This window comes from Triplophysa dalaica, chromosome 6 (assembly GCF_015846415.1).
Source record: "Triplophysa dalaica isolate WHDGS20190420 chromosome 6, ASM1584641v1, whole genome shotgun sequence".
NCBI lineage: Eukaryota > Metazoa > Chordata > Actinopteri > Cypriniformes > Nemacheilidae > Triplophysa > Triplophysa dalaica.
This window is the reverse complement of record NC_079547.1, coordinates 17343521-17487699: the sequence shown is the minus strand read 5'-3', so window position 1 is coordinate 17487699 and position 144179 is coordinate 17343521. Positions and strand designations below refer to the sequence as shown.

Genomic DNA, 144179 nt, shown 5'->3' with positions numbered 1-144179 from the left:
GGTGACACTTTTAACTGAACAGTTGTGTATGAAAGACATTTATATTTTTTGCCATATATTTGGATATATATATTTGGATATATAAGTACCTGCTCATGTTAAAAGACAGTATTTCCAGTATAGTGCATATAACGCTTGTTCTTATACAATCTAAGTTTTGCATGCTGTACATTTTTCATTGTCCTTCGCAAAAAAAACCTGAACAATTATTACGGACACTGTCCAGCATGCAACTGTGCACAATGCATTCATTCGCTCTATAGCACAAAGATGTCGTGCATGCCTCAGAAGTGCTGAGAGATATTCTCTATTGTCCAAAATTACATTAAATTACATAATAACAGTACAAAAAATTAACAAACATTTATTCTTTTTATGGAAGCTGTAATGTAAAAGCAAGTTATTGACATTCAAAATTCACATTTCATCGTGAGCTAAAAGTGACAATGTACTGGCAAGTTAAACCTTTAGAGATTGTAAGAAAGATTGTAAAAATACGTCCAAAGCCGTTTGTGTATTTTCATTTCTTTCTACAGATGTAAACCCAAACCCTTAATTTTTTCTGATGAAACAATTTCAAAGACTATTTGGTTATATCCTCTGTTAGACCAAAGTTACAGCAGCTCAGAGCCTATCCAACTGCACTTCACGTTAAAATAAATGGATCTGCACAGGAAAAAAGGAGAGAGAGATGAGTCTAATGTGTACGTAAAATCTCGAACAAGCCCTGTGCCAAGTGTAAGTGGTTGAGTGATATTGGCAAAAAGACAGCGGAGAAAAAAAGAGCGCGTAAGATTTAGGCATTTTCCTTAATGCTATAAGAGGTTATTGATATTTTGATTTTTGCTGTGGGGCAGCCTGTGCTGAGACAGCATCTTTGCAGCCGTCCGTTTATGGGCGAAAGACATGCAACTCGCTCCCAGAAAATCCTCCTTTGGGAATATTGTCGCAAGTTGAGGTGTAGGGAGGGAGAATGCGATAGAGGCTCCTACTGTACTTTCTGCACGCTACAGTGAGAGACAGAGTGAATTGAGACACTGCCAATAAGCAAACCCTCTGTGTGTAGCTGTTGAACTAGTTTTGCGCTAAAATTAATCATTACCCTGTAACAGAGTGATTAAAAGTATTAGTGCTGAAACTCCCATAACTTACATCACCCACAAGACAGTCTCAATCTTTTTGGCCAAAGTACAGCACTTATCAGTGAAAACCCTGACAGTAGTAAAAATGTGTATATGACACCTTCAATAAAAACAATAAATTGCAATAATAATAAGCAAGAATCACATAATTATTTTTGGATTACATCCCATCAAAGTGTATTTTTAAATGATGGAGACAGCATGTACACTTTGTGTGTTTCTTCTAATGAAGAAATAATCAATTGATATTAATATTTTGACATTATATTGGGATTCGTGAGATTTGTGTCTGTTCCAAAATGACCATGATGCTGTGCCCAGATCGGAGCCCTATTGAACACATTTGTGCATGTGAACAAATCTCTTTATTTCAATATGAATCTCTATTTCTCATTTCAAAGCAGATCCTTTTTGTCATCTCTTATCCCTCTGTTCATTGTGACTAACTGACACATATTGTTTTTAAAGATATAATAGTCTATCCCTTCTCACTTTAAAGACCAGAATACTGTAATCATCACAGACCTGCAAGCATACAGACTTATATTAGTCACTGGATGCTTAAATTTGGTGTGGTTCTTTAATAATCCATACAGGGATATAGTTCAGTTTGCCAGGCAGCTTCAGTGAGGAAACTGCTTGCAATGACCTTGCATGTGTGTTACACACTGAACTGCTACAAGCGATGTTAAAAGCCAGGGTGATGTTTACATGTTATGACTGTTCGTCAAATGCTCTACGGACAGGTGCACTGTTAAATTTAATGCTGCATATCGTCGCTGTCGTTCTGCCCCAAGATGAGCATATTCAAACCATGAGTGTTAAAAAAACGCCAGCTCCTCACGTTTTCAACAAACATGGCGTTTGCATTGGAAACAATTGAAAAAACACGCTGTACGCCAGCAGAAACGCCTCGGTGGACCCATCCCCTAACACTACATAAATATTTGAACAAAATACAACCAACAGAACGTTTATAACAAGATCAAAATGTTAAACAAATACATTTAAGATTTAATTATGTTTGTAAGATAAAACAAATAACAGATAAATGTTTACATCTTGCAAAGTGGTCTATATACACACAAATAAAAAAAATAACAAATATTACTTTTTGTAATTTTCTTCAGTTTTCCTCTCATTAGTCATCAAGGCTGATGAACAGAGGGCCAATGGAAATAGCAGCAATACAGAACTGTCCAGCTCAGGGATATGCGACACCCAGGACAACCTCACCTGTGATTATGTGTGTGTGTTTTAGAGGTGTAAAGAACAGGAGAAAGGAAAGAGAGAAGAGTGTGATCTTATGTGAGAATCTACTTCTCCCCAATATTGTTGGCTTTCCCAAGACTGTTCCCTCACAAACTCTTCACTTTGTTTTTTATATTCGTCTTAGCTGTAAACACATTGGCAATTGTCATGCCAATAAAGCACCTTAAAACTAAAAAGACTTTGGTTTATCTTTCAAAATAAACAAATTCTGACAGATTCACCTTGTTTTATAAGTGTTTGTTTGTGAGGAACACAGGGAGCGGGAGAGAGACAAAGAGAGGGAGAGAGTGTGGAAGAGAGAGAAACCGAGGTGTCATTTAAGGGTCAGTGCTTGCTCTCACTTCCTGTCTGTATTGATAGTTGTTTCCTGCTGGTGTAGGAAGAGGCTAACGGGTAACAGGAGAGACTGTTTGCACTGCCATACACTCTGATTGTGTCGGCAGAAAAAAAGCCTATCTGATAAATTATGAATGAGAGATTGATGGAGGGGATAGGAGGATAAACGTCAAGAGGCAGGGGGGACAGAGTACAGGATGAGAGAGGGTGACGTTATGGTGTTATTGCCTGTTATACCAAACAGCTGAGCTGAAAGAGAGACAAACACCATATACAGTATGCACACAGAGAAAAGGGTCATATACATATTGTCACTGTGATTATGGATGCAATTTACAAACCTTGGTAGTAACATAATAAATGTGAGTTGAAGATGAATACAACCATCCATGCGCCTGTGTCAAGCAAGACAGTAACTACACATTTTATCCTAACTGAATCATGACCAAGATCAGGTTTCTTACACTTACTTATGTGATATGTGTTAAAATCAAGAAATATGGAAGCAGTATGAAATTGTTTATGTACTTACTAAATTTTTGTAGGACAGAACATAACATATAGAAAATATTAATGTCTTTATATATCTATATGTATCCAACGTATTTCAACTGCACATTACTGTAGTCAACATTGCTGCTTTAAAATGACTAGAATGTATGACCTCCCGTGCACAATTTCTCAGTTTTTCCTCACATCCGTTTTCTTGTTAACCCACAAATACACCTGGAAGCATCTCTCATTTCTCTCACAAGATCTTTTTGCTTTTTAGGTGGGAAGAATTAAAGAAAGATGTAACAGTGAACTAAATTAAAGCCTTTCTTATATTTGATCCATAATTGATTATGTTCATGTGGGAGACGATATGTGAAGAATAAAAAAGTGAAAGAAAGCGAGGGATGGTGGGGGTGGTGGCTAACAAGCTTGTCTTCTTCTGGATGACGGCTTTGTGACCGCAGGTTGAGCAGAGACGGGTTCGCTTTTCTCTGCTTGATGTTTCCCGTCTTTTTTTTTTCTTTTTTAATGAGTGTCAGGATTGTTCTTTTTCTTTTCAGGGAGAGGGGGAAATCAGAACAACAAAACAACAAGAAAGCAGAAAAAAGACCAAAAGAACAAGCGTTTTTGATAAAGTGCTTACGGAGCGATTACTGTGAGTTGTGCCGCGATGGTGCAGTAGTCACACAGGGCGGGGAATCATCGCAAAGACGTGTGCCTACCTAATCTAGTCTAAAAACTTGTAAAGTGGAACATGATGGGATAAAAACTAAAAACAAAATGTATTTTAAATGTTTTTAAGTAAAATGATCTAAGTTTATTGATTAAAAAAACAATCCGTTTTCAAAAGTTGCCATGTATCTTTTTCAGGTGAAGGGCAAGCTTTAAATAAATAATTTAGGCAAAAAAAATAATAATTTTAGGAGACACCTTAATCCAAATTCGCTCTTTAAAAATGGTGCTTTACAATTCCATAAACCTTTTTGGCCAAGTGGTTCCACAATGAACCTTGTTTGATAAAAGGTCATGATAATGGAAAAATGTCATTGTTAAAATGTTAATAAAATCACTACAATAAAATGGCAAGTAGGTATTTTGTATTTTTGGAGAGTCAAAATTTTTATTGAACAGTGTCTCTGCAAAGAACCTTTTGTAGCACTTAAGTGAGGATAATAATAACAAAGCAATTCATTCAACAACAACGTGCTATGAATCAATGAAGTCACAAGAATGAGGAAAAAGTAATATTTTTAGGCGAACATTCAGTTTAAGATCAGCATCAGCGTCTGACGCTCCCATTTGGTGGTTTTCAGCCTAAAGTGTTTTAAAACTGAGCTGTGAGTGGTAATCCTCTCAGACTCCCTCCACAAGGAAGTATGATGAAACGGACAGACAGCGTTTAAAAGACTAAACACACATCCTCACACACTCCCGCTTAGAGTCCCTCACCAGAGTGTCTCTTCATTAGAGCACTTCTGTCAAAAACCGAGACGATACTCCAACCCTTCAAGTGACTGGAGAGGATCGAGGGCGCTCTTTGTCTGCTTTTCATATAAAATGATGAAATGAGAACACAAAAAACAATGGATGATGGAACAATGAGAACAGTTTATTATTCTCCTCCTAACTGACTTTTATCTGCATTTAAGATGTGACAGGAGATAAATAATTTTCACAGGCTGTCAGCAATGTTCCTTACTGTTCCCACACGGAGGCACCCCTAAGTTTTTGGCCCTTTTAAAATGCGAATGCTCTTGAATTCTTCATGAGAAAGTCAAGAACAAAAAAATAAAACATGAACAAATGAGACCAGGCAAATGGGGGTGTGCCTAACAGTAAATAGGATCGACAAAGACAAGAGATCCTTTTGGAGAATATATGGAACGAAACCCAGGCTGAACTGTCTGTAATTGCTCATGAAAACCAAACTAGAGGCTTTCTCTTCAACGCATGTTTCTCTTGTGTCTTATTCTGTTATTCCACCTGACCAAGGCCTGGATTGTTACTGACTGTTGGAGAGGTTCTTTGGAGATGTGTGGCGACTGGGAGCTTTTTAGGTGGTGTCACCATAGGACATTTAAGGGCAGTGACAGTTGCTGTGATGCCACTGCTTGGCCTTGTCACCTTGGTTATGGTCTACCTATATCATGTGTGTCACTGTCTAGCAATACACACACATACACGCAGTCTGGACCAGTAACCGCCACACAACCCTTGTCAAAACGGTTTAAATTATGGCAATTCTGAGATTTTCATCAAAATATTATTTTTCAGTTTATTGTTTTACATTAGACAAGCTTTGCAAAACAGTGGGAATAATTGATTCTCCCAAAACGAAAGCAGATCTTGCATTGTATACCATACACATATATGACCTGATGTCTTAAGTAGCATGAAAACATTTTTAGTTATATCCAAAAATACAAAATGATCTATTGTTCTTTTATGTCAGAAAGGAGTAGGATATTACTGTAAGTAATATCATATTCCATAAAGATATTTTATACCGTAAAGATATCAAACTTTTAGTTTTGGATGGATGGCCTCCTATAGCACCTCCGATGGACAACTTTAAAAGCGATTTTCTCAATTTCTAGATTTTTTAGCACCCTCAGATTCCAGTTTTAAATAGTTATATATTGTTCAAATGTTGTCCTATCCTAACAAACATATATCAATAGAAGCTTATTTATGCAGCTTTCAGAAGAGATTTAAAAAAATCTCAGTTTCAAAATATTGACCGTTAAGTTTTGTTGTCCAGTCCATGTGCTGTAGATTCAACAACATCGGCTGCCGATATAAAGAATTCATGAAGAAATGTCAACCTTTAGTTTTGGTTATACAGGTATGTTTGTACAATCTGCAGGTTGTTGTAACATTGTCATTTTTTTTGCTTTGATCATTTTATCATAATGATTTTTTTTCAGTATCGGGCAAATATATTGTACAGCAACGAAAAAAATACCATTTCAGTTGTGCCTTTAATCAGCATTTCTGCATGTATTGTGACAATTCCACTAGTCTCTGTTAATAAGAAACATTTACATTTGTATTGTGTTGTTTAAAGCTTTTTGCACTTTTGATAAACGTGTCTTCCAAATGTGTAAATGTAATGTAGATGTTTTACCATGAATATGAATTCTTTAGAGTATTCATGATCTGCAAACTAGCTGTTTTTACCAGTTTCAATGTTCTTTAAATAAATGCAAATTAAAAAACAACATTTTCATTTGGAATTAACAATAAAACTAAAATAATCATCTTACTTTAAAAACAAACCTAACATTTGAAAATGTAGAAAAAAGTATTTTTTTAGTGGTCTATTTTTTCCATGGCTGTAAATATAATAGTTCGTGTTTAATAAAACAAATGGTGTGTATATATTTAAGTGTGTGCCCGCGTGTGACTGCACTCATAGGGGGTGGATGATTAGATTTCCATTAATGAGAGGGGATAATGATGGGAAGGGTGGATGCTTCAGTATGGGGGGTGAATTAAAACAGCATTGACTATGTGGCAGTGCACACTATAAATTAGGTGCGGTGTGGTCAGTCTGCCAAAACTCCATTACATCTTCCCATCCATCCCAGATTAGAATATCCCTCCATCCCTCCTCTCCCGTTGCCCTGCTCACTCTCCCTCCACCGCAGGCCCGTGGCCCACTGCGTATAATCAAATTAATTAACATTCCCCAGATCTTTAGCTCGTTAATCTATTTGTAGCGGTCAGCATAAATGCATCACAGTGTTTTGCAGGCCACGGTTGTGTTCATGAAAGAAAAGTAACAAGGCTGGGTACCATGGCGCGCACGTACAAACGCACTCACATTTAGCAAACTATCTGAATTAAGACATCATTTTTTAGCCATTAAGAATTGAAGTACATGAACGGATGAATTTATTTCTTAAATAACTGATGAAATACACATACAGACACACACTTGCAAACACCCACTCACACCACTTGTCTGAAATTGTAACCAAATTAAAGCATCAATGCAACAAATGATCCGAACCTAAAAAAACTAGGGTCCGAATTTTTTTAAATAACACAATGCAAAACGGGGGGGGCACGGTGGCTTAGTGGTTAGCTCGTTCGCCTCACACCTCCAGGGTTGGGGGTTTGATTCCCGCTTCCGACTTGTGTGTGTGGAGTTTGCATGTTCTCCCCGTGCCTCGGGGGTTTCCTCCGGGTACTCCGGTTTCCTCCCCTGGTCCAAAGACATGCATGGTAGGTTGATTGGCATCTCTGGAAAAATTGTCCGTAGGATGTGAGTGCGTGAGTGTGTGTGCCCTGCGATGGGTTGGCACTCCATCCAGGGTGTATCCTGCCTTGATGCCCGATGACTCCTGAGATAGGCACAGGCTCCCCGTGACCCGAGGTATTTCGGATAAGCGGTAGAAAATGGATGGATGGATGGACAATGCAAAACGTGTTGAGCCTTGAAATCGTATTATAACAGCAAAAACATTCCTTATCCAAATCCAATGACGAAACCCAACTTTAATGAGAAACAAAATAATTATTTCTCATGCAGATGCTTGGTTTATTTCCGAGCACAACATCTGCTAATCTATTCAAATATTACTCATCAGCTCTTCTCTACCTGTTAATATATTCATTTCCAAAACGAGAAAGAGGAATCGTCACCTCGTGGAACACACAGGTTAATTCCCCTGCGGTGGTCTTTTTTCCCTCCTCTGCTCCAGCATATGCATGTCTTTACCCCTGTTCTACAAGTGGAGTGAAGAGCCAACCGGTGTTATTTTCACACCACCGTGTCAGGGAGTCCCCCGGGTCTCTCTCGGGTTCACAAAAGCAGATATCTGGCTTTTGTTCATTAACACAGGTGAACTACAGGGAGGGCTAATTACACAGCTATTGCAAAGAGCTATTTTAGTGAGCTATAAAATTAATCTGGGTACATCTGTTAAATCTATAAAGTCTCAAAAATACTTTTCAGTCTATCTATCCGTTTGTCTGTCTTCCTTTTTTTGTTTCTGTATTTTCAGTTGCTGTTGTCTTTTACCATGTCCACACTCTGAGAGCTTGTATACACCATACAAGCCTTGCTGCCTCCTGTACAGGTGTGGTCAAGATTAGAAAAATCACTCTGTTTGTCCAACTGTGAGAGCTCAGCTTTGATCCTTCGTTTTCTTTCTGTCCCTCTGCCTCTAACAAGAGAAGATTTGTGCAGTTTCCCCCTCCATAACAGGAAGAATAGATCCCCTCATCCTTCTCTCTGCCCATTTATCTCTCTTTTCTTCCAACAAACAGCAGCAGTCCAAAAGCTGCATCGCAGTGCCAGGAGAGAAAGCCTTCCATAAGTCTCTTCATCTGACGACAGACATACGGCTTTAATGTGTACACAAACATCCACAAGAAAACATGATCAACAACTCACTTTTAAAGTGAATTCACAATTTGCATGTACTTGGAAAAGAAACCATAAAACATTACCCATTGTTAAGAATCATTATAATTTAATCAGTGTGGGAATTAGAAGACAGTGGAGTGTTTAAATGGATACTTCACCCATAAATGAAGAGTCTGTCATCAGTTATTTACCCTCATGTCATTTCAAACACGTACGACTTTCTATCTTTCGCAGTACATTTTTTGATTATATTTTCTTATAGCCCACTTTCTTTTCTGCAGAACACAAAAGAAGATATTTTGAAGAATTTTGGTAACCGAACAATGACGGTATAGGCTGCATTGGTTTTGTGTCAGTACAATAAAAGTGAATGGGTACCGCAGATGTTTGGTTACCGACATTCTTCAAAATATCTTCTTTTGTGTTCTGCAGAAAAGAAAGTGGGCTATAAGAAAATATAATCAAAAAATGTAAACAACCCCATCCAATATCAACTCTTAACCATCTCACTCTTCCTCCAACTAATTAAAGAGATAAAAAGATCAGTCTCTCTGAACTGTAAAGTCAAATGGTTTTATTCCTTATCCTCCAATAATTTACTATAGACAGGAGTGTGTGCAAAGTGAAACAAGCAACAGACCGTGAGCTCAGCTATGCCTCATCGTTCATCCTTCTATCCATCCACCGTTCCATTCCTCCATCCCCTCTTTTCTCCTTCCCCCGAATGCCTGTCTCAACCACCCGGACAGTCATTTACCACGTCTTATGATGTCGTCACACCACGTTAGTGTAGGCTGGCTAGATGCTTCACCCATCATCTCATAGACACACACACACTGTCCCCCGATCCTCACTGACCTGCTCTACCCAACACACACGCGGATACACGCTCATAGAGTGGTCACTCCAAAAGCAAGAGCTGCTGACGCAGGATCACCGCGGTAACAAGCTTACCTGCGGATAATCTTCTCAAAGAAATTTCAAGGGAGACGGAAAGAGAGGCAGTGTGAGAGCGAGAGTGGAAGAGAGATATAGAATGGGGTAGGGTGTGGGGGGTGGGTATGGAGCGGAGATGGAGAGAAACTTAGGGAAGTTTTCTGAGTCACTGACTTGCTGCACCAAGCAGTTTCCATTCTGACAGCCAGCTTACCCTGGTGGTCAAACACTTTGCAATGGCCCTATAGCCAAAAGAAAAGGAAACCGAGGGTTAGAGGGGAAGAATGGAGGGATGAACCGATGACATTAAGCATCCCGATTTTCTACCACCCTGGATAGCAAACACAAACTGTGGCCATTCTGATATGAGCGGATGAACCGGATACATTAAAGAAACGGTTCAATTTTTAAATCTGGGTCACAAAATGATCCTTTTAATGAAACATCACACAGCTATACTCTACAACTTCATTTATTTGCTGACATTCCTTAAAGCACAATCACTATGCAAGCACCATAAAAGTAGCTCATGTGAGTCACTCAACATTTAAAGTTTACACATGGCTATATGATTTTGCTTTGTATGACCACAACCAAGTTATGTAATATGTACTGTCTTCTCCTGCAGTAAATGACCTATATGATACAGTATTTTTAAAAAGACCCCTGTGGTAAAAACCTAGTTTTAAAGCAGTGTGTGTAGATAGAAATAGCTCATTCTAAGGTAATAAAAAGATAACGCTTCATTGTGTAAGCTCTTAATACACCTCTGAAGACATAGTTATTAATATTATATTGCATTTCTGTCGATAGATCCTTCAAAAAAGTTGATAATCGACCTTTAATGTTGTTTATGTGGTGTTTTTAATATGCTTTACGACAAACCATGTGCAAATTTATCATTTTTAACCATTGCGGAGTATTTGACAGAGCTGTGTCAGCTCTCAGTTTCAGTTTTAACAGTCTGGAACTGTCGAGTAGGAGGCGGGGCTCATTTGCATATTCATGTATCTGTATATACTTAATGAAGCTTAAGAGTAGAGTTACATTCATGATATTTTAAAGAAGGAACATTTATTTTCACAGGAAGAAACTTTTAAATACGTTATTTGGATGGTCAACAAATATTCGTTTAAGAGTTTAAATTATTGACAACAGGGGGACTTTAATTAAAAAGAAATCTCAAGATCAGTGAACTATATATATGACATAATTTTGTGTGACTTAAAAATAGAAAATGTGGAGAAAAAAATTATGATTTTTTCTTTATGTTTTATAAAGCAGGAAAAATGTTTTACACAAGAAATAATATGGCAGATATGAGAGAAAATTCATTTTGAATTGTTCATTGTTCTTTTGTTGAATTAACAGACGGAGTTTAAACATATAAACATATCAGTACATCTATCAGCAACTATTTTTTTTATTTAACACTACAAGAATGTACTTTTTCATGCTCTTACACACACACACCATACACACACCACTGATCAGCTTTTCTTTAATCAAACAGCAATTCTAATGAACTGTCTTTCAATCTCTGCATCATTTCCATTAGTGCTCGTAGCTCAATCAATACATGCTGTGTACTCAAGCCATCACTTTGCATGTGCGTGCGTGTATAAAGAGAGAGGGAAAATAAATCACCATAGAAAGTCTCATCACATATAATCCAAACCATAGTCCAATAGCATCATATAAAAAGATAAAGAATGAAAATGATCACATTTCAGTAGTGGTGCTCTGTTGCTTCATCTAAAGCCCCCTGCCATCAAAATCTCAGTGTCACTAGCCATTGCACTGAATTATGACAACGTTTTTAATTTAATTACAATTATTTATTTTAATTTGGATTTTTGCAATATGTATTGTTCCACGACAGCATTAAAATAGTTGCAAATCAAACAAGGATGTTTAAGTAGATGCATACATGCATTGCATACATGTATTTATACGCATACAAAAATGTTAATTTGACATATAGATGATAACATTGACCAACTTTTTTCCAATTTTCAATATGCAATGGGAGGGATGCACATGACAGATATTGACAATGACATGATATGCGTACAGCATGTGTGCATGGCTCAGCAGTCAACTGTGATCAGTAACAATTTGATTTGGGGAGGGAGGGGAAGTTTATTGAGCTGAAAAAGACTTATGATGAAATTAACATTAATAAGAGCAGGATGGAGGATTGGCATGAGAGACGAGAGAAAATGGAAGGATGATAGATTGAATTAATCCTTTGACATGTGAAGCATGACAAAGTGGAAAATATCTCATGGGTTAATATAGCGGTGTTGACCCAAATGTACAGTAACGCTGCCTTAAATAAAAGCTGTGCTGCTTATAGATGTCATGGTGGGCGGAGCTTAACTTTTTGAGTCATGATCCTGTTGGTCAATGGAGTTTCATCTATATTTTGTATGATTTTTTTCGCACCAAACTAACAGCTGGCATTCATTATTTTTTCGACCAACCTTGGGCCTATCTAACCAAGTGCATCCTTTTGTCTGTATATCTGTCCATCTGCCCTTCATTCATCCACTTATAATCTTTTGTATCTTCTTTTGCCTTTGAATCTAGTAGATTCACATCTCTTATGTCTTCTTTCTTCCCCAGTCAAATTTAGACGAGTAATTGCACAATAAGCTGTCTATCATGGAAGAAACAGTTCTGAAATCTGTGTCTCCTGACTTATTGATTGAAGGTAAATTCCCATAGACATTGTTCCTGACGTCTTTATCACCGCAAGTGTCAATGTGGTCACCAAAGGTGAAGACATCATGATCATCTCAAACCTCCTCTTATTGGATTCATTAGTTTGACATCTGTCCAAATCATAATCTTACATATTTCATAATTAATCTGATGGAAGCAGCATTAGGTGGAACTAACCAGGACTGAACATCTGTGTGGTCAACAAGGAGATTTAAAATTGGTGTACATTTTATCTTGAGAATTCAAAGAGCACTTCAACGGAGGCAAGAAAATTTACTTACAAAAGAGTATCAAACCTATGACACTGGAAACCATCTGACATGTTGTGGATTAAAACAGCACAATGAGTTTTTCCCTCTGGTACTGCATATGCAAGAACAGGTGTGAAATTATTCTTTAATGCATTTGACTTTGGTTTGGCCCATAAATGTAAAAAAAATTGTGAATCGCCATGCAGTAAACAGGACAGTAAGGGTGTGAGTTTCAGAGTTTAAGTGTTTGATTCAAGGCGGTTATGTGTGTAGTCTGTGCATGTGTGTAAGAGAGAGACAGAGAGAGTGTCTGATCCCTTAGGCTCAGTCAGTGTAGATTTATTGGATGAACCCACAACATTGTGACAATATTTAGTCTGATGCTGTCAGGGTGCGATAATAGCGTTTGAGGTACTCTGTGGGGATGATGTCTCTGGCCTCCAGTTACACTGAGTTTAACTGCTCCTGTCAGCCAGCACTGTCTGTTTGTGCTATCTTTAACAGAATCAACTCAAAGCTCTTCATTCACAGACTTTAGAATACATATCACACTAAGATGATCCATGTCAAATCAACCATTTTATCTAAAAATATATACTGTTAACACAAGCAACGTCAATGAGAAGTCAGTCTACCGATGTGATTTTATAGGATTTAAATGCTGCATGGTTTTGTAATATGCTGATACCATCCAATACTGTGGAAAGAACAGTACTTCTTTGCATTGTAATTTTACTGTGGACTTCATTAGCCATTGTGTTCCTTTAGGATCTCTGAGAAATGCATAGAACTTAACCTTGGCCATGGCCTGATTTAATTAAAGTTGTTTAGTATTGAAACAAGTGGAGTGTGGTAAGTGTTATCAGCCGAAAGCAGGGTGGTGGAACAGAGACATTAAATGGACTGCGAGTGCAGTAGGGCCAACTTTGAATATCTGCATTGATCCCGCTCGCCACGCTCAGACAAGTTTTACTCTCCAAGAATGTATTTAGAATCTTTAGCAAAATGCTATTAAAAAACATAGGATCAGTAAATATATTTACTGTCAAGAAGGTATATAAAAGTGATTTCCTAAATTATGAAATATGTAAAATTTAAATAGTTTACATTTTACTGTAGTGCTGTAATATGCAGAGACAATTTACAGACAGATTAAAAGTTGTACTGACTTTTCAGTGTGTTAGTGTGTTGATATTGATGCTTTATGCACATCATAGCGTGCAGCAATTTAACAAATATGATGAAAAAAGGAGAAAGGCAAACATACAGCCACATGTAAAGAGTCTTAGTAAAGAATTTCAGAACCCAACACTTCAGACGTATTCTACACTGGGAATTGTGACATGCAAATTACACCCAGCAATAATTTTTGGGCTGTGTTTGTTTACCTGCCACAATTCCCTAGTGAACCGGGTGCTAAAACAATGCAGACAGTACCAGTAGGCACAGTTCAGCCTAACTAAGTTTTCCCCTGTGACTTTGTGGTGTTTTAAAAGATTTCCATGTCATTTTAAACTGTTAGAATAGTCAATTTATTGAGACAATGGAGCTACTTGTTTGACTGATCAATGAAATACGAGAGAATTTACTATTTTATTATTACATTATTTTTTGATTCCGGTCATGCCAAAATGTGGAGCTAGATATGTTTATGTTTATTTTTAGTGTGTTTAGGTTCCTTGTGTTTCCACGCATTGTCACCTGTAGTTCACTTGTTAGCCTATGCACACCCCTGGTCAGGCTAGGGATTGGTTTTCTCCTTGTTAGTTTCTGTAGACTTAAATTGTGATCCGCACCAAGCATACTGGATTACTTCTACACGCCGTTACAGAGCTGCAATACTTCAGCTTTTAGATTTGTAGCTTTCCCGTTCTAAACACATCTGTCTTTATAAATGCGCCATTTTCCTTACCCACATCGCAGTTTACTCAGTTTATTCTTCTGGGGAAAAAGAAAAACATTTTGAAATGTGATGAAGACCGAATGAAATGTGATGAGTCAGCAAATAAAACCCTCATAAACTGCTTTTTCTCTCACATAGACTACATGGTCACTCTCAATAGCCAGATGTCTCCTCTCTGGTAAAAATAATTTGATTTCTGTCAAATGTAAAGCTTTCAAAATCCATTTTAGGAACCACAATTTCACATTACTTTAAAATTTCATTATCACATTATTTCTGAAGTGTGTATTTAGCATACAAAACATGCTTTGTCTGTATGTACCTTCATTCTCTCGCTCTCTTTCTTTAGGAGCATTTTTCTCCAGAGAGTCTTTTGAAACGAAGAAGAGCGTTAATTGGTCCCTTGGTTAATTAACAGAGACACAGATACGTCATCGCCGAACCTCCTGTTCGTTTCCTTTTCATACTGTTATTACTACAAAGAAAAAGATCATTAATATTTTTGTTTGTTTTGGTTATTGAAAAAACTAATGTTGATGATTAAAGGGATGACTTTGCAACATCTGTGAAATATATAACACATTATTCATTTTTTCTTAACTTCACGCTAATTCTCATTAAATAAAACAAATAGTCAACTTGAGTTCCCATCTTCTCAAATTTGTAAGTGGACTTCAGGGATAAGTACATTGTGTGTTCATGGCCACGATCTTAAATGCTGCACATTAATGGTCCAAGGACAACAAACTCTTAGTGTATCACTACACAAACAAATATTGTGTACTGTACCTCATGGAATCTCTTCAGAGGTCAATGGTAACACACACACACACTTGATTGGGTCACAGAATGCTGGGGTCAGCATATTTGATCATCCTTAAAGTGCATGGGTTCACTCTGCTCTATATATATGCAAATACATCTCATTCTTCTGCTGCGGCTGTAAGCAACAATCTATGAGAAATATTGATTAACAGGGTGCTGTCTATATGGGGACATGTGTGTTTGTATTTATGCATGTTTGTTCTCACAAGTACGACAATAGAATATACAGATCATACGGACCATTACCATCTCAAACAACTTGGACACATTGATTGTTTATTTGATCAGGTTTTGCCTATATTTTGAGGATATTTAGTCATAAAAAGACCTTAAACTACCTTTATTTGAGGATCAGCCACCAACTGAAGAAAATAAACGTATTAAATGACACCTTACAGGGAAAGTTCATCCAATATAAAAATATACTATCTTGTCATTTCAAACCTGTTGGACTTCTTCCTCAGAACACAAAAGAAGGCATATTGAAGAATGCCTTGCATTGTTTTTGCGTCCATAGGATAGAAGTGAAAGGGTATCACTGTTGTTTGGTTACCAACATTCTTCAAAATATATTTTCTTGTGTTCTGCAGAAGAAAGAAAGTCATGCTAGTTTGAATTAACAAAAGTGTTTTATCCTTAATGAATTATCGTTTTTAAATGTTTACAATCCAAACTTTGTGTGGGGGATTAATATAGAAATAGTTGGGGTTATGGGTGTCACCTCTCTCGTCAGCAGTCCTGTCGCTCCCGATTTTCTCCGTGAGATATGCAGGATCGGTGTGCGCACAGTTGATTCCAACTATCACTCACCCCACTGGCCCCACCTCATGGCTCTTGTCCCGCCTTCCTCACCACATACCTATTAAAAGTTGATCAGAGAAGAAGCATTCTGATTATGTAGACAAAACGGAGATGTGGTGATTGAAAAGTAAATAATAGAGTCAAACTGTTTTGAATGATTCCAAAACTCTTCTAAGGTTTCCTAAACTTCTCTTTTCTGTTCCTCCACACAGATGCGCGATAGATAATTTGATTTATTTCTTTGTCCTTTTAATCTGCAGGGATAGGAAAAGTGCGTGTCTTTTGCCGGCTTGCCTCTGCTTGTTTAAGTGTGACCTTCGCATAGGGTGACAATAGCCTTGTTATTTTTCTCAAGTATGGAGCCCTCCAGAGGTTTACCTGTGCCCTCAAGCCTTGCCGTGTGTTCATGTATAGGCATTGGTTTTTTATGTGCGGAGACATGCTTTCTCAGCACTGGAGGTTTTCTCATGCAGAACCACAAGAAAACAAAGAAACACGCAAAAATATCTCCACCCCACACACACAATCACAAAATTTGCCTTCACAAACAATTTTTTTTTTTTTTTCACCACTGGTAAGAAGATAATCTGTTACATCACAAGACACATTCACACTCATTGACGACATCATCAGACCACAGAAATTCGTCCCTTTGTGAAAATGTACTGTCAATTTTTTTGGTGCTCAAAAAATTTCAGAGACATCGACTGTACCCTAGTCACCTCACTGTCAAACAATGATTACAACTAAAAACAACTAAATAAATAGCCCACTTCAACAGTTGAGGTCCTGGAGGAAAAAGGGGAGGAGTAGTCTGGTTTATGACCAGCTTGTCACATCTCCTCTCTCTGGGATGATCAGAAAATTAAGTGATGAAGAGCAGTGAAGAAGCCGAGGGGCCGTCAGATAACATTACTCACTCCCTGCATCACAATTAGTGCAAATGGTGCATTACAGGGAAATTATCATCAATATGATATTAGCAGATGCTCCCTAAACGAATCAGAGGGAAAACTGCTTATTTCTCTGTCTATCTAGATAACAAGAAGGAGAAATGAAGACTTGGAGGAGAGAGACATCTGACACACTTGGAAAGGCAGAGATGGGGAGAGAGAGAATTACATTTGTAGAGTGCATGGGAATGTACACATTAGCCTTTTGCATCTTTATATTTAGTCCCACGTTTACACATAGCTTCATTTGTAGTTACTGTACTTTAAGTCGAAAGGTAATCTTTTTCAAAACCTCTGAAGGCTGTGATACTCCGCTGTTTTATGTAAAGTGCATGTAATTGTAATTCAGATTCTTATATCACGAAAGGAGCTTTTATATAAGACAAAGCTCCGACTCCCCCAAGCAAATGCAAGTATCAGTGTGTTTTTCCTCTTAATTGCTTTAACTGCTTGTAACTTAGGAAATAATGTTTAAACTGTGGAAAATTAAATCTCCCTTATGACAAAGCAAGCACTATTATAGAAAGGAAGGGGCCCATTTTGTTAATGGTCCCATGCAAGAATTGGCCATCTTACCCAATAATGTTTGCCGTACATCTCAGTTCATTTGTTTACAGCAGAGTCAGCAGAATAAAAATGGCAAATAATAATGTGTGGGTCTCTAAATATGGAAAAAAGAGGGAGCGAGAGGGAGAGAGAGAATATAGAGAATGGAGGGGAGGGGGCTTATTTTTACAAAAAAAAGTGCAGTTATCTTGTATTATGGTTGTCGGGCTTTAGCACCAGCAGGCCATTGAAGTCAATTAGTATTGTTTTGTTGCTCTGCCTCCATTTCTCCATTGGTAAACAAAAGCAATTTTAAAATACTTCAGGGGTAAAAATAAAGATTTTATTTAATTCAAAAGTACGGAATATATATTGTCAGAGAAATTTGCATATGACCACCTTATTGTGAGAAACAACGTGTGGTGGGTGAGCTGCCATTTTTACACCATGTGCTGTAAGTATTTTCCAATGCGAAACACATTTGTGCGTTTTTAAACTACTCATGGTATCACATATGTTTATGATGTTAACTTTATCATGAGAAACACTCTCGCTTTATAATGTATAGTAAAATACAATATAACTTATTAGTAAAATAGGTCCCGTGTCCCAGTTTTCTACAATGCATCAATGCTTTACAACATTTACTAATTTACTAATTTAATTAACACAATTATGTTACCCAGTATATGTATTTGTGTATATGTATATATGTTTCGGTTTTTCACAAGCTTTCACTAAATGTCAACCATATTTCAATTATCTTGATCTTCATAACATTATACTGTATGTCTACCCTCTGCCTACCTCACTTTCTCACCCTTACAAAGTACAAAAAAAATAACGTTGTAACATTTTCATTGAAAGCCTTTATGCCAAGGTATGCCTTTTACATAGTTTCTGCAATAATGTCGTACCTATAATATATGACTTTCACACAGTCTACCATGTGTGTTTGCCTTTTTTGGCAAAGAGGAGTGAATTTCCTATTTACGGTATGTTTGCAGTATCTTTGTCTTGTTTGGCTCATCAGTTTTACTATTGTTCTGTATTTTATCATGTCGGAAATCTGTCCCTGCCAGTTAGGACTGCTACAGGTAACACTGTCACTGAGCAAATGCCACAAGCTAATGGATGGGGATCTGTCAGCTATGTTTATGTGTGCTTTTAGCGTACAGAAGCTATTGCAAGGATACAATATTTTTACATTCAGGAATAAAAATAAAAAAGAACTTATCTTACATCAAAGATGGACAAGGATATGGGAGATGATGACCTTGCCCCACTTAACATACTTTGTGTGTATATGTTAGAGATGGTCCAGGTAATAGCGAGTACAGAAGGTGATAGTCTCTTGGGTGCTGTTGACAGCTTTAGACCAGGGATATGAGTGTGCGAGTGTGTGAGCGAGTGCGGTCTGAGGCAGGTTGAGGCCTGGCTGGCCGGGAGAGGCCTGTTCATTTCACAGCTGTAGTGGGATTAGGTGGAGTCAGGGTGGAGGGGGTAAGCCTGGCCCTTTTATCTCATTCAAACACGCTGCTAATTCAGCAGCACTCGGTTGGCACCGCGACTAGCACGCTAATCACCGCATCACTTTCCCCGCAGTGAATAAACCTCATTCTAATCCCCAATCAACCACACTGACACCCGTTTACACAGTCCCGACACACCAGGAAACGGACTGAGAGAGCGAGAGAGAGAGGGGGGTGCACAGGACGGTGTAAGGTAAGGCATGGCAGAGAGAAAATCCCACATACACATGTTCAGTAAATATATATATACTGTATATATATAAATGTAAGTAAAATTATACATTTTGTTAAATTCTAGGAACTAACGAAAACATGTCTTTCAAATTTCAAATTAAGTTGTATTTCATTTTGTTGCAATAGGACAAACTAGTGAAAATTTTGCAGATCTTGAGTACCTCAAAGAAAACAAGTGCATATTCATTTTTAAACAACAAAACAAAAATGTTTTCACAAGTAGGATGAATTCAAACATGAATATGGAATAGGCCTATTTTTTTCACAACTTTCAAGCGTCTTTGCATTTCTGAATCTTTCACATTGCTGTTTGGTGACTTCATGTCATACCTAAAAGATATTTATTTACATGTTTTACTATATATTCAGTAGAACATATAACCATACATTTTCTGAGCATTTTTTACTGTAATACGTGAGATTTTGTATAAACAGGTCTTACAACAGATCCACATCTCACTATCATCGAGTCAGTCTGGGAATAAAAAAAAAGATGGAATCATATCCAACATTCTTACAACAACTGACCGGGAAAATACAGTACTGGGGGGGGGTTTAGGCAATTGGAAAACTGTTACACCATACAGTAAAACTGCAAGCTATTTAAAATCTTTAAAAGAATAGATCTGTATGTCACCTCTACATGTTAAACGGACATAAAGTTTACATTTACATTTATTCATCTAGCAGATGCTTTTCACCAGAGCGACTAACAAATTAGGGAGCATTTTAAGTTTTTCCTTAAGACCAAGCGTTTTACTTACCTAAGTGCCATTATTAAGTTAAAAAAAACGGCAAACAACAATCACATGTAGTTATTCTTTTTATTTTATTTTACTTATAGGTAGAATGTTTTAACTCTTACATGTGCCGTGTTACTATTTGTCTGGGGTTTGCTCTTATCTAGTCAGATTGATGCAAACCACATGGAGAGGCAAAGAGGCAAGAATAAGTGAAAAGCAGTACAAATATATCACCCACAATTCCCACTGGGTTAAAGAGGATGAGTGCTTCAGTTTGTGTGCTTGCGTAGAGCACTGTGCAGTGTAACATATGTGATTGGTTTGATCTGTGTTTCTCACATGTTATAGATGTTTGAGAAAAGTGATTTTTTCCTTTTGTATGTCAAAGAAAACCAAAGAGAGCCATGAAACCATGAACAATAGCATGATAATATACTAAAATCTCAACTAGACAGAGCTGTTCTAATGTGAGCTGTGGCCTTTTTAAATTATGTGTCTGCAGGGCAGATACAGACGCTGTGTTTTGTCAATGATATGAAAAAGTGATGAGATATTGATATAGCTATCAAAGCTACATTTCAGAACTTGCCATCTCATCAAATGCACATCTATGATATTAAACATAAGCCTCTTAGGAGTGAATATAGCATAACAGATGAAGTGAGAGAGTCTCATATTCACACACACATCAGATCAATGAGGAAGGGATAAATGTTTTAGTCTATATTCTCTGATACTCTCACAATTGATTGCTTATACAGAAACAAACCCACTGATGATGCTAATAAATACAAAATCAATCAATTAACAACAATATGAATAATACATTATTATTATTGATATTATTAATATATTACTACAGTTGTTGTTTTTGCTTTGTCATGTGTATAATGGAAAAAACTTGACATCCACAAATATTTTTAAATAGGAAAGAGAGTTTTTCGTTTGCATACACACAGCAGGAGGTCTGCACCCCAGCACTCCATCAGTCTCATAGAGTGGTGAATGTTTTTCAACAACTTGCATATTCAGCCACAATATCTTTTCATCCGAGCCAAACTATTTTTAAGCAATATTCCACATTATTGTTATTGCATGTAGATTACACTTTTTAAGCTTTATAACAGAAAAAAATATTATAAAACATTGTTGATTTTTTTCCCATGGACCCACACGCAATACAGATGCTAAGAGTGTCACGCTGATGTTTTCTTTTCCAACTCGTGTGTTAATTTGAAGGATCAATGCAAATTAATCTCCGCCGGCAGCACTATGAAAAATAGTGCATTTTAATGCATTTTTTTACAAAGCTGAGGATTACTGTTTGTCATAGACATGTGCGTGTTATAAACAATGAACATCAACAAGTACATAACACACGAGTGCACGCGTTTGCTTTGAGTCTCTGAATACATAATAAGGACCTATGGGACTTTAAATAATCCTTTGTGGCACATCCACACACATATGATCATGCAGTGAACTCTTTTTAACATTCTCTATCACCAGTTCTCTTTCTTCTCTGTGTCTCTCGTAGTTTCTCCTGTTCTGTATCAGCCCCAGGGGTAATTATGGATGAGATGTGGAAATCTGGGTGTATTATTCAGGGAATGGCAATTATTTTCTCTCCCTGTCACCATACTCCCCAAAAGCCCTCACGGCACTGTGTGTATGCACAGGTTGACTTGGCTGTACTTTGGGGACAGATTTGTCCACAAAAGGTAGCTAAATCTGACAAAACTACCCACTGGAGACATCTTGGATCAAAAAATGATTCATTTATAAAATGTATAATATATTATAATATATAAAAAACATGAAACATATGAAAATACAGTACTTCTTTTATGTATAAAAATATTATGTGTCGTATTGTCGGTTGTGATTTCAGAATAATTAGCATATGTAAATACAGAACGGTATATACATAAATCTGTATATTTACTTATTAAGATTGGCTAGAAAAACACATTACATATATTGGCTACAAATATTACACATTTAAATCTGAAAAGCAGTATTTTTTTATGAAATTACATGAGAAAAACAGTATTATTGTTTGGGGAACAGTACATTTAATATGTAAAAAATACAATAGAAGTTTTGGTATGTTCTTATTTATGCCCAACTCCCCTCATATTTGAGCAAACAAATGTTTTCTTTGAAACTTTGAAACAGTACTAACACATGTTTGTTAAAAAGGGTTTGTATAAAACATTACAGCAGAATACGATTTCATGAACTTGATATCCTCAATTTACCTTTTTCACGGATCATTTGATTTATACCTAAAAATCTTCTACCCATGTTTTAAATGTGCTATTATCAGAATATCAATTGCTGCACTTTTTTGTACAATAAAAAAGTAATAGAGGTTTGAAATGACACAAGGGCGTATAATGACATAATACAATTTTAAAGGTGAACTATTCCTTTAACATCATACATTTAAACATTTCAAACTCTTACACAGAACTCTGCCACAATAATTAAACTATTGTTTACTTTAATGCATTTGTAACATTTAAGGCTTACTTTTGCATCTCTCGTTTTTCTCATTTGATCTTTCATTTGCCTCCAGGTGAACTTTAGGACATGAGATGAGGAGCAGAAGAGAGAGGCTAAGCATTAAAGTGCCCGTGAACATCTGCCACAATTGATTCAACTCAACCTCTCTTTCCATCTTCTCCACAGATTCCAATGAAATGGTATCATCTGTCTCCTCTCCTCATCCATCTCACAGCTCTTGATCCCTCTTAGCAAAGCTGTCTCCATCTCTCCTCTTCTTCTTTGAAGATCACCTGCCCTACATCCTTTTACTAAAGGAAGCTAGAGTGAGATTTTGTATGTAGGTTTACATGCTCACAAAACTGCAAAACATGAATGCATGCAGAGTCAAACATTTACATATACTTTAAAAGTTTCATTTTTTGAAATTGTACCAGTGCTTGTTTTGCGAAGTGAGACTAACAAACCTATAGTATACAATGTACAGCAGTTGTAAACCTACTTGTTGTGTGCTTGTTTAGGCAGTGTGCACTTTTTGAGCCAGAAGCCTCACAAGAGATTACATGTTAAAAAAACCAAAATTGAAACATAAAGAATGCACGAAATGTACAAGCTGTGAAGTTTTCCATGACGAATATGTTTGAAAATATTCATTATTTGATAGTGTAATGTAAAAAAAAAAACTCATATTTTATGAAAAAGAATTAAGAGAAGAATGATAAAAAAGCAGGGAAGAGAATTAGAAATACCTAGAAATCCATACATAAGAAAAACAAAGAGAGAGAGAGGGAGAGAGAGAGAGAAAACCAGTGCAGGGGAACAGTGGCGTTAGAGTTAAAGTTTGTGGTCAGCAGCACCACGGGCATCATAAATCAGATTTCCCACAATCCCTGTGGAGGAGCCCCGCGCTCGGCCTGCCGCAGACACGCTCAGTGGGGCGCGGCACATCGATTGGCGTCGCCGCTGTGATGATGAGTGCTGCGGGGTCTGGGGGGTGAGGGGGGATAACGTATGTTTGTGTGTGCGTGCAAGGTGGAGGTGAGGTCTACTTGCTCCTGAAGAAGTCTACCTCAGCACCTGCTCCAAAAAAGTGTGAGTCGGAACTGAGCGAATGTGCAGACTCTGGGCCTATTTCCTCTCAGATCAGCATTCACCTTCAGTCTCTCACACACACATTCAGGAAAAACAAACAATAGCATGCTGACCCGCACACGTAAAGATATATTTACATATTCATCACAAACACAGCTGAGTAGCTGAACAGTTGTTCGTAACTCACCGGGATGGTCTCTGTGCCATTAGAAAGCATCAGGTATACAGATTTTTATTGTCTCTTTGTGGTTGTTTCAAAAGAGCCAATGCAAGCTCTTTGAGTGAATTTTTAAGGTGACGCTTAGGCTATTTAGGGTAGTGCAATAAAATCAATATGTAGTATACTATATATACAAACATAGTGTTCAGGCAAAGATCATTTGAATATTTCAAAAGATTTGCAACAGTTTTACCAAAAACAAATATTTGAGAAAAAAAATCATTGACCACGCAAGAATAAGCTGTTTTGCTACTAAAAACTTTCAATATAATGTATGAAATAAAAAAAAAACCAGACACAAATATAGCTGTACCCAAAACCTGACACACTGTAAATCTTACTCTCTAAATAATCCACCACAGCGCTTTTGAATACCAGTACCGCAACGATTCTCATCTTTACTTTTGTGTTTTAAAAAGTTTTGAAACTCTTTCCTCATTGGCATTCAACAAAGTGAAATCTCGACGCGCACGCCTTCCCCCTCTCTCGCCGTTCTCCCTTTCATAAATTTCATTAAGGGAGAAATCACATTACACTATTTCTCTGGACCTGCTTCCAGGGGTTAACCACTTTGCTTAGCCATGTAAATTCTCAGCTTAGTCAGGGCCATTCTCCACAGCCTGGCTGCTTCGATGCGGCCCGCGCCGAATTAAGCGCTATCTATGTAAATTGGTGTGTGAGCGTTTGTGTGTGAGTCCTGCAGATGGACACGGGGTGTGTTGAATGAGTAAACCCATTCGGCTGGATTACTGAAATTGTATGCATGTGTGTGTGCGTTGGGGTCTATTCACCATATGCACATAGGATGAGCGCGTTGTGTTAACCCTATCTGCTGGATTATCCGGATGGTCTGAGTGTGTGAGAGTGAGACATAGTGAAGCACTTGAGGATGGAGAAAAAGGAGGTTAAAGGGGAACTTATCATCTTTGTGCAGAAGATAGACTTCCACTGGCTGGCCTCTTCCGCTGCCCCACAGCTGAACAACTGTGGTGAGTTTGACACTTGACTAAGAGGGGGTAACCACCAGTCCGAACCCGTAGACTCTTCGTTGGTGGTGTAGTATAACACATACAACTTCTGTATAAGCACACAGACATAAAACGAGTAAGTTTAGGGACAGCCATAAAGAACTGAAGAACTCTCTGGAACACAGAAAAATATTTCCAATGAAAAATGTTCAGTGGTTTTGTGTTCATACAACGGAAGTCAATGGGGCACTATTGGTGTCATTATGGGGGCCCCCAAAGTCACATAGGTTTGAAACAGCTTTGGAACCAAAACGTGAGTTGATGATAAAAAAACATAATTTTTTTTGTCGTTTTTAAAGTGATTAATTTTACTACCCGATTAGCCTGTGAAAATTAAATAATAAAACTACAGTGCCTTAAAATTACAGCTGCCTCAAAATTTGGTCTTGGCAGTAATATCACAGTATTGAACAATACATTATAAATCCCAAACATTTTCCCTTCTAGCAAACAAGAGTAACTACTACAACTGACTTTTAATGGTTGTAGTTGCATCCTATAGTTCAAAGGTCAAATGAAGATCCATGGCTGTGCATAAGCACCTGATGGACTTCACCAATGCAACAATTTATCTTCTACTGGAGCAAATAGTCCCGAGGCCTCCAGCCTCTTACTGCTCCACTTTTTATTTCTTTGTCCATCCATTCATTTGCTCACTCACTTGCTCAGACAAACTCTGCAGTCTATCATTGACTTTGCTGAATGATAGTTTGTTTGTTTTGTCAATGGCACACTTGGCTCTCCAACTGCCCTGTGCAATAAAGGTCAAGCAAAGGTGATTGGGTCAAGAAGGAAGGCAGTAAGAGATTATGGGGCACTGTTTATTTTAATCTCTTAATGGGGCACTATATATCGCGGGACGTTTTCCTGCAGCCATGTGTAGATGTGGAACTTGACCTGGTAGGGGACTGGGAGACCAAGTATGCAAAGCCGCCCTGGTTCCACCAGTAATCTATTTTTGAACCAGTTTGTCCTTTGCCCGTGTTCAATCATTTCCTGATTGATCCTGATCTTGATCAATCCCTGGGAAGACAGATGGTCCTGCTCCCCTCTTTAGTCTATTCTTTCAGCCTACATATGCACACTTCGGCCCCTGTCCCGAACTGTGATCTATACTGTCGCTTCCTCTATGGCTAGAGGCAAATGAGGGAAAGGGTCAAGAGTGAAGGCATGTATTGATTCAGAACACAAACACAACCCACTTTCCAGGCGTCTCACCTTCTTGTAGCCACTTCCTGTTCTTTAGTCAATGTCTTGTCCTTAAGGCCAGAAGGAAGACCAAACAGTGCAAAAGATCATATAGTGGCATTGTTGTTTCTCATTCCCATTTCAATGTATCTTCTTTTTTTATAGTAAGATGCACTTTTTTGAGTGAAATTTTGTATGAACAAAAGTACTATAACACTTGGTCCACATAGATCCAATTTAACCATTAAAGAGTATCTAGCATATGTTTTTTTAGGTCCTACTTTGGTTTATGGAGTGTCCAACAACAAGTTTATGTCCATACAATTAAAAACACTATAATGTCGGAATAATAGTTAGTTATTCGTACCTTACTTCTTGACTGACTCTCAAATGATTCGTTCCGCGATTCAACTGTCTAGGCCCCGCCTACCCGCTAACCTTGTGTCATGTGATTGGTCAGATGGTGTAGTCTGTTGTTATTGGTCAAACGCGTTCATCATTTGTCGCAAATGGAACAACCCTACTATCATTACAGGTTTAGATGTGGTTGGATGTCATGTATATTGTACACTGACATAAGGTACGAAAAATATTTCTTAAGGTTAAGACAAAAATTAAAAGTCACACTTACAGGTTGGGATTCGGTGGAGTTAACAGGTCCAAATAGAGTTTGTATTGCCCCCTCTTTCAAGGATCGTCGTTTCACATACCCTGCAGTGAACGCGCCAAGATTATTAAACCAATGTTCGGTGAAATGACGCGCGCACAGTACAACCCTGGAGTTATACTCCTTTGGTATCGTTGGAAAAATGAGTTGTAACCATTTTTCCCTCAGACGTTCTTCCTTTGGAAGTTGAAATAAGACCGACTTAGTTTCACACCGTAGAACACAGGCTCTAGAGATGATACACATGCATCACGAACGAGTGACAGTCTCAGCAAAACGTAGGCGGGGATAATGTGTAGTGACGTAGATGCGCAGGTGAATTATTCCACGTCTCGTTTTTGTGATTCAGAGTCGACTCCCATTTTTACAAGCAAATAACTTTGCTATTTATTCACCTTCGGACTTACAATTTGGCAGACAACTTACTTTTAAACACGGCAACAGTACAGACTGCATGAAATGTCATTTTCATGATCTCATGCTATGTACTCTTTAAACATTATAAAAACTTTTTTGTGTGGATGACACTTTTCCACAGTCTTGTAAGGGTGTGATTTGAACAATGGTCTTAATCCAAAAACGATTCAATAAAATCTTTGCATAGTTGCTAAAAATCTATTTTTTTATCATTTCTAATGTTTCTTTTTTCAAAGCACACAAAGTGAACCAAGACTGCTTCTGGTGCTTACTCTCAAAAATGCTCCAGTTTAAAAACTGAATGCTGAAATGTTATATTGCTTTGGCAGCCATGTTTGTGGATAAGCAGCATAAATCCTGCAGGTTTATAATAGCAATAAACACATAGAATCAAAACGTGTGCTGTACTGAAACAAGCCATTTGGCAAACAAGGACCTTTGACACAACTCATAATCAAATAAGTCACCCCAATTAATGCTTATTGCCTATTATAGGATAGTGCTAAAGAGTGTGTGCATGTGTGTGTGCATGTGTGCGCGCATGATTACTATAATGAAAAAGCAAATAGATTGTTCATTTATAAGTGTAATTTGTAACATATTACAATAAATATGCATTTGTCAAAACTTGTATCTGGTATTAATGCACAATAAAGAGATATTATAAAAAATAAAGATATTAATAAATTATGTAAATATAAATGCTTATACTATATACATAATATGTTTGTTTTGGACAATAAAAAGTAATCAATAGGAAATGTTATGTTAATGAATAGAAACTGTTCGTAACTTGTTAGCGATTTATTTCCATCTCATATTCTGTGAAAATGTAAACAAAATAAAATCAAAATAGGACCAATTTTTGTGAAGGTAGAAGGGTGACTACTGATGTGCAATTTATGTCTGGAACAGGTGTGATCCAGCAACAGCTTTCTGGATCCTTTTAGAGACCCTAAATCCCTTGATAGAAGAGAGAAAGAGGGAGGGCGAGAGAGAGGAAAAAAGAATCTTCCAGACCATTCCATGGTGACAACTGCAGTGGAAATCCCTTCTTCTCAAACTAAGAGCCGGATGAGAACCAGATCAGGAGGGACCACTGAAGACCAAAGCCTTGGGATTCAAACCAGCAAACCCTCAGACCCAAAAAGATGCTGTCAATCACAGCCCGTGCCCAACTACAGAGAGGAAAGATGTGTGTGTGTAGTGATGGAGAAGCCTGAGATGATATTGGAGAAGTGTTTGAAGACATAATGGGAATCGGAAACAGAATGCAGTGGATTGTAACCCTACAGGAGCTTCTAAAGAGATCAACCACTTTACTCACCAGCTTAGAGAGAGAGAGTAAGACGCCCACAGAATGCTGTTGAGAGTATATAAAGTTTAAAGTTGCTCAAATCTGAAGTCACAGTTCTATTGATGCTAAAGCAAACAATCAAAACATGATTCTGCCCCAATGTCAAATACTGTAAATGTACACAATTTTAAAAAGTCTGTATTAAATCATTTGGTTCTTTTCATCCTTAAAAGTTAACTTTTTTGACAAGTAGAAAAACTTTTTTTTATTTATGCAAAAGAAAATTAAAGCAAAAATAAGGATTTTTTTAAATATGGTGTGATGGGTTCCTCAGAGATCCAGAACAATTCCAGTGTTCGACAAATCACAATCACTCAAGCGGCTTGTAGTGACAATAGACAAATGCTTTGAAGTGTGCTGAGAGAAGAGAAGATTAATTAATGATGAGGGCCAAAATCACACAGTGTGTTAAGCAAAGCAGATGGAGAAAGTAAGAGTCATTTATTTTCAGCATCAAAGCATTACATCATTGATGTTAAAATAGTTTAAATTAAGACATGAATGTTGATGTTGGGTACACAATTAGCTTTTTTCGCTACCAAGAATTTAGGGGATGCCAACCCTGAAACAAATATCTAGACCCGATCTCCCTTGTTTGTAGTATGTCTTGGTAAAAAAATAAAGAAATATATAAAAAGGAGGAATAGGACAGGGTCAGGCATGTGTATAAGAGATGAGGGAAATGGTGTGAAGATGGAAATCGTAGACACAGATTACCATTGACAAAAATGGGGTAACTGTGCCAGTGAATACCTCCTTTAAATGGTAAAGAAATAAGAAGAGAGCAAATACTGTGTCAAAGAGAGAGAGACAGCATGTCTAAACTGGACAAGGCGCAATGCGACACGGCAAAAGACAATAGAATGCATTAGAACCCATTATAATTTTTAATTTTGTCCCTACTGGATGCGGTGTTGACACTACAGGAGCTTCTAAAGAGATCAACCACTTTACTCACCGGCTTAGAGAGAGAGTGAGACGCACATCGAAAACTGTGGAGAGTAAAGTTTAAATTTGCTCGATTGTGAAATCACTGTCCTATTTATGCTAAAACAATCATAACACAATTGTGCCCCATTTCTAACGCACACCGAAAGGATTTTTTTCAAATCCATTTCAAACACTGTAAATGACTCTTATGCAAGTACACAAGTGTCACTTTATTTATTTTATTTGATGTTTTATTATATTTTTGACTGCTTTTGTGAATACTTTTGATGTTTGATTATTTCAACGAAAATGTAAAGGGAAAGAAAAACTTTATTTATAACACCTTAACACAATTATATTAAAAACATGCCGTACATTTTGGTACAAAAACAATAAATACACAAATCAACTCAGAAAACACAGATCTTACATTGATCTGTATTTTGTCATCCTTTTTGCTCCCTAGGTGGCAGATATTGCACTTCTCAAGTGTTGACATGCAATAGCCAGAGGCTTTAGAGAGCTCTGAAACGGCACCAGCAGTTTACCACTTACTTCTACTGTATGAAAAATTTATCTCTGAGACCACTTCGGTGTGTATGTGCATGTTTTCCTTCTTCTTTTTTTCAATAAAACACTTCCTGTGATGTTTGTTGGTCAAAAAAATAATCTGTTCGAATCTGTAATTGAATCTGTAAAACAGCTGTTGTGAACAACATGCAATGGGGTAAAATCGCTTTTTAATCTCATGAGCTTCGACATCAACCTGAGATCTCATTAATATCAATCACAGGTATAGTGAGCTAAATGGCTGTACCTGTCAGAACTCAACTCAACTATCATCCAGTTCTGACAGGCTGTGATTGGCCGAGGCATCCACTTTGAGCCATTAGACTCCTATCACAAGCACTGGGGTGGAGAGGTCATGCAAAAAAAAATGTTCTTGCCCGAAATGCGATGTTCCCTTGAGATTTGCCACCCTAGCACTTTTATTTCCGTCTGTGTTTTCCCCATCTTCCTCTAACACGTTTTTCTTCTTTAACCTGGTCGCATTTATGCCGGTTGCATTTTGGGTAAAATCTGAAGGAGGGGCTTTCAAGGACAAGAACCAGACTGCGGGTCTGGATCTCTGTGAGCTAGAGGTTCTTTACATATACATGACACGCTCTGGTCTGCACATTACAATACACGCTCGCACGACCTGTTAACATTCACCTTACACAGACATGTATTATGCACAGACATTCTCATTTTTCCTCTCATTTGCTCACACACAAATGCACGCGTACACACATGCACATTCCAAAGCGCCCCATGACCCGCCTCAAGTGGCGCTGAGGTCCCAAATGACTGGCACTTTCTTCATCAGAAAAGACGGGTGCAGCCTATTGAAATACTTACTATCAATTATTCAACCTCGCTCTCTCTCGCTCTTCAATAACCAGGTTGGATTTGATGGCCGTTGCGTCCATGCCGAGAGCCCCCTCTCTTAACGTCATCCCCCCTTTCCCCTCTCTTACCCACATTTTTATTCATCCGTCTCTCTGCCATTCGGTCGCAAACATAAAAAAGGAGAGCTGTCAGATGCTAAAACACAGCGAGTGGTCAAAGTCCATCTGACTTCATGTCCTCATCCACACTCAAAATGCTCATAAATTTTCTACTTGGAATGTTGACGTTATTTATGTTCTGTGTATACCATTATTGCTTTTCCTAAAAATGGAATAACATTAAATAACTTTTTATTAAACATCTGCACCCTTATTATTTTTATTATTTGGTAGAAAATAACAACTATTGGGTCTGACAACACTCGTCATGCTATATTTACAACATAGGATAGCCTCTTGTACCTTTGTGTAATTATAGCTTTTTACTACATCATATCAACTGATTCATTTTTTATGACAAAATTTTGTTTATTATCTACCGTTGGTGGTTGGTACTAGAACAATGAAAATAACAAAGTAAAAAGTTGAGACCCAATCTAATCCTATTCAATTAAAAAACTAATTTCCGTAGAAAAGAATGACAATGACTTAAGTTGAATGGTGCAGCGATATTTAAGAGTATTTAATGCCTGTCGGTCAAAAAGATTTAAAAGATTCAGGTTTATGCACTGAAATACCGCATGCTGAAGTCTTGCACTATTCATACACACAAATGTACAGGCATCAGCGCAGACAGTCGCATATTCCATTTCAACTCCCGCATCCGAATGCATAATACACTTTAAAATGTGTTTTTTTCAGGGGTTTTAAGCACACCAGAAAAAAATACTCCTTTTAGATGTCCTGAAATTTAAATTTCACATGATTTCTCCGCCAGCGCTCATGGGTCTGAACACCTTCAGGAGGAAATATGTACATCACAGGATTAAGCTTTGAGGTCTTCCCCTCCATCATGCTTCTAAACACATACAAACGTGACTGTAGAAGCTGAAGATTATATCCAAATAACAACAGCATGCTGTCTTGGCTCGCAAAAAGGATTTCAAGCATGTCTGGGATGGAAGTAAAGCTCTATGGTGTCATTCACAAGACTTTATTTTGGCAATCGCCTGTTAAAATGTCTGTTTATTTATTGATGAATTTCATGGTCTCATACCATGTCCCATAATCATCAGGAAATGAGCTTCTACACACGCATTTGTTTTTGTATCTTCATGGGAACCTGCCATAGACTCCTATTGTTCTTATACCGATCGAATATTATAGTCTATGCCATACGACACAATATTTTACCCTATTTACATTTCAAATAAACATGTGATTATTACTACACCTGCACACATGCACACAGACAGGGATTTGAGTTAAACTGTAGTGGACACAGGACAGGATCAGCTTGGGACATTATTAACCAGTACAGGCTATCAACACTGCTCCCTTGGATTTTTATAAGCCTGAGTGTGTGCGCCTGTGTGTGCGTGGGTGTGTGTGTACTTGTTTTTACTGTGGGATCCAAATGTCCCCACAATGATAGTAAAAGTCTCACACACTTACATTGTGGGGACCGATGGTTAGTGGAACACCCTAAGGTTTTGGGGTTGGGTTAGGGGAGGGAAATAGAATAAAGATACAAATACCATCCATTTTGGACATTGTGAGGACCATATTTAGTCCCCAGAGACAGCTTATAAATCAATGCTTATCCGAAAATATTAAAATGCAGAAAGGTTTGTGTGAGGGTTAGTTTATGGTTAGTGTGATGGTTGGGGGATAGAATTTACATTGGTGCAGTATGTAAAAAAATATAACATAGACTGTCCCCACACAAAAGGAAACTCAAAATGGTTGGGCTGAAACGCACAGATCTGTTTTTGAATCAACATTTTGTTTGTACTAGACCGCATAAATGGAACTACATTATTTGCACAATAACTTAAAGTTGCTTTATTGATTATATATTCTGCCAAAAAAATGTATGAGATGTTATTTAATCAGATAAAACGGGTAATTTCAGGCAGAATTCAGAGTTTCGTGAGAGTGACAAGTGTATGAGTGGCAGAAAGATAGAGAGGGCCTAATGTAGAGGGACAGCTATGGCATTCAGAGTCTGCACAGTGTCAGAGAGAATTAGCCTGCAGTCACACACACACACTGACATGAGCTCACACACAGGCTCTCAAACCCCAATACATGCTCGCAGGACCACGGGCAAATGAGTCTGTCACTCTACACAGGTCAAGAGGTCAAAAGAATTCTCTCTCTTTCTCTCTCTCATCGTCCCGCTTCTTTGTTTCTTCATCACCGTCACAGGGAAACAAGGATGCAGTTGACCACAATTATCAACTACACATCAACAATTTAATATTCGTGGGGTGTTTACAGGATGGTCTCTTTTAATCAGATGTTTCAAAACACAGTTAGATTTTATTGCTTTATCTTTAGCGCAATGTATTTCATACAAAAGATCACTTAACGGGTCATGTATATTTCTAATCAATTAAATAACTTTTGAGATGGAGAATACATGATTTGCGTTTACATTGATATTGCAACTAACATGAAATTTAAATAATCATTGTCTCACCCCATGCAAACATGTTTTTAGCATGATATTCCCTTGCTGTACTTCTGAAACTTCATACGTCAAAATGTGCTGTTTTTCTCGAAATAAAAAAACAGAGTACTTTTGAAATGATTAAATGTGTTGTCAAAGTTGGCAAACAGATTTTTCAGCCAACTTTTTATTGGTTAGATATTTATGAAGCCCAGTGACAAAGATAAGGGGTGACTTATAAACTAAAAAGTTAAAATCAGGAAATATGGAGATAGAAAGTTTCAAAAGGACATCAGAAATAGGCAATCACTTGCAGCTTTTGGAAGTGATCAAATCTATAGATGCCTGATTCAAAGGAGTGTCTGGTACTGTATTCTTTTTTCTTGAAGTTGGCTTATTTTTATTGAAGTTTTGTTTAAAGTAGACTGGTTGACATGCAGAAGGTTGACAATTTGAAGTGTTACACACTTACATATACGCATGAATCAATAGTGGATACTACATTTCACTCCGTTTTAACAAATGACAAACTGTCTTATTTGAGCTCTTCTTGTAACTGAAGTATTTGCACTAAACATAACAAATCTAATCCTGTATTTACGATTAGTACAACTTAAAATTTTAAGCCACTAAAGCACTACAATTTATTTGACTCTCCCGTAAATATTTTTGTCATTTTTACCAGTTTATTTCAGAATCGTGAGGTGGGCTGAATTAAATATTCTGGGTCTGATAAGCGTGTCAATGCCAGTTGTACAGCTGTTGTGTTGACCGAAACGCAATAAACATACAAAATCATTTCTTTAAAAAATCAGAACTATACATCACAGTTTGCGTGAGGAATAGGTACAGCTAGTGTGACTTACATCCCAGTTGCTCTTCCTTCTTGTGAATCATTTAAATTCTTACAAAGATTTTATTATATTCTTTATCATTATATTGTCAATTTAGGAGAGAGCCACACCAGTCGAATCACCCCTGAAGCTAATTTCTAATAAATTTAGCTGACGGTTTTATATTGTGTTCCTATCCTGTCTCCTTAACAGCTATTTTCATATCCTGTTATTGCTTTTGCAAATGTTCTGTGCGCATGACTGTTTGCTTCATACACACCTGTACCCGGTAGCATCATAAACAGCTGACCAAGTGGAGAACCAAAGTTGTTGTTCAAGTCAGTCAGCTAGTACTCATAGTGCCTACTGGGCACCTTAAAACAAATGAAGAGTTTGATGAAGAGGGTGTGGAGTCAGATCTGTAAGTTTGTCTTGGGCTTCATTGGACATCTCAGCGTTTTGTTTCTCTAGTCAGCAGGTCCAAGTTGATGGGTTGAGTTTGTAGAGCTGTTGTTTTTAATTTTGCCTTCGTTAGGCCTTGCGTTAATTACCAATCTCATGGTCCACAGCCGTGCGTTTGGTCTCCTCTCTCTAATGAGACGGAAATGAGACAAACAGCTGGGATTTATGGCTCGCTAGATGCTCACGCCACAAGAAAAACTCGGGACAGGAAAACAAACAATCACATAGATGATTCAGACATGATTAATGATGCACAAATAGATGTTAACATAATGTGAATGTCCTTATGCAAAACCATATAGATTAAAAAAATGCACATTCCAAAATATTTCATAATAAAGCAGAACAACACAAAGATGCTGAATAGAGGTGCACAAATACGTTAAAACACAGAAAAATGCTTACGAAGCAGAACCTAACCGAGGGTCTGGCAAACACACCCTCAACCAACATCAAGAAGGAGTTCTCCTTTCATTTCACCCCCTTCCCCACAAACCAACACTCTCTATCAGCCTCAGGGGAATCTCACAATTAATGACCGTGCTGATGACCGCCTCAGCGGGTGAAAGTGTATGTGTGCAGGGGGTTGGGGTGCGGTCAAAGGGTGTGTGCGTGTATTTGAGAGTGTGAATCGCTGAGGGAGGCACCTTGTGGTTCAGGTGATCGGATGGGATGTCTCGGTGGGATGTGGGCAAAGACTAAACGCAGCTCTTTCGGGCCCGTGTTTCAGCACAAAGGCGTTCTCCATCAGCAGCTTTCCCTTTAGGTCCAGACCCACAAATCTGTTCAGGACTGTGGACCTTTCCAGAGCCCCGTACCAGCCTGGTATGGTCGACCAGAGCATGACAAAGCAACACAAACACAAGTTAAACACAAAGTATAAGTCTAATTAATAAGTCAAACTCATATACAAATCCAAGTCAAGTCTCAAGTCTTAGAATAAATCTAAATGGATAAATGAACCATGAATCTCTTTCTCAATTTTTTTTTGTTTCATTTTCTATATTAAAAAAATTACAGTTTGCAAATTATTGTTTAAAAATGTAGTTTAAAAAATACAGTAAATAATAACATTTCAAATAATATAGTAGTATCATTTTGTGAAGTATTACTAAATTAATATTTACATAAAAAACACATGATTTGTTGATCATGGCGAAATAACAGGTTGCAATTTTTTTTGTTGAAAATGCATATACAATGGTGACAAAACATGTTAAATAAAACATTGTTTATACATTGCATTATTTTTACATTATTATTTTGTGAAGTATTTATTAAATATTTAATCAATTCATGTTTTTATACACAACAAAACTTTATTCGGTTTTCTATATGTAGAAAATTACAGAGAGCTAATTATTGTTTAAAATGCATTTATAAAAAAAAACATAAAAACATTTAATTAATTGTCTTATTTTGTGAAATATTCTTGAAATATTTTATTTATCAACATTTTCCATAAACCAACTCTTTGTTTGGTTTTCTATATTTTTAAAATTACAAGTTGCAAATTATTGTTTAAAATTTGGAAACAAATAAACAATGAAATTTAAAATATTTTAGTAATTTTATGTTTTATTTTATTATTATTTTAAATCCTATTAATTCTTTTAATTAATTTATATTGTAATAAATAAATTGTTGTTTATTTTAAAATGCAGGTTAGCATAAAACAAATGGCCTTAAAACCTCTAATTTGGAATCAAGCTCACGTCTCAAGTCAGATGCAGACAAGTCAAAGTGTTTCAGTAACTCTATTGGAAATGCTTTTCTGGTTAGAGGTTTGATTTCCAAAAAAACACACACACTAAAACAATTTAAGTTTAGATAAAAGTGTCTTCCAAAAGTGTCTGCCAAATACATAAAGAGATGGAAAGTTAAAGTTTATACAATTTAAAAGTGATCTCTGCAGCCAAACATTTTGAACTGCAACAGCACCACGGACAGCGTCCGTATACGGCCCACTGAATGTGTAACTTCTGCTAAAAATCCTAACCCGCCCTGCATCTGTCTGGAATCACTGCCCTGTCCATCAGTCTCTCTGCAGTGGTGTTTCTCCTATGAAGCAGTAAGCTGTTCCTCTCACCGCTGGGGGGTTTGTTGCCTCTACGATGAAAGGAAGAAAGACCATCAACATATTTCAAACAAACTGCTGCCGTATGTACAGCCTCAGGCCTCCTTTTTAAGCTTTGACTTACCCCCTTATTCCATAATTGTCATCTCTTTAGAAAGTCAAAGAAATCACTTTTATCAAAGAATTGATGGACTTCAGCATTTTACAGTTTTGATTACATGAGCTCATGTGTGTGTGAAGTTGTTTGCTTCCATCCTAAAGTGTGATGAGTAGATTAGATGTGTGTTCAGCTAAATCACCTTGCTGACACAAGGTTTGTCCAATGAGAATTAGAGCAGCTCAGAAGTGCAGAGGGTGCTAAAGGCTAACACAGACCACAGATAATGAGACAGGTGAGTTTAATATATTACCAAACATTGACCGAATACCTAACCACTTTTTAAACCACAACCCTTTATCTAACATCATCTATCCATCTTTTAGCACGATCCTCGCCAAACAGAGAATATCAGACCACTCTATTAATAATAACTACAGTAGGCCTATGACACTCATAGCTCCTCGTATCAGTAATCCTTCATGGTGCACGCATAGAGTTAATTTCAGTGAATCTCCAAATTGCCCCAGGGCTTCATGTCCTCTGGCTGTTTACACAAGGATGACAAGGAACAGAAAAAATGGGGGGAAAAGAAAGAGGTGGAAAAAGGGACAGAAAGGCCAGCTATAGAAAAGGGCAGTTGAATCTACACTATAAAAACAACTATTAGGCTTTACATATTTTTTTGTTATTACTTTTTATTTGTTATTTGTTTTACAAAAAAATCAGTAAATCCCTTAAGTTGTTTTACATTGTATTATGTAATGCCAAAATTCATTATGTTACACCTATGTTAGTATTTTTATAAATCATTTCACATCATTTTTAGGGATGCTCCGATCCACCTTTTTTGCTTCCGATACCGATTCCGATACCTGAGATTCAGTATTGGCCGATACCGAGTACCGATCCGATACTAAGGTAACATTTTTAAAGTGCACAATTACTTAATAAACTGTGTGCATTGCTGTGCAAGACATCAAGCTCGACTTAACATTAATTTCCTGACCCCGTAAAACAAAATAACAAACAAATGATTCACAAATTTTATGAATTATTTATTAAACCAGCAAAATAAAACAAAATGTTCACTATCTTAAACTTGAAATTCAAAATTAAAGTGCAAATTAAGCAGCTGAATAAAACAACAGCTTCACTAGCTTGATAGACAAGTATTAATAAATGGAAACAAAATCTCTTAATAACTGTTATGTGCAAATATAATTTAAAAAATCAATGCACTATAAACAATAAAGCAGCTGAAATTGAGCAAAAAAGCAATAGCTTCACTGCTTTAGATATTCAAACAGGAATCAGCTCCTTTTAATGCTTTAGTCATTAAAGCAAAGTCCACTAAACTAAGCTAAAGTTTAGTGGAAATCAAATTTAACATCCAACACCGAAAGATAAACAAAACACTAGCTTCCCTAGCTTGTGCTGCACATGTAAAAATAAACGGAAAAAGATATAATAGTTTAGTCGGTGCAAATAGAAATTCAAAGTCAAATTATCCACAAAACTCACCGCATTGACATCTTTATTTTTCTCGTATACATGTTTGCAGACTTTTTGGTACAGTTCAGGTCTCAGTTACGCTTCACCATGTCGTACCGCGGCTCCAGGTGGTTTATAAGGAGTCTGAAGACATTGTTCGCAACGACGGACAGCGGTTGCAAATCCATTACCATGAAATTCAAAATGCTTTCAATGATTTTCGCTGCTTTCACACTACCAGATGGAAATTTCTGAATTCTTTCCGCTGTCTCCTCCAAAGTTAGCTGCTTCGTACCGTCTCGTTTTAGTTTCTTCAGCTTATTGAACTCGGCGTGCTTAAATTAGTAGTATTATAATGAACAGCTTTATCACCACCCCTCGGAACATTTACTTCGCATGTATTGCAAACAGCGGTGTAACTTCTTGGCGTAGCTGTTCTAAAATAAATCTAAATGGCAGATATTTTTTGTCGCTCCATGCTGTTCGCTGCTCAATGTAAGCTATGTTCGCTTGTTCACGTGCACTACGTAAAGAGCACGTTGCTAGCGTATGATGTCACACGCTTCGCAAAGCACAGCCACGAGAGAGTTTAAGCGCCGGTGTCTCCAGGAACTTTTACATCGCCTAGCAGAAATTTTATGTAAGCTAGATCGGGTATCGGTGCAATTTTTTCACCGATACCCGATCTAGAATTTTATTCAGTATCGACGCCGATTTCCGATACAAATATCGGATCGGAGCATCCCTAATCATTTTACTTTCATTTCATTCCAAACACTTTTGACTTTTTCTGGGGATGGCCAAATGAGAAATTGTGTATATTCTACTGGTTACTCTAGTCTGTTCAATTAGATCACTTTTATAATACTTGCTTTAATTTCTTCTGAACGTGTCTTGACTAACATGACTGTGGTTCCTATTGCCTAATGTAGTAAGGTATATTTAACCATATTAAGAGTTCACCCAAAAATGAAAATTCTGTCATCATTTACTCACTCTGAGTTTGTTCCAAACCTCTATAAATGTCTTTGTTATTCTGAACACGAAGGAAGATATTTGGAAAAATGTCAGTAACCAAACAGATCTAATCCCCCATTCACTGCCATAGTAGGGCAAATAAATACTATAATCTCAGTCCTTTTCATTGCTTAAAGAAATATTCGGCTTAAGAATCATAAAGTGGCTTATAGATTAATTTCTCTATTGACATGATTTATGTTTTAACCACTATCAGCACTGATTTATTGAGGGATCTTTATCATTTTATGACTGCTAAGACAACTGGTGACTCTGTGATACTATCATTGCAATGCTTTTAATGTGTGAACATTCTAAAATGTAAGGCAGTGGTTTGCAAATAGACGTACTATAACCCCTTTTGTCACATCAAGTACTTTCAAATGATGTAAATTGGTCATATTACTGAATGATTTATATAACACGTATAAATATACTATAATACATAATTTTGGGGGCACTAAATATGGACAGCCAGTCAATCTTTCGGTTTTCAAAATTGTTCAAAAGCTTTAATGATACATTTGGCAGAAGCTTCAACATGACTATCAAATATATTTGGGCTAACGTTTATAAGATAAAGAATTTAAGAAGTAAACAGCATCCATATAGAATGCATGGCTGACATCTTTGAAGCCACACGCCGTTTCACAAAGTGATTTATTCAAACACCATGTTCTGATAAACTGGATTATGGATCACAAAAACAATTATTATTGGTTGATAGTGATTATTTTTCCAGTCAACCAGTGATACAGGGATTGTGACCTTCCTGTCAGGGCTAATTAGAGCTTATAAACACTAATGAATGCCTATGAAGTGTTGCTATTAATATTAATGGATGGATATGCTGATAGGCACTTTGCTATAAAACGGTTTATGATGAGTTAAATATGTTTACATATGCTGGCCTCGGGGACGCTATTTGACTGAGCAAATGGATTTTTAAGGACAAAGGTTGAAGCGCTGTGTCAGCTTATCCCTGCCGGCGTGTGTGGGATGAAACATATTGTATGATTTTATGATTTTCCAAGTTAATCATTTTTTCATTTGACATGCATAAATATCAGGATTTGCTGTAGATTTAAAATCAACTAATGCATGTCTATTACAATATAGTTACAATGTAAAAATAATGCATGTTAACAACCAGATCTTTAAATATACATTCTTAAAAAACATACATTATTATGAATTGTAGCGAAATATTCCAGGAGCGTCTAAAGACACTTCAGCTCAAGCCAATAGAGGTACATTGTGAAGGCTGCATCACCTGTCACTTGCTCAACCTTTTGCCCTCATGACCCTTTTCTCCGACCTTCCATTCACCTCAGTGAACAGACGATACACTGAATGCTTGACAGTTATTGTATGTCACAGCGGCAGAGAACACGGCCAAGTTTTCAATACGAACAAAACCCACTTTACACTTGTCAATTCAAGTTTGTTATAACAAGAACCAGGTAGAAAAAAAGATAGAAATGAAGGACAGGAAGAGAAAAGGAATGAGTAAATAATTCACTCAACGACCACTGTGATTCAGTCTTGTTCCATTTCTTTCTTCTGGCACAGAGAGAGCCAGAGCCAGAGATGGAGAAAGACAGAAAGAGAGGGAGAGCGCAAATGAGTGTTGTTAATGAATTGTACTCTGAAGTTCACTAGGGACATGTTGTTGTGCTCATTATTGGAGGGAGGGAGGAAGTTAATTGTTCAGTGGCTTTTGGTGAGTTAATACTCCAGTGTCTGATAATTGAAAATGAACAGTGCACTGTGCATCATCAGATTTGTCATACAAAAAATAGATTTATTTCATTTCTCTTTTTAAATGCTTAAGTCCTTTTAAAATGTTAAGATTCGCAGTCAGATTTCCAATTATGAAATATGGTGTTATTAAAATATTTTCTTAATGTTACTCAGGATTAAATAGCATTCACAATATTCCCTCATCTCTCACATTCACAACGTTTGCAAGTGTCCTAAATGTGAATGAGAGTATATGTGTCCATGCCACAGGGGTTATATTCAAATCCAGAGGGGTGTGAAACATTGCCCCGGTAATCGCACACCATACCTGAATCTCTCTACCCCTGACTGGGTGTTCTAACAGAGTACCACAACAAGGTTACACCTGCAGTCACACTTGAGTAGACACATGCAGTAGCTAAAAGATTCTTAAGCATGCTCTATGAATATTTCATGCTGTTTAGTTGTGTGACCTGCCCAATGACTGCAGAAGGCTGTTTCGTCATCTCTGGTTTTAACTATAAAATAAGCACCAATTTATTTTAAAAAAGCATTTAACAGTTAATACTATTTAAAAGAGGCAAATTCTTTCCCTAGCTCATCTGGTGGAGCAATATCACACAATACATAAACAAGAAAATTATGCCATGTTTCAATGATAAGCTTAAATGAATGACGATGTAGTTTGCACAAAAAATGTAAATCCGGTCATCAATTACTCACCCTCATCTCATTAAAAATCTGTATCTGACTTTCTTACTTTTGTGTAAGACGAAATAAGATATTTTGAGAAATGTGTCCATACAATAAAAGTCAATGAGGACCAGTGGTGTTCGGTAACCAACATTCTTTAAAATCATTCTTTAATCTGTTGTGTGCTGCAGAAGAAAGAAAGTCATATAGGTTTGAAATGACATGAGGGCAGTAAATGATCCAACAAAAATTTGGTTTGGGTAAACTACTCCTTTAAAATATAACTCTGATTATTTAATAATAGAGACTAAACCTCAATAAAACTTTGATGCAACTATCCTATAAACTTCCTGCAAGGGTGTCGTTCTCTCCATCAGATTTCACACTCATGCCTTTAAATGTAAGTATAGTCCAGCTGTCTTCTTCTGCAGCTCAAACGTGATCATCAATTTTTGATGAAGCTAATCCTTTAGGAGAACTGGCACAGAGAGCAAATCAGTTTCATTCTACTTGTTGTGAACCACTTCTTGTCATTCCCAAACATGTTTTCTAATCCCTTAAAAGTCTGTTCTATGTACAAATCTGCACCTCTCAAGTCAAACCTATTCGACTTTTCCTTTTTTATGTCTACTTGCCCCAGTTACAGTACTGAGTGTGTGGACATTGATTAAATATTTAAAAGTCTTTGGTGGACTAGTCCCGCCCACACTTACATTACTTAAACATAAAGATGGACACTAAAATGCCTGCATAGGGATGCAGGAGGTTTTAGACTTCACATTTTTACACTGCAGCTTTGAACAAATGAATGCCCTGATGAGAATTTTCTATGAATTAGAAAATTGTATTAAAAAGTATACTTACATTTTTTTTGTTACCTTAGAATTTTTGGTTCAGTCAACTCATCAACAAAAGTTAAGACATTTCAACTTATTTTTATTATTTAGAGCAACTCACAACTGGTCAAAAGTAAAATCGCAATATGAAATTATTTGTAAATCAAAGTTTATCTTTGGAAAATGAAACAAAAAGGAAATTATTCATGTAATAAAAACAATGCACTTTCGATAAAAGTGTCTCCAGTTAAGCATCAATGTATCATACAGTAAATGCAAATTGCTCCATTTGAATTAAACCAAAATTGTATAACTATAAAAGTTGTTGATTTTTGTCGTTGCTGGGTATGTGTGTTGGAGTGTTTCCATCTGTTCTGTCTCCAGTGACACAGCTGGTCTTCTACTTCTCTCATTTACTCACAGTGACAACTGTCTCTCTGGTGACTATTGGCATGCACATCTGACTGAAACACAACAGGTTTTACTTGCTGTTACTTCAACTGTACATCTTAATGACAGTATGTGCACAAGAATCCAGCTATAGGCAAAAACATATAATTAGTAGTGGTGGGCCGTTAACGGCGTTAACGGCGTTAACGCAGTGAAATTATTATCGCGCGTTAAAAAAATTGTCGCCGTTAATCTATTCTCAAAATTGGGTTGGGAGCTGGGTCTATACTACGCAAGCTATGATGACTTTCACCTTGATATTTTAGCGCGGATGTATACCAGCTTAACTGCACTGTACGGGGCGAGAACGAGATTTTTCAACTCGCGTGATTCGCGTCATTCGCGGAAGCGGAAGCAGAAGGCGCCTCATCATCTCATAACCAGGGCTTCATTCGCGCGATTCGCGCAGCAAGTAGGTCTATTGGCTCTTTGCATTAACATATAAATCACTCGCGCTTGACGCGCCATTCGTGTTTGGTCTGAACACAACATAACGTTACTGTGAAATTACCGCATCAAACGTGACGTGCTAACATGGATGCAGCTATGAAGCCGCCGGGTTTGCTTCAGGGAATATTAATTTTTAAGAAGCTTCCCAATAGAAACATCGACAAGACTAAGGTTGTTTGCACCTTGTGCAATGCGGAATTGGTTTAAAAAAAACACTTTCTCTCAACAGGTAGTGGTCTAGCTTTAGTTAAAATCAGTAACTTTGTATTGAGATCTAATGTATTATGGCTCCTGTATGACATATCGCTTGTTGCTCCCTCACTCTTTGTAAGTCGCTTTGGATAAAAGCGTCAGCTAAATGACTAAATGTAAATGTACTGTAGGAGCTCTTCCAGTCTCAAGTACCACCTAAACGCAAATCATCCCTTAGCTAATGCGGAAGTAAACACAAGTTCATTTTCCATCCATCCATTTTCTACCGCTTATCCGAACTACCTCGGGTCACGGGGAGCCTGCGCCTATCTCAGGAGTCACCAATTCATTTTATTGAACATAATTTAATTTTCATCACCAATTATCATAGTAGAACAGCTTTCTCAAGCAGTTTGTGATGCATTTTGGAAACAGGAGATGAGCCCCTGGTCTAATGCGCCACCTGGCTTTAGACACCCGTTCTCAAAGACTTACTTTTAGTCATTATTTGGGTAGCACACATTCTGAATGCCTTCGGCAGAATTCAAATGAGCCATTTTAATCTAGATTAATCTAGATTAATCTTGGAATTAATCTAGATTAATCTAGATTAAAAAAATTAATCTATGCCCACCACTAATAATTACAAATTGTAATGAGTTAAAACAATTGGATGTTTTCCAGAAATCTCACCGTGTTGAGGTTGTGATTTAACATATTCCCTAAAACTGTGTTTCAAATCTGTATTGCCCCACAACCAAAATTTGTTTCCCAGCATATAGATTTAAGTCTAATATTGTGAGAATATTGATCTTGTCTAATCTTTTTTTTGCATTCTTCTATTGATTATTTCTCCCCTTTCTGCTATTAATCTGCCTTTCGATTTAGTTAATATTGCTATTTTAAAGATATATTAAACTTAATTTATGCTATCATTGATTTGTAGTCAAAGAGAATAGCAATTAAACATTTCTGCCAAATCCATGTCTAAATTTTCCAGGATCAAATCTGTCATGTGTTATACAAGGCAACTTTTTTATGGGAACTAACATTGTTCTGACATGCCAAAGTCCCAGTGTACCACAGGGACATAGAAGATTTATCTGACTCATCAGGCCCACTCGGTTCCCCATCTTCAGTCCTGGATACATCGGGTCCAAGGGAATTGCCCTGGACAGGTTTGATGAATATCTGTATTCCTCCTCAAAATGTGGAGTGCAAGTGTTCTCAAAGCGTGTCTCTAGAAGAGGTGAATAGAGGAACAATGTGTGTGTCTTTGACTTTCTTTGCCCCTCTAATTTGGTTTGGTAAGACCTTTTTGAATACTTTCACATGCTTCTTCTGTAGACCAAATGTCAATGACAAATATATACCCTGAGTGATATAAAATACTAAAGCCCTACCTCTCTCTTGAAATGTCCAAACAGTCCGGACAATGGGACATTGAGTGCCCTTTATGTGATATTACGTTCATGACAAACCCTTAAGCAGAATGTTTTGGAGAGCAACCATTAGAAAGGATAATAAAATCCAATATGTGTACCGATTTATGTGTAATAAATCTGGGGGACATGAATAGTCAGATTCTCCAGCATAGTTGCAAAACACCTGTGCCCAGTATCATAAAGTTGAGTCATTAATATGCTAGTATGCGCCAAGACTGATTTTATGATGTGTTGGAGCACATGCGATTGATCGGCATCCGGCCTTAAACGTTAATAAAGGTGCCATGCATATTTCAGTGATGTAAACAGCAGCAGGTGATGCTGGGTTGTAGAGTGAATTATTTATAAGGGCCTATCTCATAAAGGTGGGGCTTACAGGGAATACTCTGTTTGTATATGTATGTGTGTTTATGTCATCTTGGGTACAAGTGTCTGCGTGGAGTTTATGTATGAGTTCAGTCGACTCCCCGAGGCACGCTAAGAGAGCGCCACAGTTTACTCAATCGCAATCACTCTACATAAACAGCTACACAACTGAGTGGGTATGTGTGTGTGTGTGTGTGTGAGTAACACCTCTGGGAACACAACATTTGATAACAAAACAAGTATTTTTTCCTTGTTTCGTCTTCTGATTTCTGCTCAAGAGAAAGGACAACAAAAGACCTTCTTTGGAAGCGTTCCCACAGGAGCAGCGTGCTTTCCAGTATCATACACATGGGAACTGTGTAATAATGGTTCGCATGTTTTACACGCTCAGTCATGTTGATATGAAGTCACCAAAATTGCTTCAGACAGGTAAATTGTCTGTCTGCCCCAACGGATAAGAAATCAATCGTGAAAAGACAAGGAAAAGTCAACTTCACCTGTCAGGGCATGTGAGCATTTGAAATGCTTGACTTTCAGATAATGTGGGTTGGAAGAAGTGCAAAAATCTGTAAACTCGGCCTCATGCAAGTTTTTGGGTGGTAGACCCAAATATATTAATGGCTTAAATTAGGGTCACAACAACAGGAAATCGCAGACGGTACGGATGTCATAATTCATCACAGCGATGCTCAGTAATGCAGTGTAGGAATAGGATATGCAGGAAACTCAGCCTTTCTTCCATCAGCTACAGCGCGCATGACCTCATACTGCCAATGCGTCTTACCACAAGACATACCTCTCCACCATTTAGACCATAGAAATGATTTGTCAGTCTTTCGCTCGCACGCGCCCACACACCAACCAGCAGCTGGTGCCAATATACCTCTTCCTGTCACCATGTGCCAGTTTCTTGTCATTTACAGGATGATTCTTACCACAATTACTATTTTCTTTTCTTGATGTTCCAAACAGTACTATAAGAGCCAAGCTGAGTGAGCACTCCATTAAGAGGAAAACTTTTATTTTGCGTTATATTGTGTTTTTGCTCTCTTTTGTATTAGGACTTGCGTAAACTACAATGAGAGGGAAAGTTTGCATCACAAAGTATTCATTTCTAGACATGAACACTAATTTGTTTCAATTTCTGCATTCTTTTGAATTTTAGAAATATTTTCAATTGGGTTTTGCTTTGATAGGAAAAGTTTGGCCGATATTAAACAGTGTATACGATTGTACATGCAAATCCAAATTTGTATAGTTCATTTTAGACTTATTTTCACTAAAAATACTTTAGAGTTTACCTGAGGCATTCACTTAAAAAAATTCTAACTAGCTAACCTCTAAATTTAAAAAGCAAACATTTTGCTCCTTGTTATAAATATATTAAAGGAATAAGTCACCCAAAAGTTCTTTCATGATTTACATAATACTAAATCTGTACATTTATTTTTTCTGCTGAACACAAAGGAAGATATTTGGAAGAATGTCGGAAACCAAATAGATCTCATCCCCTATTGACTGTCATAGTAGGGTAAATAAATACTGTGGAAGTCAATGGGGGATGAGATAGGTTTGGTTAATAACATTCTTCCAAATATCTTCATTTGTGTTTATTATTGTGTGTTATCAAATAATTAGTAATAATTAATAATTTGTTACATTTATATAGCGCTTTTCTGGGGACTCAAAGCGCTTTACAATGAAGGGGGGAATCTCCTCAACCACCACCAATGTGGAGCATCCACCTGGATGAGAGGTCAAAGTAAATCACATAGATCACTGTAAAAGAATGCCAACAACTTCCCTCAGTTCACTGACATAATTGGAAATACAAAAACAATTGAGAGCATTATGGAGATATAGGCATATACAAATAATGTAGTGCATAACGTGTGGCAGATTGTCAGGGTGTGATAGAGAGAACCCTCAAGGCTGCAGTATACAACAGAGACTGCCAACATTAAGACAGGGTATCAAGCCAAGAGCCTGGACATCGGAGCATTGTCTGTCAGCAGATATCAAGTGCACTAAATCTAAGATTACCAAATTAAGAGGAGGCACTTATGAGGTATCCATTGATTTGATGCACACAGAAGCTCACACATTTACTTAGCAATCGGAGCCCACCATAAAAATCTATACAAAACTTATTTTAAATACTACAACCTAAACCCAACCACGTTTTTTTTTACATTTTTAGAATAAAAACTGCCATGTGAAATAATATATGTCCCTATATGTCACCAAATGAAGGTTTTGTTGGGGCAAATGTGTTCCCGAGATATAAAAAAAATACTTTCCGATATAGCCAACACAGAATCTGTCCGGGTCCAATATTCCAAAAACAATCCAGAACAACACCGTTGTGACATCAGAAAAATAAATGCCGTCTATAAGTCACTTCCTGGCATACCGAACCTATTAAGAATTAATGAGCTCCCAGTCATCTACCTTCTTTAAACTGATCTTTTCCATACTTTCATAAACACCCTGTTATCTAAGCCATGTCCATTAAAAGGTGAGACAAGAGGTTACTACATAATTTTTTTTTTACAAATTTAACCACATGTGCAAATGTGGAGAGCTGAAGCTCTTCTCTTTGCTGAAGTGCACCACCCGATGGAGAGGCAGCTCAGTAGAGTGCAGATGGAGCGTATGATTGTCCTCTGCATCCATTGCTTAAAAGCATTGAGAGAGTGAGACTCTAACAGCAGATGAGCGGTGATCCTAGTCCTTGACTCTGTGTGTGTTCATTCAGGGAAAGCGCTTTTGGTCCACTTACTGACATCTACGAGTAATGATAGTGTCAGTGGACTCGACTATTGGTCGCTGGCTTCCTATCCACAACTCTCCCTCGCACTGTTTCTAGCTCCTCTTTTTTGTTCCTCATGCTTTTACATTATAAAATACATTTCTAATTATCATTTATTTATCATATCATTTATCATCATACCAGTACGCTTTTTATTTATCAACAAACCACTAATATGGGAATAAGTCTATAAAGCGCTCATTTTTTCCTAAACGTGAGGTTTATGCATGGCTCAAAGCCAAGCATTGCATGAATGTGAAGAAGTGAGATTAATTGTATGAAGGGTTTGGGAAAGAAAACAGAGGGACATTTTGTGGATGAAGTGTTGGTACGTGTGTTGTGGCTGTTGGCAAGGTTCAGTAGAGTAATGGAGTAATTGATTGCTGATTGACCCCAGAGTCATAAAAGGCCACTTCTTTCTATTCAACCACTGCATTACTTTTATTTTCATCACGGCGACATAAGCCAAACCTGCATCCAGCACACACACACCATATAGTGTATAAGAAGCTCAATGAAAGACTTAAGAGCAACGGAACCATGGAGACTGAAAGTGTATATACACAGGCATAAATATACACACAACAACATCTATAACTTTAATAATTAAGTATCGTGGAAAGTGTCTGTCTAAAATACTGGCCTGTTAAATCAAGTTGCACCTTCATTAGCTGCAAAGAAAAAAAACTGTCACCAACCATTTGATCACATTAAAGGAAAAGTAAAGGGGAATGTTTTATATTTAAGAAGAAAAATGTTGGTTTTTGAACAATGGCACTACCCATTGACTTGCATTGGTTTTGAGTCCATACAATAGAAGTGAATGCCGCCCTTGTTCGGTCACCAACATTGTTTAAAATACATATTTGTGTTCTGCAGAAGAAAGAAACTCGAACATGTTTAAAATGACAAGAGGGTGAGGAAATTATGACAGAATTTACATTTTGTGTGATCTATCCCGTATGAGAATTGGTACCAAAGGAGCAAAGACTGGATCTGCTCTGAGCTGACTGCCAATGGTAGAGTGAATGAGGAAGCGCTTGTTATGAAGGGTGCACACACAGCAAAGTTGTGGGGAACTGAACGCATGGATCAAAGTGAATCAGCAAAAACAATCTCTCTGTGGAGGTCACAGCAGGTCAACGAGCAAAAAGGCGTAAGGAGTGAAGAAGAAGCTGACAGAGAAGACGCATTTCTGTCATTTCGTGATTCTATTAGTGGATGATTTAATGCGCTTTCTGTATGTCCTATGTGGAAAATTATAGAAGCGAGCGTATATATTTCATAAAAGATGTGCCATTAGCAGCAAGAACTGATAAAGCACGCACAACTGTGAAGAGAGGGGGGAAGCATGAGCAAATAATCGAACCAGCTTTTTCCACATGTGCACCCTAGCTCAATGTTCCCATGGAGAATCTCCAAAAAGTCCTCATCAAGACATGGTTCAAGCTTCAATGTTCACTTCATCATCATCAAGCACTCTTTCCAGACATACAAAAGTAAACTAAATTTGCTTCCACCCTAAGCAAAACTTTACTTGTGATGAGACTATTTTATAGTTTTCCAGCCTACCTCACACGAGGAAAAATAATCAAACTGCCTTTAAAAAACATGTTTTTCTGCAAGGCCCCGGGACCAATATTCAGCACCCCGCTCACCCCACATAAAGCCACAGGGAGTTCCACCTGTACACCGTTGAGCTATAGACCTGTCAAGGTGAGGCGTGACTGACAGAAGCCCTTTCCACACACTAATTGCCAAAGTAAAAAAGTCTGAAAAATCTCAAACTTCAGGCATTTCGTTCACTTTTTCGTTATCAAACCCAGGTACGGTTCAACGCGCATTTGTTTGTCTGTTTATTTGTTTATTTTCGGGTGCGCGAAAAAGCGTGCAACCAAAAATCGCTTGCGCTGCAGATTTTCTCCCTGTGATAGCATGTTTTTCGCTTTGTCTATTCAGCACACGGCGTGTCAGCGCGAGGGTGCGCGCGAGTGTGTGTGACAGCCGGTTGCGCAGCGGCGAGGGGTCGCTCACTCACCATCTGTAAATTGCTTTTCTTCGGCGGGTCGCTGCATTGCCGTGCCTGCGCTCGCTGTGCGCGGGGAGCCGTTCCGCAGTAATGAGTTTGTCGGCGTTTAGGGATCGCGCACGGTGCGCGCCCCGGGTCACTAATTCAATCCTGAACGCGTTCTAAATAATTATTAATACCTGCTAAGCGTTAATAGAGCTTCATGGCGATTCATCAAGCTGTCGATTTATTTTACAGGTTGTGACATTTTGTTTCTGTGATTTCAAACACGTCTAATAATTGTGGGCAGTATAGCTTAGAAATGTGAGTGGGCCCGCTGAGTAAACCCTGATAAAATGACCATTATATATTCCCTTGATAATTCAGATTTACAGTGTAGGCCTATATGTTTTCTTTTCAAGCAATTGAAATCAAGCAAGCAATATTTGAAGATATATAATATTCGATTATGTTTGCTTGTTTGATCTTTTGTGTTATTTTATTCTTTCAGACCTTATTAGCAGGCCAATAAACTAAACAAATTCTGGGTTGCTTTAGACAAACCCATCTAGAAAATGCCAAAACATTCTTCTATATATTATATAGAAACACTTATGCAAGTATACAAATTGCACACACAATGAGCCTGTCCGAGTGTGCGCGTTAAGTGTATTGTGTATGAGCGTGTGTCTGCTCCCTTGTAAGCTGAGCCATGGAGACGCTGACTACAGGGGAATCTCATCGGCAATGCAGCCTAGACGCCAAAGAACACACTACTTCTTCCTCTCGCTCCCTCTCTCTCTGTATATTCCTCTACCTCTTCTCCCATCTCTCATTAAACCCACCTTGGCCTAGGGCTTAGAAGCAAGATCAAAACACGTGCCTGTTGGTACAATACATCCGTGTCGAAAGCACTGTCACAAAAAAATAGAAGCGCAATAGAACAACAAAGCAAGAGGCCACTGTCCCTACTCGGATCATTCAGAGGTTGGAGGATGCGCGGTGGCAAGGCAGATTTATAACAAAATTAAATGTATGAAAAAAATGCATGTACGATTACCACAAAAACAGTGCGTGTGCTGTAGTCAGGTGCTCTGTCGGGATGAAGTGATGGCTGTCACACAGATCCTCTCCTCTGACACAGCAGAATGAGAGGAAGTTTGAAGAGGAGTGGGGGATGGGGTTCGAGCGTCAGTCTGGGACAATGCCTTATAGCTGAACAAGGACAGACAGCATCTCAGTGCCCACCTCTTGCTCTAACCAAGCATGGCCCGTTGTGCACATAACACAGAAACATGACAAATGTCATGTTTATTAACTCAGTGTGTGTCAACCAGGCTACATTTCCATTTGAGAAAGACGGGCCCTTATGAATTCTTCCGAGAAAAAAATACATACTAAAAAATATGTCATCTATAACGTATCAATGCCTGCTCAGTTGGAGACATGTAAACAAAAAGCTTCCGCAATAATTTTGAAGTATCATAGACAAGTGTCACTTGCTCATATGAGTTCAAGGTATGGGGTGACTCATTTTGAGGAATACTTAAGGATATTTAAGGAATATCCTTAAATATTTAAGGAATACAGCTCATTCCCAACACTGACCCAGTGGACTATAAGAAATAATTGAGACAGCTAATACACAGTAGTCAGAAAGAGAGACAGAAAAAAGCATCGCTGAATTAAACAATCTGTAGAGAGTTTGACATTTGAGATTTTCATTAGTCTTTATATGATAGCAAAGGTATATTAGGTTATGTAGCAGGTATGGAAAGCAGTCAATGCCAGAATGTGACATTTAACTAATAAACTCTTCGAAGCAGCTTTGCTAAAATAAGAAGCTTAAAAATTTAGGCAAGATAGTTGTATTTAAATCATTCATTTGCTTATTTCACCGATGTGAATTAAAGGCTGTAGCGGGGCGGACAGACAATAAAATTGTGGGATGTGTTTTGTAGAATCGTATGTGCGTAATGTATAAAAAACAAATACATATGCATAAATATTTCGTAGAAAATAAATACTTCCAAAGCAGTGATTAAAAATAACGTGAGAAAGACTCAGTGGCTAAATTATGTCTTCCTAATACAACAACAAGTGTTTTCACAGTCCGCTTATACGATCAACCCTCAAGTAACCGATAGACAATATAAACAAAACACAATAAAACTCCCAATTGTCCTACAGTTTCACAAGTTAATCTTATCGGGTTAAATTGTAATCTTATTTCAAGCATTTTAGATTAGAAAGCAAATAAAGAACCAATTGGTTAGAGATTATTTGCATTAAGAAAGATTATTTATAATACATTAAACGGTGGCGAGGTCAGGATACCTTGGGAACATTTAGGTAAAATAATTAGAGCCAAAAGAATGAAGCTACTGTTTGCCATTGTGTAAATGTACTAATAATTTAAGTCTATTTGCATCGTAATTTGAAAATTATTTTATCAACTATTTTAATAACATGTATTAAAAAGTAAGTGTGTGCAACCAAAGAGAGAAAGTAGATACCAAAAATACAATTAACAGAGACTGGCATGTGTTGTTATACTGGTTGATTTATTCCTTCATTTCTGTTGAGCATTTATAAATCTAATTGACACAATTAGTTTTCCACCGTTCTCCTTTCAACGAATAAATACATTTTAAATGTAACACTTAAACTAAACCTGAATATTTGAAATACATTTCTCATATTTGTATCACACAATTCGTTTGTGTGACAACATATAAACATTTAAACTTTAACATTTTTGGTGTAAGCCACATCGGTAATAAGGCATTTACATTTCATAACAATTCAATAATTATTGATTTAAACATTCAGCATTACCTGAAAACGTGAAAAGAAAATATAACAAAATCGAATGCGTTTTATTTAACATTCTGTGCATTCTTTGTGGTGGAGAAATGTGTTTTACATAAACTAAAACGTGGCATATATTATTGTTAATTGTTTGTTGTTTTACATGTAACATTAAGCCTAAAAATTGTCATTCGGCAAAAGGAACACAGGGTATAACTTATACAAATACACTTGTTGATTGATGGGGAAACAGACGAAGCGTTTGACAGAACTTTTTATTAAACATTATGAAAACAAGATTCTGAACAACATTCCATTTTGAAACATTTTGGTTTAGACTTACTGACACGTAAGGACATTTATAATTTTCGATAAATATATAGAAATTATAGGCTATGTACATTTTTTGTCATTTTATTTGTTTATATGCTACATAAGACAGCACATAGGACAGCACACGTGGTTATGTAACCTCGAGCCGCGGTGCCTCAAATTAGACCATTAGACAGAAAAATTGTTTCGTTACGAACTGCATCATAATTAAATCAAAAAAGAAAAAAAACATTAACAGTTGTTTTCAGGTGAGAATATCGAGCACATACAAATCCAGGTGAGGGAGCATACATGGTGATCTCAATTTAGAAGTCTGGGCGATATATTTTATATTTGTAAGGAACTAAGCATACACATGGTGGAAGAAAAAAATAAAATGATTTAAGACATTTTCCGTGCATTAGATAATCCTGGAATCCACTTTGGCAAATTCAATGTAAGTTTGTTGTTTGCGTCTGATAGACTCAAATGATCACAACGCGCATCATTGCTTAGGCAGATTTGAGCACAAATCGCTTTATTATTTTAGAATTATGTTTGCACTGAATCCGTGACACCTGTAGATTAACTGTGCATTGTTAGAAGCCTATCATCGTCATAATGCTGTCCTGCAAAACAACAGGCAACTGCTTAAAGCTGAATACAGTATACAGCATAGGCAACAGTTTTCATGTCATAAAAAGTAATCCAACCCTCCTCACCGGTTGTCACATATTTGAAGGAAGAAGTTTTATTGTCCTGCCCATTAAGACAAACATTTTTCTCAAAGAGAGGATGGAGCTCATTGTTGACGTCCACGTACAGTGTTCTATATACTTGGATTTAGTATAAAATTCAGATTATCAGAGTTTATATGGTAATTGCTTTCGAATTATGGTGCATAGAATATTAGCAGCAATTTAAGTCTGTGTTTATGATGCACTTTATCGACTAGATCGAGTGTGTATGTCCACCATAACATCAATTCAAAGGAAAATAAATTTGATATAAATCCCAATTCGTAGTGCAGTAGGCTTCTTTTAAAATTGTACATATTCAATAAAATGAGAATATCTTCGTCATTTGCATGCTACTACATACAAACATTGTATTAAGACGTTTTAAATAATCAAGCAAAAAGACTTTATAAAGAAAGGTAAATGAACACACCAATTGATCTCTACATATGTACAAGTGGAAATAAATAACTCTTAAAACCTGGCTCAGTTCGTTTTCTCTTGTTTTGTTTGCTCTTATTTAGTACTTTTAAACAATAGAAAATCATGTATGGGTTTCATGTGATTCCGCAGGTTTACGTGAGTCCCTTTTGCGTAACTAGACTGTCTGTGTCGAGCAGAAGAAACAAAAGAGAGCGAAGAGTGATTAAGGGCCATGCTTTTCATCCAAGTGCTGTATGGGGAAGACAGAGAGGACTTGGCGCGTTTGGAGTACCATACATGTCCCGCATGCAGGATTGGTGGGTAATGCAGACTTGAGCAATGCTAGAGGGCCCTCAAGGTTCACAAGTCCCCTCAAAAGAAAGTCAATGATGTATTGCTATCCCTCTCGCTTTGTATTATTGTTTCTTCCAAAGTTTCTTGAAAAAATCTCATTTCCAATATTTTCTTCACGCCCCCGCAACTTCAATCCGTTAAGACAAGGAAAAATAATCATGGAAGCCGTTTTAAATCTGTGTGCGACGCGGCTGTATGTCTCTAAACACATATCTGCAGTTTGGCTATTACTAAAGAAACAACACACAAAACTACATAGTCCAAAACTGATGGGCCTTTGGAGGTTACGTGTGATCCCATATTAAGAATGGAGGTCAAATGAAGTAGAACAGTCCGTGCAGTATGTGTCAAAGGTAATCCTAACGTACACTATCCTTAAGACTTTTAGGTTGCATTAATATAAGTACACAAACAATGAAATGTTGACTTTAAATATGCCGCAGTATGCAATGGTAGGTTTTATGCTCTATGGTGTACACTGAGTCTTTAATAGTATAGAACTGTAAATAAACTCACTCTGAAAATAATCAAACTTAACTTTTATCCTAAGGCTTAAAAACGAATACGTCGGTGTGAAAAAACAAGTCTTTAAGAAGAATAGCTCTCACATGAAGAATTCCGTGGAAGTCGTTTTGCCATGAGAGCCGTTGGACGGGTCCCGAGTGTTGCCCCCTCCGCCGTTGCCCCCGCCGTTAAAGGTTCGGCTTGCCAGCTTCTCGTACTTCTCCTTGTACAGGTCCCGCTCTTTGATGAGACGCGTTACGTCTTGCTTAAGTTGCTCCACCTGGCTCTGGAGCGTGCACTTCTCGCTCTCGAGCATGTGCCGCTGCTGCACGCGTTTGTAGCGGCACGACTGCGCGTAGCCCCGGTTCTTCAGGGTTCGCCGTTTCTGCTTGAGACGGATGACCTCTTCTTTGCTAAAGCCTCTGAGTTGCCGGTTGAGCTCGCGCACTGTCATGCTCACCAGCTGATCGTCTGAGAAGCGGTCCTCGATGCGCGCGTGGTGCCCGTGGTGATGATGGTGGTGATGGTGCACCGGATGGTGATGACCGTTTGTGGGCGCCGAGAGGTCTTCTCCAACATATTGCTGACCGCGGAATCCCTCAAAGGGCTGGTGGTGGTGATGGTGGTGGTGCGCGTTACCAATAAGCGCTTCCACGGCATCTTCGGGGGTCAAGTTCAAGGCCTCTGGACTGATGTGATGCTGGTAGTTGGGAAGCCAGTAGAGGTCTTCCAGCTGCGGTTTGCCCGAGGAACTTTGGGTGTTGTTGTTGTTGTTGTTGACACCGTTGTTGTTATTCATGCCATTTCCTAAGTTTTGGCCAGGTTGTGACCCGGGACTGGGGGCACAAAAACTGGGCGAGGAAGGCACGGAGGAGCAGGGTGTACTGATAGGGGTAGATGACAGCGAGCCCGGTGGCAGGCGGTGACAATAGCGGTCGGCCTCCGGGGGCTCCTTCTTCACCTCAAACTTCATGAGGTCGAAGTCGTTTACATATTCAATAGCCAAGGGGCTGTTGGGCAAATCTGCGCTCATGGCGAGATCGGTGGCCATGTCAGTCCATGCGACGACACCTGCCCTAACAGCCAAAGCGAAAACTCGAGGGTTTTACTGGTATTATGATGAAGCTGGCCGATGAAGACGAGTGGTTTAAAGCATACGCAAGAGCGCAGGGGGTGTCTAGTCCTTAAGACGAATTCTATTTATAGTGCAGAGATAAACGTATGCCCATGCATGTAATTTAACTTGTACACCTGCCAGTTTGACTCTGCAACTCCTCTTGTTGACAACTTATCCCAGGTCAAATTCACGCTTTAATATCACGGGCCAGGGCGGCAGAAACTTGAGACTTCAAAATCACCAACCTGACTTGTCCTCGCTTCACCGCATTAAAGCAGACATGCGGCTTCAGAGAAATCGTCCGTTGCAAACAAGTGTCTCGTATTTTATGTTTCAAATATCCATCTTCACATCCGCGCTTCGCACTTCTTTCTCCTGGACGGAGGCAACCAAATACGGGGACTATGCTTTCATGGGAAGAAAGCGAGAACTTTCCTCATTTGAGGAGAAAAGCCTTAAGCAGTCCAGCCCACGCACGCGCGACAAGTTCAGATAATGTCAGACTTTACCTCTCGAGGGTCCAGTGGAATGATGATGTTTACAGAGGTACCAGCAAACACGGACCGCAAGAATGTGTGCGACAAATCACGGTAACGTTAAGTTCCTCTGGTGGGACGCCCCAGCGCAGCCCGAAGAAGGAGACTGTATGCCTCTTGTGTTTTCACCGCCTTGCGCTTCTTAAAACGTGTCGATTATTAAGTTAGAAAGACTGCTGTCACCGTTGCATTTATGCCTCGAGCTTATATTTGCACTCTGGTCCGACGCTGACACGCAGTATCACTGAAGCATTGAAAGGGGCAATGTACCGCTTTATACAGATGGCTCCTCTTTTAGTCCGGCCCACAGTGCACAGCGGACCAATGGTAGGAGGTCGCATGTATTCCTAAAGCAACGCCTCCATTTAGCAGCTGAAGGGACGCTTAAACAGGTGTTGCTCCCGCCCCCTAGTGACGACTGCCCTGCAATCGCACGTGGAAGCTAAGCGCTGGGAAAGGAAATAGTCCTGCTTGTCTTAGAAAATATTTGACAAAAAACCCACATTTCTTAAAAGTTATAAGTGAAGCAAATGCTATTGGATAATTATGAAACATACGCAATAAAATCTGAAAGGCGGAGACACGTTGACACCTGTGACCACATTTTAATTGTATTTTATATTAGGCCTACTGCGCAAAGTTAACATGTATATATAGTATACAGTACACAATATATTAACCATATAAACTGCGGAGGAAATATATTATGACTAGGGTATATGGCTACATTTAATCCATATAGTGTGATTGTAGCCTATTGAACTTAGACACATGCTTTCTAACGAAGACGTCTTGAATATAGCTAATGAATATAAGCCAAAAATGTCAATAGGCTATCTAGGTGCATAAAGTAAATTGCATTTTTTATTCAATAGGCCTATAATGTTTGGAGATTACATTGTAACAGCCAATCATTTCGCTTTAAACTAATGCAAGGTCCTCTTTATGAGCAATTGGAATAACACTGACATCACTTCTCAGATAGAGGCTAAATTAAGCAATAACACAGTGTTTGAAGTATCCTACACTTAATTAACTAAGAAAACGCACACCCAATGGTGTTAATCTGAAAAAGTAAAAGTTCACAGAGCCATCTTAAAATGTATAATTTTTCATTTTCAAAGAACGTAATCTGTTTGTAGAGCACACGCCTCCGTTAATGTGTTTAGACAGACTGTTTAAACATTTTCAATGGCTATACAGTTGTGCATTAAATGGCATACCTCTTGTAACCGCACGAACAATCATTCAGCGCATTGATCTGAAATAGGATAACAAACGCAACTTTTTTCTTGCGTATGACCTATAGGCAGTGATGAACTCAATAACGCGTGATCCAGCAATAAAATCAATCCACATTTCCGCCGGATAGGGGAAAATGCGCAATTTGTGCGGGTGGGTTAATAATGATCCGCCTCGCCAGTGCTCCGGATTTCTTTTGCAATTAACCTCTAATTGCATCTCGACTCATCTGCGCGGATCGACAAATAATTAAGCAGCACGCAGCGCGCGCCTTCATCACCGCAGCATATGTCTTAATCAAAGAGCCAGTCGAGCCCACCATAGAAGGAAATACCCAAAGATCGGGGTCAGTGTAATGCAAATTCTTATTACAGTAGGCCCTATAATAATTGGAAGGAGTATTTTATAAATATTTGTTTGTAAGGTTCGAGAGAAAGATGCTCTGGTTGTATTTAAGAGGTCTGTGAGATTCACACTAAAAACTTACTTTCCCACTTACCCTATGAGATGGTCACATATAGGGGCGGTTTATCGGACAGTGATTAATTTCCAAAAAGTTCTAGGCCTTGGTTAAATGAGGATATTTAAGTCATTTTTAAAAACGTATTTTACAGAAAAACATTACTGGTGGGCATCTTGAGACAAAACAATCACACTGATACATTTAAAAGACATGTCAGTGAAAGCTGTTTTCGATTAAGACACCTCTAACATTTAAGTTAGTCTGGGACTAGGCTTGAACCCTGTCCGGGAAACTGCCCCTTAGTTCAAAATACCTCCCTCTATATATAAGCATTAGATGCTTTAGTGAATCTGTACAGTGGACATGTAGTATGATTCAATACTAATATCATTGTTACAATCTGCAAAGCTACTTTATCTTACAAAACTGTCTTCTTCCTACAAAACATCCCTAAACATTCATAACTTTATGTAACATGCATAGAGTTTCTACAGATGACTGAAATAAAGACCTTCTCGAGACTTAAATCTGCCAAGGGAAGAGGAAAAAAGAAGATGGGTCAAATCATATCAAGGTATTTGAAGTTGAAAGTTATTATGAGGGGTTTTATCAAATAAGCATGAGTGGACGCTATAAAGTCCAAGCTAAGCAGTCCGCTTTGAAAATGCCACATTTAAGAAGATCTGCCATCGTCCATTCACTGAGCGGAGGTGAGTGGGTATGGATGTGGCCGAGGGCTTGAGACATAAATTTTGAAGTCAGGGCTTTCATTGTGCCTTTGCATATTGGGAGTTCGCTGCTGGTGCAGTTCTACCGATTTAAGCAAAATGGACATCAGCACGTCCAAGGAGAAAAGAAGTATGAGTGAAAGAGAGAAGGGGTGGGGGGGAAGCAGACACACTGTGAAAACGACTGAGACGGATTTGTCCAGTTAACCCCTCTTCAGCCAAACCGGTTGAGGTGTTAGGTGAGTTGGGGGTTATCAGAAGGAGGTTTGGAAAGCTTGGAAAGTCTGAAATGCACATTCAAGGATTCAGCAGTAATCGTTTGACTACATTCAAACTAACAAACAAACTTTGAATATCTCAGCAAAAAATTGAGGAAGGAAAAAGCACAGTGACCAAAATAAAACATGTTTGTCTGATACTTAGAACCAAAAAGAGTGGAAATGGCTAGAACAAGAGATTTTAAAAGTTCAAACTTGGAGATGCCACAATGGCAGAAAGAATAAAACATGACAAAAAAAGATAAACAATAAAAACAGAAGAATAGGAAATAGATGGGAGAACTAAACAGAAGAAAGATGGGGCGAGACGAGCGCTAGGGCAAAAGAGATGGAGGAGTTCTACTAATGACTAACTACTTGCAGCGAAAGTATGATCTTTATTGATGGGGTGGACTCTTTGCTGAGTTGTAACAAGTTTGTCTTTTTTATGCCTAGGCGATCTATCGAGGTAGAGAAAAATTACACTTGACCTTTCATTCTTACTTTTTTTCTCATTGGAGTGAAATTGTCCTGGAAAAAATGTGAATGTGTGTTTCTCCGTTCTCTCCCGCTCTCCCTCCTTCGTTCTCTTTCGCATGCGCTTTTACTAAAAATTGAAATATTGATCTTAATTAGAGTTTGCCGAGCTCAGCAGCTCGCGTTGAGCTTTGAGACAAGCGGCAGCAGACATCTGTCTAAGGCACTTACATCCCTGCCGTCACAGCGAGGGAACGAGATGGAAAGGGAGGGCGAGAAAAGAAAGAGTGATTGCTCCATGAATTTCTCTTTCTCATGCAGATAACAGAAAACGGTAAGTGACTGTAGTTAAAGAGGATTAAGAATACGAATACAAGTAAGCCTCTCCTAAGTGCTTTCTTTTGCCTTTAAAACAAAAATCTGACAGCTCTTAGGCTATTTGAGGGCTGATAATGTTTAAACAACTCCAAAGTTCATGAGTTCTGCAATAATGTGTATTGAGAGTTCAGAAGGTTTCTTTCTATCCATATATCGCCACCTTGGAATTTTAAAGTTCTATCTGGATTCTGAGCAGTTTTGAGCTATTGAGCTTTAAAGTTTTTGCATTCCATTTGACTTGATAGAATCTTTTTGTTTTCTAAAAAAAGTTCCAACATGAAAAAAAAAGATAAAATCTTACACAATGTAAATAAGTTGTCATAGAATAAGAATATGTGAATAAATAAATTAAGACAAAAAGGTCAGACAGAACCTTATAATTCTGAGGTGACAAAATATCACAGGAGTAGAAAAAAGCTGTAGTGACTTACAGTTTGAACTTTTTATCAAAATATAAAAATTTTAACAATTACTATACAATAGTAACAGTAACTATTCTACCCACAATGTAAAAATTAGAAATTTTATAGTTATCCTACGTACAATGAATAAAACCCTATAAAATTTGTCACAGTGTATTTTGAAAATACGTTTAAAAAGGGAAAAGTACGGAAAAAGACAGCAAAACATTTAATTTGACATAAAACAGTTACTTTACTGTTTATTTCTAACACCCCAGCTGCCAGAATATGTCATTTTTTTTCACATTTTTTGACGAAAAGGGAAAGTTTACCCCAAAGTCATTAAAAAAATTCTGTTAACATTCTTCTTTTGTGTTCTGCAGAAGAAATCTAGTCATATAGGTTTGAAATGACAAGAGTGTGACTAAATAATGACAGATTTTACATTTTGAAAGGTGAACTATCCCTTTAACAACATATTGACGTTATTTCAGTAAAACTATAAATTTATTTTATTATATATTTTCTCAAGATTAAAGATTTTTCCCTTCTAAAATATTGTCAACATTTAAAACATGTATAGGCTTGTATAAAACCTGAGACCATTACAAGAGTTGCAGAACAGTAAAGACAAATAGTCTAAAAGGTCTTCGGCAATATACGACAACTTTTGTTTTTGCTTGTACAACACTCATATAAATCTCAAAAAGCATTCGTTCCTGCATGACCGATGAAACTGTGTCTGTGAAAGACAGACACAGAGAGGCTAGATGAGAGACTGTTTGCCTTCCTTCCATTCCTCTGTGTCATCTCGCCAAATGTGGCTCGCATCATGGGGACGGCCTTTATCTCGTTAACAGGCGAACAGGCTTGTCAGTGCCAGCGAGTGTGTCGTGTTCCGCAGCAAGACCCTCGCCACTGTGTATTAATGCCCCCTGTCGTTGTCGGCGCTGATGGTTAACCAGGTTTCCCGTAGCGACCAGCGGTCGTTTGTCACAGAGCATGAGGCCTTGGTTCAACGGAGCATTTATAGCCAGAATATCAGCAGTCTCCGCACAGCGAGGGGCGTTCAGAGGATTACGGCTCCCATCATCCCCTTGTACTGTACCACTGTTTAACACTCAACATACTAATTATATTACCCCACCGAGAGGAGGGAAAGGAGGAGGGAGGCGAGAGGCTGGCTCACCCACGAACAGATCTTCAATCAAATACGCATTTTAGGAAAAGACAGGAAGAGGAAAAACCAAAATGACATTGTCAGAAATTAGTTGTGATGGATTTGTTCAGACAGCGGTTACAGAAAGAAAAAGTGAGCGGAGAAGAAAAATGGGTTTTGAAGAATGTCAAGAAAGGTGTTGCATTTGTCTTTTCCTATAGATTCCTTAAGACTCAATTACATTGACAGGCAACACACCCATGAGTGATGTTTCGGACACGGATGTTTCGTGTTGTTGGAATGCAGATACTTTCCACTTCAGCAATAATGTTACTCATAAAACAACATGGCAGTGTGGAATGTGACGTTTCTTTTAATACTTGTCTTCTTTATTTCACCAAAGTTCAAATCAAATTTTTCATCTTTAGAGTACTTTTATTGTTAAGTGAGTACACACAAAACCCCATACACATTTACATCCAGCAGTAATCGCAAGTATGTGATCACAGGGAAAAAAGGCAACGACAATCGTAAAATTTCAAAGCTATTTTATTTCAATCGATTCAAAATACATTTACTCAAGATGACACTTTAATCCATATTTTTCCATAAACTTAGAAACTTGCATTCTTAGGAAAATGCCATTTTAAAACCCCCTGAGAATGACTTTACGCTTTGATAATAATTATATTAACTCCACATGTAAACTTCTGCTTATATTTGATGAATGAGCATTTCAATAACATTAAAACTGAGGTTCAGGGTTCAGAAATTTTAAACAAATTGGAAATACTCTGCGGAATGACTATAGACTAAATTTCTGGAATTTGCACCACTGAATTCTCTCTCCTAAGCTAACAGTGACTCTTAACCAGCTTGTAAATCTCGTGTTTTTAAATCTAATGTAATCATAAACTGAAAATTCTATAAATGTTTAAAAGGGGGAAATCTCTAAAATAAAAGCTCATCTTTTACAGTTTTTCCAAGATAAAAAAACCCACCATAGAACCACAGCCCACCTTCGGCAAGGGTTCTGTCCGCGTCGCGAACATGTGTTTAGAAGCGTGGCTTGATATGTAGTGTTTTACCTGTAACAGAGAAAAGAAAGGAGAGGGGGAAATTCCAAAAAAGAAATACTTTACAGTACATAAAGCAAAACAAAGTTTTAAGTTCTGAATTAAAGCATTTTTATGTTTTCAAGAAAGTAAATGAACCCATACAGGCCCCAAATTTCAAGCTACTGTACGTCTCTACTAAATGCAGTATGGAGGACATTTTGATTTGAAAAAGCCAGACGGAAAAGCAAGAAATAAATAGCCCTGACAACACAATGACAGAAGCAGCTATCGCTCTGTTGTTCTTGATAGAGGAGTGACACAGGAGTATGTGATTGTTAAAGTGTGAGTTATAGCACGGAGGAAGGAAGAAAAGATACAGGCAGTGATGCATAGAGCGTGTGCTAATTTATGCAAAGCGGAGAGAAGTTTGTCCGATCTTTAGAGCGAGAGTGGTTTAGACTCCCATTAGTATCAATTAACTGCTCTTTCTTCGTGTGTGTGTGGTTGTACTAGAAGGAGATAACAGAGCAACCGCATGCTACGGTTGGTCAGCTTTGACTTGTTCAGTCTGCGTCCAACAGATGATTTCAGTCAACAGCAGGATGGTAAAAGTGACATGTGAAAGGCCACGGCGGTCTGGTGAGCACCTGTGCTTTTCTAAAAGAGAGATCAGCCATCAATGATCCCAACGGGCGAGCGGTTTAGAACTTGGCAAGGCGGACAAATAGGAAGTTGGCATGATGTTTGTAAGTATAACAGGCACAACTTCGTATAAGCATGCAGACATGATTTAAATAAACTCTTTGGAAATAGCTATGACCATAAATGTTGAACAAAACAGAATGCAAAACATGAATGAATTAGACATGTGTACAATATGCTTAAATGGTTACAAAGAAAGAAGATAATACTGTGTGAGCGGCATGCTCTAGTTTGTCCATGTAACTGTGAAAGAGAAGCTGTTAGGATGTGAGGTCAAAGGTTAATTACAGCAGTTTCTGTATTAGAAGTCATTTAAGAAAGGAGAAGGCAAACGTTTTGAGCGGCTTCTCAGAAATGTGAGAGAAGTTGATTATTATTTACCGTAAGAATGAGCATGAGTGAGAATCAGGTTGGACTTATTGAGTGTGGAGAGAAAGAGACACTGAGAGAGAGAGAGAGAGAGAGAGAGAGAGGATGTAGGGGCCCCTCTGCTCTTATCCTCTATCAGTCAGACTGACATACCAACTTCAGCTGTGCCTGTCCTTTGCAACAAACCTAAATATTAGTACCTCTAACTAAGAAGTATATACCTCATGTAGCCCGCACGTAAATAATATCAGCTCTCTCTATAATATTAACACCCTCACTGCGTATTAAGAAACCCATCTACAGTCTATTAATATTTAACATCTGCTATGTGCGCATATAGTAACCGCCAAAAATAAATGGATTTTTAAGCCACATGTGTGCAAATAAATTACGCAAAACATTTTCTCCACAAATGTCAATACTCATTTTTCCAAAGCAGCCAGTTCTCAGGTTCACAAAAGTGGCCTTGAAGACATATCACAAATGCATGTTATCACATTATCTATGAAGCTGGACGATCTATTGGACATTAACTTTTTACCCGCTAGCCTTAAAAAAAGTTGCCAGCATCAGCGGTTTTTTACATTTTCACTAAATTTTAAAGACTAATGGTACATTTTCTGTAATTAATTTATGGACAAACAATATATCAAATGAAAGAACAGAGTCTCTGATTTCAAACAAAAGAAACTGTATTCATCTATCTTCATTTTTTCTTCTTTTCTTACCCCTTAGACGTGGGTAGGTTACTTCAAAATTGCATCACTTTGACTTAACAGCGGAGATAATCAACATTTTTGGGATAAAGACTCCACCAAGATTACACTCGGAACAATCATTAAAAACAGATAAAACATATATGTTCTAGGTTCAGCGATTTTGTACTTTTCCAAAGGTGTGTAACAGCGCCACCTGCTGTACAACAGTACAAACACCGATTGCTGTAATAACTTGTCTTTGGCGGAGAACGTTTTTTTAAATGTCGAGGTAACTTGTCAATGGAGGGGAAAGAGCTAACTGAAGTAAAACGCTGCTGTCCTTCTGAAACCTTGTATCTCCAGATTTCGATTTTTTTAGTTTTTGCCTTAATTCATTATTATTAGTCACCCTTTATGTTTGTCACTGGGTTTTGCGAATATCTAACCAATGAAGAGTATTAAAAAGTGCTTGTCAATGTTGACATAGTATTGAATAATTTTAGAACCGTGTTTTTCCATTTTCTGAAGGACAGCAAAGATGATCTAAAACTAGCGCTTTTCAAATGATTAATCGCGATTAATAGCATCCAGAGTAAAAGATGTGTTAACATAATATATGTCTGTGTACTGTGCATATTCATTTGTATTTATAAACACTATTTAGGAAATATTTAAATGTAATTTTTTTCATTTAACAATAATTGAAATTATATATAAATATTTATAAAAAAATCTTAAAGGGGTCATACGTGTTTTTCTGTGTATTTGAATTTTATAATTTGCCCATGCATGTATAAGACACGAAAAAAGGCAAAAATGTAAGTGTCGGAAGAAAAGATTCATTCTATCTAAAAGCGAATGTTCACCCACACCTGCCTGGAACGCCTGCTGTAACCATGCCCCCACAAATCTACGTCAGTTCTGGTATGATTTGACTAAACTCGCCCAAATGTATATCCAAGTAAGGTGGGCGTACCTGTCAGTACAATTGCTTTTGGACCTGATGTTCCAAATATGGTAAGAGGCGTTACATTTCCATCACTCTCTTGTAGTATTAAACCAATCACAATAGTTTGTCAAAACCTGCTTGTTTATTTTTGCTATTTCTAATTCTCACATAATTTAAAAGGCTATAATACATTGACATTTTTAAAAGCTATCCAAAGGTATTTTGGGAGTTCCTGTATATATCATCTACACTCTTTGTTATGCTATTTGTTTTATTGCACACAGAATCTGTTGAATCTAATTTCTCTTTGACATACACACCTTTGGCCTGTGGGCCTGCCGCAGGAGGGAACTCTGGGGCATCAGTGTTCTCCGCCGGGTCAGGAGAGCTGGGCAAAGAGATGAAGGAGGGAAGCTTCTTAGGATCCGAGCTGGATGAGCCCTCATCTGCCTCTGTGGACTCTGCAGATGGGCACCTCCCTTCCTCCGATCTAAGAAGACAAATAAAGAATACAAAATAAGTATACAGAAGACAGTTCTAAACTGCATGGCATATATAGCGATCAACTTTATTCTTCCTGACCTCTTTACAACATCTCTGTTGCGGGCTCTCTTGGCCGGTCCGGAGTTTGCGTTGCAGCTGGTGCGTTTCACTCTTTCTCTATGGTGGAGCTTACATTTGGATCCAAGTGGACATGCACCCTTACTTGAAAAGTCTGGACACACCAGAGTGTGCTTCTTCTTGCACTGTGGAGAGAGCAGAATGTTCAGAAAACTTTTATTCTTTATATGCAAATGCACCGTGAATCTGTTTGTGGGTAGTTATAAAAATGTGGGACGCTGGGGGGTGAAAAGCATGTACAGGTTTCACGTGTGCCACACTCTGCGGGAGTGCACCGAAGTTAGCAAAAGAAAGTGTTTGTGTGTGATCACACATCGGTAGGTGCGTGTATCTGACAAGTGAGAGCGGGTGCTCGTGTGTGTAAGCGAGAGTAGGTGAGAGTGTCTGTGTGCCCATGTAATTTGGGCGTAAATTGGTGGCTTCATTCTTTGGGAGACCCGATCCCTCCCACCTGTCAGAGGAGCTAATTATACCCCACTATGGGGTGAGGAGCGCGAGACTTGCGCACAAGTGACGGAGAGAAAGAGAGAAAGGGAGACTGGGCGAGTGCGGTGCACGTTGCTCCAGAAATAGAGAGAGAGATAGCGAGAGTTTGTGTCTCTGTCTGTGTGTGTGTGTGGCTGAGGGATCGTGTGTCCGGGAACAGTGTGGACTCCCTGTCACCTTTTGGGGCAGACCGCCCAGAGACACTCTTCCCAACAGAGCTCATCTCAGACCTACATGAAGAATTTCAAACTTCTGCCCCAGTGGAGCTCCATTACACCCTTCACACGGATGTCCACGATCTACACTTTTTACAGTCAATCACCAGCAGTTCTCATTTTGTGGTGCTTTAGCGGGATGCCCGCGGAAATCATTACAAATCAGATTCAGATGTCTTTAATTCAGTCTTTATTTTAATAGTTAGATGAAGCCCTTAGGGCCCGTCCACACAGAATGTTCAACCGTTCCATCTGTGCCGTTTTTTTAAGTGTCTATTTACAAGCACATCAGACGGTCGACTAGGGCCATTGTGTTGTGCCTGGTTTTCCAGCTGACATGTCAAAAACTGTCTTGAGCTGTTTTTGGATCTTGTGTCAATGGACTAACAAATAAATAAAACCAAAAGTCTGAAATTACCGCATTTAGCCCAGACTATACAAAATATGTATAATATTATAATCCTTTCATTTATATTAATATTTTTTGTACATTAATTGTATTAAATTAGATTAAAACTACTCAACAGTCATTGCCTTTTTGCGGAAGTCTACTGGAAGTTAAGTTTCACTTTATCACATAAGATGTTCATATCCAAGTGGACAGCTTGCACTAAATTGTCTGTTCAACAAAACCGTTCAAAGTATATATTTTATACACACAATGTGGTGTAACTGGATTATCGTAGCCAATGAATCTGGGTCTCTAATGCCTCCTAAATCATCCTATAGACAACATCATCACTCACCACACTCATGGCTAATTGGTCCAATTTGCTAAATCCCTCGCCACTTGAATTCAGTCGATTCCAATTTCACCCCATTTCAGAAGAGCATTTGGGGCCTTTCTTTTTTTAAACACCCATTTGTTTGTCGTTTGACTGATAACATCCACGTCGAGCTTTAATCATTCAGAGCTCCGGCGAAGACAGACTGGACAAACGTGTAAATTGTGAAAAATTACAAATATAGCAAAGTGGGATAAACTACAAAATTGGATTAGAAAAGTACAGCAGCTCAAACTAATCTCATATTACAACCAAATATAATTGAATCGGTGAACATAATAAATTATGGGCCTAACCTTAGAGGTGAGTTTTTAAGAAAAATGTCATGTTACATATTACATAAAGCATTTACAGTAATAGACTAGTTAAGCCAGAAGAAATCAGTAGTTCCTAGTTAATAATCAGCTATAGTTTTTATCTTTTAAATGTATTGATTTCAGAAAGAGGCTATGAATTATTATGGTCTAAACAACAAGCCTAAACAACGTTTATTGAATAAGTCTTTGCAAAGCATACAGTGTAGTTGAGCATATCTATTAAGTGTGCAGTTTACTATGAGTGTATTTAGTGTATACAAAGATCTCAACAAAACTGTAGTCTATATGACTCTACTAGTCTCACTTCTAATATAGCATCAAACGTCCTTGAGGTTCATCATAGAAGGAAGGAATACTACTTTTAGTAATAAAAAGGGCGCTCTGCAGTTCAATGTGTGAAACTTTATCCAAAAAGAGCACAGAGTTCGAGTCAAGATGTGCAGCTGCATGAATTCTTTAAAGACATTTAAACATAAAATGTAGTTTTTAATGGAATGCAGAACGTTTATTTTCACCGTGTTATACTTGAGTTAACATTGGACAGCTTAAGTGGACCCTACATTTATAATATATTACACATGTAACTGCTGTAAGTTTGTTTTACTTTTTAAAATGGGAACTAATGATTGGTTATAAAAGGCACTGCGTTCTGTATTTTCTTCCTGGTAATGTACAACATCGTTGAGAAATCTCTCTTACGTTAGGAAATAATTCTTAGAAATCTCCACTACAATGCACGTACACAAATTAATGAAATAAAATAAAAAACATCAACAATTCTATCAAGAACAGCTTAATAAGCACGTTTTCGTAAAAATATTAGATAACTATATAAATAATTATAAACTATATAAATAATTCCTTTTATATTACTCCACTATTTTTAGCTTAGTTTCAATATTAGTTTTGTTCCCTTTTTGCATAGCACATGAAGTCCTGCACACAACACAGAGCTTTCCTAGAAACTGTCATATTTGAAATAATCTAATAAAGGACTCAATTCAATTTGTCAATTGTAAGTTAAAGATTTGCCCAAAGATAAACATATAAAAACCAGCACAAAACATACTACGGTTTTGCAAAGGTAAACATTTATCGTTTTAACTTAAATTTACATTCAGTCCCCTGTGCAATCTCTACAGACTGTTATGTGAGAACTAACATTTTTATCTATCATACAAAAATCTAGCTCAACACAAGAGTGGTCCTTCGACCAAGCTGGGTCCCTAAGCGATCGCCTCTATGGCCTATAAGACGGGTCGGATCTGTTTAGCATTGAACTGTACTTAACATCATGCTGGCATCTCCTGGACATTTATAATTCAACAACATTGACTGAAGTCTAGTCTCTGCCGCCAACAGACTGTTCGATGTATATTGAGCTAAGATGGCAAGAGCCGGTGGAATTCAACAGTTTCAGTCCTGTTGGCAGGAAAGGAGGTTCAACACGTAATGCGTATGACAAGCTGGGAAATGTATTATCCTAATGACATTGTATTTAATCATTACATATGTCTGCTGAGAACGATAGCTATGATACCACAGGAATGGTTGATATAAATCTTACCTAACTTATAAGCTGATTGGCAATTTAGAATCATAGCTAATAAGTAGAAAATACCACTGATGGGAGGAGGCTGCAGTTCTGAGAAGCCTCATTAACTTTGATGTTAGCGGCTGTGGTCTGGGCAAAAAACACAAAAGCCTACGTCCTCCCCATCCATGCTCTCTCATACATTTTAATTTACATAAAAGCAGCAAAATAGGGAAAAGAGAAGTGTGCGAGGAAAAAAAGGGAAGTAGATGGAACATCTTTATATCAGTGCAAGTTAACAATTTTCCACTTGATTTAAGAAAGGCTGGGAAGTCTCTGGGGCCTATTAGAAGAGCTTTCTACTGGCCACAAAGCAGAAAGAGTCAGCACATTTTACATTACTGAGACAGAGAGCAGGAAAGTGTGTGTGTGTGAGAGAGAGACAGACAGAATGTATGGTCGTGCGAGCTATGATAAAGGCTTGTGAAGAGAGTGACGTAGTGATAAAGGTATAAGAAAAGAAAGAAGGACCAAAGGAAGAATCTAAACGTAGTGCGAACGGAGATGACCACCAAACAAAGGAGGAGGGAAAAACAAGGAGAATGGTAGACAGAGAGCGAGAGAGATCGGAGGATGAGAGTGTGTTTTAACCCTTGCTCCGCTGGCGTCTCTCTCGCTGGCCTCTCGCCTGTTCTGCTGTCATCAGCATTTTTTCACGTCCATAATTATGGTGTGCTATCCATCATATCTAAGACAGTGCTTTTGGGACAGTGCAAAATTACCGACCTAAGCACTTCGGCTAATAGAATAAATATTAATATCTCTCTCCTTATATATTCTCATTCTCACCCCAAATATTTAAATGAGCCCTGACAGCGAGAGAAGGCATTTGTTACGATGAAAGGGAAAGCAAAGGAGAACAAATGGAGGGAGAAAACTGAGAGAGAGAGAGAGAGAGAGAGAGAATATACGATAAACAACACTCGAAACAATACGTTGGCAGAAAATGAATGAAAAATGGAAAAGAACCAAGGATTGGTAATTAAAGTTTCTGCAATACAATAAAGCGGGGAATTTATTTCATTAATTTTAATCATATTTTGGTCCGCAAATATATGAATTATGACCTAAAATGATTTAGACTTTTGAATCAAAATGACACTAGCTTTTAGAAGAACACTGCTAAAATACATTCTAGAACAATCCTGCCCTAAAGGGAATGAAAATTCTGTAATATTTTTTCTCACCCTCTTGTCATTTCAAACCTGTGTGACTTTCTTTCTTATGCAAAACACAAAAGATATTTTGAAGAACGTTGGTTACCGAACAATGGCAGTTCCCATTCAAACCAATGAATGTCAATGGGTACACTAGTGGTTAAACGACCTTAGATTTTTTTAAGTCGACTATCATGTGAGAAAAGCTGCGTCGATGTTGACTAGTCGATGACGTCATTAATAAATAAAATAAGAGCAAGGGAATGTTTTGCAAAAAGATTTGATGGGTGTGGGACACTTGTGTGTGCGGGCTGCGGGAGAATGGCTGGGCTCCTGAAAAATAGCCTCTAAATATATAGTATCTAGATACAAATAAACTGTTGTTCATTTATTGCCCATGCAACATCAACAAAACAAAAATACAACTATTTTAAAGCGCGAGGTCGGTGGTAGCGGGGCTATTCAGTAAAAGAGCAGCAGGTGGATCTCTACAGCAGCCTAATGTTACTTCAGATCTGAAGCGTGTGTACAGACCAAACTTTTCTTGCATTAACAACAAGTCAACTGAAAGCGTCATGTGCACTTTTAGACAAAAAAACAGAAAAATGTGTAGAGTTTGTTTATGACAACCTCTGACTTTGTTCTAAAGTCAATATATTTATTAGCTTAATGCAGCAGACGCTTTTTCATAGTGGACTTACAAACACAGGACCTTAGTGACACAGCAGCCCCTATTAGAAACATACAGTTTGTTTTATTTACTGGGGAACTGGTACAAAAATAGCCTATCATATTAAAAGATGTGCGTGTGGAAGCACAGCGCACTGAAATCTCTGTAACGTTAGGCTTTACCTGCATGCTTTTGAGGCGTCAGATCAAATCGTGAATGTTGCGGACGAAAACAGGACACATTGTGAATGATGCGTGTGGAAGCAGGACAAGATAACATATTATTGCCGGGAGTGTGACAGAATCCCACTGAGGTGGGTGGGAATGACATCTGTCCCGCACGCAGGTCTCTTGGAACAGTCAGACGTCTTATTAAAGGTACAGTGTCAAAATCACATCAAGCTTTAAATGTCGTGTTAAGCATTAATGTCGACATAGTTTGTGCAAACCCTAATGGGTATTGCCATGTTCGGTTACCAACATTCTTCAAAAAAACTTCTTTTGTGTTCTGAAAGAAAGAAAGTCGTAAAGGGTGAAAAGACATAAAGATGAGTAAATGATGACAGAATGCTCATTTTTTGGTTGAACTGTCCATTTAAGCAAACTTTTAAGCTTTTCAAGTTTTTAAGACAACCTGCAGCTGTTCTATAGCCAAAGACTGCCCCCGTATTGACAAAAAGAGACTGTATATCAATTGACCAAATATGCTGTATAGATTATATCACAAAAAATAGACGTATTTTGTTATACAAATGACTAAAAAGCAAACAGACAAGATAGTGAAAAATGGAACAGAATGAATCCTCATTATTTTACAGAAATCTGAAAAAGCTGATAAATATAGCTCTTTAATTTCTACTTTACTTTCTTAGTGCCAAAAGGAAGTGTGATGCCACTAACAAACATTGCAAACTAAGCAAAACTAATGTTATGCTCTACGAGCTGAGCAGATCTAGTGGTAAACGTCCTTTTCATATGTTCCCTTATAGTCCTTAAAGTTATGTAAAGCCAGCTATTCAGCTTGGAACCGGTAATCACGGCCAATCCTTGACATTTTTGTAAGCAATAGGCATTGGTCGGTCAGTATCTATACAGCTATATGGTAGACGATGGTCGATGCCAACTGTTGACAACAAGGCATAACAGTGTATTCAAATAGAATGAGAACAAGATTGTAATAAAACCTGACAGTCGCAACACCTGTCAAAAGCATGCACAGGTTTGTACACTTGGCTCTATGTGAGTATTGGACAGGTGTGATGGGCAAAAACAGGAACAAGTGTGGGAGAGCCTGGGTGAAGACAGAGGTCACGAATGGGTTAGAACATGCTGGAATAAGGGTATATGAGGACAGTAGTGAATGTGGGTCAAACGGTCCTCTCCTGTTACCGCCCTCAATGTGTCACTCACAAATGTGGAAGAAACCAAATGCATATGTCATAAGCACCCTGATAAAGTTTCAGATCAACAGGAACTGGGTCGAAAGTTTAAACCGCTTTATAACTCTTGCAAAAAAAACCAAATAAATAACATTTCTCATATCGTTTTTGATACATGTAATACTGTCATCAACTGCCAAAATGCTGTAGTATAGAAATTTACATCAAACTACATTTTCGCCGTAATAATGAGGATTTGACCTGCTTGACACAAGTAGAAGAAAGAAGATACATTTTGCGGACACTCATGACCTTAAGTGTTGTACAACATGTTTTTCTGTCCTAGAATGGTTGCAGTATAATATAAGTGTTTACAATATAAAAAAAAGATGACGGAATATACTACGTCGCATTTTTAACCTTAATATAAACTTTTTTCACATTAAATAAGCTCTTGTAATCAGTTTTATCAAATATGACTTAAAGGGATAGTTCACCCAAAATTTAATAAAAATCATTTACTCACCCTCATGTTATTCCAAACCTGTGTATTTGTTGTTCTTTTAAGGGTTGTTCTCCTAACATGAAGGAATATATTTGAAAGAATCTAAGCAACCAACCAGATCTCATCCCCCATTGACTCCGATTATATTTATTTTCCCAATGGCAGTAGATGGGGGACGAGATTTGTTTGGTAACTCACATTCTTCCAAATATCTTCCTTTGTGTTAATCAGAACAAAGACATTACACAGGTCTAGAACAATCTGAGAATAAGTAAATAATGACAGAATTGAGTTTTTGGGTGAGCTATCGCTCTAAGTAAGGGATAATGTACAGGCAGCCGGTTGTTATAGCAGAAATAAGCCCCGACAATGTGGTATAACACTGAAGGGGCTTATTTCGACCTTAACAGCTGGCTGCTTGTACATTATCCTGCTTATTACACGGCTACTTGGCACATGAGAAAAAAATTGGAAATGAAATGTGAATTTGATATATTTTTTAGCACATTTTTACCAAATGCAGACCTTCTGCAAGGAAAAGCCGCTTACTTTCAGTCTTAAGGCAAGAAACGATGTTCAAATTTCACGAATAGGCGATTTGGTTTAATCATTTGTAAATATAATGTCATATGCTATTAATATATATATTTATATTCAATTTAGGAAAAAGGGTCACAATTATTTTTGAGAGGTTTTTATCTGGGAATAACGAACCTGCAAATGTCGCGACTGGCCAATCAGAATGAAGCATTCCAACGAGACATGTAATAAAGTGTATTAATAGCTACAGAACCATGTTTTCAACTCATTTGCTCATTCATCATGAAATAACATTTACAGCGTGTGGACAATTTCAAAATTTTTAAACAAGCATAAGTAATGTCATTATTACCAAGCAGAACATTTTAGATAGCATATTTGTGACCCTGGACAACAAAACCAGTCTTAAGTAGCACAGGAACATTTTTACTAATCGCCAAAAATACAGGGTATGGGTAAAAAATTTAGATTTTTCTTTCATGTCAAAAATCATTAGGATATCAAGTAAAGATTATGTTCCATGAAGATATTTTATAAATTTCCTACTTTAAATGTATAATAACTTTATTTTTGTGAGTGGATGGCCTGTTACAGCACTTAACAACTTAAAAGGCGATTTTCTCAATATTTAGATTTTTTTCAGCCTCAGATTCAAGCTTTGTAAACACTTGTTGTTCAGATAGACATTGTTCTATCCTTACAAACCATATATCAATAGAAAGCATATTTCTTCAGCTTTCAGATGATGTAGAAATCTCAATTTCCAGAAATTTACCCTTAAGACTGGTTTTATCATCCAGGGTCACATTTGTTAGATTTTTCACCAAAAGTTAATATAAGGTAAAAATTTGAACGACAAGTGAGATTATCAGAGATTAGTAATGAAAATATAATATTTGTGAGAAGGTTTAAAAGTTTCACCACCAAATGAATCCGTATATGACTTTTTTAATTTATGAACAATGACTTTTAAGTGGTGGTAACATTATAGGTTAGCAAATTTAAGATTTATGAAGACTTTTCTTCAAAAACGCCCCCACATAAACAAATATTTTTAATATATATATATACAATATAACAGTTCAACAGTCTTACCTTGTCTCCCTGGGGGCAGTAACCGCGAACGAAGTCTTTGCACACGTCGGCTTTGCGAGACACGTAGACGTGGCTGTAGGGACAGCTACTGTTATTACAGATCCCCTTCAGGAAGTATGAGCACACAGGCATCTACAAATAAAAAAAAGCTTAAATATTACTTTAGAAATTTATGAAAATCATTTAAAACAATCACAATTTAACCGCAAATTCCACCAAAATCCTAATAAAAAGGAAGGAATAATTTCTTTTGCCTTTTATTTGACTTTCTAACAGATGATTGTTAAATAATCGTGATTGCAAAAGTTGGTGGAGTTATATGTCGTGTTTCTATGAAGTTCCTGTGAAAACATGTATTAATCACACATTCTCTAATCAGTAATTATGTGCACGTGTCAGTGACACAGATTTGCACTGACTGTTTGTGAATATAATCTGCATGTATGAATAATCTGAACGTGAGTGAGTGCTCACTTTTCTTAAAATAGCACGTGCCGTTTTGAGTGAACAGACGAGATGGAGGGGGCACCACTGCCCTCTTAAGTGGAATCTCATTTCCATGAGGGCCATATCATCTCTGCTTAATTAACTGCAACAGAAATATTGACCCAAGCGGGGCGTTGCACCGCCCTCATGATGTGTTTATGGGCAGGGGAATGGACGCTAGCCATGACTGGGATCGAATGGGTGTGGGGGTTGGTTTGGAGCAGCGGGGGTCTTGTTCCTTGGAGGAATGATGTTCGGGGGAACTGGATCGTTTTCAATTGCAGGCGTGAACTCAAGCCATGCTTCGTGACATATACATGTTTGACATATACAGGGTGTGGGGTTAAATTGAAGCCCAAGGCTGTGGGATAGAATGAGGAGGGGGTTTGGGGGTTGGGTCTAGCAGGTGGGCCTGTGCAGCAGTGAGGTGGCTCCTTTAAGACAAACGGACAGCTGGTCTCTCAGTGCATTGGAAGGGTAGAGGGTGACGACTGTCACAGGTGCAGTGATTCCGTGTGTTTGTATGTGGGACGGTGGGGGTGCGCAGGGCTTGGACAGAACACAAGCAAAAACTTAAACAAGTGTTAGAATGTGAAGTGAGGCAGGCGGGGAAAGTGTGTTTTACAGAAAGTGAATGCCTTCAGAGGGGAGAGCTTTTACTGGGCCAAACATACAAGACAAACAGGTGTCCATACATTAGTGTGAGAAAGAAGGTGGGTGAGGAAAGTTCTAGACTGGAACGGGAATTTTTTTTCAATAGAACAAAAAAGAAATTGGCAAATGCCAATATTTATAAACAATATATATACAATATTTTTCCTATTATAGATTAGATTAGATTAGATTCAACTTTATTGTCATTACACATATACAAGTACAGTAGTACAATGTAGTTTAGGTCTAACCAGAAGTGCAATTAGCAAGTGCAGGATAGTCAATAGGGGTGTAACGGTACGTGTATTCGTACCGAACCGTCACATTCCAAATATAGTCATCATTCCTACAGTATGCCGTACTTCTTCGAAGAGCAGAGCCCTTGGAATGTAGACTTTGGAGTGAACAGGGCATTTGCGTGCCATTATGTAGACGTTTGGAATGCACTTGGCCAAGGGAAGCGATGTAATTTGCTCATTATCTTCAGCAGGCATGTTCACGTATGAACAAAGCATTGTGTCCGTCAGCATATGTCACTGTTTTAATGGCATAACCTTAGCATTTGCAAATAAACATCTCAAACATTTTCAAAATATGCTATATATTATATAAACACTAATGTATATAAAACTTTTAAAAATATAAAATGTTTTGTTTATTTGCAAACAGGTTTTATGCTTAAGTTATAAAATTAAAACAGCGACATCTGCTGACGGACACAATGCTTCGCCCTCACATGAACATACTAGAAGAAGATAATGAGGAAATAACATTGCTTTCTTTGCCAAGTGCATAACAAACGTCTACATAATGGCACGTAAATGCCCAGTTCACTCCAAAGTCTAAACTCCAAGGGCTCTGCCCTTCGAATGGAGTATGGCAAAGGATGACTTCATTTAGAGTTTTCCCCGTGACGGCTCGTGACGGTTCGGTACGAATACGCATACCATTATACCCATAGCAGTCAATGAAATGTAAGTAGCAAACATTTTTCCAAATATCTATCTTTCTGTTCATCAGAGCAAAGACATTTATACAGGTTTAAAACAACTTGAGGGTGAGTAAATGATGACAGATGAATTTTTTGGGTTAACTATCCCTTTAAGCGGCCTCTAGTGGTCATAAAAATGTCTGTGTCCTGCTGTATTTGTTGTCATAAAATGAAGTTTGACCATCATTACGAATCAAAACGCTAAGTTACAAGGTTTTAAGTCCTGCTGCCTCTCTAGTGCCCAAAAAACAACAGCATGTGTTGCGTGTCGTCACAAAATGATATTTGACTCATTACTAATCAAAATGTGGCTTCGTTTAAACCCAATATGTGGAATTTTTAGATGGTCCCTAACCCACCATTTTTTCAATATCCAATAAGCTAAATTTACATGAAGATTTTTGAATTTGGCAGATGGTTTTATTCAACGTGACTTACTGTACACTGCTTTTCACCCCTACATTTTATCTACGCGGTATATGTGTTTCCTGGAATCAAACCAATGATCTCTGTGCTGCTACAATAACTCAGTGCTCAACCTTTTGAATTACAGGAATGCCCAATTATCAAGCAGATAAAAGCCCACAATGCATTAAGGAAAAAGTTTCTGCAGCATTCTTTGATGATGGTAATTTAGGGATTGCTCCTATGGGTTGATTTGATGGAAGTGATAAACAACCTTCACATGTTGGTAATGTTGATAAGTCTTGAGTGTATTAGGTGAGTGGGCAGAACGCATTACAGACTCTGAAGCATGTCCGTGAAAGATCTGACCATTCAAATGCGGTGTGTCTGCCTGAGAGGGGAAGGTAAGTTACAGGATCGTAATGTTCACTCCTGGAGAATCTAGACTAGTATATGATGGCTCACATGTGGCCTCAATACTGATCCTGCTCCACCTGTTTCCATGATGGCGATAGCTTCTCATGGCTAAGCAAAAACTTCAAAGTATGCAACTCTGGAATCTAGAGGGATTGCCTCACAGACACGGACACTGTAACACACCATATCATGACCTGAGAGGAAGCTTAGAACCTGCCATTCCATCTTTAATTATCGCCCCGCAGGCCATCAAGAACTGAAAGTAACCTGATTCCACCCTATCCAGTCAATAATGACGTCTGTTTAGACTATACTGAGTTTTGACATAACCTCATGCAGAAGTAGTTCATCATGTTCGATTGCTTATATCATATGAGAAGAGTAAGGCTTAGATCAAATAGATTTCAAAAGATTTGATGAAAGTTGGGACCTACCTTTTCTTTGGCCACTTTATGAGAGAAAGGACACGTTCCATCCGTCTGCTTACAAGTACCACGAAGAAACCTGCCGATCAGCCAAGAGTTTCATGTAGAACACAACCAATCATTTCAATTTCAAATACCGAATGATCTTAAAACAACCAAGTTGAACACAACCTGCGTGCTAAAAGTTTGTGAGACTGAGAGTGTGCAGATATGTAGTACCTGGTGCAGACCGCCACCTTGTCGGGGTCGTGGATGTATGGGCAGGCTTCCCCATGGTTACATTTGCCGAACCTGTTATAGTACATGCAGTACTGCTTGGCCTTCTGTTTCTTCTGACAGGCCTGTCGGATTATAGCTAAACTCCTCTGCACAGCACGACTGATACCCGCCCAAAAAACAAACAAATTATAGGATACGATGAATCTGTCATACTCTTCATTGTTATGTAGCATTACCGTGTGGAATGAACCATCTCTTACAATACCAACCTTGCTATGTATCGTGTGGCGGATGTTTTTGCCAGGTTGCTAGTCGAGGAAATATCTGGATTGTACCACTCTCCTGTTGTGGGAAGAAGGAAAAAAATGGGGGGAACATTAGAAAACAAAAAGATCAATGTTTATAAATCTTAATGCAGTAGTTATACAGTATCCTAAGAGGACGGATATTTGGTAGTATAACAGCCCTTGGACTTTTTACTGTTAAGTATCGATATTATTCTGATCCAACCTTTCTATTAAACTTAATATCTCATAATAAGCTAATAGAAGCTTATTAGAATATGCATAAGAAAAAATTACAGAATTCCTTTAGCAATGTTCATTTAAAGTCACATAAAGTATAAACGGTACCATTTTTTTTTTGTGATAGCTATAGGCTGATGCTTTACCTCTTGCCTCATCCAGCCTCGCACACATGCGTATTTACTTATGTAAGGTAGACTAAAAGCATGTAAACACAGGTCATCATATTCAACAGTAGTGATGGAGGCCAATAAGTAAAACTGTGACAAGATATATCAAGCTGTCTATTTATAAATCAGAGTCCATCAACCATGGCCAAATGGAAACATGAGAGAGAAACAGGTTTTAAAATTTGTACTCTATGGTAGTGCTGAGTTACAGTACATTAAGGGCATAGGGGGAGAGATTTAAGGTCTGGGTTCATATGAGAAATGGCTGGTTATGTGAGGTGCAATAGTGAAGTCTATGTGAATGAGTGAGAAATGAAGTCTGTGTGTAGCCATACCAGACCTATGTGCAGTAAACCTACAGTTAAAGTTCTGGAGATGATAAGTAGACAGGGTGTATGTGTGTGTTTGTGTGGAAGTCTGTATCTTAAATTCTACTTCTGACTCGGTTTAATCTAGGCCATTTACAGTCTCTCTGTGTCTCTCTCTCTCGACCTATGACAGATGACAGCTTTATTATTTCAGAAGGCGACCCATGAAACCCTCCCCTCTATCAGTGGATGGGTTGGAAGTCTGGTCTGTGAACTCGCAGACAACCGATATACAGTATACTGACCCTCACAACAATGCATCTGCAATACCAAAGAGGCATATATTTATGTATAAAATAAAATGTTTGTATACAAATAGAGCATTGTGTCCGACGCATGCACATTAGAAACAATTACACACCCCAATAATCTTTCAAAAGTAATGCATGTTTAAACAAACGATGATTTATGTCGGTTAGTTACCCGGTCTAGTGGTAGGTGTGCAGATGGTATGGGTGCGAGAGAGCTTATTGGCTGAGACTCTGTATAGTTCTCCGCCTATCCATCTCATGCTCCGCCCCCTCCAATGCCTATCTGATGGTGTCCTCAAGCGATTCTGCAGGTGGATTCTGAATATAAAAACGCAAAAAGACAAAAAAAATGATAAGAGATAATGGAGCGAAACATCAGATCTATTAAATTTTGTTAAATCCTATTATTTTCATCACTGTGATCCATTGACATTAGTCAAAATGATATGCACAAAATAATTCAGTCACAATTTACTTTTAGTTACCTCATAGGATTGCCTATTTTTTGGTCATCATTTACTCACACTTGTCATTTCAAACTTGTTCTTTCTTCCGCAGAACACAAAAGAAGATATTGTGAAGAATGTCGCTGACTGGCGCCCATTCACTTGCACTGATTTTGTGTCCATACAATAGAAGTTAATGGGACCAATGCTGTTCAGTTACCAACTTTCTCTAAAGAAAGGTTTGAAATGACAAGAGGGTGAGTAAATGATGACAGAGTTTTCATTTTTGGGTGAACTATCACTTAAACATCGGTTTAAAAACTGTCTTTGCATGGTTTGTTGTCGGGCACATTACTGATTGTGCTGTCCAATCGATCAGGCTCTTTGCAACACAAAGCCAGGAACAGTACAAGTCGAGGTGATCTAGATCTACCCAAAATATTTATCCTATCATTACTGTTGTAGATTTCAAAATGTAACTCTTCTGACTAAGCTAGGGTTGACCAGACATTGCTGATGTGTACATGTTGTCATATGTAAACAGTTTTGGTTTCTAACATTAGACATTCAATGATTGTGAATGAGCTGTTTGTGCAGCATATGTTTAATCAATAGTCTCTTTTCGACCGAAGAGGAAGTAATCAATTCAGTTACAGTACACTGAGTTTTCAATAAACTCTTTTTTTTCCTCATGATATGACCCCTGTCAGAGACTTTATTCTGTGCCCATCACTTCCCGTCACACATTTCTGAATGAGAGCAGCAGCGCAGCTATTCTTTCTCTCTCCTTCAGCATCCTGTGTTTTACCGTCCCACCTTCAACACTCTTTTCTAATCTCATCCTCACCTTTCCAAACACACCAACACTAACATGCTCTCTCTCCCTCTATCTCTCTTCTCTTACTCCTTGCTTCTGTGTCACAGCACTCTGGTAAATTGCTCCTTTAATGGAGGGGACGGCCGTGTGGAAATGGAGAGAATTGAAAAGAGGAGGAAATCATTGAGATAATTGCCAGGGCATGAGGCCAGAGCAGAGAGACTGCCCCCAAACATACTATGTGATGCTTCCTCTCTCTCTCTCTCTCTCTCTCTCGCTCTCTCTCGCTCAAATACACACCCGTAATACACACATGGGTTTCCATGTTTTAGGGGGACATTCCATAGACGCAATGGTTTTTCATATTCCCTACCCCTAACCCTTCCCCTATTCTAACAATCACACAAAACCTTGTGCTATTTTAAATTTTCAAAAAAAGTCAATTCTAAATGATTTTTATGCTTGTTTCCTCATGGGGACCAAAAAAGGTCACCACAAGGAGAAGGATTTTGGATATTGCCATCTTTGTGGGGACATTTTGTCCCCATACCATAGGGTTTACCAGGTACACACATACACACATAAACACACACACAAATCTCACCTTCCCTGTATTAAGAATTTTAGGTGTGAAAAATATAACAACAAATAGAAAATGTGGTAAACTTGCTAGTCACTTTTTAAGATTAAGTGTGTTTCTTATCTTAAGTTAAACCCAAAATTCCAATTTTGTCATTACTAACTCAACCTCATTGGAAAACGTGTTATTCAGTTCATAAAGACATGAGGGTGAGTAAATGATGACAGAATTTCATTTTAAGGTCATTAAAGGATGAAAAGTGTCTGACAATCAGGCGCTTCTTATTTCAATATCAGCCCATAACCCATCTTCACCTCTGTGCGTACAATACTCTTAGTCAATACTACAACATACGCTCATCATCCTCAGTATTTTACACACAATAGTATATAGTCAAGTTCACCTTTAAAGTTATCTATTTGAGAGTGATTGTGGGAGAAGTGTCTGATGGAGTGTATGAGTGAGAGGGTAGCTTCTCTGTATTAAAAGACATGAGCTTTCGAAAGCCTATCTAAAGCCCTACAGCAAATCACCTTCAACATCAATCTACACCCAATACAAAAGCTTCAACTACACAATCTATTGCCTCGGCCATTACGTCCAACCCCAGCCCACACATACAGCACAGCATCAACATTGAGGCCGAACACTCCTACACACACGCACACAAGGCATCACTGGCTTAAATTCAAAGTAAAAAGACCCCACTAAATTTCTTGTGATATATATTACTATTATAATATATACAATATGATATAATATATAATTATATTTAGCAAACTCGCTTTAAAAATAAATTAAAGACTCGAGTCTTCTGCTGCAACAGAAGTCTATAAAAGTATTTTTTTGCCCATTTGTTATATCCTCCATGTGAAAATCCTAAAATCAAAGCTAACACACATAGACTACACAGCATGGTGTATTTAAGGTTGGAGATCCTTAGTATAAGTAGTAATAACAGTAATACTTCCCTTAGCAAGCAGCATCAAATATAAAAAACACTATATCAGCCCCCCCTAAAATATGCTCTTAAGGAAATAGTTCACCCGGAAATCTGTAAAATTCTGTCATCATTTATTCACCCTCAACGTTTGACTTTCTTTCTTCTGCATAACACACAAGAGATATTTTGAAGAATGTTGATAATCAAACAATGGCGGTTCCCATTCACTTGTTTTGTATAGATGAAACCAATGGGTCAATGGATAAGCTGATAAAAGATCCGAACAACTTGTAGTAAGTGCATCAACTTCCTTTTAGCCATAAGAGCATATGTTGCACATATATCATAACTCGCACAGGTCCATACCGGCTCACTGACTGCAGCCATGGGAGCCATAATGGACGTAATGGGGGAACAGTAGCTGCCCTTACTGGGTCTCCGGCAGAGCACCCATGAACCATAACGGAGCCTAATGGAGCCACAACACGAACATGGAACATGCACAGCAGTTAACCTCAGTCACAATGACAAATTAATACAAAATATGGAAAAACACATATTTTCACTTAGCAGGCTTTAGGATTAAAGTGTCAGGTTTAATATTTCCCTGCTTTCCTGTAGCTCAGTGTAAGAGAGCATGGCACTAGCAACACCAAGATCATGGGTTCGATCCAAGGGATTGCACATTTACCATTATGTCGTTCAAAAACTGTAAATGACTCTTTCCTCTGTGCAACCCAAAAAATGATATTTTGAGAAATGTCTTTCTTTCTTTTGCAGAACGCCAAGAAAAGGATATTTTAAAGAAAGTTGGCAACTGAACCGCCCCGGCACCCATCCACTTCTATGGACACGAAACCAATGCAAGTGAACGGTTGATGGTTAACAACATTCTTCAAAATATCTACTTCTGTGTTATGCAGAAGTCAGTCAGTTAAACAGGTTTGAAACGACAATAGGGTGAGTAAATGGAACTAGCATTTTGGGGTGAGGTATCACTTTAACCCTTTCCAACCCTGATATCTTCAGTCATTTCAGCTAATCTATTAACTGGATATCCCACAGTGTAGGTACAAAACTCCTTTTGTTTTTGCTCGGGTCTCAGTTCGATTTAAATTAACTCTGAACCAAAAGCACAAGAGCTCTTCTGCCAGAAGTAGAAAGAACCGACCACACTTACACTCATGGTCTGGAGGGACACATCATGCCGTCCCATGTATCACTTGAATGGCAGTTGGGAATTATTTTTATGGGACACACGATGGGTTGTAATTGCACTGTTGGAGTTGGATGTGATTTAGCGTCAGGGGGCTCTGACCCTGAAGCTATGATCTAAAAAAATCTCCTTAGTTCTACTGGCCGATACAAGAGTGAGCAGAAAAAGTGCTTTACTGATTTCACTCGCACACCAAAACTTTGAAGACAGGTGTTCACATTAAGAAAAACGCAATGTAAACATGACATTATGTAGGCATACCAGATTTGCTAATGATGACCTATACCTCAAGGGGCTCGCAGGCGAATCGCAGTTTTTGTCCCTTTAATTCATTCTGTCAAAATAAACGCTTTTACAGCAAACATCTCTAATGCATCATGATTTTTATCACTCCCACTAGACACAAATCTCTTTTTTCCTTGTATGTGGCATATTTAGGGGGCGCGGTGAGCAACCATCAGCAAGGAAGAGTTACCGCGCCAACTGCACACCTGTGTCAACACAAAAACGCATCTGGGTTGGAGTGCCGGACGGTTCGAGGACCAACTGAGATGTATGTAAACTTCAGCTCGATGTTAATTAAGTTAAAAAACCTCTTAATTAAGAAAAGTTAGGCCTACTTCAATAATTTAGCTCACGGCTGCATACGTTCACTCAACTGTCTGGGCTTTACGTGTTCATGCACGTATGTGTGTCCTGTTGTGTTTCGACCGCGGATGAAGGAGAGAGCGAATCAGCACTCCGGCGGGGTGATTAACGATGTGACTTTTGTTTTGGTGACGGGGAGGAATTCACAGGCCGCACGGGCATTCGCAATAATGCTTGTCTTGTCTATTTGGCTGCAGAGAAAGCATTAGTGAGCTCATCCTGAAGAATAGACAAAAAGAGTTACCCTTGAAATGAGCTGGCTGGTTTCACTTAACCAATTTTCGTCGTGTGAATGAGTTTTTGCTTTAAGCAAAGTAGATAATGAGGGAACTAAGTGATAACCGTACTAAAGACTATTAGAGGTGGAAAACGACTTAACTGGAAAGCAACACCTTGAGGGCAGAAAGGTGGGCAAAAAGATGAAATAATGGCAGGAGAGAGAAAATGGTACAGCTGGAGGCGAGATGACAGGAGGTAAACTGAACAGTTGTCATCACATTTCAGTTCTGATGACTTTATTTCCTTCAAAGTTCACGCTACGGTTTATTCCGTAAGTTTCTGGAAGAACGAGTGGGTTGGCTGTGCCAGTTTCCTGGGTTTCGTTAAAGGGATAGTTCACTCCAAAATACAAAAATTCTATCATCATTTACTCACCCTCGTATAATTTTAAACCTGTACAGCTTTCTTCCTTCTGCAGAACACAAAAGAAGATATTTTGAAAAATGCTGGCAACAGAAAACCAATGTGTCACGGATCTCAAGGGCGAACCCAATTGCAGGCAAACACAGGCAGGACGAGATGGTAGGGGTAACAACGGTTTATTTCAACAGAGAAACAGGGACAAAAAAAGGCAAAACAAAACCCACAATGGGGTAAAACAAGACAGGAGTAAATCAATAAACTTTAACAAACAAAGACACGGACTAACTAAACTATAAAACAAAACACTAGAACAACAATGACTAAACTTACTAAGACAGGGGAACACGAACCAGGAACAAGGAACATCCACAAAGCCACGCGACGAGGGAAACCATACAGGTACATCAAACAATGCACGCGCACAAGACAATGAACACGAGGACTCTTTATAGGGGAAGCTAATTAACACAAACTAGGAAACAGGAGGGTAGAAACGATGACGCGACTTGGGGAGAATATGGAAGACCACACGGGTCAAAATTATCTCTCCCCACATGAAACAAAGGATTCTGTATGATTCCACCTCTAATCCAAGAAATACCAGACAGGGAGAGGTGAAACCATGACACAATGGACCCCATTGACTTCCGTTGGTTTGGTGTCCATACAATAGAAGTGAACGTTTTTACCATTCTTTAAAATGTCTTCTGTAGTGGTTTGAGCAAATGATGACAATGTTTTCATTTTTGGGTGAACTATCCCTTTAAATGCCTTGTAAGTCACAGAACAATTGTCTGACAAAAAAATCCCAAAAGAGAAAGCAGACAACTTTCAGTGGTTTTCGCTGGAGATCCCTATAGTACACAATGTAGTTTCCAGCAATAAACATAACAACTTTTTGATGCAATCTCTGTATTAACAGTCGAACATTTCTGTTTATACTTGGAGAATTGTGCCCTATGCTCTACGTCTATTTCACCAGCTCTTTTCTCTTTATCCTGCTCTCAGTCGCTTTACCTCTCATGATGAGATGAATGGAGAGGTGGTAAAGAAGGGGAGAGCAATGCTGCAGCACATCCTGTGCTGATCAATACCAGAGCACTAAACCTGATGAGGGCCACGCTTGCCACTCCACCCATATCGAGAGAGCACGCGTGACCGCACGTGTCGACTGGAGAAAAAGAAAAGGTGAACGGAATATGATTGTGTCTCGTTTGTGATTCTCAGACATGAATAGAATCTTAATAAATGTGTACTTTTTTGGAGGATTTATTGACAGAAATGCAATATTATAAAACTACGTCTTCACGGGTGTGTAAAGATCTTACACAATGAAGCATTATGTTTCTATTACCCTAGAATGACCTATTTCTATCTACATACACCGCGGGTCCTCTTGCAGGGAATATGCCAGGTTGTTTATTCAGTAGCCCTAAACGGACAAACTGCTCTACAGAGTGTGTTTCGTAAACATGAAATCTCCCACGGCAAAGAATGGAAAACGTGACAACATCTAAGTGCTGTGTTAGCCACCGTACTGCTTCGAAAGGGAGGGGGGTGGAGAGAGCCATTGGTTGCAATTTGCAACCTCACCACTATACGTTGCTAACTTTCATCGACTGGACATTAAATGACATTAGTCAATTACTTTTAATTATCTTTAGTTCTTTACATCCATCCTGTTGGACATTTTTAATTCCTTAAATAACAACATTGGTACATTTTTATATCTATATATTTTTATATACAGAGCTTAGGGAACTGCAGAAAAGTAATCACGGTTGCTAAATCTGCTTATATACAATGCACTGGTCCAGTATAAATAAACAAAAAATCTGCCTCAAGTAAATATAGTGTAACAGTAAAATGACAGTAAAATTAACAAAATGAAGATGCAGAAAACAAAGAGCAAAACATAAAGCGTGTAACGGGAGGAAGGCAGTTTGTATGCTTGCATGCGTGTGTGCATGGGCTCATGTAATTTATGCCCAGGCGTCCATGCTTTACGGCTTTCTTAATTCAACTCCTGCTACTATTAATGTAGTTAATGTTGAGATTATATCTATTTTCTGGTGGCTGCCAGGGATTTACGAGGGCTTTCCTCCCCCACCCGGTCCCCTCCAACACTCAATCACCTGACATAGCCGTACTGCTGACTACACACTCCTACCGCTCTCCGGCACGCTGCGTGTGCTGGACGCCGGGTCACTGTATGGAAGGGTGAGGGGCTAAAGAGCACCCCGCCTGTCTGCTTCAGTCCTTTGCCTGCTTGAGTTCTTGGGTGGTGAAGAACATCTGTGTGCTTGTTTTTTAACCAACAAACACAGTGACACTCTTGGTGTTACGGCTTTCATTAAAGTATGCTGTGCGTCAGATGGAAACACGTGTTCCAGTGGCTCAACGGGTAAACCCAGTCTCATGATTGTTTCTCAAGTAAGCACTGATAAGTAAAATGTGTAACTTAAATGCACTGTAAGTAGCTTCGGATAAAAGCGTAAATGATACGTCTGCCAAATGTGTAAATGTAATGAGTACAGTATGTGGCGGAGCGCCACAATCTAAAATACTCTAAAAATAAGCATCACCAACAAATGAATAAATAAAAGCTGGATGGATCGTTAAAAATCTTCCCTTATCTTCTCCCCCACACTATCTCTCCTACTCATTTCCCTCTCTCTTGTAATATTTCACAATGCGTCACAGAGGTTCAAATTGAAAATCCCTTGATGAATCAATATTTATTGCAGGCAGCTAAATGAATGGCGGTAAGTCATCACAGCTCAAAGGCAGACTGAAACCAAGCACGCCGTCTCACAAAATCTGCATTACACAAATGAAGCCCCACGAAACACACTCGCTTACCCATTATAAATCCAAAAGTACTTGTATACCAAATCTAAATCATTCAAATGCACACAAATTGCAAACATCGGTAGTGCTTTATAATACACTGCCTGTTATATAATTAAAGGGACAGCAAAATAAAATGTCGTCATCATTTATTCACCTTCGAGTTGTTCCAAATCTGTATACATTTATTTGTTCTGATGAACACAAAGAAAGAATCATTTGGAAGAATGCTTTTAACATTTCTTGGACCCCATTGATAATTACATTATATATATTTTTTTTGTTGTGTTGACATAATAGAAGATATTTTGAAAATGTAGGAAAGCATACAGTTTTGGGTAACTTTTGACTACCATTTTATTTTTCCTACTATTGTAGTCAAGGGGGTGCAAGAACTGTTTGGTTACAAGCATTCTTCCAAATATCTTTCTGTGTTCATCAGAACAAAGAAATGTATACAGGTTTGGAACAACTAGATTCATTACAAAATATACATTTTTGGGTGAGTATACACATAGATTCCACAATATTTCTCATTTTTTGATCGATGTAAAAACATTGGCATATCAGCTATAGCATAAAAAATGCTGACATAACAACTGCATGCAAGTTGATGCGAAATCCAACAATTTAATATGAGTAGTTTGGAAACAATTAATATGTCTTCAGTCTTTTTTAACAAAATCAAATCTTTAGAAGAGACACGAAGCCCCCCAACAGCAATGTGAAAGACGGACACCATGACAAGACACATGAAAACTGTGATAAAATCAAGGTTTTCACATAAAACAGAATTTTAAAATTGTCCAAAATCCAATGTTGCACTACTTAAAAGTGAATATGAACTTGTTTCTTTGCAGCATTTGAGGTCTGAAAAAAAACAGAGCATGTTTTTGTAATTTTGACCTGTTTCTGTAGTTTTGAGAGAATTATTTTAGTTGAAATGTGGGAGAAATATTGTAAGATGTTCGCAGACATTTTACAGGGACAAATTACCTTAACCAGACCTAGAAATACGGTATTACATTCAGAAAAACTAAAAATTATTATGAAATAGTCTCTTAATTTTTCATGGTTGAATATGTGACACAGTCACCAATTTCCAAAGTCTAAATATGAGATAACAGGCATCAAAGTTTGATTTCAACCATTAATTTGATTACGATTTCAATCTTTGAAAGAGCCTTCCTCAGTCAATTTGAAAGATGTTATATTTTTACAGAATTTTTATGTGATGTACAGTAGGATTATTTTATGTAGAAAACAGTAAATCACAAAAAATGACTTTAGCTGGGTTTTCACAGGCAGGGCCATATATATAAACATGACAAATTACCATAGCACTCATATAAATAAAATTAACAAAGTGTATTAATACGTTGTACTACCATTAAGTACTTGCATTGTAAAGTAAAATATACTGTAGCTCAATCACTTACAAAATAATTCCACAAGAAAAAGAGAATTTGAACAGAATGGACTTTGCCCTGTATTGTTCTAAATCAAAATGGTGCAGTAACAGACACGCATGCATGTGCTGAATACTTGAGACAGGGTCAAAATGTCAGCATCTCTTCAATAATGAGCTCAAATGAGAGTCTGACCTGTAGACCTATTAATCATCTATTTCAAGAGCAGCTGTTACACTTCTGTTGCCCAAAATGATCTTAACTGACATGTGATGACTGCATATATCAGGAGCCATACTAAATCAGGCATAGTAGTATGTTTCTTTAGCAAGATCTCTTAAAGGAGCAGTGTGGATATTTAGCGGCATCTAGTGATGAGGTTACGAACTGCAACCAACGGCTCACTCCCCCCTCCCTTTCGGACTACACACTGGGCCTTTACAGTGAAATTTACCAAACTTAGAGCAACAAGTCGCACTGATATGAGCTACATAACCATATTTAAAAACCTTTACTGTAAACAGATCTGTTCTATAAATCCCAGGTACAGCTCCTTAACCAGCCTATCAGATATTTCAATGATTCCAGGCATTGGTCCTGCTTTAAATGGGCCGTTTTTAGTGCTATCCCCTCAAGGCTCTGTAAAACAATTCTCAATAAGGCAGAAAGGTCCAGAAAGAGAGAATGGGACTGGGAAAGAGAGAGAGAGGGAGACAAACGAGAAAGTTATTTTGTTTAATGTGGCAACCTTCTTAACATATAACACCTATAATCCACAGCCTCTTTTTTCTACATGGCTAAGCCAGGGGCGCACGTCAGGGGGATTTATGAAGATCATTTTAACTCTGTAGATAAGAGTGGGAATAAAAAATTTACACCCACACGCATGAGTGCTTCATTTACACCCTTAAGTGAATGGGATTTCTCAGTGGTCTCCTATCAGACTAAAGCTAATGCCATACAGACACAGCCGTGACCCCTCTTTCTTCTCCCTGTCTTTATATTAAGCATTTACAATCTAGAAGCTTTCTAGCTTTCCTACTTTTGCTGTTGTCAGGCTGGGATTTAGAGTCTTAGTCTTGTTTTATCTGTTAGATAATTCTTAGTAGTTTTGAGGTAGAAACCTAATAAATTAAAATAATAATAATAATAATAAAAATAATTGTTATCATATATAATTATTAATATTATTCACTCTTAATAATTATTCATAATAATAACAACAAAGTCAGTAGAAAGGATCAAGTAAATTACAAAAAAATAAGAGAGAGGGATTAAAACAGACCAGACATGCACCTCTTATATGAGCACCATAGCTCAATGTTCCAGCTCATGTGGGAAAAACATTGTTTGTTTCTTCGATGATTTCTTCGCGAACAAGGCACATGTCGACACTGAATTTGTGGAGAGTTTAAAATTAAAAAGCAGTGCTGTGCCTTCAACATGGATCCGATCCGGAATGGCGCAGCAATCTTATGTGAGCAAAACATTTTTGTACTATGCGTCACTATTGCTTTGTTAGAGATCGCTTGATGTGTCCTGAGCACTTTTTTGCACTAGATTAGTATTACCTGGGGACCTCTAGTCCTTTGTATTAATTGCAGAGGTTGTCTGTGATCTTAAGCCCGTGTGAATTGTCAGCTCTGTGATTTGGTGGGCTCATACATAATTTTTCAAAGTCTTATCCACCGTTTGCGAATCATGGAGGCAGTTTTGGAGTGTTTTGTATTATTTCAGGTGCTGGGTGATATCCATAAGTTACCCGGATTCTCCCTTTTGTTTGTTTATCATGGAACTCTCTCAACATGTGAGACCCATGATCGGGGTGATCTTTTGTCTGGTTCGGGATCACTGGTCTCAAATGACTGGTATGGTCATATATCATTAAACGCAATACAAGTATACCCTGTACAAACTATACGCAAAGCCTTGCCATCACATCCGGGAAATAAGTCAGTAAATTTGAGTCACATGAAATACTGATGTGGGGAGGTCATCACAGGAGGTCTCCAGATAATACTGATGCTGTGTGAAAATTGTCAATGGTGCTAATGTGTAACCTAACATTACGTCTCGAACCAAATTCACAGAAGGCTCCTACTATGCAAACTGCTATCCAATCAAAGCGGTGGATGTTACCTCCAAGTGTCTGCGGCACAGCCATTAAAACCTAGCGTTTGCAGAGCTGGCCTGAAAACCTGGGTCGAAAATAGTCTATTACTTCATAAGTAGACCTCATATAGCAGTATAAAAACAATAAACAAGCCCAGTTCATCACACCTTTAAGGATAGAATGAGTAGAATAGAAATAGAAGTCAGAACTAATCGGTCAGTTGTTGACGATTCTTAAAGATGGCTACAGAATCTGCTGATCTTGTAGCAGCGGGTAGATCATTCCACAGATGTATTCCAGAGAATCTCATCCCCTTTTGGGATTGAACTACAAGACGTCGTTCGTTTGCAAAGCGTAGGGATCTGGCTGGTACATAGGTCTGTACAAGCAAGCGAAGATATGGGGGTGCCGAACCAGTGGAGGTCTTGTAGGTCAACAGCAGAGCTTTGAATTGGATGCGAGCGACTATACCCACACATAACATAACCCTTTGGCTACTGTCGTTCTCCCTTTTTGTTTTTTCCCTTTGCATTTATTGTTATGAAACCAATTTCAAGGAGCCATGGTCCATTAAAAGCTATAGCTGATTTAGGCATCTCGGTCACCGCCCACATGTTCTCAAAGCATGTGGGCCCTCCCGCAGAACATGTTTATGGTCTAATGTTACATTTTCCATAATAGATTACCATGATGAGGCACCTTCTCTCTGTCATAATATCAGCGCTGATGAGACGGTTAGTTATGGTTCTGTGTGGCGTTATTAAGGGCAAGGCGGTTATTTAAGGTTTTATTAGGTGCTTAGAGACAGTGAATGTCAACAGAGACGTTTTAATCAGCCTGGTAATTGGTTGTGCGGGGCTGAGATTGCGGCTGGGGTGTAGGCACACGTGCAAACATGGAGATTATGATAGCACAAAACCATTAAAATGTGCCCTGATGAAAAGTAGAAACAGGGGGGCGGTCCTGAAGTGGCCCAGAATTCATGACAGTTACAGGTGCTGCATGCCTTACCTGGCCGACTGGACTCTCTTGACTCTGTAGGAAAGAGTGGGGCTGTGGTGGGCAGTGTGTGCCCTGCGCGTGTCAATCTTGTAGCGTGTTTTGATGACCCTATGTGACGGCGGACTTCGCACTGATGGAAAGGGAGGGCCTGTGGAGTAAAAATACAAATCAGGGAAGGAAATTAATGGTTGACGTGTCACTTCACCGATCAATAATGCTTAATCACCTAATGATGCCCACGTGGGCTATAACCAAGTCATTAGTTAGTGAGCCTGTGGTTTGCAGAAACTTAAGTTACATGTAGGATTTTACACTATACATCTAGGAGAAACAAAATCCCGTTTCAATTGAGCTGCCAAAATAAACCTCACAACTTGTTTGGTTATTAAAGATTCATCTATAAAAGATTAATTGAGCAACAGTACTTCCGGTTTCCATCCCACTGTAATATATGTATTTTTAATATGATTTAATTAAGAATATTTTAATCTCATAATTTAATGTGGTCTCAGACTGGTTTTGTGAGATCCGAGTTCTGCTCTACAGGACACACAAACTTAAACACACACACACCGGCACACACAGTGTCTTCCTCTGGCAGGTGCGCTCCTTAATAAGCCGCACATGGAAAAATGACTGAATAACAAAGGCTGAATTTTTATCAGCCTAATAAATCATATCCGTCTCTCCACCCTACCCCAACCCTTTCTTTCTCTATCTCTAAGTCTTATTCCTTATATCATTTCATAGATCCATCAGAGAGGCGGAGGGAAGGATGTGCGGGAGAGAATAAGTGTGGCTTTTATTTATTTCTTTCTGTATTCATTTATCCATCATGTTGCTTTATGAGTGGCTGGGCTGAAGTGACATGCATGCATGCGGGTTGAGTAAAAGATGGACTCGGCATGGCGGCTTTCGCTCGTCTCCGCTTTACACCAGAGCTAAAAACCCTGAAGATTTATTCCCAGCGCCTACAATTTAGCATGTTAGACAAGCCAGCGGGGGAATGGAATTACTTAAAGAACTTAAACGAATCAGAGAGGGTTAGTAAAGACGAGAGACAGAGAGGCTTTGGCTCAAACTTTATATAATAAAGTACATATAATAAAGTAACAGTATATGCAATTAGATAAGTTACATTAAAACTGTAAATATAGTTGACTGATTTAGTATGCGAGTAAATATCCCAACATTTTTAACTGCATTCCTCCAATGCTCAGAAAAACCTAGATGTCAAAAGAAACACTATGACACATTAATTTTTTATTACATGGATCGGAATAATCCATTTAATAGAAAAGATCAGTCAGTACAGTATTCTAAATTCCTTTTTGGCTTGAACATACTTGAAAATGTCAGGGAGACACTACATTTTTCACTATGACTGGGAACACTTTGTCTCCGTAATGAGTAATGTGTGAGAAAGGAGGATAAAAACAACATGAGCCTGAAAACAAATGCTAGAAGAATGTACAGCAATTCAAAGGAAGGATGGAAAAAATAAAGGAGGAAGGAAAGCAGGGAGTGAGGAAACAAGGAAGAACGAACATACAAGAAAGAATGAACTGAAAGATTGGACGTAGAAAAAGAAAGAAAGAAAGCTGGGAGGAAGGAAGGAAGGAAGAAAGCTGGGAGGACGGAAGGAAGGGAAAGAAGGAAAGAAAGAAGATAATATATAATATAAGAAAAATATTTAGTTATTAATAATAGCCTTTGATATTTAAATATCTACTTCTCCTGTGTATAATCGCCATTTCTGAATATTACAATAAAATCTCGCATTTCCTGTCGCAATATAAGCCCTTCCTCCTCTTATTTTCCCCATCTTCCACGCCAGGCCACCCCTCTCCATTTATCACCAGACACACACTTTAGCATCAGCCAGGGAATTCATCTTCGACAAACATTTACCGATGATCAAATCTCGGCACAGCACGGCACAGCGACAGAGCACAAAGCAGTGGGATGGATCCAAGTGTACGTGTATGTGATACGGAGGACCCCATATGAGCATTTATGTGTGTTTTACACTAGTGATGAAGTGTGTGTACCTCGGAGTATACGAGCGGACTATGTAAGCGAGGGAGCAAACTTATGTGTGGGCCTACGTCGAAAGGTTGTGTATGCCAGTCTGTGAAATTAGTTGTCAGGCTCAAAGTCACTTTTTCACACACCTCTCATCTGTACCGCAGACGCCAGCCCTGCAGATGACAAATACACCTTGTCAGGGAGCTTGTGTCTTACACAGCCAGCCGTACGCTGGGCACTTCGCTGTATTGTTCCGCCTTACCTATTGTCTAATGATAGCGCTGCAGAATTGATGCCGCCAGCGTCTTTGTGTGTGGCTGGTTTAGTGCGGCGCTGAACGTTAGGTGCCAAAGCACAGGCTGTGGTCCCTGTCAGGACACTTTTTATTGATGTGTGTGCTCGCAAGTGTGTGTATATGTGTGTGGTAAAGGCCTGTCAGTGGCCTATTAGAGGGAAGATTGAGACTCTACTCGGCACAGACTCACTCAACCAACACAACCTGCTGGGCTTTACAATCAGGCCTGGGGACTCATCCATCGCCCGCTGACACGCCGGCCCCGCACCGCCTCAGACCGCCGATTATTTACTCAACTCACTTCAGCTTTGGAGCGGCGAGCTCACACCTTTATCTATTTCTCTCTGTCACTTGTGCGGATTCATTTTTCTGACAGGTTCCCATGTTATTATCTGTCTGTTCTTTGTGGGCTTTATGTTGGGCTGCTTGGGATAACAGATTACTGATGTTAAAATAAATCGATTCATTGAAGAAATTAGTTTAATACAGATTTAATTGAATGAACACTATTTAATTACATACAAGTGGCCAAAAGTGATGTCAAACTTTGAGAAATTGATGCAGTTTACTCAAATACAACCGCGGAAAGAATTTTCAAACCTCTGGAGTAACAAAGTCATCCAACAGCAATCCAACTGGGTTACCATAAAAAATACATTTTACAAAATAAAAGTTTTTCTCAATTCACTTACAAGTGGTATTGCTAAAAAAATATCAACTTGTTTGAGATCTGAAAAATAGAGAGAATTTCTTCTGTCATTTCGACCTGTTTCACCAGTTTTTATTTTCTACTACATACTGTAAATTCAAACAGAAATAAACTTTTTATTTTTAGTTTGTTAGAAATACTGTCAGTAGTTCATTTTACCCAAACAATAATCTATATATTTCAGAAAAACTGATTTTTAAATGGTCTATATTAGGTGTATATTAGTAAAGATGTAATAAAATGTTGTATGCATATTAGAAATTGGAAAATATTACTGATGCTAAAATATTTGAAAAGCAGAAGCTGTGCTATTATGCCTTCTGGACATCTCGTTTAATGTACATTAGGTCAATATATTTGGTAATTTATTTTCATATAGAAGGTTGCACCAGCAACAACATAAACAAACGTTATGTGGCCCAACAATAACTGTTGAGTAGTATTCATTTAGTTGAATACAATGACTATACAATGAAATATTAATATAAATTAAATATAATATAAATGATGCTACTAGCAGCCAGACCGATAAATACACACAGAGACAGGTGCTTGTGTCCGATGAAACGATCTATAAAGTCATCGTACAGAAATATATCACCGCCTTACTCTGTCCACAGCAATGTACTTTACAAACAACTCAATCAGCACGTCATAATTACTTTTTGATCATACTTAATTAAATGGCCAACCTCTTTAACAATAATACCTATCACCTTTTGACATTTTAAGGTAGCCAACGAGTCAAGTCAACACTTCACTGATGTCTTTTTAAGATACTTTTTGCAAGAGGTGAAATCCAGACATTTAAGCTGCACTACTTGTCCTACCCATGTTCTCTGGAAGCGATACAGATATAGGGATTCCACAAATACTGGTATAGTATTTATTTCACACTTTCTTGAATGTTCTCTGAGCTCCTCAACCGTGTTGTGACAGAGCAGTAGTGACACCCTGCATCCTCTTAAGGATTATCAAGCCACGTCATCTCGTGTTCTCTGATCCCGTCTCCAAATTTGACAACTAATTCCGTTTAACAGCGGTCCGATTCTTTACCGTTCCATCTCTGTCACATCATTAATCTCATTATTGACAGCGAGAGGCCGCTTCTGCAGCAATTCCCCAGGGGCTCATCCTCTGATTCCCAGTGGGACGGCATCGCTGCCATTAAATGCTTCGCCTGTAAACCAGGAACACTTAACGCTGCTATCAAACTAGAGTTAGGGCAGAGCGGAATCCCATGGGACAAAATAAGCGCGGCAGAAAGAGTGTGCCAGTCCACTTGGCAGGGACTGGCAGAGACTTGTGATTTGAATTGTGGTTTGTTGACTATTGTTTGATTAAAGTCTGAATGTCTGTCTGTCTCCAAGCAATTCAGTCAATGAGTCTCAGTGGCACACGTGTTACAGACCAGCTGCTTAACCAGCATTCCTAAAACTCGAGCAATCATAAAAATGTGATGCCAAATGTAAAGGAGGGGCTGCGACTGAGCTCCTCAAGTCCTGCGAGTTACTGTTAATAACGAAATACATTACAAACCTAAAAAAACTGAACAAATGGTGTGAAAAGAAAGCTACCATTTGCTATTTATACATTAGTTTAACTCGTTGGTGTAGTGTACTTGCCAAAAAGGGTATAGAACGTCTCCAGACTCAATATCAATAAGTATAGGTAACTGTAGGGCAAGTTCCCTTTATATCCCATAAGCCCAACATTTGGTAGGCAACAAACAATTTCTATCATTTGGTGACAATTGCTCCCCTATGAAGATTGTGAGGAACCAGAGGAACATACAACATGAGACTGGAGGGAGTCCATTTAACTCTTGACCCCAAATACCAACATGACTCTTCTCCATTCTGGCACAAACAACCTCTGAATGTACATACCCGTGGCTGAAAGGTGTTCCAAGTTTTTGTGAATGTGTAATAGAAGTGTGACCTTGAGAAGTTCTTAAGAGCAGAAATACAAGAAGTGTCCTTAGAGGCCCAGAAGAGCTGGTAATGAAGACAGACGCATAACAAGATGGTTATCAAGAGGGTACTCTGGACAGATCCGATGAGAGATGTGGAACAAGAAGAACCGCCTCACCGTGAACCATGGCCACTGCTGGACCACTGGACGATTCCACTAGACTCCATACCAGTCAAAATTGGGAGAGGCTCAAATGTCACCCAAGAGGCCAGGAATCATCAGTCATCGGCATGGCGCTCTCGTCACAGAAACCAACACCACATTAACACACATAAATACTGGGCTCTGCTTATGCATCAGCTGATTACTGGACCCAAGATGGCTCGAAATAATAAGAGCAACACGACCCGTACTGAGCATCCCTGACTGCTTGTACTGCGTGTTAACATTAAAGCTACATTTTTTTATTTAAGCTAGTACCCTCTCAGTGGACATCAATACTTCAGAGCCCACATCACGGAAATGTTTCCATACTGCTAATGTTTACTCCTGTGGGGTTTCTGCATTTGCTTAACGTCTGCAAGCGTTCGGTTGTGTGTCACTGCTGGTTAGTAACGGAGCAGGGAAAACACAAATGAGTAATGGCAATGGCTTCCTTAGATACTGCTGTTTACATCCGGTTATGGCAATAAAGATATGAATAAGAGATGAGAGGCAAGTATTCTGACCTTGCCCTTAGCCTTAGAGGACTGCACTCCTAACAAAACAAGAACTCTGCAATGAGAAATACATTGGATGGGATACAATATTAATATAAGGAGAAATGGAGAAAGTGCGTTGGGAAGTACTGTGTGCATAATGTTTCGCAGGATTTGGGGGTCAGGAACATTCATGTTACTGAAATCACACTGTGTCCTGCATCATGAATCACATTTCGATTCGTGTTGTCGCAATATCAAAATTTCAGGACACGATAATCAAGGCCAAAATAATTCATGATGCTTTATCATCATAATATCTCGATTTTTAAGTCAGCGTAATCTCTACTTTTGATTCTTTTGTGTTTTTATGGTCAATGAATCACACCTACACAACAAGTGTAGTATGGAAGAGACATAGTTTGTAACCCTTGTGACTCTTAAAGGGAAAGATCACTCAAAAATGAACGTTCCGTCTTTATTTATTCACCCTCTTATTACATGGCTCATTGGAAAGCTTGATTCTGATTGCCCAGCCAGACATTTGCAGGATCGTTATTCCCAGATAACAACCTCTCAAAATCAATAACTAACGGTAATCCGTATGCAGCAAATGTTTTTTTCAGGTTTTTTTGACAAATTAAATGTAAATATATCTTTTAATAACATATATGACATTTTATTTACAAATTATATAACCAAATTGCCTGTTCGTGACATCTGAACGTCTTTTCTTACCTTAAGTAAACAGGTTTTACTCGCGGAAGGTCTGCGTTCAGATAAAATGATCTAATAAAATATTTTTTATTCACATTTCATGTCCAGTTTTTTTCTCATGTGTAATTTTCTCAAGTATCCGTGTAATAAGCGGGATAATGTACAAGCAGCCGACTGTAATCTCGAAATAAGCCCCTTCAATGTGATACAAGAATCTCCGCTTCGCGTCAGGGCTTACTGTATTTCTGTGATAACAACCGGCTGCCTGTACATTATCCATTACATGTGATATAAAACATGTATATGACTCTTTTTTCTGTGGAACACAAAGTAAGATATTTTGAGAAATGCCTCAGTGGTTTTGTGTTCATACAATGGAAGCGAATGGGGATCAATGTTGTTTGTTTACCAAAATTCTTCAAAATATATTTTTCTGCACAGTCGTACAGGTTTGGAATGACATGAAGATTAATAAATGATGAAAAAAGTTTGAGTGAATTAACAACACACTAGAAATAGTATTTTATTGTGACTTTGAAATTATAAGTTTCTATCTGCATTCTGAGCAGTTTTTGCATTCCATTTGACTTATTAGATAAAACCTTTTTGTTTTCTAATAAAAAATCCCACATTGTACACAACAACATCACATAATGTAAAGAATATTTGAACAAATCAATTTGTCAAATAGAACCTTATTATTCCGAAGTGACAATTTATCTGTTGAACCAAAAATTTTTTCATATGCTTTCATGATATGCATCTATGGCACACAGTAGGGGCACTTCATAGATAAGTGCCCCGTGCCTCAACACACAATAAAAACAGAGAGTCTGAAACACTGCCCTTGACAGCTGACAGCTGTATATCTTTTGAGAGATGGTGGCATGTTTATAAAAACATGCGAGCATAAGTGTCTCAAAAATAGGAATTACAAATTTAGCAGGAGATTGCGGCATGTATCCAACTGAGTGATTCTGGCACGTGCTGACAACAGCACTGCATACATTCACAGTATAACATGTAGTTTCTAATGTACATGTATGCATGTATGTCCCAATGGCGTGCGCACAGCCGCTTTATTGTGTGGTGGTGACAGACCAAATAAACATGACTGATGCGATCTGGGTAGAGCGTGTATGTCCACCGAGAGCTAAAGACGCTTTCACATGCTCACTTCACCTGTCAGCCACCTGTCTGCTATCAAGGGCACCTAAGAGTCTATAGCAGGACAGACAAAATCCAAGGAGGCGTACTCCTTGCAAGGAGAGATCATTCATCACAGGGTGCTAATGTGTGTTGATAAAAGGAGTTGGTGTTTGGCTGTTCATGCTCGATCAGGTTGGAGCATTCAAGGGACTAAAAAACTTGAGTTCTACACACTGAGTGAGAGATTGAGCGCGAGTGGCCGGTCACCGTGTCGATGGCTTACTGAGTGACTTATGGCGGTCGTGAAAGTGTCACAGTGCTAAACACTAACCTAGTTGGAGGGCCACAAGCTTAAGATGGTCTTGTTGAGGCCTGGAATTCCAGTAAACGGGACAATAAATTATGACCATGAGACCCTAAAAGACATTTAATAAAGAATGACCTTGATTTGGGTCAAATTATAATTCTCCTTAAACTCTTTATCTGATCTTCCGTGGAACACAAAAGAAGATATTTTGGGAAATGTCTCTGTGGTTTTGTGGTCATATAATGGAATTCAATGGGGCAATGCTGTTTAGTTAGCAACTTTATTTTATTTCTTCTTTCTGCAGAACATGGAAAATCAAACAAGTTGGGGGTTGCCTGCAGCAACTGCAAAGACAGGTCTTTACACCTGGACTTTGGGGTGTCAAGCAGGTGCTCAAAACACAAAGTACATGACATACTGTCCCACTGGCTTTAATATCCCTTTGCATCTCTTCATCACTCTCCACTCTTCACTTCTTCCGTTCTGACTGGCACTAATGCCAGCAGCTGGAGTAAGCTCTAATTGGTCCCTCTGGGTAAGACTGGCACTGAGGACTACGGGCATCTGTTCCGGGAGGGCAAAGAGGAGGGCACATAACCACTGGAGCAGCTGCCCTCAATGTCACGAGGGTAACAGCAAGGGCATTGAGAAAGGGTAAGCCCCTGACCTTCAGTGGATCTGCACGCCCTACCTCAGATGTGTCATTTGGGAGGAGTTACTAAGAGATCTCTCACCCAAGTACTGGATGTTGGATAAGTGCCCAAACCAAATCTATCAACTTTTTCATGATGGGGGGGCACAGAGAAAGATCAAGAGTGACACTGTCCCATCACTGTTGTAAGCTAAGAGTCTTCGCCTCAAGACGGTCATTAATATCCACAAACTCGTTAAGTGGAGAATGCCATGAAAGAGGATCCGGGACATGACAAGTGCTCCGGCAGGGTAAGGAGCGGGACAAATCAGCGACACTTAAAATAGACCAGGCCGTATTCACTAACTCCAACCACAGAGCTGCATTAAGGAGCCAAACATTGACCACACAAGGATCTTGTTACATACAACTTAATCGGTTGCAAATTACTTCTATTAAATGAATATGCAGCATAAATATTTCCATTAGAAGCGTCCAACAATTCTACATAAACAAAGCTGTTTACACACCTGCACAGCTGTCTCTGTAGTTTCCGGATCTGGGGCAGTGCTTCTTAGGAAAAGGTCATAACTTATGTAACATTAGGTTGGGTAACCGCTGCATGCCACAATGCTTATGGTACGACTCCTTGACCATGTTTTATAAATTGGTACTTTAATATTAAAAAGATGCGCCACTGCCGTAACAATGAATGCAGCGGAATGCAATGCTCAATATGGCCACTCTGGGCCGCTCTAGTGAAGGAAGTCCCGCCTTCCAGTAAAACGAGCCAATCATCAATCAGTTAAGACTGTCAACTCTCTGGGCTTTCGTGAGGCGCTTGCCAGCCTGTGCGCAGGAGCAGTATATGAGGCAACCTCGAAAAAGGTGATTTTTTTTGCGCAATTTGAGGTTAGCAAACCAAAGTTCAGATTCCGGTCATGTCACGCTTAATTATTGATTGGAAATATTCTGTTTAATTGTGACTTTTGCCAGCAATTTTAGAAATATCTGCCTTTGCCGATAAAAGGAGATAAGACGGTTGACAGTGGCACGACTTCCATAAACAGACTTTGCCCCAATTTAATAGCTTTTAGTTTTATGAGTGCCTGTTGATTATTTCTGAAAGAAGCAAAAGAAACCGAGAAGAACAGTTACTTTACTAAACTTGTCTCACCAATATTTTTAATTTAGAATGCTATACCAAGCTCAAACAATATACTGTATGTCCACATACCATACGGTTTGTTTAAATGCGATTAAACTACAGGACCCATTCAACAATTTTTTTATTTAATAAAATGAACATACAACAAATTCAACAAATCGTTTATTTAATACAATTATTATGGAGTCAAATAATAATACAAATGAATATTAACAAATAAAAAAATATCTAAATTGTTAAATTATTATACACTAGCCAAACACAAACCGGAAGTTAACTGCGTGTCCATTGAAATGGTCTAGAACTTTGATATTACTTTTGTTATAGAACTGTAACATATTTGAAATTATATCAAAGTCTGAAATGTGCTGCGTAGTTCAATTGCATGTTCGTGAACCACAGCACTGCTATGGATATCTTAGATGATTTGTACAAATATTTATTCAACAATGAACAATTTAATGTGACCCTAAAAATGTCAAACTGAACACAACTGCAAAGTGCAATGCATAAAGTGGAATTGAACATCGTCCAATATGTGAGGACATACAGAAACATTTCAATGTGAGCCGGTTCATGAGATTTTAGTGAGTACCCTTCGAGTAAGACTAGACTCACCAAAGGGACCTGAATGTGTTTTAACGCAAGGTTTGGACACTTTTGGCTCTCTAAAAGTGGAACAGGATGGCCGTGCTATAGGTGAATAGGACAAAGCCAAAGAAAGGAGATATTCTCTTTTTTCTCTGCAATATCATCTTTGCACAAACACCCCCTCCATTTACCTACTCTCAGTCAATGCAGCGTTGGACTTGCCAGAAATGCAACAGACCGCTGATGCTGCACGCCGTAAGTCATTTACATTAAGCAAACATTGACCTGCAGTCTAATCAAATACTTCTCTAGACAACTAGTCGACTAGTAAAGTGGATAAGTCATTGTGAAACCCTTTAAAATAGCATCTAGGAAATGATGCATCAAAATGTACAATAGCACATGTGTGGTTTTCATGAAAAGAGCGAGAGTGAGGTACAAAACACCACATTTAACCACTGAAGCCACTGGGGTTTAAGACTGATTGACCACTACACACACCACACAATCAATACAACAGAGTCCACTGTCCTCTTCCGCCCCAGTCCTTTACACATGGGAGCTGGTGCTAATGTGCTGTCACTTTTTAAATATACAGATGGGAACTGGCCCAAAATGGTGAATGAATGCTTTTGGCAGCCTGGTAATCAGTCAGTGTCAGGCAAACATACACCATACAGTACCGACCATTGCTATTCCTCTTAGAAAATGTGCTAGATAGATAGTCGGTCTACACAACACAGAATATTACTCTTCATAAAAGCACTCTCGCATCTTTACTATTACCGTAAATGGATAGTTTCCCAAAAAATCAATTCAATCATCAATTATTCACCCCGCTGTCCCTCCAAAACCTTGAATCTACCGTATTTTGTGGTTTCATTTTTTGTTCACCCTCAAAATATAATGTATAAAAGGTATTAAAAAGTACCTGTCAATAAAGTATAGCCTATAATCCTTTACACAGTACAGTGTTTTTCCATTTCCTAAAAAACTGCGAATTTGGACATCGGACTGACTGCAACAATATGACTTTCTTCTGTAAAATACAAAAGTAGATATTTTGAGAAATGTATCATTAGTTTTGTGTCCGTACAACATTTCGTTATAATCTAGACTAAGTCCTCCTTATAAGCAACGATGGCCAGACATTATAACTTAGACCAGACAATAATGAATATTTGCAATGCCAGATCCGATGTGACTACAACTAACCGGGATGGAGCCAAGGTTGCTCTACAGCCACCCTGACAGGAGACAAACTAGCTATTTCCCACAGAACAACTCACCAGGGACAACAGAAAATGAACTGGCCCTGATCAATACTATCCAGATCCTTAACCTCTCCCTCCCTCTCTAGTATTCATTGCTTACTTCTGTGCTACTCACAAGGAAAGTGAAAAACAAATAAACGAATTACACACAGCAATGTGTGGAAAGCCACACAAAATTAAATAACACTGGGTAACATAATTAAAACAAGTTGTAGAATTATTATTAGTTCAAATATGCCAAATGATCTTATTGGTTTTCAACATAAATGTTCTTATTCCTGAATTTGTTCTTTTTAAAAGGATGCTAAAAATTCACTAAGGGCTATTAGAAAAAAATCAACACATCTAAAATTATAACCGTATTAAATATATGCATATATGGTGATAAAACAACCACCCTGTTTCGATTACAGTGAAATGAATGAGTGCCTTTAGTATGAGAACTTGTGAAGGATCCTGGTGACAAACAATATTATTAGACCACAATCTTTGAATGACTGTGCGTGTATGTGTGCTTCCGAAATACTGTACTCTAATGACAGAGATTCCTTTTTTGGCTGGTGTGCAAGTGTGTAGGATTTGTTAGTGCTGTCAATTGAGAGGAACGTTGTTATGAGTCCACAGGTGCAGGAAAGACCCTCAACACAATTCTCAGCCGGAGACAGGTGGGTTTACAACACACTGCTGCTATTCACACACACACACACACACACACACACACACACACACACACAACACAACACACTCTTAGAGTCTGTTTATTTGCTAGTAAATTAGTGTAACTCTTATTTTACTCTTTTTAAGGGTCATTCCGCTGTAAAATGTTATTATTGGATTGTATAGCATAATTGCATAATTTACATGGTTAAGCATCTGTTAACACAAAGTTGTAAATAGACTACATGCATGCAGGGTGATGACGTACGAAAATCTCACTCTAAGCCACTTCCACTCTAATAGGGTTGAGGTAAATTGTTACTCAACGATAAGGATATGTCTACGAAAAAAAACGTTCAAATTTCAGCGAACCGACAGCACTACAGCTCAGCATTGTTGAGTGCCTCTGTGATCAAGCCTTAAGTGAGTGCAAAAGTTTACTTTTTTTAATCATACTTGTGGATGTAGCTTTAAACTGATAGACAACAGCCTTTCCCCTTGATGGTTGTCGATGTATGATGCAGAGTTTGGATAATTTGACTCACGTCGCTGACCGTAATCCTAGGTGTATCTTGAGTGAAAACGCCATTGTTCCCTATGGATGCAACTGAGATAAAACGCGGAAGCGATCTTGGGTCTATTTCTTTGTCCTAATAGGTAGGCAATCTAAGAACACTTACCTTACACTGCTAAGTTAAATATAAAGCATGGCATATAATGCACAAAATATAAAGCACTAAAATAACATTTTTTAAATAGAATTTAGCCCAGGAAAACATGATTTAAAGGGTATAGGCTTAGAATCTGTCCTGAACAAGTCACTGGTGGTTTGAATGATCAATGGGCCCTTGTAAAAGGGTTCCCTCTGCAGGTTATGAGATGCATTGAACATTACAACCATCAATCAAACATGTACCCTAATCTAACAATGCAAATTTACTTAATTTTTGAATACGAAACATTCAAAATTATAATTGTGGAATAATAATGTCCTTGTGGAAAATCTTTCATACTTATGGGCTGAAGAACTTAACGTTTTAAGTCTTTTTTTTAGATATTGCTTAAAGCATACTGCCAGTTATGCTTTTCAAAAAAAGTTAAAAGGGAAGCATGGAGACAGCAAACTAAAAAAATTTAAGAAGCTGTTATTATTTTGGCAGATATCCCTGACCTACTCTGTGCCGATGTCTACACGGTGATTTGTACAACTGATATTGGTTCAGAAATAGAAGTGGGAGCCATGCCTAACACTGTGCTCACTGTGTGGATCTGTTGAGCCGAGACAGACAGTGATTTGGCAAATGGGAATCCAGCCAATGCATGCGGTTTCAGCAGTGCAGACATCCCTTCTTGTAATATTGGCCTTTTGCCTATAAGTTTACCAGATAGCAGTCTTACATGTGGTGGTGGTAATATGATCGAGACATGCGCTGTGTCCGGAATCGCATACTTCAGCACTACATAGTAGACGAAAATGAGTACGAGTCGTGAATAGTATGACTGAAATCTCTGTGCAAAAAACAGTAGGTGAGAAAATACCCGGATGGTCTACTACTTCCGCCGGGATTACTGAGTGTGGATCGAAAGGACACTTCTCTATCCCATGATGCCTGGGGAGCTGAGCAACAGCAAAAATCTCAAAAGTAAATCAAAAAAATATAGCGGAAAACTTTAATGTAAGTGCCAATAAATTAATTTCTAGAGACTAAATTATGTTTTTAACATTGTTGTTAATACATCATAGGTCAAAGAGCACACGGGTCACATGACCATAAAACATGGCAGACACAGTATGTTCGAAATGTGTTCATACTACTCTCTATATATACTGTATACTATATAAAACGTACCATTTTAATGGCCGATAGGTGGGTACTTATTCAAATTCAGTACGTACTGTCACATTATGCGATTTCGGACGCCGTGATGGTGTCCAGCACACAAGCACAATACTCCAACAATTCCACTGCTCCAAAACAAGGCGACACATGTAAACGAACGCATACTTTAATACCAAAGCTGTCTGAATTGCCTCCCTCACTCAACAAGACTAAATGACCCTCTGTGTTCAAAGCAAATCTTACTAATTAAATACGCTGAGCATTAATTATGTACCTTGAGTGGGAGCCTATAAAACTATACTCACCAATTCCAGCCAATCGATACTGTAGGAGTGGAATTAGCAGTTATCTTAAAGTCCTTTAACAACGGTGCCGGCTGACAGACCAATACAAACAATCATCTATAATTAAACGGATATTTGCACACACACATTTAAAAGGCGCAGAGGTACAAGGCGCACACACACTGTAATGTGTCTAGAAAAACAACATATGACGTGTTTAGAAAGGATAAAGACCTTTTTATTATATGAAATACTATCATTTCTTTTAGATTTGTATTCAATTTTACACATTTTATTTTATTTAATTTAATATATTTTCTTTTTATTTACCATTTTAAAATTTAAATTCTTTCAGTATTTAATCACTTTCAAGTTGTTCAAATCTGTATAAATTTCCGTTCCGATGAACGCAAAGAAATATATTTGGAAGAATGTTTTTAACAGTTCTTGGCCAGCATTGACTACAATAGTAGGAAAATTGCTTTATAAATGTCTTTGTTTTATAGAACACAAAAGAAGATATTTTGAAGAATGTATGAAAGCAAACATTTCTGGGGTACTTTTGACTACAGTTGTCATTTTCCCTATATGGTAGTCAATGGTGGCCCAGAACTGTTTGGTTATAAGCATACTTCCAAATCTCTTTCTCTGTGTTCATCAGAAGAAAGAAATGTATGCAGATTTGACTTGAGAGTGAGTAAATGATGACAAAATTATTATTGGGTGAACAATCCCTTTAACTATAAAAAAAGTATTTGTTAATTGACTGACACTCTTACAAAAAACAAGATGATAAGGAAATAAGTGCAAGAAATAGAAAGCAAAAAAACTGACAAAATACACAGGCAAAACAAATGGGCTTCCCAGATCTCATGTGTCTATCAGTCTGACAGCTTTGTGTGTTAAACAATCTCCCACACAGTTCCCAGGATAACACACGCATGGCCTGCCTGCGGTTTTAAATTTGGACGGCCACCTGTGAGGATGACTGAGATAGCATGTTGGGGCAGCCCGGGTGTGTGCGTGTTCGTGCTGGCTTTATGGAGCTTACTGGGATAGGGGGTGTTGAGCTGGGGAACTTGCATGCCAGTCGTGGCCAAGGTACTTAACTGCTCCCCTGAGAGCAAAATAAAGATTCAGACAAAATTTGAGAAAGAACGAGAGTGAGAGCATAAATAGAGATCTGATGGAACCAATGGAGATGAAGAAGGAGAATGGATGGATGCCTGCAAGGTTTGCTGGTTTACTTTTAGGCCTAGAATAGAGCGTGAGCTCCGATGTCTGGGCCACCTCGACTGAAATGGAAAGTTGAGTGATTAGGGTCGGGTTTCCCAGTTCCACCCTCCATCATGGGCTGTGAGCCAGGTGGAGCGGGACAGTGGGTTTGGAAGGTATGTGTGTACCCTAGCCCCTCTTTGGCCAGCCTACTGCAATAGCCAGCCAGTTAATTAGGAGAATTTCATCACTCAGTCACAGAGCAGGAAAGAGAATGTGATAGGAAGGGACAAAAATATACCACAAATCTATGTTCAGTGAAGCCCATATAGATGGCGTTCATTGTAACACAAGTTCCAGTTCAACGCCACTGCTCAATATCTGTTTTATTGATGTCTTCCTATTGATTGTTTATGTTTTTTATTTTTCTTTGCAAACAAGAATGTAATTCATACGTGTAGTGGACAAAAAAGAATAAAGTTATTGGAGAATATGCCAGGGGCCATAGGGTCAGGCTTATTTATCGTAAACAAGTCAATCATTCAGTACTTTACACACCCTGGTTCTTACATCATGTTTGAGTGAAGGCAGTGATTTATATGACATTTTGATTCCTCAAAACAGTTTTCACAGTAATGTGCTAACAATGGGGATCTATGGGACCCCTACACTCTAAAAATGGCTGGGTTATTTTTTAACCCATACCGCTGGGTTGAGTCTGTTGGGTTGTTTTGTTGGGTTATTTTTCCACATGTTAAACACTTTTTGGGTAGTTTTAGTTTTCAAGGTGTTGGGTTAAACCCGCTGGGTTAATGTGCTGGGTTGTTTCTGCTCACCGCTGGGTTATTTGAAGAGTCTCGAGCGCTTACCGCCCTGAAGACGTTGAGTGTACTTCGCAACTTTCATTTTTATAAAGAACAAAGGGGCAAAGTCACTGGCTGGAGCAATTTAAGTTTTTTTATGTTATAATTGAATATTTATTGAAATAAGCATTTTTAACGTTTTGCAAGGCAATGGTGTCTTAACTAACATTAGTGATGTAATTTAGACGACCAGCAACTGTTACCTCAGATCACCATTACAGATAAATTGACATCGCATAGTCCTGTGAAGATGCGCGAAAATGCGAATTAATAAAATTTTAGTGAACCCCATCACATGTAAGCTAAGTTATGAACTTTAGAGAGAATTTAACTAAATTTGAGTCAAAACTGCGAGCATTTACGGTTCAGGAACGCCTCTCTCGGTGTTCACTCTGGATATTAAGCGGCAAGTCAATTATGTTGCTCCCTCTGTTTTAAACCAAACATTTCAAGGTTTGTGCATATGATAAAGAAAGACGAGTGTGGTAGCCTGTATTTAATGAGTTGATTTGCTGCACGTGTGGTTTCTTAGTGTATTAAGTGTAATTCATAATGTATTATACATAATTTATATGTCTTTAGTTAGTTTTATTAATTGACATTTGTTGCTACATATTGTGGAGTATGTTTACTAGTCATTTATAATGTTATTTATAATGCTTGTTAATGTTTGATATTAAACATTTTTATTTATTATAATTAAACTGTTTTCTTTTAATTATGCAAATCTAAAAATATTGCTGTTACTGGGTGTAAAAGTTGACATTTTTATTACCAATTATTTTTACAGTCAAATAATTTTTTTTTTTTTAAAAACAGATGTCAATTGTCTTGATTGACAATGAAGTACAGAATAAATTAAGAATAACCCAGCAAGAATAACCCAGAATTAAACACATGAATAGTTAAAATGAATTTTGTTTTTTTTCAAAAACCCAGCATGCTGGGTTATCATGTGTAACCCAGCATGTGTTCTGTCCAATATTTACCCAGTGCTGGGTTGCCAATTGGGTTGTTTTTAACCCAGCCATTTTTAGTGTGTAAGAGATTCACCAGTGTCAGTATCAACTCTGGACAGCTGCCATAGTGACCAGCACAACATAAAATCAGTTTCCAAGTACATATATTAGTCAATCTAGGACTTTCCTTTGAAGGATCGTAAAACATATTTTGGGCACAAACATCAGTCTTTTATCTTGTGATGTGACATGCTTATCAGCCGCACTATTGGAGTTACATCTGTTTTTAAGATTGTAGTTTGGGCAGTGATTTGTCAATCTGGTGATATGCAATTTAGACAGAGTGAACAAGGCACATCAAAGGCCAAAACTCGGTCAGTGAGACGGCACCACTGAAGGTGGTGTAAATGGCAATAGCATGCCTTCAAGATCTGTACTTGACTGCAATGTGTTGAAAGTGTTCTCGGATACGGTTACTAAGAATGATACAAACACGTGTTAGCTCACATACCCACGGCCGAAAATATAAATGGATATTAATCAGTCCACCCAATTTTTACACTTCCTCCCCACCTGTCTTTCAACAGTCATTATCATATCCTGTCATATTCTATTAATTAACTGGTGATGTTATAATGAATTGCGGATTTGAGACAAACAAGAATGCAGGCATTGTCAGCAAAATATGACATTAGGTAAATGGTGAAAACCATTTATAAAAATGATACAACATAGGAGACAAACATGCGGTATGTGGTTGACGGTAAGGCATTTATAGTGCAATATATCTGCTGAGGGTTTAAAAAATCTGACACACAATAATACAAATTTACACAAGATAATAAAATAAAACTGTGTTATTATGTCATATATAAAACATTTTGGATAAATATCCAGCAAAAAAGCAACGCATAATAACATAATACAGTTACCGTAACACTACTGTACCAAAACAGTTTTAAGTTGGATATTAGTCCAAAAACAAATAAAATTACATATAAAATTAAGTAAAATGATACGAAAGGTCCAAAAAATAGTATGTTATAAAATTCAAAAATAGTTACCATGTGACCAATCTGACAATTGCCAAACCTGACCCAAATGTTTTTTAAAAGGTGTCACCTTACTTTGTGAACTGTACATGAGAGAGCATTTAGAAATGGCTAAACAGGGTTAGGTACAGTACCTAAACAGTTTGAGCCCTCGTCCAAGCAAATCATGAGCTAAAGTGAAAGTGTGAGATATAAGATGAGCTGCAGCAAATGAATGATGTGTCAAATGGACTCTTTTTCTGTATACACAACCCCTTCATAAACATGAACTCTGTGGCTTAACCAGCTTTAGAAGGTAGTAGGACTTACTGCTATAAAGTGATACCCAAGGGCTGTGCTTAAACCTAAGGCCCCATTCTACCCCTCCGAGGTGGAGACCTTTGACATTGAGGGTCTGTCACCCGCCAATCTGATCCACTCACCCCAACCCTATGAGGCCTCATTATTGTTGTGTTTGGCAAGCCTGAGACTGCAAAGCACGCTTCCAATGCAATGGCAATTTACTGTGGCTATTATGGTAACACTTTACACGGTTTGTGCAGACAAAGGGTAAGTGGGGGGGGGGATCATTGAAAATTCTGATGCGGTAGTGAAATTAAATTTAGCAGTAAAATTGAACTTAACAGAGAGAACATTGCGCTGCCTCCGGAACAACATTGTGAGTATCGATGACAGAATCTTTTGTGAACCTTCCCTTTAAATATGGATGCCTCAATTGACATGCAGCAATTAGTCATCGCTACAGAAACCAGATGATGGTGATCTCATGTGTCAACCTCAACTCCTAGAGCAAAGCTGTATTCACTTACTCTTCATCCATAAATCATAAGTTAAGCATGTTTTTAAGTCTTGTGTACAGTAGACATGTACACACACAATGCATGTGTTGAAGGCAGCAAACCGTGTCATGTGTGTTTTTAAATAATTAGCAGGTGTGTCCTGTTTAAGGTTTCTGATTTATTCTGTCCCTTTGGTTACCGGAGACCCCTTGGGATACCGTGAAAACATTTATCCCCAAAACAGGGAAGGAAAGAGTCTAAGTGCAGTGTCCCGTTTCATTGGAGTTTGGATTACACTTTTCATCACTTAGCCTTCAACTGCTGGCACAAACACTCAACAAATGATCTTGCACGCCAACCCTTCACCGCACAGACGCAATCCCAATTCTAACGCGACAATGTGTGCAATAGCTCGACAATAATCACATTTTCTATTTCTGCCTGTCCAAATACTTAAACATTTCCTCAAGCTTAAGCTATATCAGGTGCACATCTCAAAGAAGCCTCCCTCTTCTTCATCTTTTTTTACAGGTGGATGGGCGTTCCTGGCAGGTGTCTGTCAGTTGCGTTGATTCTTGGGTGTGTCACGTACGGTTCAGGAGCAGGAAATTTTAATTATGGCCAGCTGACAGTTTGACATGAAACAGTTTCCTGGCCCTCAGAGAGTAGAGCAAAGCACCAGTGCAGTGGATGATGTCTCTCTATGTCTGTCAGTGAAGGTACATGAATTACACACCAGGAATCCATGTCGAACACAGGGGACATTTCGCTAAAGAGTTTAGGTTCATTGGTTGGCCTGACGTTGTAATCTTGGTGTTACAGTGATATGCTACTACATTCAGACACAGTGTTTTTCAACATCTAAGGAGACTATCTAGGGTTGTCTATGTGTTTTATGAGACACTGCTGATTGATGGAGCCAAAAATGTTTAAAAAAATGCAGCCGTGGAAAAGAATGAAAGACCATCACAAAATTTCTAATATTCAGCATTTCTATACGTATGAGGGCTTGACATTAAAGGGCCGATAAATAAAGACCTCAATTTTAACCCAAACTTTTGTTGTATAAGAGGGACTCGTACTCAAGGGAACATCCTGTAAGAGTCAGAACTGAAAACGCCCTTGTTACCGAACAGGACACCAGGCTCAGCGGACGCCAGGTCCTGGAATGCACCTATCTATGACGTCATTGATAGGTTGAACACCGCCTCCACAGAAAAATATCCACGACAACTTCTCTAGCCCCGCCTACTGGTTCGTGTATGACAGTACTGAAGTAACACAAGTTGCGCAGAACCAGATAGAGCGAGCAAGCAATAAACATGCTGTTAAAGATCGCAAAATATTGTGGAGTCAGTGCCTGGTTGTGGAAGAACATGGTTCCTGCATAACCGTCCTTTGGAATCAGACATTATTAAAGCGTGGATGAAGTTAACTTTTAAAGACGTTCCAGCTCATGTGGGTAAAACTTTACCGCAGATTACTCTGTGAACAAGTCAGAGGTCGATGATGGATTTGCAGAGAGACTAAAATTAAAAAGCAGTGCTGTGTCGTCAATGTTGGATCCAATAGGAATGGCGCAGTTTAGTGTTTTGTACTATGCGTGACTATTGCTTTGTTAGAGATCGCTTGATATGCCCTGAGCCCTATTCGATCAGGATTAATGTAATCTGGGGATGACATTAGTCATTTGTAATGCTTGCAGAGGTTGTCTTTGATCTTAATCCTGTGCAACTAAAGGCTATACAAACGAAGCAAAGCTTTGCCATCACATCAGGTAAATAAGTCAGTAAATTTGAGTAAAATCACAGGGTTCATTTTTCCCATGCGAATGCTATGAAATATGAAATACAGATGTGGGGAGGTAATTTATAAATCACTCGAGGTCCCCAGATAATACTTTTCCTGTGCGAATAGGGCGAATTTGTAACTTTACATTACGTCTCTAACCACAGAAGGCTCCAACTAAGTTTACTACGCAAACTGCTATCCAATCATAGCAGTGGGTGATTTCTTCCAAGTCTTCATGGTGGAACGCCCATTCAAACCGATAGTTTCTATAGCCGGACTCAAAACCAGGGTAGAAAATAGCTTATTAGTTACGGTTTCTTAATGTAAAAACCATGAAAATGTCATAAGTAGACCTCATACAACAGTATAAATAAATAAACAAGCCCAGTTCATCCCACCTTTAAGCATTGTCATGTGGTTGTCCTACGGACAAATATTACTTGTCCGAAGATTTAAAAAAAAGGTACTTCTTTTGAATTCTCAATATAATTGTTTCAGATTAGATTGGTCAAGTTTGCTTCTCCCTGCATAAAGCGTGGGAAATATCCTATTGCGCAATTCAACTGTGCTGAAATAGTGGGATTATAACAACTAGTCCTATTAAGCGAATCGGAATTAACTAGTGTCCTCTTTGGCTTCCTGAATTTTGTTATATGCCAGCAGTAATTATTATTAGTGTTAATATGCAAGTTCACTTTTTTGCACATAGCATTGATGCTACAGAGATTTAATGTTTGGTAGCACAGGCCAAACAGTAGTAGCACAAATATAAATCATCTGCTGTCATCATTAAAAAAATATGCAGTTCATCATGATCCGGCAGGTAACTGACAAATTACATTAATGTTTGATACAGATGGATAAATTAGGGACATTTCATCTTTAGTTTACCTAAAGTTATGTGTTTTTATTTTTTACTGCACAATAGTGGTATATTGGTCCAAATACATTACTGTAGTATACTATAGTAGTTACTACTAGTAGACTGCAGTAAAATTCTTAGATACTGTAGTGTTTTTGATCTTTACTATAGTACACAGTGTTTATCAATTTACTACGATGGCACAACAATTAGTCAAAAGCAAAAACTATAGTTCACTTAAGTATTTTTTGTCAGAGTCTTCAATTAAAAAGTGAAGATTGAGTGTGAACATTTTAAAGGGTGCTCCAACTTTGAATTTATTATACGTCTTAACAAAACACACCAAAACGTACAGATTTCAGAGAAAACTTACAGGGTAAAACTGAACTAAAACCGACATCGGACAGCTGAAAGACAGACGAGTTGAAATTTAGGGCCATGGGATAAATTGCAAAAAACACATACACAATAGCTGTTAACAGGTGGTGGGTGGTCGTGCTGAAAACAGGCCTGCTGGACACATCATGAGCAAGACGGTGTGTGTGCCAGGACCCGTACAGAGCATGAATTTGAGTAGCTGGATGTTTGTCCAGAGGACACTGTTGGGGGGAGATATTACTCCCCATTAAAGTGCGAGTTGGCCCATATGCTTGACCTACGGGGCCTGAGAAAGTGATGTGGAATGAGTAGAATGTTCTTTCCAGAGACGGTCTGAGGCTGTGAACGTCACAGACACAGTTGAAGGGATCGGTGTGCCATCTATCTATCTATCTATCTATCTATCTATCTATCATGGGCAATTCAATCCCAATATCTATCACTTACAGCACTAACACGAAATGTCAGCGCCCTTCTGTCTTTATCAATTCTCAGCCTGTGCACGCCTCAGTATGTTCAGAAACGGGAGGGTTATTGCCTTGCTCCATAGCACTACCCCGGGATCACGAGGGCAAGTGGATCAAGTAAACCAGGGCCTGCCGACACACATTTGTCATAAACAGGGTGTACATTACCCGCGCTGAAGCGGGGACGCTTTCTCAATATGGCAGTGACATATAAGATCGGGAGGTGGGAGAGCGAGAGGGTGGGGACGGGTTGAGCGAGCAGAGCTGGTGTGAAATAAAGTGGCAGAAACTGAAGGAAGTGTGAACTAGTGAGTGATGTGAAATACATACAAAAATAAACAAACAAACCACATATGGAACGAATGCTTACAGGTTCGATAAGACTGCACACATGCTATAAGATTAAAATGTGAGTTTAGGGATATATTTTTCCTTCCTGTCTATAAAGAAATCTAAAAATCATCAGATTTTTAGGGTTCCTCCTACCTTGAACTCTTTATTTAACCCCTGGTTGCCAGGATATGTGCCTGTTTGTTTACATCTGCTCTGAGTAAGGCAGAGTGTTAATCTATCGTAATGACACCGCCCTCCTATATAAAGTGTCATCATAAAAGCTACGAGGATTAAATAAGACAAAAATTTAGAGAGGGTTAAAAATGAGGTCACACCTGGCAAGTTATCTCTATGGGTTACATAAAAGTAAAAAAAAATACTTTTTATTGTCATATCGTGTTGTTTCATTATGTACATTATTAATATATTTACCACCACAGGATGTTCCTGTAGCTCCATTTATAGAACATTATGTTAAGCAAGCAGCATAAACATTGTGGGTTCCATTCCCACATCCAATAAAATGGATGTACGCATCTGCCAAATACGAAACTACAATTAGCTTGTCATACTAGACACTATTAAGCTAAGTGTTTCAAGTGCTGCATGCTTTTGAAATTTCAGGGATCCAAAATAATGTGGAGTTAACTTCTCAACTGATATTCCCTGCTGAGTGTGATCTGTTAAAAAACTGAACTACGGACAGATTGGCATACCTCTACATTTTAAGCTATGAACATGATCAGTTATTGACTTCTATCAATGACCACTACCAATGATCTCTCATGCACGCTGGTGATGGACGGCACGAGTGGAAAATGACAGCGAGGTCAAGGCTATGACAGACAGATTTATAGGTAAATAAAAAGGTACATAATTACACAGTAATATGACCCATGTGGAATTGGGCAGGGCTTTGGTGTGTATATGTGCGTGTTTTCGAAATCCCGGTAACATGACTATGCAAGTATGCGTTCGGAAGAAGAGTGACGAGTCGTAAACTGCCCAGCAGGTGAGCATGTGCTGCAGTGCCTGCATGAGATTGCCAGCTGAAAAAGATACACGCTATTCTTTGATTTACACACAGAGATACCAGCCGAGCAAAGGAGATGATGCTTTGACCTGAATTATGTGTGTTCAGGGCTGGTGTACACACATCAGACCAAATAAAGCCATGACAACTCTCCCCGCAGTTAATTGCTTTGCCACATGGGAGAGAGGTTGCCTATGCAAACACGCATGAGTGGGAGATCTATACCTGCCACAGATGTATACCTGCTTTCCACATCATGATTCAGATTTTTTTTAGATCAAGAAATAAATGTGACATTTATGTAATGTAATTTTCTTTAATGTAACTTGTGACATATTTCGTATTAGTGTACTTTGACATTTAGCATTTAAATGTGCTGACCTAAAACAGTCAAGGTCTAAAACCTTGAAACTATTGATAGAAATCCAACAAACGACACTGTAAAAGACAATAGTGCAACTTCAATGTGAAAAGTAATGAAGTAATTTGTCTTTCTGGACTAATTATGAAACTGCTGTATCACCCGACAACAACATCTAATCAGAGCAAACTTTATTATACACAGTTATGTAAAGGAGTGTTACAAACCAATTGTATTTCACTGTAGATGGGGCTACTCTTGTCTCAAAACATGTTTGGTTATTTTATGTTAAATAAATTATAGTCAATCAACATTGCAAATGTTAGTCAGTGGAAATACATTTATTTTTTGATAGCGTCATGGTACCACAATGGGCAATCAATTAACAAATGTCTCACTTATAATTATGTCAATAATATTCTTTATTATAATCAACCAATAAAGAAAAGAAATCTACGTTCCCTACCAGTTGTTAACTCGTAATCATAATACAGATATTTACTGTCAATCGAAGTCAAGCCAATGGGTGACTTAAAGGACATTTAAGACCACTGATGTACTCAACATTTTTGCTTAACTAATGATTACCGTAATATATTGTCCTTGTATTTTTCTGTAATATCTCGGAGTGTGTTTACATACACGAACTAACCTTATACACCAAAGTATATAAAAAGTCAGTGTATAAAAGAAACCTCTTCATTTAATTACATACAAATCAATAAACCAGCAATGCAGAAAATTGCATTCCATGGGATTTCTCACATTTCTCATGTAATTTCAAATTCCTTCAGTTTTTACTTTGGCCATTTCTACATTAATTGCGTGACTCAAGCAGGCACTATTATGTACTATATTATTTACTATATTATGTACTATATTACCTTTCCTTCTGTTTGCGACTATTAAAATTACAGCTAAACATGCGCTCATGGACAAAAGTCCCTGATAAAGGAAAACTGTTTAAATGACCTTACATGTGCATGAAACACCTTCACTGTCCAGTGTTGAAAAAACAAAACTAAGGATTTAAAAAATGGCTGTTCTTTAGACAATCAAGACTACCGGACAAGCTAAATAGCTGCATATTAGGTAGCCAAAGCAAATCACAGAAAGACCTTGGAAGGAAACAAATGTATCTGACAAACAAGGATATCTGTGTGAAGCCTCCCCAGTGCAGACCAAGCTGGCTATATTTGTGTAACTCTAAAAGGTCCTGAGCCGAAACTCTGTTGATAGGCTTCAGGCGGCATCATTTCCTTCTCTCTCTCTCATCTCCTCACTATTGTGTTCTGTCATTTATCTATTTTATGGGATTATCGAGGCGCTTCTCCCCTGCCCGCAATTCATTACGCTCCTAACTGCTCACTTAGGTTTATGCCCCTTTAAATCCCCCAACAGATAACCAACCAGCCTCAGTAAACAGAGAGAGGGAGGGGTGGAGAGAGAGGGAACGAGAGAGAGAGACATGAGGGAGGCACTCATCAGCGAAGGAATTAAGAGATGTCACGCGGCAGTGGCCATGGCAGTGAGGAGAGGCAGTTAGTGGTGGTTTTTAACGCGCCTGCCCTCTTTTTCCTCATTAGTAATTCAATTTGCTCTTTATTAGCTCCTCTTATCTCCGGCACAGAGTCCCTCTGGCTAACCCCTCCATCACCCCCATTGTCATTCCTGCTCTTCTCTATTCTTTCAAAGCATTCACACTCTGCCTCATGTCCGATGTAGCATCGCTCGGAAAGCAACAAAACTTTCAACTATACGACGCCATCCGCAGAGCGAGAGAGTATATTTAAGGGCAACTAATGCACAAACCAAAAAGCTGTTGTATGTAAAGAAGGTATTTTCATTGTAATTGTAATACTGCAATAGGGACAGAAACAAACCCATAGCGAATTACATTGAGATGGCCCTTCTCGCCTACACGGAGATGAAGTGAAGGGGGTGGAGCCGGCTGTAAAAACAGTGATTGCTTTTCATCAGGTTGGGCTTATATTCTCCAGTTCGTTAAAACAATCCAATTTGCAAAGGGATAATTACGCATTAGCTCCTTTTTATCTACTGAGAGGGACTGCTGGCAGGGTTTGATAGTGTAGCCGTATTCGGCATGCCATAGCTGCAAATTACCCACTATCGGCACATGTACACCATCACGGCCCGATTGGGCAATTAATTAACTCCTCCTATCCCCAGCGGATACGGGCCATCACACCCAAACATACTCCCTACCAAACCAATGAGGCTTCTGGGAGACTGCTGCCCTCTATTGGAGGTATATGGTAACAACGTACAGGCCAACCAATGTGGTTTTCTTAAACCATTGGGATGTTAGTTTTCACTATTTACCATGCGTTATCACAACTACAGTTAGGCTAATTGTTTCTCATATTTACGTGGGAGTGGAAGTGTTTAAGAATGCAGACATGCATTCATGTTATTGGAAATAAAACTATTTATGCATTATTTTTCCTTTGTAAACAATCAAAGTGATAACTACTGTTATAATTGGCTAAACTCTTTGCGTAGACAATCACAAGCATAAAGCTCTCAAAACTCTGAAGACTGTACACAATCACAAAAAACACAGTATATTTAAACATAACACAAGTGAAACCAATACAGGTGTACCGCTAAAATAAAGTCATCAGCACATGAAGCATCAGAATAAACCTGAATCCAGGATCTACTAGGAACTACCATAGTAGGACAAATTAAATCGGTAGACAAATGCGCCCCAAAGAACTGTTTGCTTTCCTACATTCTTCTGTTAAAGCATGTGTTCAACAAAACAAAATATATATATTTAAAGTACATTTTCCTATATTGTTAGTCAATGGGGTCTAAGAACTGTTCGGTTACAAGCATTCTTTCAAATATATTTCCCTGTGTTCATTAGAACAAAGAGATTTATACAGATTTGGAACAACTCGAAGGTGAGTAAATGAATGACAGAATTTTTCTTTTTTGGGTAAAGGATATCAACTTAATGATAGATTACAGATTCTGTGAAACACGGGTAAAATATAGTAAAAGACACAAGGACTTAAAGGGATATTTCAGAGGCAAAACAAAATGTCCCTATGCTCACATTCAAGGCATGAATATGAGTTTCTTTTTGAAGAATAATGCAGAGTTATATTACCACGCATCATTTTACTTCCAAGCAGTAGAATGGGAGTGAATGAGTGTCGATTTTTTGAAGCTCCAAAAAGTGCATCCATTCTTCAAAGAACTGCCATTGTCATTTGCCGGAAAACAAGCCTCAGGGTTTGTTTTGCCTCTGATATATCATTTTAAAATGTATACTGTTTTACACTCATACTGCAGGCATTTGCCTTGAAATGTGCAAAATTCTGGGGTCCCTATGAGGCCTGTTAATCTAAAGCTTTTGTCAACCAGGAATCGGAAGACCCTTAGTGGTCTGTGGCATAATTGAAAGAAAACTGAAAGGACAGATGGACTGCAATGGTTTGGAATGTGTGTGTGCGAATGAAACCTACTTTTGGAAGTTTAAACAGTCACTAATATGTGATGGTACGGCTAAAGCAATAATCAGATCAGCGTACTACCATCTCAGAAACATAGCCAGAATCAGATGTTTTGTCTCAAGCCAAGATTTAGAGAAACTAGTCCATGCCTTCATCACCAGCAGGGTGGATTACTGTAATGGACTCTTTACAGGTCTTCCCAAAAAGACCATCAGACAGCTGCAGCTCATACAGAACGCTGCTGCCAGGATTCTAACCAGAACCAAAAAATCTGAGCATATCACTCCAATCCTCAGGTCCTTACACTGGTTACCAGTTACTTTTAGAATCAACTTCAAAGTATTATTAATTGTCTATAAATCACTCAATGGTCTAGGACCTAAATACATCTCAGATATGCTCATTGAATATAAACCAAACAGACTTCTCAGATCATCAGGATCAAGTCAGTTAGAGATAACAAGGGTTCATTCAAAACAGGGCGAGTCAGCGTTTAGCCATTACGCCACCCGTAGCTGGAATCTGCTTCCAGAACACATCAGACGTTCACCAACAGTAGCTACTTTTAAATCCAGATTAAAAACACACCTGTTTAGCTGTGCATTCACAACATGAGCACTGTGCTGGTTTACATCAACTGCACTTCTATTTCTAATTTATTTTATTTTGCTCTTATTCTTTTTATATAGACTCACATTTTTTAATCAATTTTATTGGTGTTTTATTGTTTCTTAAAATCTAAAGTACTTGTGATCTTAAATCATTTGCATTTTAAACATACGTTTTATTTCTTTCTGTCAATCATTTTATGTAAAGCACTTTGAATTGCCCTCGTGTATGAAATGTGCTATATAAATATACTTGCCTTGCCTTGCCTTGCCTAAAGTGGTCAAGTAAACCACCACGTGTGACATGCATCCTATGCACATTTTTAATTGTTTTAATAACTCCAGGTTTGTTGTCCAAACCATTGCAGTCATAATGTCCTCCGGGTTTATTTTCCCACCTCTACCTCACTTTCGATTTCAACATGGTGGCAGTGCGAAATCAGTCTACAGAGGGTATGCATCAAAGTCACTTTACCATGTGACCACCAACACCGGAGTGTTCCCTCCTGGGTGGCAAAACACTCAGCAAAATGACTGCTTACAATATAAGGTAGCGCAATCCTTGCAACATTTCAGTGTGTCCAGGAACACCTGATTCATATTTAAGTTGTTGAGAAGTCGTAAGGATCACCGTGGAGTCCAGCTGCTTGAAATTTCAGGAAATACTGTAGTTGCGTGTTTTAGTCTCGGTTTCTTCGTTTCTCCTATTCTCTTCAGCCAAATTGCTGGGTATTTTTCCACCCAGGGGAGCGTGTCCCAGAGTTGTCCCTACATGTGTTCATGTGGTAAAGTGACTTTGATGCATACCCTCTATTTAAAAATGAATTGTTTAAAATATCTGATGATTATATTATAGCATAAAAATATTTTGTATATTTTGACATATGACCTTATGATAACAAAATCTCTGATGTAACAAAGATATTACTGTGTTGACTGCTAATTTTGGCAATCGTTTCAGTATGGATCATTTACATTTAGTCATTTAGCATCATGTGTTCACTATAAAAAGATGAATAATATCAATGACAATAATTTATTCTGCATACCACTGCCAGTTAAAACAATGTCTACAAATTCTGAAAACAGTATTGCCAGCTGAGAAGAAAGGGCAAAAGACTTTATTTAAATCATCTCATTTTTGCTTTAGTAAGACAACAGTACGCATTGTACTGTACAGTTCATATCTACATTTAAGCTCTGCATTTGATTCAGAACATGAAGCTCAATTTAAATCCTCTTTGCGAAACACAACAAAGCAGAAATAATGAATTTTCCAATGACTGTTTTGTGTTAATTACTAATTAAGCCAATTAGTCGCAGTAGGTGTAAAAGCAATCTCTTGGTCTACTGGTTTGAGACTTGCAAGGCGTTTTGTGAATGTGCAGTCTTAGTAACTGACCTGATCTCGAATTCCCCAAAGCTGTCAGGGAGAGGCGGCGCAGCTTGTGCCTGCCAAATGAAACCAGCTCTTTCGACTGAGCCAGCCTGGCACTGGTTGGACTCCTGACCTGACTGTGTGACCGCCTCCGCAGAGAATATCGGCTCCTTGATGTCACCACATTGGGGCTGTATCTCCTCTCTATGGAGGGGGTACTGAGGATAGAGAAGCATGAATGACAGCATTTTTAATTGTTTGTATTATTATCATCCTCATAACATGACATCATTTACGAAAACTGAAAGGTTGTGCGGTATCTAATAATAAGACAATATTCTTTGATAGAGTATTTCACATTTATTCTTTTTTTCAAAAACAATCACATATGTAATAAGATCTCTTACGTGCTAGAGAACCTTCTGATGATTTTGGTTCTGCTCCTAAGCTTGAATGCTCCCGATGACTTGGGAGTGGTGGGAGTATTTGAGTGGGCTGGGCTCGAGGACAACACAGGCCTCTTTTCCCCCTTTTGACCATTCTTATTAGCAACCCACTGATACGCTGTGTTTTTATGGGCAGACCTTGGAACTGAGCTGGTTGTATTTGATGTAGAACCTTGTCCAGCTGGCTTCCAGGAATAGCGGCTGGTGTGACCGACATTAGATGTGGAGGCCCCCCCAGTTTTTGATTTCTTTGATACAACCGATAATGTTGTGGGACTTCTTGTTTTTTTGGTTCCCTCAAACCCAAACGGAGTTATTTTTACAGGCACCTTATAAGATTTGGGTGAAAGTGGCTTGCGTAGCTGTTTGGTTGTGTTTGTTTTTCCAGCTGTTGATGAGGAACAAGATGAAGAGACCCAGCTGTACTTTGAGGTCTTGGTAGATCCAAGGGATAGATTGGGCTTGTGAGATATCCTTTTGTTTGAGCCAGAGAGTCGTCTGACTTTGACAGTCCCAGGAGAGGATCCAGGGGCAGGGGAGACAGAGGTCTCTATGGGGTGAGCTTCTGTCTTGGGAATATTTTTTACGTTTACAACTTCTTGTTTTTTAACCCAGGTAAACTGGGATCTCTTATGGCATGAGGCGACACATTTCTGTGTTGAGTCTGGTTTTTGCACAAGCTTTGTCGGGGTTAAAGAAGTATGAGATTGAAAGCTAGTGTCAGAAGAAGTCAAAGAAGAATCATTCTGGGGTTTTGGCATTATGACAGTCCTACTGGATAAGGCATCCGTGGGGGGGTCTGGTTTGAATTGTAGTTGAATTTCAGGCTTTTGTTTGATAGTTGAAAGGGATGTGGGGTTAGTCAAAGATGATGGCAGTTTTAAAGTGGGTTTTATCTTCCTTTCAGGTTGGCTCTTTTTCTCTAATGATGATAAAGTAGAATCCACTAGATTACAGGTAGATGAATGGCCATGAGAAATCTGTTGACCTGAAGATATAAGCACAGTCCTTTGCTCACTGGCAGTGTTCCTCTTCTGTGAAGTTTCACTTTGTAGTAAGCCTGCCGAAGATTTACTCTTGTTTTTCTTTTCTGGAACCTTTTCATTGCTCCTGTTAAGTCCAGTATTATTCTGTGTAGCAGTAGCTGTAGTAGATGTGTTATTAATGGGATGGGAAGGCTGGTTCAGAGTAGACACATGATGGTAAGGGTGAGACACATGCCCCCCAGTAGCTCTCGTGGTCTTGTTGTTAAGGGAGTATGTTTTCCTCCAGCTGCCAGAAGAAGGAGGCTCATAAGTCTGTGGCGGTGCTGAATATGACTGTGTGAAGTGTGATCCGTGACCCCGACCCCCCCGTGAACGATCCCACTGGGAAGAGCTTGAGGGAACGTCACCATGAGTATTTTTATAATCATTAATAAGATCTGCAATATCAACAAGAAGTATGATGTGAGCTCAGATCCATTCAATAGGGTGAGACAAGAAAACAGTGATACTGTTATAGCCCTTTAACTGCATTTGACATCATGGTTTTATAGCAGAAAAGAATCCAAAAAAGAATTTAGCAGCAATTAAAAGTATGTAAAGTCATAAATAAACAAATTCAGTTCTACCTTAAAATGCCTCTTGTTTATACGTTATACAATTGACTTTAAAACGTCAGCTTGTCTTTTGTCTGTCAATTTCTTAATGGACAATTTAGGTTATTGTGGCAGTGTATCCATATATAAGAATGAAAATACAAATCGACTGAAGTTCTGAATCATTAACTAACAAAATATTCGTGTATATATGTTAAACATGGTTTGAAACTTCAGACAACATGAACATGTCACATCTGCGCAATTAGATAAAACGATAAATTAGACAGAGACGAGAGAACGAATGAAAATTGTTTAACGTATACAGAAGAGAACCGCTGTCAGCACGAGCGTAGCTTGTGTCGCCACACTTTAACTGGACCTTTTATATAGTAAACTGTAATAATAGCGACAAAATATCCATTTAAAAGCAGCCCGTGCTACTGTTTACAACCGTTAACATCTTGAAAAATATAAAAAAGTACTTACTCTGTAGCTCCTCAATTTCTCTTTTAAGCGCTTCGCGTTCAGCCATTTTCACACCAAAACAGGTGTGTCATCAGACCGCGACGACGCATGTGATGACGTCCACAACCAGTAGCCAATCAAACGCACCTCTCGTCAGACGACACTGTTTTTTTTGGTTAAGATCTAAAATGAGTGATGAACAACGCCTGCTTATACGCAACTTTATTGACCAAAACATTTCTTTACTTTTTCCAACGATTTAGCGCAGCACCATGAACGCCATTTTATAGTACCTGTCATAGTAAAATAAGTTGATTCTTTATTTGGAGGAAGACTTGACAGTGACTGATACAGAAATCGAAAGTAGTGAGTGACGTCGGTAAGTAACTTAATGATTGTTTGTTGTTGTTATTTTAAATCGTATGTTTGCGCATTTCAATGTCGAATTTCTTAACGTATTCTTTTTATTTAGTATGTATCGTTCTCAAATGTTTTGTTTCTATTGGAATATTTTAATCATTTGCGAGAGTGATATAATGCGCATTGTTCTGAGGAAGTCATTGTGAAAGGGAGATTCCAATGCTGCAGTTTATGTATGCCCATGCCCACACTGGAAACAATGTGACTGAAATACTTCCAATCTTCCAGGTGACATATTTTAAAAAGAAAAGATGAGTTCAGCTGACGACCTGAAATACTTCATGTTAATTGCTCAACCACCTTCCCATGGATATCTAAAACCCGGCCAAATATGCCACACACATAAGACACTATACGAAGGCAGAAAGAAGAGAAACGATACCGTGTTGCCTGTAACTTTTATTGGTGAAACATATGAAAGGGATCTAAAAGCTGATCTTTTGCGACCACTGTCACGAATAGCAGCTGAGTTACTGCTTGCACTTGAAGATAATGCAGAGCGCATTATGGCATTGGCTGGACAAGCTTTAGTGACCTCTTTGGCCCTCTCAAAAGGCAGTCAAGTTTTTGTGGAATACAAAAACGAATGGCTCACAGGTGTGATTCAGTACATTGGCAGGATAACACCTTGTACCCGTGATCCTATAGCAGGAGTCTTCTTTGGGGTGGAATTACAGGTGAGTGGCCTGCATGCATGAGTGTGAATGTGTCTATATTTGTGTTGAAAATGGAATGTTGTATAAAAGATAATCCATTCAATATGTAGTAGCCTTGTCTTATGTCTTATATTTCCTGATGTTGTCAGGGAGAACATAAAGGGAAAGGCCAGAATGATGGCTCGTTCTCCTCCAAAAACTACTTCCGTTGCGACAGAAACTCTGGCATTTTTGCTCCCTTTACAAGAATCAAACCTAAGGATTCTAAAACCCCCATGTCACCTAAGACATCTACTGAGATTCTAAAGAGTGGGGACAGGGTTGCATATTTTGATGAAAAAGCTCACCATGGCATGGTTATGGAGATAGTGGATGATGAGGGCATAAAAATGGTTCTCATATCTACAGTGAGTACTGAATCTATATTGAAGTGGCTCATGACTAGTGCGTGCTAGTAAGGTTTCATACATTGCCTTGATCTCACAATAATGTTTTAGCTCATTTGTAAAAAAGAATTGATGTGGATGTAAATTAGTATAGAAACTGCCCCAAAAAGTAATCATCTTTATAATTCTAAAAATACACGTATGTTTTTTTTTCAGGATAAGGATGAGGAGGGGAAGGTTGGGGGAGTGAAACAGGTCCCACTGGATTATGTTATTAAAGAGGAGTTGTTAAATAAAGGTAACACACAGTATGCATGCATCTTTGCAGGTTTTTTGTGTACTATTTTTGCCATAGGCAAACAATAATTTGGGCATATATGGTCACCTTGGTATTATAAGGTTATGTTTAACATGTCTCAGTTAATCACATATATTTTGTTAACTTTGTCAATTTTTTTGTTTTTTTTTAATGTTTTAAACAGACGAAACTGAAAAAATTGACATTTCTCATTACCCAGAAATAGGGGGTGTGGTTGATTCTGCAGAAATTACTGTTGGGTCTTTAGTGAAGGTGATATATAACGGACCTGTTTATGGAATCATCCGATGGATTGGATATATGCCAGATTTCCCTGAAAAGCGGGCTGGGCTGGAACTGGTATATTCTTTATTTTGACATATGTTGTTTATATAAACAATTTGTCAAGCTCTAAAAAGAAACTGGAAGCCTATTGACCCATGAAATAATTTGTTTGATTAAACCCTAAACTAACAAATGTCTTTTTTAGGAGAATGACTGTGGAGTGAGTGATGGAACATTAAATGGAGAACGTTACTTCAAGTGTGCTCCTAAATGTGGTTTATTTGTGAAACTGTCATCTTGTAAACCCGATGACCGTTTCTCTGTGTCAAAGGAAACAACGTTTAATGGATATTATGGTAAGAACCTGTTTTGGCTGTCATGGTCCATAGAATTTCCAGTTTATTGACATGTCATTTTTTCAGCAGAAAGTGGTTACTTGTAGTCATGATATTGTAAAGCGCTATCTAGTGGAACTTACATGTTACTTACACACATTTTTCCAATGGTAGATAATGATGGGGAAAATCCATGTGTGGAAGAGGAGAATGTGCCACCAATCAGTTCAGAAGACGTATTAAACAGATTGACAGGATGTATGAAGGGCGTTCAGGGTCACTGCAACTCTTGTTACATGGATTCTGCCTTGTTTAGGTTTGAACTCACCTCAAATCTTGTTTAAACATGCATTAAGAACTACATATTGTGCTTAATACTGAACAGCTGTGAACAGGTGTAAATCCCCTGCTGAAAACTGTGAAGAACTATCTGGGTGTTGACAAATAGTGTCCAATGATGTGAAAGCAAACATTTACAATAAAGACAAATCTCTCTTTTGCAATTTTTTATATTATAAATGTACATTTCAATAATATAAAATAATATTGTATATTAATAATAAAATATATTATTAACATTTTGTTTTCTAATTTTTTTCCCATGTCAAATCATAGGACACCTCTATGGAATATTTTTCAACTACCCATCTACAGTGTTTATCTGTCTAACTACTCTAAGAACCGTTTAAACCTTGTCATTTACATGCATTTTTTTAGGAAAAGCTGTTGAAAACAATTAGAAAACAATATAAATATGCAGATCTTACCGAAATTCTCAAGAATAACATTGAAACCTCTCCTAAATTTATAAATATATGTGAAGCTGATTTAAAACAAAGCAAAATTAGGAGCGTAGTCAACTTTCATCTTTTTGTGTACTGCGTATAGGTGTAAATCTTTTATGTATAAAATTGAGTAAATAACCAATTTAATAAATGATTTAAATAATTCTCCGCAGTAAATAACAATCTGATTTCTGTTTTCATTCAGTTTGTTTTCCTGTTCATCAGTCCTGGATTCTCTGCTTTTTAAATCCACAAAAAAGGAAGACAAACCCATTCAGAATACTCTCCTGAAGGAAATTGTCAACCCTCTACGCAAGTGAGTTGCAAATTTTGCTTTATATGGATATAACCATTTCCTGTTAAAAGCTAAATCAAGTTAACACAACTCATTTTAACAGACATGGTTTTGTACGAGAGAAGAGTGTGATGAAGCTTCGACAACTATTACAAAAGCGTAGCCGTTGCTCAACTTACACCACAGATGAAAAGGGTAAGGTGACTTCAGGATGTCAGAAGTCAGCACTGTTCAAGTTTGTCAGGTTTAACAAAATGTACATCTCAGTATCTCTAAGAGACCTCCTCGTTGTTGTATAAGTCTGTAAAATTACTTTACAACAGTTGAATGTTGTTCCGTTTCTTTGTGTGTGTAGATCCTGAAGAGTTTCTAACTCTTATCATGCAAGAGGTTCTCTCTCTAGATCCTCCGCTCAAACTTTGGTACCACACCATTTCATCTTTTGTTGGTTTTGAAGTACATTTGATAATGAATAAAAATGTAGATCTTCTCAAAACAATCCTGCTATACAACTAAACAATTCTGCTTCTATCAGCTACTGTTAAAATAAATTATTATACAATTTTCTATTTGTCTATTTAAAATTTTATACAGTTTTTATAGCATAGCAAAAAAATGAAAGGCTCTTAGCAATGTCTTTTTTCTTTAATATTCTAGAGCTTGGCATAACTAGAATTATGCATATTTGTTATATGAAAACATATATACGTATAATGATTTATTATAATTCATAAAAAACACTTTAAAAGATTCTTAATTGTTTTGTTTTTTTGTGACCAGGTCCCCTAATGAGTCTTGGCACTTAGGCTAAGAAACACTTCCTGTCTGCTTAAAATGTGATTATGTGATGCTAATACATTCATATCATGTTATTCATGTTTAGGAATCAGTCAGGAAATAACGGCAAAGTAGAAACCTCTTACTACTACCAAATCTTTATGGATTACAACCATGATTTAGTACTGCCAACAGTTCAGCAGCTTCTGGAACATTCCTTTTACAGCAACGGTCTCAAACTCGCAGAGGTATCACCCTTTGTTTGTGAACACCCTTTGTTTCTTTCACTGTGTGTATCGTTTTACAGTGCTTTGGTTCTGTATTTACTTTAGTATTATTATTTTACCGTGCATGTTTCACCTGTAGATGGGGCTGTTTGTCTGTAGCTAAATATTTGGTGTAAATTGTGGAACGCTGTCAATCTGATTATATTGGTTGGTGTACAGTATGTATGACCAAGCTTTTGTTATTAATACAGTATGTATTATTATGTCTCCAGGTACCAGCCTGTCTGATTCTTACTATGCCTCGCTCAGGAAAGAGTTTCAAAATGTTTCCAAAAATCATTCCTTCAACGGAGCTGGACATCACTGGCCTTCTTTCTCATGGTAAATTGTCATAAACATTAGAACGTCACAGTTTTCTGTTCGTATGAACATATTTGTCTTGTTTGTTTGTTCATTAGGTCCTCAGCCATGTGTGTTGTGTGGTCAGCTAGCAAGTAAAGAGTGTGCTGAATGCTTCAGAGACGCAGTTTTTAGTCATACAGGATTCAAATACTTCTGTTCAACATGTTCAACTCAGGTCAGGTCATTAAACTTTATTAAAAATGTATTATATTATATTGTATCTGCAGCTGTCAAACTATTAATCGCATCCAGAATAAAGTATTTGTTTAAATAATATATATCTTTGACCTGTGCATATTAATCTTGTATTTATAAACACACACATATATATATATATATATATATATATATATATATATATACAATATTTAAACATAAATGATACAAAATATTAAACGTTTACATATTATTTCACTTCATGGTAAATATAAATAAATACATCTAAATATTTCCTAAATATTTATATACATATATGTTTGTATTTTTTTGTAGTTATAAATACACAGACATACTTTATATTATCTAAACAATAACTTTTATTATGGATGTGATTATATTATATTATATATATTCAAATTGTAATGTTTGACGAATGACTACAAATGTTATAAGCATATGCATTTCCTGGGTCCAAACCCATGACCTTGGTATTGCTAGCACCATGCTCTGCTATACACTTACAGTTTGTTATAAATTACAAAAGACAGTGAAGATATCCTTAGTGTTTTAATTTCAACCCATCCGAGCATATAAAAGGAAAACACAAACCAAGCTGAAAATCGAATATTTTTTGAACATATCACATCTATTACAGGTTCATTCTCACCAACAGCGTCAGGGGCACAAACCCAGCACATTACAGCTTCCTCAAGGCTTTCTTAGTTCAGGGTCTGATCCACGCACTCCTCCACGAGAGAAACTGGAGCTGTTCGCTGTGCTGTGTATCGAGACCAGCCACTATGTCTCATTTGTCAAATACGGACCACAAGCTACTGACTGGATCTTCTTTGATAGCATGGCTGACCGGATTGGTAAGTGAATGTGCTGGGTCTGAATTTTGGAAACTTGCCTCCAATAAAAATTTGCACTCAATATGCACCATCAATGTGTTTGTAGGTGAAGAAGAAGGCTACAATGTCCCAAAAGTGAGCCCGTGTCCTGAGGTCGGCCAGTATCTACATATGCCTCTGGCTCAGCTAGCAAATCAGATACCTCGAGATATGGAAGGAGTAGCGAAACGGCTCTTCTGTGATGGTTACATGTACCTTTACCAGAGCCGAAGTATTTCTCTTTATCGGTAATTAAATTAATGTTCAGCACAGGCACACACAAACGGTAAATGAGAACTTGCAATCTAATTATTAATGACTACATCTGCTTTGTAATGTTCAGGTGGGCGGGACAATATTATTAAACATGCTGGATAAGGATAATCCGTCTGATAAGATGATTTTAACTTAGAATTTAAATGTGCCTTATATGTATAAAGAATTGCAATATAACATTGGAAGTTTTACTAAATTTCTATTAAATTTTCTATTTATGCCTACTACTGCACTGTAATAAGACAAACTCTAGCTTGCTGCCTAATTCTTGTATGTAAATTGGGGGTAAAGATATTTTTGTTCACATTTGTTATTGACAAGATGAATGGTTGTGAAAAATAATACTGTAAAATATCTTTCTATTAAACGTTGAGGTTTGTGACACTTATGTAGCTTTCCAATTGTTGTTGGCTTTGAGGTCCATTTATTTAATTCTCTATTGTGCTCTCTGACAAGTGAATAACATTATGAACCATATGTAATGACAGTTTCATAAATTATCTGTCAGAATGTTTTGATTTATTTTACTACACATCCATTCATTACACAAGCTGTCCCTCGAAAATTGTGTTCGGATGTTGTTCTAGTGCATTTGATTTAATTTCAATGAAAAAGATCAACCAATAAATAAACATGTTTTGACAGCAACATTGAGGAGCTACATCCTCTGCTTCCTCTCTCAGTTCGTGCTTGTGTCAGAACCACATAGATCTTTTAGATATAAGTTTATTACATTCGTCCCCTCACCAATTTAAACCTGGATGAGTCTTTGCTTGTTTGTGTCATTTGCTGTCACATTCCCATTCTAATTAATTATCTATCCTGGAACAAAATGGATTTGTATCATCAGCTGTTGTGGTGTAGACAGAGGCAAAAAACAGGGAATACTTTTTAAGACAGAATAGGTAAAAGTGTTGGTGATAATGCTGTGATAAAGCTTAAACAATTGAATCAACGTATTCCTTAAAGGGACAGTTCATCCACAATTAAAAATGTATTTATCCAGCCTTATGTTGTTCAAAAACTGTATATGACCCTTTCTTGAGTGCAGCATAAAAGGAGATATTTTGGGAAATGTCTGTTCGTACAGTGGAAGTCAATGGGGTCCAATGTTGATTGTTTTTTCTAAATATCTCCTTATGTGTTCTGCAGTATAAAGAAAGAAATATGTACTTTCTTTTATATCCACACTGTTTTTGACCCCAATTGAATTGCTTCAGAACAAAGAGACTGTGTGAATACACACTACATCCCCAAAACATTGTCAAAGGCAGCAAGGAGAGCAGACCAGGGATCAGTCAGCCGTGCTTTACAGGCAGAGGAAACAACGCCTGACTCTAAAATCAATAAGGTTCTGAATGTGTGATAACTTCATTATGTTTAGCACTGTGGGTGTAGTCCATTTCAAATGATTTCACCTGGCAAATTCAACTGAAAGGCTTTAATAGAACTACCTGCGTGGAACATAACTACTGTATTGATATTATTTCATATTTGTCAGTTCAGAATGTTTTAAAACTTACTACTGTCAATTGTATTATACTGCTTACACAATCGTTTGTCTGCTTTGGAAGTTAGTTGTGTAATATCTGTGCCAAACAGAATTGCAACCTGTTTCGATTGAGTGGCTAGACTAGGTTGGGTTTGAGAGCGGATTATGTGATTGTCTGACCAATTGTAGATGAAGGACGTGTTTTAAATACCTGATTGGATTGAAAACAATTATTTTGTGATTCTGTTTGGTGCAGCAATTACACACTATGATTACACAAAATGTCCTTGCATTTCTCTGATTTGAGTCTGGAATAGGCTTGCGACCCCTACATAAACAGCACAGAGAAAGAATGGGTAAATGTGTTGTAAACTAAAAAGTAATTAGGTCTTACAAAATAAACATATCAGGACCAGATATTCCTAGTTCTGCCAGTGTGAAGTCTTTTATCATTTATTCACTTTTATGTCCAAACCTGTACAACCTTTTTTCTTCTGCAGAACCCAAAAGAAGATATTTTTAAGAATGCTGGTGCCCCATCTACAGTACAGAACATTGTGGCCCCATTGGCTTCTATTGTATGAACATTCTCAAAATATCTTCTCCACAGAACAAAGAGTCATGGGTTTTGAAATGACATGAGGATGAATAAATGATGAAAGAACTTATAAGTTAACTATCCCTAAAGCTGGAAGCTGAAATTAAAATGAGCGAGATGTTTACGCCTCAACTTCATGATGATGTAATTGTTAAGTTTGAAGCATAAAAACACAAACACACACACAAACAAATTGGGGTTAAAAGCAGAAATTGATATGAATAAGGTCTTGACTGACGTCATGATGACATGTTATTGTGTAAGGTTTAGTGTAAAGCTGTTACTAGGGAAACCTCAAAGGTAATTCTAGGCCATTAGGAGATACTTCAACACCTTCTTGACCTTACATGCCAGTAATTACTAAAAATAGAAAGCGAAAAAATGGGGCCATGAAAGACCCTGCTGAGATGATCAAAGAAAGGAGAAGCAAATGTCTGTCTTTGAAACTTCTCAGAAGAACTGACTAAGACAAATAGGTCAGACACTCTTGGCACCCTTTACATTAACTTTATTTTCTAAACCTTGTCCTTCGGACTAGTTAAATGTGGGAGATTTATGTTAAATGTGTAGACTGGAAGTTGTAGGTCACACAATAGCTTTTCAATTGAATTCAATCTGAGCTTTGGCCTTTTTATAGTTTTGCTGTTTGCTCAGTTCCCCGTCCTCCTGAAATATTCTCTTCAACCCAAATGCAGATCCCTGGCCGACAGAAACATCTGGTCTTCAATGATTTTCTGCATTTTAGGCCCTATACAGCCATACAGGATTGTGTTACCTGGGTTATAAAATTATAAACAAATTATAAGCATGCTAGGGGTGTGACAATTATATCGATATGGTGATATGAGAATCGATACACTGCAGCAAACATCGTTATTTTAATAATTAATAAAACAAGACGCTCTCAATAAATTTCCAAGCGTATTTCGTTATGGCTCCACTGGGTGGCACTTAAAACGTGAATGAGGGAACCATGAACAAATGTTAGCGTCTCGGTTATGTATGTAACCTCTGTTCCCTGATGGACGGAAACGAGACGTTGTGTTGAGACAGAATGGGGTTTGAACTTGAGAACCTATCATCTCTGACTGTACTTTTAAAATGCCAATTAACTTGACGGATGGCATCCCCTATGCATGGGGCGGTTTACATTTGCCTTTTAAAAGTACAATCAGAGATTATAGTTTCTCAAGTTGAAACCCCCTTTCTGTCATGGAACTAAAGAGTTTAGGACGGCAGATAGGGCTCGTGCAGAATAAACGTTAATGTGTTAAGGTTTAATGAAAGTTGCTGCACTGAGATATTTCCAGGTTTATTTTATTTAAGCCTGTTAACAATGAGATGTTCCCAGGTTCAAATAAAAGGCTCTTATGGGTTGAAATGTAAATGGTTTATACAATTTCTTTGAAAAATGAAATGTGTCAGTTCACAAAGATAAATGTTACTCATGTTGGGAATATGTTATTAATTTACCAACTGAAAAACATTTTGTGGACTTTAATAAAGTGACAAATGTTGCACTTAACCTTTTCATTGGCATTTTGTTTTTCATAGTCATAGATATCATGATGTATCGTTATACAATTGTAAAGCAATATATTCATTTTCAAACATTCGTAATATTGTGATATTATCGGTATCCTGAGTGGAATCACGTAATGAAACGTATCGTGAGGTACCCTGTGATTCCCACACCTAGTGCTTACCAAACAGGCATTCATCCTTATTGATGACCTTGATTTGTTCTCGTCCTTGTCCATTTAAACCAAAAACTAAAACCTTGCTACCGAAAAATGAGACGTCTACAAATTTCTGATTTTGTCAGGAGCTCAAACACGCACTTGCGCCATTACCATAAAATCAGCACTTTTCCTTAAGAAAGTGTCAGCATTTATTGAGGGGTATGCATCAAAATGAACACATGCTTCTTTTATCAGTCTTTTTCTTTCATCTGTAGAGTTTTTCTTAATGCACTTCAATGGGAAATGTGTTTGATCTCCATGTCTGTTAGCTTATGATCAGCAGAATTTAGTGACCTTAGATGCTCGAGGGAGATTGGGATGTACAGTACATGACATTATGCAGGCTTTCATCGGTGGAAAATCAAATATGTCATGACACAATAGAGGCCTAGAAGAACCAACCAACCAGTCAGTCTGTCTGGCTGCTCATTTATCTATTCAAATAAAAACGATGAATACAGCTTTTGTAGCTCATTATCCATTTAGTCACCAGCCATTTATATAAAGACATAAACATCTGTGACAATTACATGTTTGTTGTAATTGCATATTGTTCAGTGTCAGGTTGATAATTATATCCTGTATGTTCACAAATGTCAGTCTATCACTTTTTTCTGTAGCTTGTTCTCACGAGGCTGGGCAGTGTGTGTTCTTTGAGAAGGTTTGATCAGAAAAGAGAGAATAATAGAGCTACTGGCCTTTCTCTTATGAGGTGATCCCCACAATGGTGACATTAGAAGGGCTAGTACATCCTATTATTGTTCACTAATTTGATTCCTGTAACATGCACACCTGACATTCACACACACACATATCTGTCGGAGAGCATAAATGACACTTACATTCGTGTGTCAGACCACAAGCGCTACAATAACTAAGAGATGTTTAAAAAATGGTAAATCTGAATAATTTGAAATACGAGTAGGAAATTGCACCAAGGTTACAGTCCTTTTGTTTGCTTAGCCGACTGGCATTCCAAGACTGCTGATATTTATTATGACAGTATTGGGATGTTGGCATTTCCAGCACTATGCATGTCACATTTTTAGACAACAACTTTGTAGGATTTCTGTGCATTAAAATGTACAAACCAAAAATAAATAATAGCCAAGAAATGCAGTTGCAATGGTTCTTCAAAGAGTAATCACAAAATAATTATTGTATTGTTATTTGCATGTGCCCATTATGGGGGATTATGGACCGTTATGGAGGTGACACTTCCCTCACCTGACTATGGAAAAAAATGCTTTGAAAACAAAAAAGTTCAAACTTTAAGAGAGACGATATGGGTATTTATAACCCCCCAAATTTTGACATCTAACCTATCAGTGGTGAAAACCTTTGGTAAAAATGTGCATTGAAATGCCCATGTTTCACTATTTGCATCGCTAAAGCTGAGTCTGAATTTGCTCACTTGCTCACTCATTCACTATTCCCTACATATCGAATGCTAAAAAGTCCACTATATGGGGAAGAAGTGAATAAGAATGAGTGAACAATTTCGGACACTGACGTAATATTCTGCGTCTGACAGTACTGTCGCAGACATTTGTCTCAACGCTTGTACAGTATTACACCTGTGTAGCTTTATGGATTGTTTTGTAAAAATGTTCATTTTTACATTATTTGTCACTATTTGTCATTATTTGTTATTTGTTTTTAATAAAGAGAACAAAACAAATGTTTTCCAAGTTTATTTACCATTACATTTATTACGTTTGAAAAAAACAAACACTGCTATATGTAACATTCATTTAATCAGTTTTTCTCAAAAAAGTTAGAAAATAACTGACAGCTAGAAAAACAGTATAAATAAAGTGTATAAACGTACATACGTGGCATTAACGGTCACTCTCCTCCAGCTGATTGTTATCAAACGGTTGATTCGCACTGTATCATGGGAGATATGATATGCATCGGATGTACACTCAAAATCAGAATGCATTGTGGATGTGGATGAACAAATGTTTGGAATTAGTTGTTTACTCAGAATTCGGACAACACTAGAAAATGTCGGACACCCGATATAGTGCACTATATAGGAGATAGGGCGAATTCAGACAGCTCTATACTCATCCATGCTTATGCACACTGAGGTGACCTTGCACTTCAGGTGATGCTGAACCACTAAACAAATCTGCCATACCTTACACCCCAAAGGCCCAGAGGGGAGGACATGCGGTCTGTTTCTGACAAAAATTCTGAACTCTACCAACATTCACAGAGGCTCATCTCACCCTGAGGAAACAACAGCCATTTTATTTCTCCCTACAACATTTGTTTTCTTTTTGAATGCGCTAGACTCACTGTATCTCTCTTTGCTCTACCAGCCACAACACAGCCAACACGCAAAAACAACTTTACGTCTAAATTACAAGTCAATATTAATGTCTTGCCCACTGTGAATATCTTAAATGTTTTAACAAAATTATGATTTATAATTGTCAGAAACTTTGATGGTAAAAAATATGAATATTTCCGAATATCGTTGACAATAAAACTGTATTTAAAAGTGACCGATTTCAATTTTTTTCCTTATTTCCAGGAAATCCACATCAATCTTCAATAATGCAAAATTTAATTCCTTGTCCTTGACTACCACAGTGTTTTATCCATATTGATAAGCTCTGCTGCAACAAAAGAAGCAAACTAATTGGCATAAAAAGTTTTCATATTCCTCAGCACACTATATGAGGTAACCAGAGGTTTGCCTCCGACCCTATAGACCGGGAAAGGAAAATCTAAATTCAATTCAGATACATAACTGGGTCACTAAATTATACCTCTTGAGTCTTTTGCGAAGCTGTGCTCAGAAGTGCTCATCACACCGTACAGTCATGAGTCTGCATACAAAGACAACATCAGTATTGATTACCACCATTTGTGCAATCTGCTGGAACTCTGGTAAGCAGGATCCAACACAAACAAACAATCCTTCTGCGTATTTAGTCCCATAGATGAAGGATGATGATGTGACAAGTTGGGTATTGTTGTTTCAATTCCCTTATACTTCACTGTTTTAAGATCCCTAATGTTGTTAAAACAAATTGCAGTATACAGAAATGAGATTCGTTTACATTTATGCATTTGAAAAACACTTTTAACCAAAGTACATTCAAGGTATACTGTACTTTTATCATGGCTGCGTTCAGCCCTGACAAAACATTACAAACGTTTTGTTAAACTGAAACGGTGGTGCGTTTGAACACCCTGTTGTGCTAAGGCAAGAGTTGAACTATATGGCAGCCGAGAAGGACATTCTTTGTGTTCTTTTTGAAGAATTTTTCGGAGCCTGGTGAAATCGGTGTAAATACATGTTGAATACTGAAAAATAGATCTCTTTGAATATCTTCAATTGTTGCGTATACCATGCTGCAGCGTACATATTTAAACGACTTTCCTTTGACCCTTTGTGCAAACTGTCCCTTTAATACTACGTGGTTTTTACACATGTTGCTGCTGATTGGACTGACATTCTTGACACACCTGTCGCTCCCCGATCCGTCCCGGAAACACGATTTGTTCCACGCATGCGCGAAACTGACGTCACTTCCGGTTCATCCAGATTTTACTACAGTCGACTCGATCCGTTCAGGTGTTGCTCGATTTGTACTGCGCATGTGCAAAAGTCTCACGACAGCCCTGCAGTTAGATATTTGGTGAAGAGTCAAGAGCGGTGTGAATTATTTTGCATTTGATATCTTAAATATTATCTCCTCAAAGTAGAAATTCCTGAACGCCCCACAGAGCGTTGGAAGTTAAAACGGGTGTCTACGAATTATACACTCAAAAGGAAACAAAATACCGAGAAACTGACTGTCTAACGTTACACAATATGTCATGTGCTAAATGTACAAGTTAATTGCAAATGACCGTACTTGGGTGCCCTGCTTTAGAAAAATTGATTTGATAAAATAACCATTAGCTTTTTTCAATTGAAATTAATACTAAATTCCTGTTTTGTATTGATGAACAACGTCTAAAGGTCAATGCCATTCTGATCAATCAGCAATTTAAGTATATGAAAAGATGAGTGAGTGAGTGTGTGAATAAGGGAGGCAGGGATGGAGGGAGGTACTAAAGAATGACTAAAGAAGTGAAGGAACAAATGTATAAATAAATTGAATGAATTCAAGAAATTCTGTGTGTTTCAGAAATACAGACTTTTTAAAAAAAAACGTTTTTTTTATTTGTTGTTAGTATGCTAAAATATGTACAGCATAATTTAAAAATAAAACACAATATACTGAATGGTGTCTAACAATTGTAAACTATAGTTAGATTTTTATTTTACAAGTATTTAATTGGGGTAAAAATATTTATATTTTATAAATTCAAAATATTTCTCTCTCATGACACATATCAGTTTTTAAACTATATTTTCATAAAATAACCTAAACAAGTATCAAAATTTATAAATGTTCCGATCTTAAAAGGGTAGTGTAGCCTATTCCTCGTTCAGCCAATTTCTCCAAACAATTATAAATTGTAATTTGTTTAATGTCTTCTGATGTTAAGTGCAATTTTCAATAAAGAGTTTATGAAAATAAAAATATTTCTGGTATGGAACGAGTTGTGTCAAACGACCTTTTTTTTGTTTAATTGCCGTAAATTGTTTCGGCCGGAAGTAGACGCACTTTCGCACATGCGCGGAACAAATCGTGTTTCCGGGACGGATCGGGGAGCGACAACACCTACCAAACAAGAGAAAACGTATCTCAAACCCCATTGCATACCGTTTACAGGAAACGTGTCGTTCACCCGGAAACCGTAGCGAAACATTGTGCACCGGTTTGAGCTTGAACATGCCCCAGTATTAATTGCATTCTAAAAAACGATGGGTGATTTGCGTCGGATCAAATATCAATCGGTTTTAATTTAAAGAGATAGTTCACCCAAAAAAGAAAATTCTTTCAACGTTTACCCTCTTGTCAATTACAGGAAAATCTACAACGGACTACAAACATGGCACACAACAGGGAATAACATAAAAGTCCAAAATAACAGGGGAACACAGACTGGAATCGTGACAGATATGCAGGCAAGGCATTGAATCCATATGCAGTAAGGATTTAAGACAAGGCAAAGCAAAACAAAGTAAAGCTGAATACAGGAACAAGGGGGACATGCAACATTGAACAACGACAGACAACCAACAACTGAAACACAAGGGCTTAAATACACTGTGATAACAAGCCGAGAAAAATGGGAACACCTGACAATAATTAACACGAAAAATCTACAAAGGGCTACAAACATGGCACACAACAGGGAATAACATAAAAGTCCAAAATAACAGAGGAGCACAGACTGGGACTGTGACAGTAACCATGCAGTACCAATAGACTTTGGTTTGGTGTCCAAACAATAGAAGTCAATGGGTAATGGGTTACCAACATTCTTTAAAATATCTTCTTTTGTGTTCTGCAGAAGAATGAAAGCCATACAGGTTTGAAATGAAAAGAATGTGAGTAAAATATACCAGAAGGAAAGCAAATCACACAGTTTTCTAATCCTTCTAGAAGATCCTCCTACACACACATTCAATTATTCCAATGCTGTTGACATAACAGAAAGAAAGAAATGTCTTTCTTTGTATAGCACACTCAATTACACATGGTCCGTGGCTTGAAGCAGTAAAATGCACACCACTATTTACACATACCTATTGTGCTGTGTTGAGTGCTTTCTCAACCTAACATTTGTTTGCGTCTAACGAAGCCAGTTGCTTGATCCTAACCTTCTCATCTCTAATGACCACAGAGCTTTGACAAATAATTACAAAGTAAATGTTGTTGTGCTATGCATAATAGTTGAGGGTTCAAAGGAGGTTCACCTCCTCAGGTTTGTTCAATGCACTTGAACAAGCGTAATAACTGAATTTTGACTTATTGATTTATTATAAATTGTGCTGAAGAGCTGTTGTTTGATGTTGCTAAGCAGAATGGATGCAGATAACACTTGTGATGTCTAATGTAAGGCTGGAGCTGGTGGTTCTTATCTTGGTATTGATAGATAACGGCTGGTTCACAAGTTCACATGTTCATTTTTATAATGAAGGTAAACAGATTTGGCTCGCTGTCCACTTGAGCTTTTAATACAAATAAAAAACAGATGCATTCACATTAGGTCACATATTTGCACTCACTGCATGTAACTTAAGTAACGCTCAATGGAAACTATCAATTTAGCAAAAACTATGTAAAAGTTACATGATTATTCTCAAAAGATGTGAATAGCATACTATAACCTCCCAGAAACACCTCACATGTGGCCATTCTCCCGTATAAGGGGCTTTCCTAGATAACACCCTACATCTCTTTCAATTAAAAATAATGGCTGGTGCAGTGGCTGCAATATGTGCAAATTGCAAACCTACCCACCTAGACCCATTGCCATGATATTTGGAATGACTTATAACAAGTCATTGTACAACATACAAGTCAGTTAGTCACAAAAGTTTTTTATCGACATTTAGCAAATATCACAATAATTTTGCGCAACCCATGGAAACCAGGCTAATGATACATGTGGAACAGCCATACACATGGATTTGCTATGTTAGGGTAAGCTGTCACATTAGAATGGTTTACAATGATGTTGAGAGCATGCTTTGGTTTTATTGGTGATACTTATCTGCTTCACTCAAGCTATGTGAACAAATTTAGAGAAAAGAGGGACCTACATTCAAGCAGTCCAGGCACAAAACTATGTAAAAAAGCTACAGATTGTTTCTGTAATGCAGCACATGCTAATCAGTCAAGAAAATGCATCAGCCGTTGAAGATAACAAGGACTCCATCCAAACAACATTAGAGTCTGACCTTTCTGTCAAATTGCATATATTTGTATAAATTAGTGCCACTTAAATATACACTAACAGCATCTCTCTATGCAAGAGCACACAGTCTAAATAGCAATTAACTGGGTCTTATTAGGCCTTCGCCATTATAGCAAATTAAAGAGAGCAAAATTAAAACAGAAATGTATCACAAATGTCTACAATTCATCTTTAAATTCTTAATTCATCTTTATTTCAGTTTTGGTCAACTGGATTAAAATAGTCTGGGTGTTTTTTCCATTGACCTGCCTTAAAAGTCCCCTTCTTGCTTTTACATTCTTTTTTTAATCAGTTCATTATTTTTAAATCTAGATTTGCCATAAACAAGATCTAAACCGGTGAACCCAAGATACAGTACATGATTTCTGTTTGGCATGTAAATATTGTGTTTTACGGTAACTTGTGAGGAATGAGAATATTTTCTATCCATTTCTTCTGATAGATTGTTTTTTTTGTTTTCTATATAGATAGCAAGTGAGAAAGGGAGAGAGAGAGAAAAGGTATAAGAATATTCCAAAACCACATCTTGCCATAGTCACAGAACTGCACTGTGTTTACCACACGGCATCATTGGTCAGTATGTGAAAATAAGGTTATTTTCTGTAACATTGTTTCTGAACATCTTTCCTTAAGACTAATAGTCCACTATGTCTGCTTCCTTCTTTTTTCTCATGTGACAAGGCAGCTGGAAGCAATGGGGGGTCTGTTGTCCAGCTAGGATAATATTTCCCCCTGGCTGGATGAGAACATCATGTATATATATGTACAGTACAATTGTTGTTTTCCTGCCAAATCAACACAGATGCTTAACAACCCGCAAGTTAAATGTGATAATCCATGCTTCTTTATTAAATGTATTTGGCTTTTCAACCAATAGACTTCAGAGAATCGCAATTCACACAATGAAATCAAAAAAGGTTTAAAGGTGGGCAATAATGAAACCTGTTAAATAAAGAACAACATATATAACTGATGATAACAGTTAATTATTATATAAAATGTGAAAAGTTCACATTGTTTATTATAAGCTCTGAGCGGTTCCTGAGAGACGGTGAAGGACTCTCGCTCTGAGCTTTTCCCATTGGAGATTTGTGATCTCATTGAGCCACTAATACATTCCTTTAACCTTGATACCTGAAAATGGTTCATTTCAAAGAAGCCACGATATTTTCATTTTTTGTATTTGGCAGATGCTTTATTTCAAAGAGACTTCAGTGTTTGGGTCCAACAGGACACTTAACTAATTCATGGCTTACACAAAAGCTGTGTCTATAATTTGGGTGCATTTCCTCAAAACATTTTTATCCAATATTTGAATGAAATAAGAATGCATCCTTATGCTGGGATTCAAATTCACCATGACCACAGGATATTTAGATAGGACAGTGGATAGAGACATCATCTCCATTCCATATCATTCATGAATTTGAATTGGAGCCAAACCCTGCAGCGATATTTAGCTTGAATGCACAAAACTCTTTTTGAAAATGGGCAGTAAAAGGAATTCAGAAGTTATATAGAAAAGCAAGAATCTATCAAAATGCTTTTTCCACAGTGTATGTCAACTGTTTTTACTGAATTGTTGTTCTTATTCTACTCAAATGTACTTAACTTCCCTGTAAAATAATCATATGAAGTATTTATTGGTACAATACTAATTTGTATGTGTTAACATATTAAGCTTCTCAAACATCTCCAGGATAGGCCTACATTTTAATAAGCTCAAGGAAAAGATAACTGCTGACTTTCCCTCTTGAAAATGTCTCTGGAGTGCCCAATCTCAATTATTAAAATGAACGTCCTTGGTGCTTCATGTACCCCCAACACCTAATTATGTTATGAAACTACACTCTTTGCTTACAAAATTTATTGTGATAGGAGAAACCCTTGTGTTTAGCTAAACGCACTTAAATGTCTCGCCG

At 38.0% G+C, this 144179-nt stretch overlaps 3 protein-coding genes across 4 annotated transcripts; 1 reads left to right on the top strand and 2 right to left on the bottom strand.

The window, feature by feature from the left end:
- Positions 1-53630: 53630 nt before the first annotated feature.
- On the bottom strand, positions 53631-57475 carry mafaa (MAF bZIP transcription factor Aa). Its single transcript, XM_056750600.1, has one exon. The coding sequence runs from the start codon at positions 56650-56652 to the stop codon at positions 55702-55704; it is 951 nt and encodes a 316-aa protein (XP_056606578.1). The 5' UTR covers positions 56653-57475; the 3' UTR covers positions 53631-55701.
- Positions 57476-62890: 5415 nt separating this feature from the next.
- On the bottom strand, positions 62891-125517 carry zc3h3 (zinc finger CCCH-type containing 3). Its single transcript, XM_056750147.1, has 12 exons — positions 125416-125517; positions 123309-124770; positions 122926-123119; positions 93084-93222; positions 80581-80726; positions 79365-79437; positions 79096-79254; positions 78886-78955; positions 75499-75630; positions 66718-66881; positions 66456-66625; positions 62891-63447 (listed from the first exon to the last, which is right to left on the bottom strand). Exons 1-12 carry the CDS (start codon positions 125459-125461, stop codon positions 63416-63418), a joined length of 2787 nt encoding a protein of 928 aa, XP_056606125.1. The 5' UTR covers positions 125462-125517; the 3' UTR covers positions 62891-63415.
- A 21-nt stretch (positions 125518-125538) lies between these two features.
- cyldl (cylindromatosis (turban tumor syndrome), like) lies at positions 125539-132233 on the top strand. Of its 2 annotated transcripts, none has more exons than XM_056750146.1 (15): positions 125539-125773; positions 126043-126491; positions 126620-126877; positions 127073-127154; positions 127375-127514; positions 127645-127795; positions 127949-128090; positions 128765-128875; positions 128958-129049; positions 129210-129276; positions 129738-129879; positions 130131-130239; positions 130317-130435; positions 131075-131291; positions 131377-132233. In XM_056750146.1, the coding sequence occupies exons 2-15, from the start codon at positions 126066-126068 to the stop codon at positions 131559-131561; spliced, it is 2241 nt and encodes a 746-aa protein (XP_056606124.1). In that variant the 5' UTR covers positions 125539-125773; positions 126043-126065; the 3' UTR covers positions 131562-132233. The 2 variants fall into 2 exon arrangements, with proteins under 2 accessions (XP_056606124.1, XP_056606123.1); XM_056750145.1 differs by having other exon boundaries at positions 127339-127514.
- Positions 132234-144179: the final 11946 nt, after the last annotated feature.

What these genes read in the sequence shown, in the direction of transcription:
- mafaa (XM_056750600.1), bottom strand. Translation starts at nt 56,652, where the DNA reads ATGGCCACCGATCTCGCCATGAGCGCAGATTTGCCCAACAGCCCCTTG.
- zc3h3 (XM_056750147.1), bottom strand. Translation starts at nt 125,461, where the DNA reads ATGGCTGAACGCGAAGCGCTTAAAAGAGAAATTGAGGAGCTACAGA. An exon ending in AAGGTGGCGGTCTGCACCAG is followed by an intron (nt 78,956 to 79,095) that starts GTACTACATATC and finishes GCTGATCGGCAG; the next exon opens with GTTTCTTCGTGGTACTTGTA. An exon ending in ATAAAGTGGCCAAAGAAAAG is followed by an intron (nt 75,631 to 78,885) that starts GTAGGTCCCAAC and finishes TTTTATTTGTAG; the next exon opens with ATGCCTGTGTGCTCATACTT.
- cyldl (XM_056750145.1), top strand. Translation starts at nt 126,066, where the DNA reads ATGAGTTCAGCTGACGACCTGAAATACTTCATGTTAATTGCTCAACCA. An exon ending in ATGGATTCTGCCTTGTTTAG is followed by an intron (nt 128,091 to 128,764) that starts GTTTGAACTCAC and finishes GTTTTCATTCAG; the next exon opens with TTTGTTTTCCTGTTCATCAG. An exon ending in GATCCTCCGCTCAAACTTTG is followed by an intron (nt 129,277 to 129,737) that starts GTACCACACCAT and finishes ATTCATGTTTAG; the next exon opens with GAATCAGTCAGGAAATAACG.